Source organism: Chelon labrosus (assembly GCF_963514085.1).
Source record: "Chelon labrosus genome assembly, chromosome: 2".
NCBI lineage: Eukaryota > Metazoa > Chordata > Actinopteri > Mugiliformes > Mugilidae > Chelon > Chelon labrosus.
Genome location: NC_140338.1, coordinates 32901465 through 33045643, shown reverse-complemented (window position 1 = coordinate 33045643; position 144179 = coordinate 32901465). Strand labels below are relative to the sequence as shown.

Sequence of the window (144179 nt, the reverse complement as noted above, 5' to 3'; positions counted from 1 at the left end):
ACTGTTTTCGTTGATTTATTCGCCCTACCTGGCAGGACAGTATACAGTCAGTCTCGTGAAACTTCCAAATAACTTGCTCTCACACTGTAGCGCAGGGAGACAGCGCAGGAAAACTGTATTATTATGTATTATGAGCAGAATCTCAACTACTTTTTAGTTAACATTAATGGTTGGCCATTGAGCATTTTCGAAGAGGCAACAGTTTGTTAGATAGTTAGCTAGGCAGCAAACTTCAGATGCACTTCAGGGTTTGCAACAACATTAACAGCTAGGTAACCTACACTTTGTAGCTTTAACAAACAGCATAAAGACATTTTTTAGAGAACGTAGTCGAGTGAAAATGCAGAGAACACACTCTCATTGACTGGGGGGTGAGATCGAAAGTAAGGTCCTTTCTTGCAGCCAACCAAGCAATCCGGCGTCTCCTCGGCAGGTCAGAGACTCTCCCTGATGCTGTGTCCATTTCGGTAACCTAAACAACTGTATTCCATTGTTCCTATGTTTTCCATATGTGTCGTGTGAGGTACTGGAGCAGTTTTAACGCAGCAGTGAGTTCCAGGCATGGTAAAACAGTGCGGAATTGCGAGAACCTCCTCTGCTACCGAGTTAACAACACACGTAAACAATCATGTTTTACCGCTGGGATCCTGCCAACATGGCGGAGAGGGGGAGGATCCCGCGAGATACCCATATACAGTCAATGGAGATACCGCGATATCGAGGGGAGGGGCTCTGTACCATGACGACAACTCCTCACTCTCAATAGGGGAAGCTCGGCCTCCTCTAAAATATAACGGAAAATGCACCAAACAATAATGTATTACATTAGCCTATTTTTCCAACCAGAACATGCTATAGCGTGTTAGACTTCCTGGCTAGTTCGTCCAATGTAATAATTGACCATTTTGTTTGAGCAGTTTCCTCTATTTCTAAGAGCAGCAACAGCCACTGTTTAAGGTACAAATTTAATCTGTGGGATATCTGAATTGAAGACAACCAGTTACTGTGTATATACCCAACTATTAATCAACTCTTTGTAATTGTTCACTGTTAGATTAATTATTGTATTGTTTTTATTTGTATGTGGCTTTGGACAGCAATAGCAATAACCATATACCCATAATGCATGAGTACAATCAAAATCAATGTGCTTTTTAATCCGCAGAAAATGAAGTGGATGGAGAGACTGTACAGCTTGGGTTAACCGACGCAATGCTGGACCATTTGTTCAAAGGGTCCTTTAAGAAACAAGTCAAATTCCTCCAAATTATGCGACAGATTCAGCCTGGAGACGGAGAAGCCTGTTCCACTCAAAACACACAACCCAAGACAGGTAAAGGCTGTCCCGTAACAGCTGCTCACGGCACAGGTAGTCCTAATTCCCCCACCTTCCTTCCACCTTTTTACCCTCTCCTTCATCATGTCACTAGTTGATGTGTAGTGACCTTTAGTGTACTCTAGTTGCCCCTCCTCCCCAGCACTTCATTCTCATTGATGGAAAGGTGATTTTTGAATGCAATATCGTTATTTATTCTTGCAGAGGAGATGGACACAGAGGAGATGCACACAATTACGTTTCAAGTGCTAGATGTTGATGCTGCTACAAGGCAAGTGTTGTTTCAATCAATTATAACACTACAACACCGACTCCCTTTTCTTAAGCGCTCATACTTTACTGTTTAAAGAAATCCAAGTACGGTGGCTCAGAGGGGTCACGTGTGAGTGAAGATGTTTTCTGCATTTTGAAGTATTTTCTGAATATGCATGTGTTGTGGCCCCTCTTGGCTACCGTAGTACTTACTATAACAAAGTGACAGAGTGACAGATGTAAATTCTCTTTATATTGTCTTGTGGAACTAGTTCTCAGGCCGCTGGGAGGCTGCCCGATGTTTTTGTCCTCCCATCTTTCCCTAAAGAGCTTCAAGCAAAGCTGGATGCCAAAGAGGAGGTCCAGAGAGTTCCACAATACAGGCACAAAATAATACGAGTATTGCATGAGACTGTTGCCATGTATACTATGTAAGTACTACTGTCTGAATTCTTTGTCCCGTGTGTGTGTGTCTTGTCTTTTGTCTCTTGCTCTTGTTGCTCATTGCATTTTTTGTTGGCACCGTTTCTGCTGGAGGCTCTGACCTGTCCATTTACCCATCAAATCTAGATGTCACCAATCATCATCTTAGGTCCACCTCTTGTCTTGATAGATAAGCTATTGTTTATTCTCCTTCTCTCACTTGGCATAAGAACATTTTTACCATGGATTGTAGCGAACAATGATTTAAAGCTGCCGATTTTAAGGTCATAACAAGTCATTTATCACAGTTTTTATGGGAATTGGGACACCTATAGGAGCTGCATACAAATATCCTACCATAATGCATAGAGAAATGCAGTACCTCCCTGCAACCAAACCTTTGGATGTAATGTGCACTCACTTCATACTTCCAAAGTTCTGGTGCAGTTTAGACAGAAGTCGCTGTATTCTGCATTCCCATAGCTTGTAATTATGATTGGCGTCAGGATCAGTGTCGATTCCGCATTTACTTTTACTTGTGTCTGTTCTGTGTTAGGTATCCCACGCATGCAGAATATGTCAAGGTAGCTCAGGCATTAATTCGGAAATACCCATTCCTGAAGGATGTTACAGGAAATGGCTATGTAAGTAGCTTTGCTTTATTTACTCCCTGATAAATATTAAACCATGTCAATGATCCCTGATAGTTATTTTTGTCTAACTAGCTTTGTTGTAGTCCCATGCTTCATCCTAATAGGAGTGTGTTAAGTTTCAGAAGTGACCATGGAAGCGTCTGTATGTCAATTGACTATTCCACAGTTTATAGGACCAATGTGACCACTCACCTGCAGCAGGCCACTGAATGAAAGCACAAATGTGTTCCTCAAAGCTTCCTCCAGCCCTCCACCGATGGGGTGGGATGTGTTAATATCCAGTCAATTTTACCATTGATTAATCAGGTCTGCACTGGTCACTTAATTCAGTAGTGTAGGACAGGAATTTGTGCTTTCATTCCGTGACTTGCTGCACGTGAGTGGTCATATTGCATTTATAAACGGAATCAGTTGATTGACGTATGGACGCTACCATTGTCACTACTGAGACCTAACAGGAAGCATGAGACTAGCTTTATTTATCCAAAGAGTGGTTTTGTTGAAGACTAATGTTGTGTCCCCCCCAATTATTTTGTTGAAATAAGCATACCTGGCACATGTCGTTGAAGCGCAAATTTAAGACCGAGCGTTCTCCGCTTGTCCAAAATGATGAAGTGAAAATGATCAAAGAGAAGTTTGGCCCCCATGGAAAGACGTCCAAGCAACCTGATGCTGAGAGTCCAAACACTTGTCTGAGAACCAAGCCACGATCAGTGAGTTGGACAAACATTTTTTGTTGTTTGATTGTCAAATCTCAATGTAATGTATCTCAATGTTGTCTCAGCTAAACATGCATGTTGCTATTTTTGTCAATAGGAACTTGATGTTCTTGGGGAAGATGCATCTTCAATTGCTGGTCATGTTAAGATTCTACAAACACAATACAGCAAGGCGCAGCCAGACACTGTGATTGTACGCGACCTAATGCAGAGAACCTTTGCATGGAGGCAGAAGGAGATCGCTGAAGGAATGAGTGTTGAGGATACTGTGAAGAAATATCCCTTCTTGAAGACATCCTCAGGGGTAAGTGTTTAAAGTTAAAAGGAAGATGTACCCTAGAACAACATCGGGCTGAACAACTAGACATGAAAATAAGTCTGGCTTTCTAGACTATTGTAGCACTGTTTAAACAAACCATGTTGACAAAATCTTTGCTTCCTAATCTTGGCAGAATCACCAAGAGATGCTGTAAAGTTCAGGAAGTGAAGATTTTGTAAATACGTATTTTTTATTTTATTTTTCAAAAAAGAAAGAAGGAAAAAAGAGAACAGCTAGTATAGTCTAGAACTCCGCTTCACATTGTGCCACAACTCCCCGTAGCGTGTTCAAATACTCTGTATTCCCCTTCCTCTTGTGATCAATTGCTTAATTGTCTTTCTTTGTCTTTCTGCAGCTGTTGGAGGAGGTGGGTCGTATCCACCCACCAGCGAGCAATAGCTTCACTGATTGCTTTAACCAGATAGTGCCCAAAATACTTGCCCTGGCTCAAGGAAAATCTCCACTAGCCAAACAGTACTTGGAGGTCAGAGAAGAAACGCTCACCGGAGATCTACCAGGTACTTACAAAAAGCTTATTATTAGAGTGTACTCACACTTTGATAAGCGCGTGCATGGAAAAATCTGTAGACAATTCAGTGCATTCTGAGATGATAATCAGATTTTGATTGGGTATGTGTAAGCTACTGGATGCCTAACATGAATAAAGTATCTCTTTCTCTCTCTCTCTCTTCTAGGTATGGACTTCAGAGCGGCGCTCATCCTCCTGCCAATCATTTTTAAAGAGAGTGTTAATCATCACATCATAATGGGAGAGGTATGCATCTCTAGCTTCTGCCTAGCTCTCTTGCTGCGGACCTATACTACTGGCCGCACTCTACCCTAGTTAGTAGTTGATTTATTTATTTGATTGATTGATTTATCTATTTATTTATTTTTTTCAATGTCTTGAGTCACTGAGTGGTAATGTAGGTAGGCCATAGATATGATTATGATTGTTTCTTTGTTTGTGGGGGGGGTCCATCAACTATCTCTCTCTTTTTTGACCAATCAAAACCTGCATCCCTGTCTGTTTTATTGTATTCTTCAGGATGAACCGAACACACCGTATCCAGTTGTCCAGGTGACCCAAGAAGACTGGAAGTCTGCGTTTGAGGGACGAAGCCTCTGTTCACTTATGGTAGACCGGGTCAGGGTGTGTGAGGCCATGAAGGTAGAGGAAGCGATAATATCATCATTCTATTCTTATTTTGTTTTCAATCTCGAGTATCAGCCGAAAAACAAGAACACTTTGACCTTCCTACAGCGATGCATTGCAAAAATTCATGTGAAGGGAGACAGGCCTCTGCCAACAACTGTCACTAGGGTGACAAACCTCCTCTATTAAATTATTATTATTTTTTTTTTATTATTTTTTCTAAATGCCACGGCTACACCAATGCCCCAAGTGCCAAAGAAAAACTTTCACTCTCATGAAGTTGGTTCAACATGTGGGACTTACTCATGCCCATGAGGCAGGCTTCTCAATCACATGTGGACTCAATGACTGTCAATCTACTTTTTCCAATTACCAATCTTTCAGATGTCACATTTATAGAAAACATAGAGCTTGCATTTTACCTTCTGGTGATCCTGCTAGTGAGGAGCCTGCTTGTGAAAACCCTGCTTCTGAAGATGAACATGAGCGTATTATCTGTGATGATGCAGATGTCCAAACCCCCCCTTGTATGGATACACTTTTATATAACTTTAAAAATAATCTTTGTAGCTTCATCCTAAAATGCAGGGAAAAAAACAATTTACCAGAATCTGTTCAGCAAGAAATACTTAGTGATGTAAACTTTCTATTTTGTTTTTTTAAGCAGAATTACGATGAATTTATATCTTATCATCTTAAAGAAAATGGTTTTGATATCGAAGAATGTGTTGAACTTCAGCAGGTTTTACAGTCCAATGATTTTTTTGAGGAAGCATCAAAAGAGTTCTCTTCTCAGTTCAAACTGAAAGAATATTGCAAGTCGAGGTTAGACTTGACTGAACCAGTTCAATACACTTTAAGAGGATCTACAGGTCATAAAATAGGTAGCTTCTCCTATGTTCCCATTTCTGATGTTTTGAAAAAATATTGTTCCCATGAGGATGTGTGGGATGACATAGTCTCTGTAAATACTGAAAATGAACAGGTCTTGACTGACTTTTGTGATGGATTGTACTATAAGGAGCATCCTGTCTTTAGAGAATATCCAAATGCCTTACGACTGCATTTCTATGAGGATGAATTTGAGGTAGTCAACCCTTTGGGTTCAAAGAAAACAAAACACAAACTATGCGCCTTCTACTACACTGTAGGTAATGTACATGGAAGGTACAGGTCTCAAGTGAAGCATATTCATTTAGCGTTACTGGTGCGCTATTCCTTTTTAAAGGAGTGTGGCTTAGAAGTTATCCTAAAACCACTGCTAGATGATCTTAAAGTGCTCTCAACAGATGGGTTCACCCTCACTGTTGGTGGAGTTGAGCAGAATGTTCATGCAGCCCTAGCTACCTTTTCAGGGGATAACCTTTCAGCTCACATGATTGGTGGATTCAGTATGTCATTCAACTCAGGGAGAGTTTGCAGACATTGTATGGGAACATACACAGATATAAAAGAGAAATTTCAGGAAGATGGTTATGTCTTAAGAACATCTGATGTTCACCAGTATCACCTGGAATGTATCCAGCAAAATCCTGACAGCAGAGCAACCTATGGGGTACAGTGTAGTTGTCCATTCAATGTGCTTCCTTATTTTGATGTTACTAAGTCCTTACCTCCAGACATAATGCATGACATGTTAGAGGGTGTCATACCTTTAGTTTTGAAATGTGTACTGTGCCAAGCTCATAAAGAGAAACACATTAGCATACAAGAAGTAAACGAAGAGCTACAGAGAATGACAGTAGGTCAGAATGATAGAACAAATAAGCCGGTACAGTTGTCTGAAAGACTATTACAAAAAGGCGGCATTGTGGGCTCGGCATCTCAGAAATGGTGCCTTTTTCGACTTATTCCTTTTTTGATTGCACATCGTATCCCTCCTGAGTGTCAATATTGGCGTGTGTATCTGTTGTGCCGAGAAATTGTAGATATTGTTCTAGCTCCAACGGTGAGAAGAGAGAACCTTCCTCTTTTAGATGTACTTGTGCAGGAATTTTTGACAGAGTTGAAAGCTGTATTTGGAGATGTTATTACACCGAAGTGCCATTATTTAGTTCATTATTCTAGATTAATGTCAATGTTTGGCCCTCTTCGTTCTCTATGGTGCATGAGGTTTGAAGGCAAACACCAATATTTTAAGAATGTTGCAAGTAATTGTCGTAATTTTATTAATATAGCTTCCACTCTGAGCAACCGTCATCAGTTAAAACAATGTTGGGAGTTTTCTTCAAATAATTTCTTAGATGATTTTGAGAAGGTACCAAGAAGCAGTATTAGCACTCCATTTTGTTCCTTACCACTTACACTCAAGTGTGCTCTAGAGCAATATTTTACTGATATTTCTTTTTGTGAAGATAAAGTTATTCAACGTGTTTCAGAAGTGACTGTTAACAATGTTAAGTATGCCACACAGGATGTTTTTGTTGTGGATGTGTTGCATGGTGAGAGAATTCCTCTTTTTTTTCAAGTGAAATACATTTTTAATGTGGACACTACGTGGGTTCTTTGTGGAAAACTGATATTTCCAAAGTATTTTAGCCAGCACTTTCATGCTTATTCAGTCAAATTTGAACAGGTATGGACTGTGATACAGCCTGGGGCAGAGCTAGATTATAATGCTCTTGATATATATGCAGTTGATGGTGATGTCTTTGTGGCAATGAAATACTGTGTGTAAGAATGCTTAAAAAAATGTTTTTGTCCTTTTTATGTCTTTATGGCAATGATATACTGTGTGTAAGAAGTTAAAAATGACACCTTCAGATTGTACAAATGTGTTAGCACTTCTGTGTATTGACTAATCTTTTAATGTTGCCTCTTTATACTTTATAAACAGATCGTAAGAGTTTAAGCATTATACATTATTTTTCCTCCTCCCAGGGATCATAGGGATTTAAAAGTGAAAAACTGCATTCAGTAAAGTTGATTGAAAATTAAGATTGTGGTGTTTCATTTCCTCTCATTCCTTTCCATTTAACTAGGACATTTTTGCCACTTTATAGGTACAATGGCTTCGTCGCTGTGGTGGTACCCTTAACGAGAACAAGTTGGTACCATCTAATGGGGTACCCTTTTGTACCAGTGGATTAAGGTACAAATGTATTGCTTAAGGTACAAAATTGTCTCTCAAAAGGTACAGTGTACAAGGGTACAACTCTGTACCTATGGTAAGGGTACCATTGCTGTACCCTGGGGGTACCACCCCAGCGACGAGCCATTTGTACCTTGAGGGGAACCTATATGTACCAAAAAGCTACAGACTGTAGGGGTACTTCTTTGTACCCATTAATATGGTACAAGGTTGTTCCCCCTGGGGGTACTGCCCCAGCGACGAGCATTTGTACCTTTTTTTTTACTTTTCTGTACCTTTATTTCTGAGAGTGTACAGTTCGCCTACAGAGAGAACTGTTCTACGGAGGAAGCTGTCGCAATAGCACTTCACATGGCCCTGACTCACCTGCAGCATCCGAACACCTATGTTAGGATGCTATTTGTGGACTTCAGTTCAGCCTTCAACACTGTTCTCCCAGACGTGTTGGCCCTGAAGCTCCACAATCTGGGGTTGTCAGCACCGCTCTGCTCCTGGATCAGGGATATCCTCACCAACAGACCCCAGGTGGTGAGGATAGGGGAGTCCACATCTGCCTCATTGATCCTCAACACAGGTACGCCACAAGGTTGTGTGCTCAGCCCTGCCCTTTTCACCCTCTTCACTCACGACTTCTCTGCCACCCACCCCACAAATATGGTTGTGAAGTTTGCGGACGACACCACCGTGGTGGGTCTCATATCCAACAACGATGAGGCCCACTACAGAGGAGCGGTCCAGAATTTCACTCAGTGGTGCTCCAGGAATACTCTTATCCTGAACGTCAGCAAGACCAAGGAGATCATAGTGGACTACAGGAGGACCAGTAAGACTGAACACGCTCCTTTCTGCTTACATGAGGAGGCAGTGGAGCATGTGGACAGCATTAAGTTCCACATTTCCTCTGACCTCTCCTGGACTGTGAACACTTCACACCTGGTGAAGAAGGCTCAACAACGGCTCTTCTTTCTCAGCAAGTTGAAGCGGAGTGGACTCTCTTCACTGCAGCTCATTATCTTCTACAGAGCAACCATCGAAAGCATCCTGTGCCTCAGTGCAGCTGCACAGCACAGAACAGGAAGGACTTAGCCCGGGTGGTGATGACAGCACAGGTGATTGTGGGCTGTCGTCTACCAGATCTGGACTCTGTGTATGCTGCCCGAGTCCAGAAGAGGGCCAGATGCATCACGGCAGACCCCACCCACTCGGGCCATGGACTTTTGTACCTCTTCCTTAACGGAAAAGGAAACCAAGATGAAACGTGGCGCGCGTTCATGATCCAGAACCACACTTCCTTTGTACATCTCAATCAACGTGGAATTGAGCGCACAATCACTACCCAAACCCTCCCTGTCCCTTAAAAATATGCAAAATATAGGCTATTTAAATTGACTCTGCACCTGAGATTCCCCTCTCTGCACGATCAGAAAATGAAAACATAAGAATGAGTAAGACGGGAAAAAAGAACTTCACAGAAAGCGAATTGGAGACGCTATTCACTGGAGTGGAGGTGCGCAAAAATGTACTCTTTGTAGCTGTCCTCCACGCGCCACAATGTTGGTTAATTGCATTTACGCATCACATATGAAATGTACATTGATGGAATGAAAATGTTTCATAATGTGATAGCGCTTTTATAGCAATGTGTGTGCAGTCAATAGCTCCGATTACATTTGGAAAACCGGCTCTCACTGCAAATTGCGCTTTAATGTTGACCTGTTCAGATGTATTGTATGGGAATTTGATATACCAGGCTGACATGCGGATAATTCCGTCCCACACGGCTGGCATGGCTCTGTTCAGGGTAGACCAGCACAGTCCCGATCGGTCGGACTAATTATTTTCACATTTATGACAGTTTCCCAGCATCACCTCTAAGTGTCGCCAAAGGATCAACATCTGTAGAAATCAGCGGTCACAAGCCATCAAACCAAGATGAGCTACTTAATTTTTTTCACCAGGAGTAGGTGGCATAAACTCTGATGGAGGGCATGCCAAGATGCATGAACTATGATTAAAAATCAGCGTTTCCGAACTCTTCCTCGGTAAAAACATTAGTATTGTGGTGTTTAAAAATGAATATGAACTTGATTGCTTTGCATTATTTGAGGTCTGAAAACATTCCGTCTTTTTTTGGTATTTTGACCATTTGTCATTTTCTGCAAATAAATGCTCTGAGGATATTTTTATTTGTAATTTGGGAGAAATGTTGTCAGTAGTTTATATAATAAAACAAAGATATTCATTTTACCCAAACACATATATAGAAATATCAGAGAAACTGATAATTTAGCAGCCTCCACTGTCTTGGAAAGGCTTTATGGACAAGTTCCGCTTCCATGCACTATACAAAGGCATGACATCCATTGGTCTATTTCTGCAACATTGTCTCCACCAAGTGGACGAAAAAACAAGTTGCAATCGTGGCCATGTGAGTTATTTTGCAAGGACAATGGAAGATGAACTGCAACACATAAATTGGGACAGATTACAAATTACAGAATACAGATTACACACTTCATTTGGATGCACTCATGTAAATGTCTGTAAATTCAGGACAAAAACATTTATATAATAAAAAAGTAATACTAAAATATTCAAACAGGAATATTGATACGTCTAAGACCAATAAAGTCTTTCATATTTATTTTTTTTAAAAGTCCTCAAATGTGTTGAGTAGGGTGAAGTATTCTTTTCAATGAATGTTAATTTCATAAAATGTTGAACAAAATAAAAATGTTTTAAAACCATGAGAAAAGCTTCATGTGTACCGTACATGCACATTCAGCATTTCTCAGTTTGAAACACTTTATTTTGAGAAAAATGCTTAGCCCAACCATGATGATTTTAAAATCAAATAAGAACACTGAAAGAAGAGCTTTACTGTGTTTTTAAAAGTAAGTTAAATTCCTGCCATGTGCCCCTGGTTGAGAGACAACCAGTCACCTCCAAAACAGTGAAAGGGTGGTCAGAGAAGACTTACCGCTCACTGCAGGACTGTTTTGAACTAATGGACTGGAGTGCACTCAGTGAGCAACATAAGGAGGACATTGATGGGCTTACTGAGTGAATAACTTTTTAAATAAACTGTGTGGATTCCATTGTCCCGACAAAGACTGTCTAATAATAATAATAATAATAATAATAATAATAAATTTTATTTTAATGGCGCCTTTCAGGTCACCCAAGGTCAACTAACAGAGAATAAAAACATATGGAAAACAACGAGCAAAAACAACGAACAGTGGACAGGGAGAGTAGCGCAGGGCGAGAAGCAGGGTCTAATTATAGAGAGTAAGCCAATTTGAATAGATGAGTTTTGAGTTGTGATTTGAATGATGAGATGGAGTCTGACTGTCGTATGTGAGGGGGGAGGGAGTTCCAGAGTCTGGGTGCTGAGTAGCTGAAGGCGTGGGCACTCATGGTGCTGAGGTGTGAGGTGGGGATTGTGAGGAGTCCAGCAGAGGTTGAGCGACGGGTGGGTGGGTTGGGGGTTATTCTAACAACAAGCCACAGGTAACAAGTTACCTTAAAGACATATTGAATGCCAAGAAGAGGGCTTTTAGAACTGGCAACCGTGAGGAGCTGAAAGTTATTCAGAGGGACCTGAAGGGAAAAGAGGCTAAGGAGACATACTGGAGGAAGCTGGAGAGGAAACTCCAGAAGAACAATGTGAGGGAGGTCTAGAGAGGTATGCGAAACATCACTGGTTTCAAAGTGAGCTGCCATTCAATATCAAAACCAACGATGGCATCACCATACCCTCCCCGACCTCACAACTCTCCTGCTCCAGTGGTGTGACACATAGACATATGGTGTGACATATCCAACCAGGGGCGTGTCTATGTCGTCCACTTTAATTCACGCGAGACCATACAGTATTCGCGAGACTTCAGTATCCGCATCCACTACAACTTCCTCCAGCAGAGCGCCATTTTCGGCCTTGTCACGGGACAGTATGCTTTTGTCTAACAGATAATAAGACTCATATTTAACATTGTAAGACTTCTTTTCAGTATTCCTTAAAATGGGGCGAAAAAAGAAGAAGCAGATGAAACCATGGTGCTGGTATCCTTTTTGACTGGTTGGCTAAGTACTGTCGTAGAAAGACCAGAGTCTACACGTTAGCATGACAAAAAGGAGGCCTCAGCTAGCATCTCCGTGAGTTTATCTCTCTTAAGCTGATGTTAGCTGGACATTTTGTCTTATGCATGCTAGCAAATCATGATGAGCTCAATTGGCTTTAACCAGTTTCTCTTTAGTAACTGAAAATTATTTGCGTCGAGGTTATTTAAATAATAAAATAATTTTAGTTCAAGGTACGGCTAAAATTAAGCGAATGCGATATCCGTTGTTAGCTAATCTGTTGGCCAAGGATTGTTTCGTTTCTGATTCAGTGTGAAGCCATGTGTTATCTTAACGAGCTGAGCTACCTGCCCGTAAACACAGACTGCGTCTCGGCACATTTGGATTATTTTAAGCAACGTTAATTTATTGTGGTGATCTAAATTGGATTATTTGTCTGATTGAATTTGCGTCCTGTACAAAAACAGAGGACAGTCCTTAACTCCTTCCTCAAGGTACTGTAATCGAGACTTCGATGATGAAAAAATCCTCATCCAGCATCAGAAGGCAAAGCATTTTAAATGTCACATTTGCCACAAGAAGTTGTACACTGGCCCCGGCTTGGCAATTCACTGCATGCAGGTATGGACGTATATTCTTGCAGATGATTTCTGTAATTTCTTGGTACATTTGGGTCACAAATAGCCTAAACTAATTTACATGCGTTTCAGGTGCACAAAGAGACAATTGACAGTGTACCAAATGCAATTCCCGGAAGAACAGACATCGAGTTGGAAATCTATGGCATGGAGGGAATACCAGAGAAAGACATGCAGGAAAGAAGACGAACATTAGAACAGAAATCACAAGGTTAGTTCACTAACGGTGAAATACTAGAGATAAGATTACCGTAGATATGGGTCTTTTAAACCAACAATATTTTTGTGTGGGGTCATTACCTTTCCGTTTGCAGAGAGTCAAAAGAAGAAGAACAATCAAGATGACTCTGATGATGACGATGACGACGACGAAGCAGGACCATCAGCTCAGCAGGTTGCTGCTGTCCAGCCCCAGGCAGGCTACGCAGCCCCAATGACCCAGCCTGGGATGCCTCCGGTGGCTGGTGCACCTGGGATGCCTCCTGCAGGATATCAAGGCAGGGACTTTGTTGTAAACATCAGATGTTGGGGAATTAACTGTAATTGTTAAAACACTTAGTTCCCTCACCTTGAGTAACTCTCTGGTCAGAGATTATTCTCCCCACAATCAAAACTGAAGAATCTGAATTGATAAATACAGGCATTTCTGAATTGGCTTTTTTTGTAATAAGATATGAGTGAAGAGCTGCAGGATGCAGGTGGATGTGTTTAAAAAGATGTCCAAGTATTTAATCACTATTGAATGACACAGTTTTTGTAAATGTTTATCCCAAATATAAATGTCTGTATTTTCTTTAAAACCCCAAGACTGATTGGCCTATAAATTATTTTTGGGGGATTAATATCCCTTTATATATGTCAAATTGATCCATCTCATGTATGTATAGTTAATTGTCTCCTAACAATTTCCCAGCTGTAGCATTTTTGTATGTTTTATATTCAAGTTATAATAAGCATTGATCTACCATAGTTGCCTCTGCTTCAGGTATTTGTAATTGTAGGATGTACGATTGTGTTTATTAAGTAAACACAACATGTCTTGTCTAATTTACAGGGATGCCTCCTATGATGCCAGGTGTTCCTCCCATGATGCACGGCATGCCTCCTGCAATGCATGGAATGCCACCAGGGTATGAATTTAGTTATTGACTGTCGATTTATTGTACTGTTCATATCAGTTTTCTTTATTTATATATATATATATATATATATATATATATATATATAAAGCCAGCACTCATTTTACCAGTTAAATCCATCATTTAATAATAACTGGATTTATTTATATATTGACATTTTTCAGCATGATGCCAATGGGAGGGATGATGCCTCCCATGATGCCAGGGATGCCCGGTATTCCTCCAGGTGAGTTGAGTGAGGTTGCATTTTAGGAGCATTCTGAAAATGTATTTAACTTTGCGCCTGCACATTGTAGTTCAAAGTAATGAGTCAAGTAAGGACACAGCTTTGTATTTCCTACTTAAAGTACAAAAGCCACGCTGTCTAAAGGGTGGCAATAAAGAAGGTTGTATATATGTATGTATCTATATATTGCATGTGTCCTTAAACAAAAAAAAGTTAACTGAATGTGTTGGATTGATCCTTTAGGAATGCCACCTCACATGGCTCCAAGGCCAGGGATGCCACATATGGCTCCAGCCCCCGCAGCAGGACCAATACCCAGTCGTCCAGCAGTTCCTGCTGCCCAGCCTGCTGTCACCAAGCCCCTCTTCCCCAGTGCAGCACAGGTGGGCATTGTGCAAATCCTCACGCATGCATGCACCCACACTAACACACATAGGCAGTTTAACTATTTACAAGTTTATATGCAAACACAGAATTCAGACGTATTATATAAAATGTTCCATCTATTTGGATTCCTTTTTTCCTTCTTTCAGTCAGTACCACTATAGTTCAGTGAATTCTGTTCTCATACTTGAGTTTGGGTAGTTTATGTGGTCATATTACATGCCAATGCTGTGATCTCCTTTCCACCATGCTGCAGATGGGCTCTGGTGTTCACAGCAGCACAGCAGCTGTTTCTTCTCCACCTGCAGACCTTCAGTCTGCCTCCTCCCAGCCTCCCTTTCCTAACATGCCACAAGTATGCTCACAGACAGGACTTTGATGTGGACTGTGGCAACCGCATGTTGCATATTTATTAACTTTGCCTGTAAATTCTAAAGTTGTAGACTATGCTGTTTACTAACAGTTTTTGCCTTGGAAGCCTACTTGTGCATAAAGAGAGCACGCTGGCCAAAATGTTGGTGTCAGAGGACGGTTGTCCTTGACAAGAACTGGCATACGTTTTGTCTGTGAGCTTTATTACTGTGCATGCGCTTCGTTTGACAGAATGGGGCCTAAGAAGGGATTTACATGGATCTTGTTTAACATCATCCACCCCCTCCTGACCTCTGGAGCATGGATTGTGCAATAACTACTTGTCATGCTTTGAAATGACTTTGTATGTTGCAGCAGTACATGATGCACAGTGTTTTTTGTTTTTTTTTCCCCACAGTCTGGTTTCTAAGTTCTGAATGTGTGATGTGGCACAGTTCATTGGTTATACTCATACAAAGGCTTGAACTCATTTCATGGTGGAATTGCACTGTGGTTGAGAATAAATTATGTCAGTTATATAGTTTCGGTCCACAAGTTAACCAAGACTTTAATATCTAAATAAATGGGATAGTTGAATTCACAAGTCAAAGTTGTATGTACTCCAAGTTAAGTGTAATAAAACTTGATTTTAAATTCTGAAGAATTAAATTATAAACAAAAATATGCGACTGTTAGAAAGGTCTTAAATTGAAATATATGGGTTTATATTTCTCAGTGTGATCTGTCACATAGCTATGGTATGATATGTCTGTCAATAACATTTTGGTTTTTCACCTGTTGGAAAGTTAAGAGAACACCAGTTTATCAGTTAATTACCCGTATTGTGTCTTTGCACAGGCCCAACAGAACGTACCAGGAGTAGCAGCTTCAAACTCCCACAGCACAGCCGCCTCCTCTGACCCTCCCAAAGCAACGTTCCCTGCCTACACCCAGCCCTCTGTCTCTTCTTCCTCTTCTACTTCATCATCTTCTAATCCCTCTAGCAGCACTGTGGCCAAGCCCCCAGCCACAGTGACCAGTAAGCCTGCTACCCTCACTACTACGAGTGCAACTAGTAAGTTGATCCACCCTGATGAGGATATCTCACTGGTAAGTTGCTTGAGCTTTCTGTTATGCCCTTTTCACAGTAAGTAATGACTGATATATTATATAAAATGGTACATTTAGTTATAGAAGCTTATCACTGGTGCAGTATTTGAACACTAGTCTGCTTCTACATATCTATATCTTTAAAAATCTGATCCCATTTTTATTTAATGTCAAGTGGAGGATCCAGCTTGTATATTCTAAAAACAACTTGGTAGTTTTTCCTTTTGTGGTTATGTTGAAGGATGATTCTGAACTTGAGTATCCTCAGTCTGAAATCAGGGCACGCCAACATTGGTACCCAATTCCTCAACATTTTTGTGAGTGTTTCTTTGTATTGTAAGGGGCATAATGGTGTTTATTTAGTCTGAATGTTTTCTTTGTGTGCTGTATCTGCCCACAGGAGGAAATGAAGGCCCAGTTGCCCCGTTACCAGCGTCTAATACCAAGACCTGGTCAGGCCCATGTGGCTGCTCCCCCAGTGGCAGCTGTGGGCGGCATTATGCCCCCACAGCAAGGCATGCCACCACAGCAGCCGGGTATGAGGCATCCCATGCATGGTGAGAGATCACATCTTCTCAAGATGTTTTTAATCAATAACTTGCATTTGGGAACTTATTTTTATTGCCACTTCATTGTATTACCATTTGATAGTGGTAAATGAAGCATGTTCCAGAAAAAATAGTGTTCTGTTTCTTAGTTACCTTGTAGAATATATAATAATAATTTTTAACATTTGTCTAAAGGCATTAAATTAAAGGAGTGTGTGTACATTGAAAGAGGCCTATGCTTGCTGGAATTATTCCTGTTTAATCTGGTCAAGTTGGACTTTAGCAATGTCATTTAACTGAGTGGGCTTTTCCAAAGCGTATTATTAGGATATCTTCCAAACCATGTCATGGTTTGGAAGATATCCAGTTGGCTTGTCTAATTTGTTGAATCTGTTAAAATTATAGCACTAATGTTGCCTTCCCTGATGTTTTCTCTGTAGGTCAGTATGGTGCCCCCCCTCAGGGCATGCCAGGCTACATGCCTGGAGGGATGCCTCCATATGGGCAGGGTCCTCCTATGGTGCCCCCTTACCAGGGAGGCCCTCCCATGGGCATGAGGCCGCCTGTAATGTCTCCAGCTGGACGCTACTGAAGCAGCAAAGCACCCACCACATTAGGTTTGAGGTTAACACCTTTCTCTCATCCTTGTGCTTATTCAAACCTAGCTGCAAGCCAAGAGCAGTAAGACCAGTGGTGGTGAAGACAAACATTATTTGTTAGAACACATGGACATTTAATGTGACATCTTTATTGGAAAACAGCCAAACACCACATAAGTTCCTAACAGTTATTTTGTTATTTGATTACATGTGAGGATATATTTTTTTCCCATAGGTTTCACTCAGGTTCATAGAAGTGAAGTGTGTTAAAATGATTCATATTTCTTTTGAAGCTGCTGGAGTAACATGAACGTACCAACCCCTTACAAAGGCAAGTTTTTCTTGGAAACCTTTGATAAATTTTATTTAGTCTATTTCTTTGGTAGATTGATTGAGGCCCTCACAGCATGCTTAGGTGCTGTTGGACATTCGTCCCCAACCTTGGTTGGTGAGGGTCTCAGTAATGAAGATGATTCCAACAAGTAGTGTTAAAACTCCATGGCTCATCAGTATCTAGCTTTATTCTTTTTTTCAGGTTTGTTTTTAAGATTTCCTGGTCACACGTTTACTTGTATGCATCCTTTGTAATGTTTAATCAATCTGTTGTAATAAAATCCATCTTGAAATCCAATGCTGGTTTGTCCTGACGTGCGTTGAGGTGAGTCACGAAGGTTTGTACTGGTGTTGTATTTCTACACATCCTAGGAATCAGTTTGACAGGATTTCATTGGACATTTAAATACCAAGTTTGCCATCATCTATTTTTTTTTTTTTTTTTTTTTTGGGTAGAGGTTGCCCTCAGTATCTGAATAAAAGACTGAATGTTACAGTACCAAAAAAATGTCTAACATCAGTTTAGAAAAAAAAGATTGTTGAAGATGTTGGCCAACTTCTGGTCCCAAGTGCTGCATGTTCCTCATGTGATGATGTAAATGACTGCAAATAAAATGATACTTGTAGATGTAGGACACTCACACCAAAATAAACTAAATTTCATTCTGATTCATTAACCCTTTTTTCTACACATACATACCACTACTCAAACATGCATGGATGCTATAATATTAGTGTATGTCATAAACATGTTCCTATAATGCATTATGAAAAGTAAATTCAACGAACCCAACAATACAGTAGCTCGGTAGTAAAATCCTATTCTGTTCTTTGTTTTTTCAAATTAAATCTGAACAGGGCCTTTTCCCACATATATTTTGCAACCTGTGTTTCAGCAGGTTTCATCAGTTCAGTGCTTGATACTTTTTTTAATACCAATCCTGCAATGGTATGTATTGTAAAAAATGTAATGACAACCCCTAAATAGACCCTCTTACAGCACGATCTCCGATCACACTTGGTGGCATTAGAAATCCCCACCAGTGTTTTGCTGGATTGGTTTTTACTGCAGTGCTAGTTTGTATTGCTGGGTGATTTTGCATTATGTTCATTTCTGTTCTAAATGTTTTGCATAATCCTCAGTTATGAGATTGCTGTACCCAAAGTGATCTCTTGATAAAACAAACCTACAAATACATATGGCACTAGTGTGCAAGTCAGTCACGGATCAAAGATGATGGTAGTGTAAGGTAGTTGTAGGCATCTAGTGTGGCACAAGTTTTTCCTTGTGTTTTCCTCTGCCCATGCCACTTACTGCTCTGTATTTGTTTTTGTTGTCTGTAGCCCATCCATATCAGCTTTTCAGCCTTAAAACCCACTCAGCTGGCATGACAGGTCAGTTAATCCCAGTAAGTACCTGATGTTTATTACAGTGTGGGTCTGTCCTGTATTACTCCATGCTAGGCCTTGTATTACAACATGTGTTGTGTTACAGTATGTTTTTAAACTATAAGATTAAAGACCTGTTAAACTGATGAGTATACCTGAAGTGAAATTTCTATTTCATTTTACTGAAAGGTACGTACACTTGGACATTGACATGTAAAATGTGTTTTCTGTTCCCTGATGTCGTGTGAAAATCGACTAACGTGGTAAGTAGCAATGAGCTCAAGGTTGTGTGTGTATTGGGGCGCTGTGTTAAAGAGTCAGCTCACCCTTATTTATAGTGGTGTAAAAACGTGGTTCTCAATGTTTATGTGCTCACGGTCCCTGAAAGGGATGTTCAGCAGTTTACTACATACCCAGTGAAGACCAGGGGCAGCTGGCAGAAAGCTCCATCCACTGCCACAGTTGATACACAACCCTTAACTTTTCTAGATCTGAAAAAGTAAAACTTGAAATTTAGTAGTAGTGTCGGTGTGTGTGTGTCTGTGTATGTATATTCTCTCACTGCAAGTTATCACAACCAAGAAAAACCAAAACCATTCACCACAAGTAGTAGTGGCAAATAGATAAAAATAATAAAAGGGTGAGCTAACTCGTATCAGAAGCTCAGAAGTGTTGACATGAACAGAAAGGTATTCATACTTATTTTGTTGCTCTTTTTTACTTGTGATTTGAGTGGCAGCTAATTTCTCAACCCAGTTGAAGGACATATTTTTAATAAATGTGGACTTGATACGCTGTTGTAACTGTATTAGTAAAATGCTTGTTTATCCATTGACAACATCTTTCTGGCTTAGGTTATCTAAATTTTTTTGAAATAATTTATTGAATATTGTATAAACCATATTTGTCCAGAAAATGCCTTGACGTTTGAGTGAAAATTGCAATGTCAAAATAATTTTTAAATAAAAGCTATGAAGTCTTTTCTGCTGTTGGTTTTGTCTGTTATCTCCAAGGACGGACTGCTCATCTGACATACCGGGCATATTCCCGATGGGCCGACATTCCCGACACTTAGGCCGTGGCCTACTGGTTAGTGCTTTGGGGTTGTGACCGGAGGGTTGCCGGTTCGAACCCCCGACCGGTAGAAAGCGGCTGAAGTGCCCTTGAGCAAGGCACCTAACCCCTCACTGCTCCCCGAGCGCCGCTGTAGCATGGCAGCTCACTGCTCCGGGTTAGTGTGTGCTTCACCTCACTGTGTGCTTTGTGTTCACTAATTCACGGATGGGATAAATGCAGAGACTAACTTCCTTGTATACACAAGTGTACTTGGCCGAGAAACACTTAATTAATTAAAATTAATTAAAATGGACTCTGGACTCTAAACTTAAATAAATAAATAAATAGATATTGGTCTGACTGGCCCATAAAACCAGCAGATCAGCGGACCGATTGACACTGGTCTGGTCCAATCACATTATTAAACAACAACCACTGTGGCTTTGAGCCTGCTTACGTAATGCATTCGGCAAAAAAAAAAAAAGGATTATTTGCAGTAAAATGCGCAAGAAGCAGGCACGAGAGAACGGAGCGGTGGGATCCCTTAAGAAACGGATTTGTCTTGTGTATCGATCACTTTATATCAGGTAGTCTACTGAATCCAGCGTTTAATATTATTAAATTATTAGCGGCTAATATTTATAACGTGGATTACAAAGGAATGTTGCTCATTCAGCACTTAAACTTAATGAGAAAGAAATTCAGGATTAAACAGTTAGCCTACTTGTTTGTATTGCAATTTCTATCTAAAGTGCGCAGTAAACTCTCGCGGCCTGAAATCAGCGCTTTTTTTCAGTTTTCCTGCCCATATGATGGTGTCAGCAAAAAAGTCACTAATGTTCTATGGCCAAGTTTGTATTGTAAACGCAGGTAATATCAGATAACGTCCTTACCACTAGGCTGGTTCTAAGACATTGTGTACACTGACTGGATGAGAAAATAAGCCTAGGTTAGTACTGTTATGTCTTCCATCCTGAACTAAATAGTCTTGAATGTGAGAACACTTTTAAACCATCATTCACCAACAATAACAGTCAGTCAGCGAGCAGCATTCTAATTTCTTTATCAGGCTATTGATTGTTTAACTAGTCGGCCTAGGCTACGCTACTTTTTAAGCCTGGAAATATATTTTAAGGCAGTTTTTAAAGACAATGTGGGTTACAGTGAAAGAAAATCACACTTTTTAAAATGACATCGTTTTGTTCATTGCCGATGTTATTCCAATGCAGCTGTGTGTCTGTTTATCAGAAAATCCGATCATTCTTCATCCTTAAGTTTAAAAAAAAAAAAAAAAAAAAAAAAAAAAACTCACCCCACATAGATGTTTTGTTAATATATAGCATCCCCGGAAGAGGAGAATGTTAGTGAGAGAGAGGAGAGCAGAGAGCAGGAGGACATGCTGTAGATTACTTTGGTCGTCCTGAGCCTTCTATGTTACAGAGCTTCTTGGATCACCACCCACAACAAAATGCCAAAAATCCAGTAGCACAAAGGGTATTGACCAGTAAAAACGGATGAATGCTGCTTTAAGATTCATTACTGTGATGGAGTGGTGGAGTATACACTTGTAGTGTTAATAAATGACACTTTAGGTAAGTGGTTTTAAAGAGTTGCACAGTTGGTAAACACATTCAAGAGACCAAAAAGACTGAAAAGGTGTGCGTTAACACGTAAAACTTGAAATGCTCAATCTTTGTAGCCAGCAATTCAGAAGCGTGTGCACCACCCAGTGGCACGTAGAAGTTTTGTAGGCGCATCAGACCATAGAGATGGATGCATAAGTGTTTGGACATTGACAATCTGTATTTTAAGCGGTTTACCATTGCATTCTTAAGTTAATTAGGTAATGGATCAAGTATTCACCCCCTGCATGTATAGGAATCACAACCACTTTTATACACATTCCCCTACTTTTAGGGGCTCAGAAGTGATTGGAGAAAAAAAGTCATTAATAAAATGTTACTAAAAATACTTTGGGACACAATGACCTCTTTAAGTGTGGAACCAATGCATATCAACCAACGTGTTTCTTTGTGATGCCTCAGTTGTTTGCTGGTGCTGTTTCTACCTTTACTTTTATCCACTTCTTTGTCTTCAAACACTCCTGGCCAGTGGCCATGTGTACAGCGAAGTACTGTCCAGTCCGCTAAATCTGAGCAGACTCAATGTCCCAGTGCTATCGAAGGCCATGCATGAACATGGATCACATTTTGATGATGATGTGTGCTTCAGTCCTCTCTCTGTGCTTTTCCTTCCCCTTAGGCTGCTACAGGTTGCTCTGAGTTTCATCTGTACTAAAATACTGTTCCAAAAGCATTTCGTCTTTTTAAAAGGTAAACCTGGCCTTGTACATGGTTTATTTGTGGTTCTCCTGCTGTATTTGTGCTTGTGAATTAGACTTGGATAATAAATAATCCCTGTTTCAGTGTTCCTGACTTGACCAGATGTTGTGGAGGGTTTAATAATTTATAATAACTTATATTCCGAAGATTTTCAACTTCATTTTTTCTCTGTTGATTTAGGCCACATGTTTCAGCTGTGTCTGATGGATGTGTGATTTTTTTTTTGTATTTATGTATTTTCCAAATGCAAATGTAATTGCTAGATTGCTACCCTGCTTAATTATGAAGATATAATAAAGCAGTTTTTGAGTCCAATTGCCTTGAAGCCCCTGAAAATAGGCCACTGTGTATCAAAGTTGTAATTCCTACACCTTTCCTCTTATTTGAATGCGAATATCCAGTTTAATGCTGCACTGTAAGCCTATATTCATTATATAACTAAATATATTTGAACATATATGGATCTGTAAATGTAACTTGCTGAGTGAAATCCTAGATAAAGGAATACTTTGAATTTGAAATCCATGAATTATTCATTTACCAAATATGAACATGGCGTGCTTTAGGATTTCACTGTTGTTTACTGTAGGTGTCTACACATACTTACAGGAAGATTTTACACCAAAATTTGTGGTTAATGAATGAGGGCAGTGTGGATATTTTACTAAATTGTAGAAATATTTAGAACATTCAGAGCGTTTATGCCCAAACAAGCCATTTCAATAAGGCTTTTAGAAGGCATTCAGATCTCGTTAAATGAAACGATATGACCAATAGAAGAAGGCACTGCATGTTCACAAACCGCAACATTTTAAACTTAAGCCTTGTAACACGCCTGAAAAAACCACCTGCCATAAGCCACCTCCTGTTTTTAACCTGTTTGTGGTATTTGTGGTTCATCGCTAGATGAAACTGACTTTACTCAGATACAACTCGTGCAGAAAAACAGCTCACTGCTTTTAGATTCTTAATTTAAATAAGTGAAAAGCCTGAACAAAGGAGCCCCTCATTTTTCTGCTGTGGTCACATGCGTACTGTTTCTTTTTGCTGCTTCTCACTGTCGAGTGTGAAAACCAGATCGTGAACATGTTGTGACAATGTTGAAATGTGTGAAACTTCACCCCACAGAAATGATCAAGCCTCTTGAGCTTGAGTGGCTAAATGCCATCATGGTTAAAACATGTTTTATTTCTTGGTAGACACTGACTAATGTCTTCTCAGTATTTCAGTGGAGGTCTGAGATCTAGGTCAGGTCACCATTTGCTGACGAATGGCAGCTTAAGAAGCCTCTTTGTTTTAATTACTGGATGTAATCAATATTTAGGCCTAATCAACTGATGCAATGAGAATATGCACGATTCTTATTTACACTGGATTACTACACATGATCAGTGGTTTTTGTTGCACTTTGTCCTACAACAGTCTGAGTAACATAACATAAATGTTCTGATGTGTTTTTCCACTGATGTGTTGATGTTGTTTAGCCAAGTGAAAAACACAAGGCTTGAATATTGTGGGACTTCAAGCTTCAAGTTCCTGTTTGTGAATAAAGTCATATTAGTCTAAGGTGTACACCTCTTTCATTTGCATAAATTGTTCTCTTTTTTTTTCAAATTTTTGTTGTTTTTAGGATTATTAGTCAGTCCACTGAAGCGATTATCAAAGAGCAGACGCATCCTGTTCAGAGACTGGCGGTCAGCATCATTTCCTCTGGGATACACAAAAATAGTTTGTCTGTGGAAAGTTCTTGTGAAACACAATATATGCAAATTACAAAAGAAAACGTGAGTGAAGCTAATTGACCCCCCCCCCCCCCCCCACACACACACACCGCACACACACACACACACACACACACACACACACACACACACACACACGGTGGTTCTCACTGCACTGCTGGTGCTTATTGCTTCTTAAACAGGTCGAATACGTTCTATTTCAGTTCTTGGATATGATGACATGTTTGAGTCGTTGCCACACAGCTGTAAGAAGCTGATCCCATACACATACTGTGTGCTTCCTCTTGTGTGCGCCTTGAGGTTTGAAGGTGGAGCTTCATGGAGTTCCTCTTGGTTTCATTTACAGTTAACCAAACTCCTGACATTCAGTTTTGAGTGCTTGCATCTGTGCTGCCATGGTGTAAACTAGTGTCTTCCCTCAGGATCTTAATTAGAGTCTCCTGCTGGTATTGAAGATGACTGGGACCAAGTACCTGGCTTGTCTGTGGACTCTGCTCATCACCCAGACTGGCTTTGGTAAGTCTGCTTCTGTGGCTCAGGCTCCAGATCTGATCATTTGCTGACGGCTGAAGTGTCAGTGTGGTCATATCTGTTTGAATGTAACTTTGCTCTGCTGTTTTTCTTGCCTGTTGAATATTAAATTTCGTTGAACAGGAATTAAGATTGTTCCCTCTCATACTGCATTTATCATGTATTTTTGGCCTTTTGCTCCAACAAATACAATCAAAATGACTCTAAAATAGCAACAAGCGTATCCTAAGATATTTTTTTTCTGTCGGCTAAGAATGAAATAATGTGTTTTGACACATATCTTTTTGTTTCCATCCAGTCTGCAGTGACATTCAGTTCTTGGAGCGACTTGAGGGTGAGTCTGTGGTTCTTCCTTGTGCGGTTGAGAAGGGGAGCACCCCGCCCTTTGGTGTCTACCTGAAACGCAGCTGGCTCCGTCCCAGTGAGGTGCTGTTCAAGTACACCAAAAGCGAGTTCCAAGCGAGCGACAGTGCTGACAAAAACCGCACCATTGTCAGTGGAGACCCGAGCCTTCACTCTGTGAATGTGACCATCTCTCAGCTGAGGGTCAGAGACACGGACCGCTACTACTGTGAGTTTGTCGCGGAAAATCCTTCCTCTGAAGATGAAAAGATACGCGGAACGACTGAATTCTTCCTCCTTGTTAGTGGTGGTGAGTGCTTATTTACTTCTTTTTTTTATTTTTATCCCACAGTCATTGTTGCCCACAGAAAGTTAAACTTTCCAAAGCCACAGTGTAAAACCACTCAACTAGAAGGGTATAACATCTGCTCGTGGGGGTTTATTGTTAGTGATGTATGAAGAGTTCATAAAGCCATTAATAAATCCTTACAGCTGATAATCCCTTCATTAATCCTGCCTTATTAAAACTAAACCATGAAGCCTGTTTTCCTTTGGGGTGTAAAATGTCTAGCCTGGTCTCACAGCAAGGCCAGACACATCTGAAAACCCACATTTCTGTCTGACTCTGTGACTGTTAACCCATGAGTCACTCTCAGTGGGATTTTCTGTTTGACTGATCTCACCGTTTAAATTAGTGGTGCTCGTGTCCGTTACATTCGTCTTGTTCCCTTTCTCCTCTGGAGATGCCCCCGGCTTGGTGGACAAGGAGGTGATAGTGACGTGTGCTGGGGGTTCAGTTGTGCTTCCCTGTCTCCCCTCAAACGGGGATGGCTTGGCCGTGGACGGGGTGAGTCTAAAGAGACAGCGGGGCCTGGCACCTGTGGAGGTTTTATACCACTCGAAGCAGCACAGCAGCTGGCGTCCTTCCTCGTCGTCCTCGTCCTCTCAGTTACCTGGAGAGAAGTTCCGACTGTCCTCGGTGCCTGGCCCCAGCGGCATCGGCTACAACCTCACCCTGCAGCAGCTGCAGCCAGAGGACAGCGGCCTGTACAGTTGCCAGCTGCTCCTGCATGGCAGGCCCGACGTCTACACCAGTCTAGGGAGGAACGTGGTGTTTATTTCTGTGCAAGGTGGGTGAAGCCACAGTGAGCCCGGGTGATTTCAGCTGGCTGGCGCTTCACTTTTCTCAGGCTTTTGAAATAAACATACTCATCACACTAACATTTTTTGTTGACGTTGTGGCACCCTTGTGTTTCCCTTTTCTTTTTGTGTTGTTTCAGCAGCCATCAATTCACCACAGATACATCTGACTTCTTCTACTAACAAAACGTCTACTGATAACATCAGTTAAAACGTATAACTTTCCACACAGTTGAAACTTGAGAGACACTTGCACGCTCTGAAGTTGCGCAACAGTCATGTTCCCTTTTCTTTATTTGTATGTTTGTCTGTGAACCACTGATAGCACCAAGCAAATGTAACAGAATTGTCATTGTGTAAGTGTACATCAGATCCCATTAAAAGACCAACAACACATTTTTATTACTGTCATACACTGACTTGTTGCTATAAACAAACTTGTGGATCAGTACACAGTCCGTAACCAACGACTGACTGTGTTCAGCTGTTGGAATATTCAAAAATCATATATTAGGACCAGTTTTCAACGCTTTACATCTTCATTTGGAGCAACATGGTCGGGGCTGAGAGCCTCTGTGTCAGGAAGTGAGTTTTAATTTACTGACACTAAGAACAAGACAGACTAGCAGTTTAAGATAAGATAAGATAAGATAAGATAGGACTTTATTCATCCCCTTGGGGAAATTAGGGTGTTACAGCGGCAGGGAACAAAAAGATACAAAAAGATACAAAAACTAGAATAAGGTAAACTATATAAAAGTTTGAGTCACTATTTGGGAGGCTGACTCTAAAATATCTTCAGATACATTGGTATTGTTGTACTGAGAGTCTGGTGTCTGAGGTGTAATATTCTGCAGCTGAGCTCATCTCCAACAGTCCCAGCTCCTGTTGGATGAGTTTGTCAAACAGGAGTTTCCCCAACCGCGATCAGTCTTCCCACGATTAACAGCTGTCCCCTAAAACCAATGATTTGTTCAAAATGCAACCCAAAAATAGGAAGGAAGTTTGTCTCAGTGGTTTCTTCCCCTCCACTGAACTCCACCATTCTTGTGCTGTTATTGTTCTTCTTTTATTTTTGTGCGTTGCGTTGTCTTTATGCCACAGTGATTTGTGAATCTGTATACTTGAATGAGCAGCGTGCTGCCAGAGGTTAGGGTGCAGAGCAGCAGGGAAGCTGGCGTTGGTTTAATTCCTCGGGGGGACTCTGGCCATGAATGTTTGAGTCTTGCTATGTTAACCACTCCATCTGAACACGTCCCCCCCCCCCCCCCCCCCCCCTGCAGGTGACCGGTGCGGCTGCTCCAGCTACCCCACTCTGCTGTACGCTTTGTCCTCGGCTGCGGCCCTTCTGCTCCTCCTGCTCTTGGCTGGATTTGTGGTGTTTTATAAAGTGAGTGTTGTGAATATTTTACTGGTGCTGCTTTGACACTTTGCAGTGGGGGGGTGGGGGGTGGTAGTTGATGCAGCACCTGCTTGTTGAGATCGTGACAGTGAGTTCCTCTGCAGCTCAACCACAAACCGCACTGGTTTCATAATGTTTTGCTGTTTGTCTTCAGCTTGTTTTTCTTAAAGTTCAGTAACCAAGTACCTAAACACTTACTCCACTTCTTGTTTTAATAAGATTGCGCTAGTAGTATACTACTTATTACGTTTATACTGGAGCTGATCTATTCTGTGTTTTTTTTCCTCTGGCATCTGTGAGGGTGAGGTTTAGATTCGGTTGTGACTTCCCATTGAGGATGCCGTCTTGACAGTAAATGGCAAACTTTGATTTTAACACAGGAAATCGAGAGTGTGTCAAACCTGTTTGTTCTCTTCACTGATTTGTTTTCCTCCTCTCTCGATGACTACCAGCGCAAACCAAGCCGCAGTGACAAGTCACGCCCTCAGGCACCCATCTACGAGGAGATGGTCGGGGTGACGCCTCACGGTCGGAAGCTGGCCCCCCACCACCTGGAGGAAGCAGAGTCTTCTGAGTACAGAAACTGCCTGACAAAGAAGTCCTGCCCTGAGAACCACTATGAAAGTCCCAGCGGGGCCATCTGCTTTAGGACTGAGTCCCTGAAACTTTAAACCTTCTCATCAGCATCATGGATTAGAACAACTCAGCTGCCTCAAACGCACTGGACTCTGATCACAAGTGTTTTCAGCCTATCAACTGTGGTTCAACAAGTGTTTTAATCACATGCAGTGCTTTATTTTTTGCATTTCCTTAAGAGCTTTAATAAATGTCTGGCTGATACTGCAGCGAGCCAAAGGGACAAAGTTGTTCACTCATTCATTCATCTTCTGTAGCTGCTTGTCCTGTGGAGGGTCGCGGGGGAGCTGGAGCCTATCCCAGCTGTCATTGGGCGAGAGGGCGAGACTGGACAGGTCTCCAGTCTATCACAGGGCTAGGGACAAAGTCGTATTACTTGTAGATTTATATCAAATTGTTATGGTGTATATTGTGCTACAATGTCTTTTCTGGAAAGTCATTTGAGAAATTGTTAATGGAAAATAACCAGACATGATTTTATGTCAGTGTTTATAGTCACCGTTTCTAACCCAACAACATAAAACATGCTTCACTGCCTTTTTTTCGCCCACATGTCTCCAGACCGTAAATGTCAGTGGCTACATTTACATGGACGCTAATTGTAGATTACTCAGAATAAAATACCACATAGTCTTAGGTCAGACTGGCCTGACGGGAAGGAATAATCAGGCTTTAATAATTGTGCTTAATAACCATGTTAACGTCTGACCCGGTTGTTTCTCCCTGGTTGGAATCAATTCATTCTTTCTGTGCATGTTCGTCCCACACAGGGTAAACATCAGGTGACAAGGGACACAAACATGGAGGTAGCAAAACAAACAAGCGTGAAAAGCCTGATGTGAGCTTATTCCGTTGAAAATGTGGTTCTGCTTTGGTCAACTTATTTTGAATAATGTCAGTGTTGCCAGCAAAGTTGGGGGGATTTCCAGCAGATTTCACTTTGTGCGTGTCAGAGAATGCGTATTTGTGTGTTTTGGGACATGGAAATGGATTTATTGTATCTTATCAGGTCATTTAATTTAGTGTCCATGTAAACAGTCAAAATGGAATCTCTAATCAGAATGATTTCTGTGAAGAAATACTGTCCATGTAAATGCAGCCATTGATAATTGAAATGGTGTAAATAAAAACTCTTACAAACAGCAAGTGGTGCTAGTCGTAAAACATTCACCAGGGTGACTTTAGATACTTGACATCTGTCCCCAAAAGCCCCCATCCACATTATGAATCGTGAGTTTCTGATCATTAATGGGTTGCTGGAGCTCTACTAATTGAGAGAAACCAGAACAAATCCCTGTCATTATGAGAGTATTGGGTTGTTTATGGCAGTTTCAGATGGGCAGGACCCATAGATGTTCCTAATGAAAACCTAATCTCCAGCAGTCATTTAGACCTGGAGAAGGAAGTGGTGGCTGGTGGTGAAACATCGTCAAGAAAACTCAAACAAGACCGTTTCCTTTTTTTTTCTTGAAACGTTACCTGACTATGACCATCAAGCCCCGCTGCTCATTCACTGGCAACATTGCAAACTTAACACAACCCCTTGTATTATGCATGCACTGACATTTCAAAAAGCAACAACAAAATGAGACAAGACACTCTGTAACAGCCAAGAAAATTTGTAATTTATTAATATAGTCCGAAAGAAGCTCCATTAATCATAGAAACATTTTTTTCTGGTGCATGTCTTTAACAATCACATTCTATGAGGAGAAAAAAGAACAACATTAAAAGCCACAACTTTGTATTTCAGTTACAGACATTTTTCCTTAATGTTTTTTTTTCCAAAGTAAAGAGAAAGGCAAAGGCAAAGTACACCCCCCCCCCCCCCCCCCTTAAAAAACAGACCCCCTTAAAAGTCATGGGCTTTTGTTTTTTACTCAGTACAACCCACAGTGCTTTAGCAGAAGGATAAGCGCTCATTGGTTAAGGATTACACAGCATGACGACGCAATGTAAAGTTTTGCTAAAACATTAGATGGCGATGGTGGGGGGTGGGAGTGGAAGAAATTTGAGCAAAACACACACACACACAAAAAAACAACCCTACATCAAACCCTGAACCCCAGAGTCTGAGTCGACAAACGGCCGCAGTGCAGCGGCGACGCCTGTACTCCTCCCTCCCACTTGTGCATAGATCATGATCCTTTAAAAACCAGCTTTATTCCACTTCAACCTGCCCCTGACAACCATCTCTTCTCACATGTTAAGAAATCTCTCAGCTATTCAATACCTGTCACACAAACAGACACTGTAACAGACAGGAGAGATGATTTAAAAAAAAAAAAAAAAAATCTTGCACAATGCTCCTGAACTACAGGATGGAAACAAAGTCAAAAACATACAAATGCATTTTTCTGTCACTGTCTTTTTGACAATCAGACCATTGATCATTGTTTAAATGTAAAGCAATTTCTACTTAGATTTCACATGTAAAGCACTCCACTTTTCTCAAAGTTGATTCTCAGTCATATTTGGTAAATATGTAACTTGCTACAAACATTTTTTTAATGTTTTAAAGAAACAATGGTACACTCTATACTCTGTTTAACTCATGAACTTCAGTGCTTGCTTGGAGTTTAATAGATTTCAGTTGCTTCTTTTTCCCCCCGACACAAACATTAAACCTAGAAATGATGGAGTTGGTATCTGGAACCCTGGCCTTCCTGAGACAAAATCCACATCTTTTATGAGTGTGCAAGATAGTGAGCAAACTGCGTCGCAGTATTACAGAAAACACAAAATCACAACTTAATACATACAGAGATAGTCTATCCACAATGAAAAGAGAAATTCATAATTGAAATATGACAACACTGATCAATCCCAGAGTTTTGAAAGTAGCATAAATCTTCATTTTGCAAGATTTTCATGTCCATATTTGATGGAAGATGAAATTTGTCCTTTTTTTTTTTGTTTAAACAACATTCCTGTTATAAATTCTTATTTCCTTGAACTTCAGACAAATGAAATGCTTGTAAACGACAGGTGGCTTTTGCAAAACAAAAAAGAAAAGATAGGCACCTCTGAAATGAGTCTTGTAACAAACTCACCTCCCACATTAATCCCTTTCCATTTCTCCATGAAGTTAACGTCAGGATTACTAGTCCTTCTACAGCTAGCTATGGCCACAGTTCTTTGTTTTTTATTTTTCTATATTTTTTTTGTTTTTTTGATTTTTTTGTATTTTTGTATTTTTTGATTTTTTTTCTTTACATTTTTTGTATAATTGGAACAAAATGGTGCAATACTCAATGATAATCCTTGTACTGGATTATTCCACAATAAAAGCCACTATAAGGTAGATAAACTTTTTACAGATAGAATGAAAAACAAAGTCCTTGAGTAAACATGTACACATGAATTGTCACCGTCACCCCTCCGTACTTAGACTCGTTTACCTACGATTAGCTGAGTGAGGGGCAGAAGACACTCAGTGCAACGTTAGAAGATGTCTATCAGAATAGTTTTTGACAGAACACAAAGATAAAAACGGACACAAAATATACTGAGTGGAACATAACAGCAGGCCATGTGTCCTGTACACACTCACACAATTTGTTGAGCACACATTCATACGAACATCTGACTTTCAAGCACACGTCTAAGATGACTTTTTTTTTTTTTTCAAAGATTTTGTATTTGTAACTTAATGCAATACATATTTGATATTCTCTAAAAGCCCCTAAGTGTACCTGTCAGATGGAGAAAACAAACAAAAAAAAAATAATTACTGACTTCACATTATGTTAATGGCGCTCCATGATTCAAGTATTTCTGTTCAATATTTTTGTTTTGTTTTGATATGTTTGTGATTCTTTTTTTCTCTCAATCAACTGGGTAAAAATATGCATTGAACCAGGTGATTCAGGTTGGGCTTTTAGACAGGCTAACTGACAAACAAATACACACATATACAGTACAAGCACTTCAGAGTACTGTAATATGTCATCAAAACCAAAACGTGCATATCCATCTCCATATAAGAAAGACGCAGCTTTCAATCAATCAAGTATCAGTTTACACCTGACCCCAATTCTTTCCTTTGTATCACTTATTTGCGGGGAAAATACATATTGCTCATTTTCAGTTGTATTAAACCAAGACGTTTCAAACAAAAAAGGAAAAGTTTCAGAGGTTACGATCCAAGAAGTCTGAAGAGGTGATACCACACACCGTGCTCACAGTATATATATATATATGTATATATATGTAGTGTATACATATATACTGTTATCTAGAAGAGAACTGTAGAGAGGAGAGCCTCTCGATGCTGGTGCAGCATGGGAAACCCCCTTCACTGTCAGGGTTCTCCAGTTAGTACAGGATGCTGGGAGGTCCTCGGCTATTGGGTCTGTCTGAGCTTGGATCAAGGCAGTTACAGAAACAGGCAATAGTGATTTTTGCTTGTGTGCTGCAGGACTGCAAGTCCTGAAAGGTAGCCTTTTCCCGTTTAGTTTTTTTTTTTTCTAAATTTTTTAAGCTTTTTTTTTTCTTCGTTTTTAAGACTTTGTACCTCTTGAAATGTGCCTCTCCACTCCCGCTGTTGCAGGATGAGAGAGTGAGGCTGATACAGTGGGCCCAAGCCATCTGGGTCTGTGGAAATGTACAGTTCAGTGGGCCCCGCTTTGAGCAGGACACAAACATAAAACAAGATAAATACAGCATCCACAAAAAGGCACCCCGGCCACCGCTCCACTCCTTTAGATGGTGGTAGTAGAGGCTGGTGACCGGAGACGTTTCAGCTAGAAGTGCAGAGCTTTAACATATTATAGATCTTTTTTTTTTTTTCATTTAAATTTTTTAGCATTTTTAAGGTTTTTATGTCAAACTTCATAAAAATGACGTTAAAATGCGATTTCATTTTTGGTTTTAAAAAAATATGTACCCGGGATTACCCATCATCAACTGTGCACTGTAGCAAACTGGAACCCCCAACTGAGTAAAGATTTTCTCCTTAGCATGGGGCATTCCCCACAAAGCATAAAAAAAATCTCAGTCATTTAAGGGTGTGATGCTGCCGCCCTTTTGTTTGTTCCCTCCTGTCCCCCGCTGCTCCCTCTGCAAAGGTTATCAAAGCTCCTCCAAACAGGGAACAGAAGTGCTCTCTATAAAGATACAGTATGACACAGCAAATTTATATTGGCACAATATGTTGGCATCTTTAACATGCAATAATGTCCCCCCCAAACAGTAACAATAGGCCACCTTTTGGGAAAAGGATTCAATACAAGATTCAATTTCGAGGCGTGAGGTCTGTACATATTGTTGCGCAGATGGCCGTTTAATTTAAGCTCTCACAGTAGAAAGGACAGATACGGAGAGCTGCATCTCATACTTGGTATCATCAACTCCCCTACCCTGAGATCAAGCTGGACAGAAGTGTTGTCAGCGTAGAGAGAAAGGCCGACCTTGATAAAGTTTTCTGACTTTAGTATATGACAGTGTTCTGGTGGCTTAGCCTGACTTTACAGAAACTGTGGCCATTCTGAAGTGCTGACAAGAGCGCACGGGGGACAATGGTTAGGGTATGCCAAGCTCTGGGAGGAGTGCTCGTTCCCGAGTCAGGTTTGGCGTATTGTAAAGGGCCCCAGCCTCTAGTCTTTTGCATAGAAACAGATACAAGGGCCTGTTGGTGCCTGGTCAGGGGAGGGCTACTGGGTCTGGTTGAGGTGGAGGAGGAGGTTTTAGCGTAGCAGCTAGGCAAAGGGCAAGGGGGGACAGCCTGTGAGCAGGCGGAGCAGCTTGGAGCGACAAACACCCAATCCCCGTCTGAGACACCTTAATTTTTTTTTCTTTTTTCTTCTTTTTTTAAACACATCTCAAGATACTACCTGGAAGTACTACAGAATACTGTCAAACACAAAAGCATGATCAGTTAAAAACAAATAGACAATCAATAACGGTCTGTAGTATTGATCCTCATTTTGCATTCAATACACAGGATGAACATACAGAGGCACCTCTGACCAAAGTGTTTCTGCATATGAACAGTGAAGGGCTAGTTCAGCAGCCAGTATTTTGTAGACCACTGCATGTAGACAAAAATAACAATATAACACATTAAAAAAAATCTAATGATCTTTTCCAAAAAAAAAAAAAAAAATACAAAGTACACTGGCAAAAATTCCAGAAATATGACTATTACATCTTCCAGCTAAAGTGATCTTTGTGTCAAAGAACTGAGAGATGGGGAAGAGGGCAGGATGACAGCAGGGTCGAGTGGTCGTGGTGGTGGTGGGCCCCCATTGGAAATGCCGTGTGTGGCAGAGAGCCGTGATTGGCCAGTCTTGGAGGAGCTGTGTTTCTTGTCAGACTGAGGGAGGGTCAAGTGGAGCCCAGGAGGAAGTGCTGCGCTGTGTGGCTGCCGCATGACACCCAAAGGACCACAGCAATGAGGCACTCAGTGGACTCTCCCACGCCCCACCCCACTCCGACTCACCCACCGACCGACTGGCTGGCTGGCTGGCTGGCCGGCCAGCGGGTGTCAGAGACAGCTGACATTGCAAGTCTAGTGCCTCCAAACAGAACAAGGCTAATGATTTTGGAGTAACAGTGATATTCACTTTGATATAGTTCAGAGAAGTTTTTTCCCCAAAGTCCAATGGTACATTTCAGTTTTGTTTCCCTTCATCCTGCTACCAGAGGAACAACGCCACACACATTTCCATGGAATAGATACAGTACATAAAGGAGCAGTATTTTTTTTGTAGTTTTCAATGTTTTTGCTGCTCCTTTTTTGATTTATTGGATTGCAGTTGAAGCGATTTGCTCTTCATAAGTGCTATGATAAAACCCTTTGAATTTATAAAAGTCTTAGTCTCTTCTGTTTGTACAGTACCAAACGCAAGGAACACTCGTAGGTCTACTGCATTAGGAGAAACCCCTCTTATTTGGTATTGTGCCAGATACCCAGAACCATCCAATCCCACTGTGGTTTCAGTCTCTGTTGGGTGTGGCTGTGGCACGCAGAGAGGAAGTGTGCATTGTCGTGTACCAGTGTCACTTTTTTTTAGTACAGTTTGCTGCATGCACAGTTCAACAGCTGCTTCTTCCTCTTTGCAGAGTTTTCCCAACAGTTTCAGGGGGATTGTTGGACTGGAGGGAATCCAAGTTTTGAAAAGGGGTAAGGTTTTTGAAGTTCCAAAGTCTTTTGCTGAAATCAGCAACAATCCACAAAAAAAGGAAAAGAAAAAAGACAAACCAGCTCCGGTGGACATCGAGTATGGACGGAAGAAAGGTCTATGGTGTATATTGCACAATGTAACTGTCACTAAAAAATAAAATTGAGTTATTTTTTTTCCTCCGAAAGTTGGATGACCATAGAGGCTGCTGGGCTTCATAACAATTCGGACAATAGAAAATTTGACAAAGCACCAGTGAGCGTCTGGGTTCCGAGTTGAATATCTGGGCTTGCAGACGTCAATGATTAGGTTCCACTGGACATACGTAAGAAAATGCACACACGCAGCAAGGTTGACAAATAATCTTCTCTCAGCTTATACGTTGTGATAGATGTCAAAAAAATTTGCCTGGACTTCAACCTTAAAGAAAAGAACATTTAACGGCTGTGTCAATTCCTTGGAGACAATTTAAATAATTAAGCAGATGATTGGTAGGGCCAGTCACGGTGCCAGGCCTTCTTACTGTCCAGTGACAGAGTTGGTCACCAGTCGTGTCCTGTTCAACTTGCTGGCTCAGAGGTGAAACTGTGCAAGATTTCAGCTATTTCTTCAGTTACAAAACAAACTAAAAAAGGCGGCTTGGGAAGGACCTGGGCCAGAGAGCACTTAAGGCTAATATTAGTGCTGAGAAACAAACATTAACATAACTAGTAAAGTTCTTTGAACAACATCATTGGCCATGGATATGCTGGGAATGGTCGTTTTTTTAAGTCTTATTTTGGGTTCTTTTTTTTTTTTCGGGAGGGAAAAGGAAAGTCTCAGATGGCAGCTTTGATTGCTTCTCCTAAAAACACTTCACACAGAATGTCATGTATACTTATGGAAAAACTAAAAACACTTAAAAGGTTTCTTTGCGTTGTGTCTCATTTCAGTTTCTTTTATATGATTCATTTCAAAAATACCAAAAGGAAAAAAAATGTTTTTCCCCAAAAAAGGTAAACCAAACAAAAAAAGGACCGAAGTAAAGCAGAAGGACTGGGGTCTTCAGTCTGTGTGGTAGGGACCACAGCCTTCTGATTCACAATTCACAGTTCAAAACAGTTCAAATTGATACTGATTATCGCCACATGATTTGCTTGGGTTTTGCTCCTGTTCATACTTATTTTTTTTTTGTTTTTTGTTTTTTTTCTACCCCACCTTCCACCAATAGCTTACATGACATGGTGGTGGTGGTGGGTTGGTTAGTGTGTCGTGGCATCATCCTACATGGACTCCCCACTCAGCAGATCTCCAGGCAGCAGGGTGTTAATGGGAGTGGGGCTCCCGATCACGCGGGCGTCCTCTCCACTCGGCGGCCCCCACAGGCTGGAGTACTGGGGCACTCCGCCCCACAGCAGGTCACCTCCGCTGGCCTTGCCTCCACCAGTACCGCTGCTCCACTGGCCAATTGAATGGGACTGCGTTGCCCCACCCATCCGGTTTTGATTGTTTCCCGGGTTGGCCTGCCAGCTCGTGGTGTTTGCCCCCAGCGACTGGCCTTGCGCAAAGAAGCGGTTCACCTCCTCCTCTCCGGCAAATTCTGCCAGGATTGTGGTGTTTCCAAGCACACACCTTACAGGACAAAAAAGGAAATCACTAGTTTTACAATCAGAAGTCAACCAGATAAAAGGAACTACTGGTTTCATGTAATTTATGTGGTCATGCATATACATTATTTATTTAGGGCTTCATCAGATATGCTCTTCTGTGCACTGCTCTAACTACAATTTATGCAGCTGGCAAGAGACAGGCTCTACGCTAGTGTTTTCCCTCCATGAACTGATTACTACAATAATCACAGAAATATTCCAAAACATTTGACTGCAGCGTGACTCCCCACCTCCTCTTCCATGTGACTGTCCAGACATAAAAATAACACTGAAATGCTATCTGAAACAAAGAACACTGGGGGTTTCCCCATTTTCTTTCTCTGTTACTGCTTCTTCATTTCACGCAGTGGAAGCTAAGAGAAGATAGTATGGTTTGGTTTCAGTCTTCTTGACCCAAACTGGCAGAGGTAAAAGACAGTGCAGAGGCTTACATGTGCAGGGACTTCTGAGCCTTTGCAGCTTCATCCTTAGAGCTGTAGCGCACCACAGCATTCCCCTGGGTCAGGTTAAGATGGAATGTGATCAAGGGGCCATGCTGCATGCACAGGGTCCGCAGAGTTGAACCATCAATCTGAAGCACAAACACACACATACAAAAATTGCAGTTTATTATTGGTTATGTGAGTTTATTCATGTATTTTAACATTTTAATTTACTAGGTATAACTCTTACAAAACTTATATTTCATGCTTGATCATCTGTTCTGTCTTTATTTTCTTATTTATCACATTTTTCAACACACTCCTGACAGGCAAACTAAAAGTGTAGGATCATATATATAGTATATTCAGTCTGGTCAACCCTGTCTTTAAGTGTTTAGATGTGAGAACCATAGGATTCCACATATTTATATATAGGCTCTTCTCTAATCTATCAGAACAAAGCAGAACATAATACGCACTTGTGGGGTGAGATTCCTCAGCACCAGCCAGCTGCTGGTCCGGTTGGAGCTGTCAGTACTCCAAGTGGTTCCCTCTGGAAAAGAAATGCACACACAGTATGTTATATAGTTAAGCCTGTTATGTGATACTTTACAGTCATTTATCTCAATATCAAACTTAAAGAGTATCCAACAGACTAGGGGCAGCCGTGGCCTACTGGTTAGCGCTTTGGGCTTGTGACCGGAGGGTTGCCGGTTCGAACCCCCGACCGGTAGAAAGCGGCTGAAGTGCCCTTGAGCAAGGCACCTAACCCCTCACTGCTCCCCGAGTGCCGCTGTAGCATGGCAGCTCACTGCTCCGGGCTAGTGTGTGCTTCACCTCACTGTGTGCTTTGTGTTCACTAATTCACGGATGGGATAAATGCAGAGACCAAATTCCTTGTATACACAAGTATACTTGGCCGATAGACAGTTAAAATAGACACTTAATCTTAATCTTAATCTTAAACGCTCAATATAATTCATATAATACGATTCTAAAGGGAGACTGTTATTTCTGTAATGTAATTTCCTGTCAAATCATGGGTATTTGTATTTTTTTGCTGCCGTGATGCTTTTTCAATAAGGCACAGAAGGAGAGAATTTAACAGTGAGTGGAAATCTGACACCTTCTACGCTTGTTTTCTTCTTCCACACATAGCTGTTGTCTGCGCCACCTAAGATAGTATTTCCTCTTCGCTGCATGAATGGAGACGTGTCATGTCGAAATAAGGTCACAATGTCACATATGTGATGTTTAAAAGTGGCTTCTTGCAGAGCCGGTAAACCTCAAAATGTCAGTTTAGTAGGGTGTGTTGAGCAAACATGTATACTGCAAGTGCTGAGGGCACAGTTGCAGCTGTGAATGCCACACCTATGCGTCTTCAGTCACATCTTTGCTTCATGGGTGTGAAATACATCACATAAGAGTGATAACTCTGCATTCACTTAGGAAGCAATCTCTTGAAACTACTCAATTTATTGCCAGTGTAGGCAACATAGGTCATAATAGGTAACTTGGACTGCTGGGAAGACAGGGCTCCTTTTAAATCTGCCATAAAGACAGAATTCCACAAATAGAATATTATACCTAGAAATGAGCATGGAGTGTAATGAGAGCAATTGAGGGAAAGATAAAGTTCTACTCTCTGACAGAAAACCTTATTATTATGTTTAGCACAATACATACAAAAATAGAAGAAATCAAGAGGAAGTTGAACGCAAAGCAAAAGAGATCCTGGCAAAGACAAGTGAAAAGTGAAACTTGGGCTTCAAGAAATAACAGAATTAGCAAGGTTTCCGATGTCAAGAATTTACAGCAAACTTTACACAAAGTTTGCAGTACGCTTGGAAAGGTAGCCAAAAAAGCAGGCTGAGGGCTGGAGGAATAGTGCAAGATTAGTTTTAGGTTAGTTTCAATATGTAGTTTTAAATAAAAATGGTTTCTCACCAGAAGAGTAGGAGCCGCTCCAGCCTTGGGCCAGGCCCAATGAGTTGCCGCCCCAGGTGGAGGAGGGCTTTGGGTTCGTGAGGCCTGGAGGAGGCCTTGATGGGGCGGTGGTGCTGCGTGGACCCTGAGGGACTTTCCACAGCTCGTGGGACAGTGAGGCTTGGCTCTGAGAGATGGGCCCTTGGGACCAGGTGGATTTCATGTCAGACAGTTTACCTTCATAGGGAGGGAGAGAGAGGGGACAGTTAAAAACTGGAGTTACCAACAAATATGAGGAACTAAGGTGTTACAGTCCCTGCGTAGAATGAGATTATTTGGAATTGTTTAAGGAGGTAGCTTGAAAAGATCCAAGCAAAGAGGAAAAACAACACCACCTGGCCACTACCTTTGTGTTCGAATATTAAATTACAGCAAAATTGGTCAACATTTTAAAATACATGAAAGAATATTAAAAAATTCTTCTTTTGAATGCTGAAACTGTTGATGATTAATTTGAAGTAGATTAGATAATGCATCCTCCTCCAGTGCTTATGTTTCAATAGTGATTTGAGTCACGCTATGTGACAGAATATCATTCTGTCAAATTAATTTAACTTAGCTCTGCTAGAGAGGTTAATAACAGTTAACTGCAACCCCTGTCCTTCCCCTGTCAAGATTTTTGGCAAAAGCTGCAAAAATAATACAAGGTGTCAAATCACATCAGCCATGAAAACCATAAAGAATAGATTCTTTGTGAATTCCTGTCTTAAATCACAAGCAAAACACACACAGGATGTGTACAGAACAGCTGGGTGAGGCTTGTTTTTTGTGTGGTTTGGTCAAAGAGGCACAGATGGTTGGAGGTAAAGGTGTTTTCTAAAGGCACTGAAAGAACAAGTTTAGGTGCAACTTTAAGTAAGAAAGGTCAATAATAAGTAGATCAGGGGTTGGTTAAAGGTGACAGAGAATGAAAAAACGTTTTTACCTTGTCTTAGTTGAATAACGGTAGTCTGCCCGCATTCACGAACATACGAAAAGTGCTAGACATTCTGAACATCTCCGTTTCATAGAAATTCCTCCTTTAGAAATGTCAGCCAGAAAATGGCCCAATCTGAACAACGGATACATATTACGTAAAATGCATCTCACTGCCCCCCCACTCTCATTCAATTCCCTCCCCTTCAAAATAATTTGCATACATCCGCCCTCTCGCCTCCAACGGGAAGTACATTGCAGCAGTGCTTGCGGAGTTCAAGGCGAAATGGCGAGTCGCGTTCCGAGGTGTGCTCTTCCAGGTTGTGCAAGCGGTGTGCAAACTTTCCATTACATTCCCACCGAAAGAAATGCACGAGATGCGTGGCTGCTGTTCATTTATAATCGGATTCCAACTACATTCAACCACAGACTGCTACTTCGTTTGTGAACGGCAGTCTATGGCGAAAGATAAATTATTTTCTGGTCCTGATCGACTTGTGCCTTGGATTATACATATGTTGTTTTTCAGAATAAAAAATGATTTTACATGTCAAGAATGTCACAGTTTGTCACAAGATAGTTCAGTAAAACGCTATGGAAAATACGTAATTAAACGAACTACAAGTCCCGCATGCTGGCGCGTACAGAACCGACCAAAACTCCCTTCGGTAAGTAGAGGGGCGGGACTTCGGCTCTCTTGAGTGGCAGCAAATGCAGCCAATCAGCGTCAAGTGCTTGCATTTCATAATGAGGTTGCCAGTTAAGCCCGAAGGGGCGCCAAATAGGTGCAAACCCACGCGTTTAAAATCCCCCACCCTAATATAGCTTTCTGAGAGAGGTTTTTAGGAAGCTTCTAAGGCATTACAGACCCAAACAAAATTTTGTTGTCTGCATGTCACATCACAGATCAAGGATAAATACCCCGTTCAATCATTCTATGTCACCTTTAAGGTTTAAGAAATGCAGAAGTCTATAACACTGTCAGGACTCCCATATGGGTAAGGACAGGTTTAGCAGGTCCACACATGGAGGGAAGACACTCTGGACTTGTACCTGAGCTGTCTCCATCACAAGATGACAGACTGAAAGAGCTAGAGTAACCACTGACTGGCCAGTCACTGCTGGTTGGAGGCAGAGAACCATTCTGAAGTGGAGAAGCTGGAGAAGTGGCTATATGGTTGTAAAGATAACAATGTCATGAGACAGACAAAACAAAAAAGAGCTAACTTCATGTATGACACAGTACAGCTGTGGAATCTGTGAAGCTACTAGTTGATTCCCATACCTCCATTCCTATCTCGCAGCAGGTAACGATTGACATCGTGGATGTTGGTGTTGATAGTGGGACCGCTGGGGACACTGCCAGGGGTCATATTGGGGTCATTCTCAGGGTCAATGTTCTGAAGGCCCTTCCATGGCACCCCTGGGCAGAACTCTAAGGTATTGGAATAAGTGAGGGGTTACTGAAACAACAAGCTTAGAGACTGAGGAATTTCAAGGGCCATCTCACGACTTTCGAAAGAAAAGACTGCAGAAGAGATTAAACCAATTAGCTAGTTCCTCATTGAAGTGGAAAACTATATATGGCACTATATATATATATATATATATATATACACACACACACACACACACACACACACACACACACACACACACACACACACACACACACAATGAGGAACTAGCTAATTGGTTTAATTGGTTGAAGTGGCACACCATACATATATAAATATAGTGTGCCACTTCAATGAGGAAGTAGCTAATTGGTTTAGTCTCTTCTGCAATCTTTTCTTTTATATATATATATATATATATATATATAAATAACCCACAGGCCACAGGCCTTCTCAACCCCACAATAAATTATTATCACGTTACTCTGATTGACTTAAAGGAGCTTCAACACTTTTATTTGCAACACATCCTCACCTGGTGGCCAGTTAATATTGGTCCCATTGGAGATCTTTTCGTTGGGGCTCTTGCCCTGGCCCCAGCTGTCAGGGGCCACAAGTGGGCTGGTGGGGGAGTCAGAGGTGGAGATTAAATTGTAAGGGCTGTATGAGTCCTCCAGCTGGGGAGGCTTCCCAGGGGGGACCAGGGTAGAGGCAGCAGATATGGCACCTAGCATAAAGAAAGAAAAATAAAAGTCTAAATCAAAGTTTCTTTAATTTTTTGTAGGAAAAGAATCAATGAACACCATCTTAAATATTGAAGTTAGCAATTGAGTTGTTCTTGGTGAGCTACTTATTACTGGCATTATGTTTGCAAGTTGAATTCTTTAACTTACTCCTTTTCATAACATCATCCTTTGTTGTACCAAATGAATGTGATGTCTGCAGTATGTTTATCTGTGTGTCTTTTAAGGCTGTCGACACAGCTTTCCCTAGCAGAAAAAAAAAACTAACATTTTCATTTCAGTGTTTCTGGTGTACAGATTCTAATCTAAGCCTGACAACAGACTGACTGGAAAAAGGCAGAAAATAATGATATTTTAAATGTCAAAATGGAAAGTCAATTTATGTCAGTGAACTGGTTTCTTATTTCAAAGCAATTTACAAATGATGCTTTGCCAGGCTGGCAACATCATTCATTTGTGCTCCAAATGAATAATGATGTCAAAGAGCTTGAGAAGCCTCTGACAAGCATGCCACTGCTACACCTAAGAATAGTGGTTTTGGCTGGAGCTCTTGGCTGAGAAATGAGCTTGCAGTCAAAATGTGTGAATGAAAAAACAAGAGCCCAAAAAGCACACTTAAAAGATACAATCCACAACAAGCTAGTGTTAGTTGTCAAATTTCTCATCTGCAAACAATTCAGAGAAACTTAAATGTGTGAGGGTATGTTGTTGACATTATCTTGCAAGATTTTAATCATGCTTAATGCAGCACTTAAGTATGCACTTGAACACTGTATTGCTAGAATGTGTGCATGATTGCTTGTGTGTTTCTGCAATGTACCGTGCTTATTGAGGTTGTTCTCCAAATTTGAAGAGTTGCCAGAGAGGTTGTCCATGGAGTTGGAGTGTGTCCATTGGGACAGGCGGGATTGGGGCTGAGGGGGTTCCTTCAGGGACAGACCCCCAACCTCCATGCAGTTTACATTCATGTTTGGATTCAGTCCAGCTGCAAAAAAATGAAGTGAGAACAAGTATTTTACTTATATTCTCTAGCACAAATTCAGTTACAGAGCTCAAAAATAGAACAAACTCTATACAGAACACAGCACTGAATCACAGGTTCATGGGTTGAGGTTGATGAATGTGCCACACTAGGCATATACACAAAGACATGAATGATAGGGCCGCTACTTAATGGCTTCAACATTTGGAGCAAAAACTGACGACCAAAAAATTACTTTCAACCCTGTGTTGTCCCTATACCAGACTCACAGAGAGAGTAGGTGCTGTAGGCGTTGGGCGAAGATGGTGGCTCTTTGGTGTGCAGTGTGTCGGCGAGGCCTGAAGCCTGGTGTGGACCTGTGAAGGGGTCCATGGTAGATTTTCCGGAGCCAGGGCCTCCAGTAGGGCCACCAGGAGGATGCAGACCAGTGGAGGAGGAAGAGGAAGAGGAGGAATGAGAGGGAAGTTGCTGCTGCTTCATCAGCAGCGCCTGGTACAGCTGACGCTGGTGCTGCTGGATCTGCTGCTGCATGTTGGTGATTGTACGTGCAACCTGGAAGAAAAGAGAGGGGTTGTCATAATCAAGAATTTTAATAAAAAACTGTGATCACAGCCACAAAAGCATGACACTTAATCAAATTATTTGGTGGCAACGGAACAATAAGGAAGTGAGGGGGGGGGGGGGGGCTACAGAGAAAAAAAATTGGTGACAATAGAACACAAAATCATGGTAAAAAGAGAGGTGGGTTGAGGCTTCATTCATCGTGTGGACAAAATTACAGAAATATGAACAAAAAAAGGAGAACAAACTTGTTCTCCTTTTTTTGGTTCAGTTCACATGAAGATACTTAAAAGCTTGAGCAACTCCTTTTGTAATAATGCATGTTGTAATGGTGTCATGTGAGAATAAAATGAAGCCGCATCATAGAGCCTTGAATCAGCGATCACGTGTCATACATTCTGTAGCCATAATAAAGTGAATGTTGACTCACTTGCTGCTCTTGTTGTCTAATGGGGCCGGAAACATTGCGTTGCGCCTGCATCATCTGCTGCTGGATTTGTAAACGCTGGTACGCCTGAATAAAAACAAATATATATAATACAATGATCAAAAATACAACAAAAAAAGAGAAGCATATTAAACCAGCATTTATTCATCATTATGAGAGGTAATATCAAAAACTAACATGAGCACATCACAACATATCAGACAAGTTTAATATACTTTCTATTTAGATCAGAGCCTGAGCCTCTTGTCCACAATGTCCACAACATACACTTTATGCTCTCTGCTCACAAGTTGTAGAGCTAAGGAGAAATAGAAAGTGCTGGTGGCTCACCACTTGCAGTTGCTGAAGTTGGTGCAACAGGGTCATTTGTTGAGGGTTTATTGGTGAGGTTAAAAGTGCAGGGTTCAGACCAATGTTTTTTGCTGCAAACTGCAAGAGCTGTGCTTGGACCTGAAGGGAATGGAAGAATGCCAAGGAAGAAGGGAGACATGATAAGTTAGTCACTGCAAATCACAAGAGCAAAACATCTTCTGGAAAGACAAGACAATGATGAGTCTAAGAAAAGCTTTGTAAAGCCCTTGTGGCTATGTAAAGCATATTACTGAGAAGCATAAACAAAAAGGTATCAAAACAAAACAAGGTTTGTCACAGAGTATTCCTACATAACTGATCAGCGGAAATTACAACAGCATCCTTATAGTCAAAGAAAATCAGACGTTTGTATAATTCATGGCATTAGAAAAATACAGAGGAGAGAAACTCTGGTTGAGAAATGTTCACAATTTTGGGTGTCAGATTGTTTTCCTAGGTCTTAGGACAAACAGCACAATATGTCAGCCAGTGTCTACCAGATTTGGTGTAGTATGAATTGATATACTGTAGATCAATGCAACAAATCTGATATATACATTATCATGTGTGTAACTACCTGAGGGGAGTGAAATTGAGGCACTTGAGCACGTAGACTAGGCTGGGAGGAGCTGAGAGGTGGCACTGGTGGCTGAGGAGGCTGCTGCTGCATGGCCCGGTTTTGTGCTGCTCCACTACTGCCAAACATTCCACTGGGTATCTATAAGCAGGAATTATTAGGCAATAAAGAAAAGCCAACAGAATCCCAATTAATCAAGCAGTTTCATTACTGACCAGCTAAGCTGTTAAATTGGAAAGAAATACGCACTCCCTCGACCACTCTGACAAACACAATGAAATACATCTATTGTATGATCAGGAGTTGAGCATCTATCCATCCAGTCTTTATCAGCTTGATGAGTACAATCAGTACATGAGTAAGTGCATTATATGAAAAAGCATGCATTTGTCAAGATATCTTAAAATATATATATATATTTTTATTTACCCACAAGATCAAGCTTGATGCTAAAACTTGTGCATTTAAGCATATAATGAACAACTAAGGGAAGCACATCATAAAATTTGGACTATTTTTGTTTTTCAAATGGGCAACATTTCCAGTTCCATGCTGGCGTAGTAAGTCTTTTTACTCAGTTCCCGCTTACAGTGTCTTTGTTTGGACTTCAAGGACATACTGAGCTTTTTTCTGGGCCATGGCTGCCTCTGGGCTTGATATTTGATAGAGCGCAACTATCTGATGTTAAGAGGCAATTCAGGCAAGGTCATACACACATAAGTGGAAAAATTGAAAATCGCACATTTGGGAGAAATTCAATGTAACTGCACTGCAAATGACTGATTGTTGTTAATGAATCAGCTGTCTATATGTTTTTATTTCCACAAATGTTTATGTATTTGGTCTTTTCTATTTGGTCTGACATTTGACAAATGTTATGCATCAATGCTGCTATCTACTTTGAAACTACAAAGTATACACTGAATTAGAAGAATTGAATTACCTGTCTGTTGTTCAAGTTTTGCATGGCCAGCCCCGGGTTGCCCTGTCCCAGACCCTGCCCAGGAAGGCTACTGTTGGCCAGGGGGAGCTTCAGGCTAGGGGAAGGCAAAAATGGTGATGGGGGGGCGTCATCTGACATGACACCATCCTGGAGAAGAACAAAATAAAGAGTTTGCAGGGAAGGAAAGAGAGAGGAAAAGAAGATGCATTAAATAACATATTTTTCAAATATAATTGCAAAAAGTATGTTAAAAAACAACAACTTTGCAATGACTTCTTTGTAACAAATTAACATTAAAACTGTTGCAACATAAGTACAAAATCAAACAGAGCAAAGTAAAGGTTAAAATAAGACTACCACCACGCATATATGTTTTGTCAGTACAGCTGTACAGTAAGTCTTATTTTACCTTGTCCAGGAAGGTGTTGCGGTCGGAGGGGTCTTTGGACAGTGCAGAGGGCCGACACACAAGAGGCTTATTCATGCCATTGCTGTAATCAGATAAGCCCATGCCCCGCTTGTCCAGGTCTGTCTTCTTCTCCAACAGGGCAGCTGAAATTAGAAAGGAGGATGGAAAAGACTATTATAAAATCTAGGCACATAAAATATAGACTGTCAAAACATCACAGAGTTGCATCTTAAATATATTTTCTTACAGAAGTAGTTATACTACATTCACTGCCACATTTTAATGTATGTCCATTTTGAATTTTTTCTTTGAAATCAAAAAGAGCTGTATATTTGTGAGTAAAAGAATTTCATATAATTTGCAAAACACAAACACACACTGTACATAGATATGTTGGTGAACTTACACATGGCCTGGTCAAGGTTCATATTGTTGCTCTTCAATGCCTCCTCAGCAGGATCTCTCTGTAATAAATGGATAACATAAACTTAAGCTACAGCGTACAGGAAATGATTCTACATTCAATCAAAAATGTTTAAGGTGGAGGAGTGCCTCATTTTGAGGTATCTTGGCATCCATACCGGAAAGCCCATGTCAGTGAGTTGTTTGATGAGACGGTTCATGATCCAGGCCTCATCTGGCTTGTTACTCATCTTTCCCTGACAACATATAAGCAAATACATTTTTAAACACATTTTACCAATGTTATTTCCAAGGTCACTTACCTATATTTATATGGAAAAACAAAAAGTATGTTTCCTGACCTTGCTTGGGCACTTCTTGGGGCCATTGCCCCAAGAGTTACAAGAAGAGCTGCTCTCCTGGGAGGTAGGGCTGTTCCATACATCCCCATCCTCAGTGTCCCATTGGCTGGTAGACATGCCCATCTCCTCTGGTGCACTTCCCCAGCCATCTTGCATAGGTTTGGGGACTAAGAAAGAGACATAATTGTCAGAATGAAGAAAAAACAAATGTTCCGTTTTCACAGGGTTTCAGTGTTTTCAATAATGAAGTCATCTTACTATGGAAGAAGCCGGTAATTCTCAACCTGACCACTTGGTGCCACTCTTGCTATTTGAAATTCTGCACTTTCCCTCGACACCCCCTCCTATTATTTTCAACACTTGAAACCAACAGCACCAATAACCAAGACCTACTGAGGCGTGGAATTGCTTTAATCCCAGCAACACTCCAGTAGCACTAACAACAATGATCAGAATTGACATATATGGTAGAGATGCGAAGAAACTTCCTTTTTTTTTACGTAACTGAAGGGTGCTGAACACACATACTGTGATCTACCATCAATCAGTCTTTTAAAGATTTACAGGAATCAAACCAAGCATCAAATTCCTGAGGTGATGACCTTGCTTACAGATTTAATGTAGAAAAACTATTTTGCAATAACCTTCCAAATGCCATGCAATCTCAGCCACAAAAATGAGACAGTCGTGTAGTTTAGAATATATGGTACAGTCTCCAGCAGCACATCTGAAACTAAACTTAAAACTATAATTTACTCTGTGTCACATTTTGACATGGGTGAGTCTAATTAATAGTCAGTGGTAGTGAACATAGACCTGTGTCTTAGAACAATTTCAATGCTAGACTATGCGGAGGTCCTGCGACTGACATCGGTCTGTGAAGGTTCTCAGTCATCCAGGTCATGGTATATCCAAAAAAGAGTTTAAAAAGGAAACTGGACTTGTAGAGTTTTTGAGAAGACGTTTCACCACTCATCCAAGTTACTTCTTCGGTTCACAACTAAAGAAGCTACTCGGATGTGACTGACATCATGAATCATTTTGCCTCATCATTCCTAAGCATTACCTGGCTTGCAAGGTGCAGAACCTGGGGGTCCATTGGCTCTGCCATAGGGGGCAGAGGGCTCGTGGCCACCATCTCCCCATCCTCCTACCCCACCTTGGGGCTTGCCCCAGGCAGAGGTACCATTGTCCACTGCTGAAGTTGGAGCTGCTGGCTCTCCCCAAGCAGGCTCTGACTTGGGCTGAACACTAGGAAGCTCTCCCCAACCTGGACGAAAGGGGAAGATTCATCCACTATTAGTTGATTGTTTAGTTTTCATCTACTTAAGCCAGTAAGGGTTCAACTTTAAGAGTGAGGCTATGAAATCTGCATTATATTAATCTACAACTCAGGTCCTGAATGTCTTTTATCCAAAATGACAATATAGGATGATCAAATAAATAGTAAATAGACCTGCACTCCAGTGGTAGAAATTACAGAAATGTTGCACATATTTTTTCCTCACACTACCTTTTCAGGCCTGCATGAAAACAATAAACCTGTCAATTGCATAATAGCGGGTCTATATTACTGGCGCCTATAATGCAAGCTCCCCCTTAACAGCAGCAGCTGCTTGATTACCCTCATCTGCCTTGTTGGGTGACAACTCTATGAAAATCTGGAAATGTAACAAAACAACTCAAATAAGTAAGACAGGGAAGGCTAGAGTTGTGATAACTTTAGTAGAGATGACTGAAAAGATAACTGTTCAGCACAAGTGTCTTAAGGCGGTGAATAACACTGCTTGTGCAGTACAAATGAAAAACAGCAGGGGGCAGTGCTCTCATTCAAATTTAAAAAGAGTAGGTAACTGGCATTAAATCTGCAATGTCTATACACATGGCCTTTGTCTTCACAAAGGATTATTGGAACTTGCTGATGTTCCAACTTGTATGTACTGTTTTAATTATGTATTCATGACCATTGTGAGTCCCTCAATTTCTCTGAGACTATCTGGTTAATAACAGTTCTTCCAATGAATGATTAGTTTCGTCAATTTATGGGCCAATGAGTGAAGAAAAAGTCATGTTTATATTTGAAATGCACTGTAACTTTAAACATTTAATTTACTTTAGATTAGATTAGATAAATACTTCATTTATCAAACAGACTTTAAATTCTCCTTCAGCAGTTTCAGAATATCAAACGCTACTTTATTTTCAAGTGGCGAACAATTAAAATTTTTTAAATACCTGGGTTGGCGAGGGGAGGTCTACCCTGGGGGCCTGCACTTGGATGTGAGGCAGCAATATTGGGAGACCCATTGTTGTTTCCATGGTGTTGCAGGTGATTTGGGGGCTGGCCATGGTGGGGATGGTGATGCATGTGGTGAGGGTGATGGTGATTGTTGGTGCCAGGGCCAACAGAGTGATTGTTGTTGTTATTGTTGGGCACAATCATTCCACCATTCTTACTAGGAGGTGGGCCGTTGTTGCCTGTGTTACCATTGGGATTGTTACGATCCCACATGTTGACAGTCTTGTTGTAGGCATTGGGATCACCCCAGGTGGATGTTCCGTCGTCAATCTCCATCTTTCTGCGGATGGAGGGAGGAGAGGGTTCTTCCCAGCCAGTAGGCTCCATACCCTGGTCCTGTTTGCTGACATTTCCCCAGCTAGAGCTGTTCTGCTTCACAGAACCCGGACCACCCCAAGAACCAATGCTGCCACCCCCTCCACTGCCAGTGCTGCTGCTGCTGCTTTCCTGGGGCTTGGAAGAGCCCCAGCCTCCCTGCACTGGGCCATTGGCACGTGAAGTCTCCCCCCAACTGCTATTACTCACAGCAGGAGCAGGCTTACCCCATCCGCCGCCGCCGCCTCCGCCGCCTCCGCCTCCCCCGCCGCCTCCGCCGCCTCCTCCTCCTCCTCCTCCTCCTCCTCCTCCTCCGCCTCCTCCGCCTCTATTTCCTCCTCTTGGGCTTTCCTTCCATCCACCATTTCCTCCATTACCTCCTTCCCCTTCCCACATGCTGCTGGAGGACCCATTGTTTTTGGCATCTGGCTCTCCCCAGTCTCCTGTGCTACAGCCATTAGAACCCCCATTACTGGTCCCCCAACCATGGGAACTTTTGGGGCCCTCTCCCCAACTGGTAGGCTGTTTTTTTATCAGGCCATCATCCCAGCTGGGTGACTTGTCCTCAGAAGCCCAGGATGGTGTGCTGCCACTTTTAGGACCACTGGTAGGCAAAGGATCACCCCAGCCACTGGTAGTGCCATTCGGTGCTTTGCTGAGGGACTGTTGGGTGTCACCCCATCCTGATCCAGTCGGGATTTGCTGAGGTGGAGGAGCTCCCCAGCCAGAGGATGTTGGCCCTTCACTGTCACTTTTTCCTCCAGACCCAGGCCTCTGACTGGGACCAATATTAGGGTTGATGATACCTCCATTAGTTGATGAGGGTCCACCATTAGAGCTGGAGCCTCCTATAGTGTCTGAGCTGCTATTGCTCTTTCCATCATCAGAGTTGGCTTCTTCCATCTCCCATACAGTATGCTGTCGGATGGGGGTCTGTCCCCAACCGGTGTTACTTAGCACTCTGGGGTCCAGGTCCTGCCGGGGTAGTGCAGGGGCAAACTCAACACTCGAGGATCGGTCTCTGCGTTGGGATCGACCTTCACTGCTGTCCCCACTATCTTCACTTGCAGGGGCAGTTCCGGGCTGTTGGCCCCATGAGCTAATTTGCTGCTCTTGACCAGAACCAGAACTACCAGCATCCACTGAGTCCCAGCCTTTAGATGCATCTCCACCACCAGTGGATTTCCCCCAGTCACCCCAGCCACCACTTCCACTACTCCCTCCACCACTGCCTTGGCGACCCCAGGCAGAAAGACCTCCAGAGGGAGTTGAGTCCCAGCCTGAGTCCTTGGGGGAGTCAGCTGCCTTGGTTTCTCCACTACCCCATACTGAGCTGCCTGTGGTGTCCCCATTGAGTTGGGATGATTCAGTGGGTGACTGGCCTCCCCAGCCAGTTAAACCATGGATAGGGCTCATAGGCTCCTGAGCTTGTTGCTGTTGTTTAGTGTGGTTTGGTCCGTCAGTCTTAAGGTTAGCAGGCTCCAGACTGAAGGACAAGTTTGCGTTGGTTGAAGGGTGCTGTTGGTCATTTTCGTTAGCACTTATCATGCCAACCCAACCTCCCCCAACATTATCGGCACCTCCCAGGCTACTATTTCCCATGTTTCCATTGCCATTTATACCTGGCGGGAGGGATGAAGAGTTGGACACCCCGCTGGGGCCAATACCACCACCTCCACCAGCCTCATGGCCAAGAACAGGCCAAGCTGAAGGGTTGGCATTGGGGTTGAGGTTCAAGTTAAAATTGGGAGAACCCCAGTTACTGGGTGCTCCAACTCGCCCACCATTCATACCATCTTGTTTCCCATCTGAGCCCCAGCCTCTATTACTTGCTAATGTGCTGGTTGACCCAGGTCCTGTCATCATATTATTGTTAACTTTAAGAGATGGGTAGTGGGCCTGCTGGCCAGCGGCACCTGCAGCCATACTCAGAAAGCTACTCCTACTGGTAGTGACAGCACTGGTGTCTATGTTTGAGCTAGCTGAGCCCAAGGGGCATTCTGGTAATGCAGGGTGGCTGGGGTCACTACTGCAGCCGATGAAGGGCCAAGCTTCTGTGTCACTTCTGTCAATAATCACTTTGTCCCAGCTGTTGGTACTGGAGGGGCTGTCGACTGGTACACAGGCTCCCCAATGAGAGGTCTCATACTGGGCACCAGGGCCACTCTGGAGGGATATGTCTAAAGAGAAAATGAATGGACAAAGGGAAGGAGAGAGTTGAGACAAAAGGGGACAGGGGGGAGAAATAATACATTAGGTTAGATTAAGGAACATCATGTAATAAAACTAAGTTCACAGTCAGGCTACAGTTTAGTTTCCCGACCCAATTTTATCTTGGTTGGTTAATGCTAGCTATCAGACCTCGCAAGATGAGATGGTCACACTTGCACATTCCACATTCCAACACATAATCAGAATGCACAGCCAAGCATACGCCATGTCATATCAGCTATGCCATATCAATATATCCTTGGCCTGGTGCAGTCAGCCAAACAAAATCAGGGAGATGGAGCCTTAGCTTTTTTCCGTTGTCCATCCTTCTTCCCTCCTTTCTTTCTCCCTAGTTTCCTCTTACCTTCGTATATGGCATCTGGCCCTTACTTCTTTCTTATTTTGTTTATATGCCGTTATTTATTATTAAGCTACCCATTTCTCTCTCTGACCGTGTCTCCTCTCTCCCTTTCGTCCCCAAAGTCTTCCCTCACCCTTTAATTTCTCCCTTTCTACCCTCTGCACTCCTCTAACACCCAGTAGTGAGTGGCCCATCCGTCTCCATCGTGGGTTCGCTGACTAGAGCTGTGAAGGGAAGCCCAAGTGGAACGCCGCTCATTTATTGGAGTGAATCCAGGATGGCTTCTCATCCATCACTCCCTGTGCTCTGCTGGGCCAACACCTCCTCCACCTCCTCCTCCTCCTCCTCCTCCAACAGCATTGCACTAAGAAACACCCACAAACCACAAAACACTTCCTCCAAGCTTGTCTGCATAATTCTGTCTCTCTGCTACCTTTTACCTGAAAAATTCTAAATGATCTTAATACATTACTATCCAGGAAAAGAAGGCACGCACATTTTTTCCAACCACTTTTCCACCACATTTTCGTCATGATCCACAAACCCGACAGCACAACGACAAAAAACAGATTCTGCAACAACACGCTGCCAATTTCATATTGCACACAAGCAAATTCATTACGCACAAAAGCATCCCATCAGATGTACTACTAATAATAGACCGAGTCGATGCAGTAAAGGGGTGATCAATCAGTGGGAGGCAGCTAATCAATGATCTTATTAAAGCTAGTGGGTGAGAGCAGGGAGGCTATTGATCCAGCATGCAAACACCCTAATGACTAGGCCAGCCTAAAGCAATTGGCTGAAAAACCAATGGGAACTACTGCTATGAATACCACCAGCACACCAGCCAACCAAGCACATAAAAGGAGAACTCCAGCAATTCTTTAAGAAGAAACAAAGAGTACTATTATTATGATGAACTACCAGCATCTACTGAGTCCTACACTTTAAATGCTTCTCTACCACTACACTTCAGAGGTAAAACAGGAGATATGTTAAACCATGTACAGTACTAGTTATTTTTTCAAACATCATATTCCTGTAATGTCAAATAAGCTTCAAGTATTTGTGGTCAAAGTGCAATCAAAGACAAAATACACAGGTCCACAAGCATAATAAACAGTAATCAAGAGCAGCTACAGTCACAGTGTAGCTCACTAACCTCCAAATGAAAGTTAATATTGTTTCTAAAATATTTGATGTTAGGTTATTTTGCTGCCTTACCTTCTAGTACTCTACCATTAGCTTCCATCAGACAATGATTTCAGTAATAGCCACAAGTTATCCACCATGAGATAAGAACCCAGTGGTCAAAACAATCCACTCGGATAAGTTAAAAGTCCATTTGTTTGTTGTATGTAGACATACAGACACTCGGCAGCGATGTGGCTTCAAGATACTGTGAAACATACTGAAGAGTGGCTGTGAATGAAAATTTTGCCTCAACACCCTTATCTCCACCCCACAGGCACGCTTATCACACAGGCTCGTCAGACTGATGGCGCACACTCATATCAGTTGAAAAATGGGAAGAAAAAATGAACTAAACAGAAACATCACAGCAAATGTGATCCTCAAATCTGCTGGAACTATGTTTTTTTTTTTCAGTAAAGTTAGACGCTGTTCAAACTTAAGAACAAGCCAATGTGAGCATTCTATTTAAAAGTCTTTCCATGAGTTGTCTGCTCTCTTGAAATAATTTTATCTTGCAAGTTGGGGCAGATACTGTTTGCAAGACAAAAGTGCAAAGACAAACAAAAGTAGGAGTATGTAGGAGTGTAGTGAATATTACAGCTGTTGCAACAACTGAACAGATGTATTTGTTGAACAGATGATCCGAAGGCGTTTCAGTAGTTCCTAATCTTTCATTTTTCTTTTGTGTTATGTCACGGAGGGTTCATGTTGCTGTAAACGGAAATACCAGATAAAGTTACCTAGACTTACATTCGTCATAAATATGTATTAAATGCAATTAAATAAAATGACACTACTTGCAACACTGAGTGAGTAAAATGTGTGTGTGTCACAAAGGCTGGTTTGGCACAATTTCAGATCAACTTAGTTGATGCATGCCTCTTGCTACCCAATTAAACTGCAAAGAAAAACAAAAGAAAACGAAACAGCTGGTCTTTTCATTTACCACTGTAAGCTCTTACTTGCAGAGAAAACATGACAATATCATAAAAAGCCACTGACTCTTTTTCTGCTCCGGCAATACTAGCTATCTGAGCAGAGGATCGCCAGTTTCTCAGACTTGGAGGTTATCCAAAAAACTCAGTGGCTGCAGCCTTAGGAAAATTTTATGTGGTTTAGACGACCCCACACCCACCCAGTCTTTGTTCCTCTTTCATTTGCACGTTTTGTTTCCCGAAGAATATAAAAATAGGTTACATGGTAAGTTAATCAAAGTCTGGAAGGTAGGTCTTTTATCATTTCTATCACAAACACTGAACATACCAAATTTCAAACAAAACCTTAGTATAAAAGGATAACAGGGAGACCGTGTTGCCTGCAGTAGAAAAAAAAGGGGTCAGACAGGGAGAGGGAGAGTGGAAAAATACCTGAGTGTTGCACCAGTTTCATTCTGCTTACACAGATCCATGCAAGAATTGAAAACAGCAGACATCCTCTTGGTGTGCCTGCAGCAAGGTACTCAGTGAAACCACAAATCTTTGCAAAGGCAATATACTGCGGCCACTGAATGACTAGGCTGTATCTTAGACCTACAGTGCTACTACAACTATCTGTGGTATTTGTGAATACATTTCTTTAAGTGTGTGCTGTGTAAATAGCAAATGTGGGTATCTTCCTCAACAAAAATAGACCCATTATGCATTAAGCTTGTCTAAAAGAATATTTATTACAGCACTACTGGATGGGTTTACACAATATAAGTTTAAAATGTATTGTGTCTACCCACGTGAATACGAACATGTACTGTACGCATGTGAAGACTAATGCAAAACAGTCTCTTTTTCCTTTCACCTCAACATCATTAATGTTCCCCTTTCAACTCCCTTCCCAGACATTCCAAAAGGTCTTGCTGATTCTTGGCAACTCATGGATTTGAGGGAGGGGCATGAAAGCTAGCTGAACATGAAAAACAAAGACGAGAGGACAATTATTTCCATCCACCATTTGCAATCATGTGTCAGTAATGTTTTGCTGCTTTCATTCTGGCAGCAATAAGGAGGGCAGTCTCTGATTGCGCTTTGTGAATGAAAAGGGTCAAAAATAAAAACAAGGGGCCCTCTATGCCTCCTCATGCAACCAACAGGCATCAAGGCTGTCTTTTTTTTGTGTGCACGTACGCAGAGGTCTGCGCATACATGCAACCCTGTTCTCTGCATAGAAGTCTATACTTCTGGACAACAGCTAAATAATCTCAAAAGAATCCCAATGTAAACCAGCAGGGGTTGTCAAAAAAGTGAGCAAGATACGAATCTGCAATAATGAGACAAGCTTCCATCATAGAAACGGGCATTTAGCCAAGAATTAAATGCCTCGCCTCCCCTCCCCTTTGAATAAAATTAAAGGCAGGGTGACAGAAAGAGGGTGGTAGTAAGAGATGGGGGAGAAGTCTGGGGGAGGGGTTGATACATGCAGCAGCCAGAGAAAAGAAAGAGGTGCGCTGATAGAAAAATCAAGAACAGATTCAGAGAGACAGTGTGGCAACAAACTGATTTCTTTAGTTAGACTGTGTGCCACAGACTAAGTTTAGTTTCACAGTGTAAGCTGCGGAATCATATAAAACCAGAACCAAAGCAGGAGGGGACATTTATTAGTCTTTTGTCCACAAATAGACCCTCTCTATCTGTCTTTATGCTCCCCTCACATCAAGGACGGCATGCACTTGTTTTTCCGGAAGCAGGGAGAAAAAGAAAGAGTGAGGGAATGGTCTCAGGAGGTTTAAAAAGCTCATCATTCATGTCTGTTTACCTCTGCTGCGAGAAGAGAGAAAATAGGAGTGTGAGACCATGGTGACTTCTCTGGTTTGCCTGACAGAGGCTGGATTAATGAAGCCACAAGGGGGTTCTCTCACTTCTGTGTGTATGTGTGTGTCACAGCTTGAACACAGTGCAGCTATACTTTTATAGCTTCATTAGGGCCAAGTGGTCTTGTGATTATCTGATGATTTTAAAACATTCAAATAACCAGGATCTAATTGGTAGTTATTTTTTGTATTTTAATAGTACTGTGTTTGAAGTAGTAAAAATAGGGAATGCCTCTTTTTAAAAAAAGATATATTTTAAACACTACAGTCTTGCACATACAAGAAATGTTCAAAATTCAAATGGCTTTACCTGAAAATAAAAGGGGGGCAAATTATAGAGCCAAGTGTTTCAACAGCACCCAACAGAGTGCCTTCTGGCAACATGCTCTGTCTGGGTGTCCAGCAAACAGCTGCTGGGCTGCAGTTCCCACAGTCTTAAGAGACCCCCCCCCAATCCAGCACCTGCTACTGGGGAGCCTGTCTGGGTGGCTGCTGGCTGCTCCGAACTACTTTATGGTCCCCAGTCAGCTGGAGAGATGGAAATGGTGAGTGCGACAGAGCGACAGAAAGGGAACAGGGAGTCTCTTGTCTGGTGGGACAATTAAATGGGGTTGGGAGAGCAGAGTTTATGTAGGAGTGTGATGTGTGAATGCCCTTGAATCTAGAGGGGGTTGCATTTCATTCTTTGGGGATGGAATGGTGTGCGATAGCCTGCTGGAATGTAATGTATGCAATCGACATTTACACAAATTGCGTATAACTTCTAAAAGAGATCAACCAGAAATTGGTTAACCACCTTGGCATATCATAACACTAATTTACCATTGGCTTACGAAACTTGTGTGTGGGTGTGTGTGTGTGTGTGTGTGTGTGTATATGTGTGTTTATACATTCCCCTTTAAACTTTGAGCCAGCTGGCCTTCAAGGGAGACACATATCTAATAGGACACAACTAGGTCAGACTAGTGCATTCTCACTGCTGAACAACCATTGCATCTATATACATGTGTTTGTGCTTGCCTGTGCACAAGTACAAACGTGAACCATCACATCACATCCCTTAGGGCTGCAGTAACCTCATCCGAGGTGAAAAACCTGACTGAGTTAGAGATGAACTCACAGCAGAGTTCATCTCTAACTTGCAGTTACACAAAGAAAAGAAGAGTATATGGTATGTGAACATAATATAAAATAGATAAGACAAAAAACAATTCAGTATCTTTTACTCTAGAAGTCAAAATGTTAAATCTGGAGAGTTGAAATATTAAATCTGGAGCCTAAACTGCAGAGTAGTAAATATACCTACAATGACCACTCTCTAAATTATATATGCCAGAATCATTGCAACAACAGGGCCACTGGCTTGAGGCTATTAGCTGAGCAGACAGGAAAGAACGGGCTGTGGATTGGAAACCCCGGGGACAAGAACAAGGGTGGAAAGGAGGTAGTAACCCTGCCAGTGGCAAATCTGCCACAGGCTGTGTTGTACTCAGAGGCCCCTGAGAAATCCAGAGAGAGGTAAAAGGCCAACTGGAACAAAATAATGGTGGACTAGGACATTAAACAGGAGATTATAGGTTAATACACTCAACAAAGTCATGCAAACTAGTTTGGAGCCCAAAGGAGATAAATATGTCTTTCAAATCTAAAGGACAAGACGTATTGCTTCTCTTTCGTGAGTTTACCCAGCAGCTAAATTTAGAACCCGGCCCACAGCTGAGGAAACCCTGCACCAAACAGCTGAGCACAGAAAGGGAATATTATTATATCCAGTTATTAGCTTATTTTAATATTATCTCAATAGAAACTCATAGCAAATTTTAGCTAATGCAGGAAAAATGAATTCTCTCAAGTTGTCATGGTTTAAAAACTGTTTGTGAAATATTAAAAAAAGGCAAATTCACAACATTTTTCATTAAATAAACCATACAGGAACACATACAAAATATCACTTAAAGCTGTGCAGGTTGACATGAGACAACATCCAAAAACTGCAGGCAATCACGGACGATGAGTTTTTGTTTGATGCTGTGTCTGAGACCACTGGCTGGTTGCACAGGCATGAGTACAAGTAAAACTGCGACAGTGCATACAAAAACCAGTCGCCTCTGTAATGCAGAGGGCTTTCTGACTAGCTCCACGCACAGCTGCTGCAGATTTATTTGCTGAATGCCCAGTGTTCTCCCAGCAAAAGTTGAGTCAGTAATGGAAGACAGCACAGAGCAGCAATGCAGCACTGATCAAAAGAAATTATGAGAAAAAAAGATAGAAACTAAGAAGACCTAACCTTGAAAACACTGGCAGTGTGCTATAAATGCTACGTCTTCAAAGTTAAGTGCGTCATGTTTTTGGATGTGACGTACCACCACTTTTGTGTCTGTGTACATTGGGCAGACGGTTATAATTGGTTTTACAGACAGAAAAAGAAGAAAAGAAGAAAAGCAACTTTTTTCCATATAAACTGAGAAATTATTACTGTATGTATGAAAAGGAAAATGAGCAGAAATTATAATACGGCTATAATAATGATATTAATAACGCATGGCCATTATTTGGTTACATATTACTTGCATACAAATACAAGAAGTCGGTGCCCAATGTCCCCCTTAGGGCAGGTTACATCTTAGTAATCTTAGGCCAGCAAAGTGTTCATTAAAAGCCAACCCGCTGGCTAGAGGTCTGAGCGTGTATGTGACAAAAAAAGCATGCAGGCTAAACAACTAAACCATGACCTTTTCATTTACACTGAAGCATCTACACTGGGTTGTCATGTGCTTTTGGAAAAAAATAATTATTATTTCTTTATGTTTTAATTTTTTTATTGACAGGAAGTGATGGTGTGCTTTTAAATTACTATTATAACCACTATTATTTATTGTGCCTACAATGCATCATTTTTTTTTCAATGCTGTTTTGCATAAAATTGTATTTTTGCCAATGCAAACTGAATAGTTAAGTCCGAAATTAAGCTAAACGATAAAGCTGATATGGGATCTATGTACATGATATGTCGTATACAGTCAGATATATAGATGAATGAATACATGTAAATGAAACACAGCAGAATTTTACAACACAAGCTGACAAACTGAGTAAACGTTTAAGATAGTACGGTAACTATGATAATGCACACAGCAACTACCAAAACAAAAAAAGAAATGTTTGCTACACTGACACAAACCTTGGTGCTGTTTGTCCGCAGTGGACGTGGCAGAGTTTGGGGTAGTGCTGCTGGTACTTGTAGAAGAAGACGAGTAAGGTGATGAGGGTGAAGAGGAGGAGGAAGAGGAAGAGGAGACAGTGAGAGCACTGAGGGCTCCTGCAGGCAGTGGCTGGCCTCTCTTCAGTAGCTGTTTGTGCTCCTGCTGACGGAAGCGTGGGGGCACCTCTCTGGGCGGGTAGCGAGCACTGGCAGAGGACAACTGGCACTGCTGCTGAGGGGGAGTCTGAGTCGCGAGCTGGCTACTGCTGGAAGCGCGCTTGCCATTGCCAGAAGAGGAAGAGGAGAGGGACAGCGTGGGGCTGGCAGGGTGGAGATGGTGGGATGGGCCGGGACTGGGCTTAGTGGGAGCAGGCTCTGGCACTGGACAGATACAATACACGGGCACACAAGCATTCACACACAGAAAGACACATGCAGGGAGCAAGGTATTAGTGTCTCGGTTAACTCACTATTAGTACTTCATATAAAAAGTCATATTTGTCTTGGCAGTGCTGACCCGGAACAAGGGGGGGGGGGGGTGGCTTATCAACTTATATCCTAGCAGGATGTGATGGAACAAATTATAATTAATGATATGTCATATGAGGCAGATCCTTACAGAATGAATGGCAGATGTGTTTTACACATGATACATATCCATGTTGTTAAATTCTGTGCATTGTGTGATGCAGGTATTTGGAGCTTTAACTGCATCTATTTCATTCTGCACTGTTTGTGGACTATCACTTTAAGCAAGCTGCCTCACGCAGCCTGTTGTTGAACATATGTTACTGGCCAAGACGCACACTATGAAAAGGTCATATTGTTTTCTGGTGACTGAACACCAACACACCTGAAAACATGGAGACACCTCCTTTCCTCCTCATTGCACTCTCTTCTCTTGGTCTTTCTTCACACACACACACACGCACGCACGCACACACACACACACACACACACCCACAGACGCGCCCCTTTCCCTGCCGGTTGGGCCTCAGCTTGACCCTTTCCCTGTGGTTAAAGTGACCAGCCAGCCATCTAATTGAGTGTTAACCTGTAAGGTGTTATTATTAGCAGGACCTGGCTCGGTAGCAACCGAACAGATTGGCTTTACTAAAGTTTCCTCCCCAGGGTGCTTCAAGGCTACTTGGCCTAAACACTAAATAGATTTTAGTGAGGGTGCTGGGGACCATGATGGGGTGAGTCCATGGCTGTATGCACAAGAGCATCAATGGAAAGGAAGGCCAAATTAGATCTGGTATAGCAGTGGTCTATCTGAGAAGTCTCTGCAGCACAGAAATACTTGCTAACATAGTGACCCAAGAGCTGCTGTGATTTACAGTTCCCTGGTCCATGGGTAACTGCATGCTGAATAGTTGATGATGTTGTTTTTCTAGTCCCTAGATAGGTAAGCCATTCTAGACAACAGCTGAGACTACTTAAACTCAAGGGAGTAGGATAGGAAAAGACAGTTTTTGTGCGTGCAGAGAAAGGGGGGAGGTGCTTTTCAAAAGTGTGAAATAAATGGGTAAGAAATAATCTGTTAATTAAAACTTCAATCTCACCAGCATGAGAGTCTGAAGTATTCCTACCACAGTCCTACTCTGCAGGGCTAGCAATTAACCATACAATGACAAGCACACATAGACCCACACTACCACATCAGAGGTTAAAATAAATCCAGAGCGCAGAGGTATTCACTGTGCCTGCCAAGAGCATGTACAAAACCATAGCCAAAAGGCTACGCTGCTGCAGAGGCCCTTACAGACTGCCTATCTGATGAAACACAGAAAAAGCAGTGATAGGTAGGAGATTCACATTTTCAGTAACAAAGACTTGAAAAAATGCATTATATATATATATATATATATATATATATGCAGGCAAAAAAGACCAGTGTTGCAGGTCGCCCCATTCTATCTATGTGAGAGAGAAAGAGTGTGAGAGAGAAGGAGAGTGACAGAGAGCAAGAGAGCGAAAAAGCCTGCCCCCCTCCAGCAGAATCGGGCTGGCTGTTGGCTTGAAACTGCAGCTGGTGACGCACATCTGATTAAACTCAGCTCAGCCCGCCTGATGCTGCCTTGGCCAATCAGAGGGCAGGACAGTGTACACAAGCAGCCCTGCCCCCTTTCCTCCATGTCCTCCCTGCTGTTTCCATCCATGTTCCCCCACGTCTTTCCAGCCGCTCCACAACCCCACAGATTTCTCTCTATTTCCCTTTCGTTTCTCTGTTCCTGTCTATCTTTCTCTGCTCGCTATGTTATTCTCCCTTCGGGCCTTTAAACATCTTGATCCCTCATCCCTTGTCTTTCAGTCTCTTTTCTCCCTGCTCTTGTTGCTGTCTCCTTACCCTGCCATTTTCTTGTTTTCACTCCTCTATCTCCACATTCCAAGTCTCTCTCCTCCATCCAATCTGTCTCTGTATTTTATTTTATTTTTTCTTTCATCTCTTCCAAATCCAACCCATGTTTCTAGCGAGTGTACATTTTCCCTCTCTGCTTCTTTTTTTTTTCCTTCCTTCTGCTAGATGTTCTACATTGACTGTAGTGACAGTGATTTTTAGGAAACCCAGTAGCCTTTTAAAGAAAGAAGTTCAAGCCTAATTATAGTTTGGGTTCTTGGACTCCAGTTCCCCTGCTCCTGTCACCACAAGGGTCTGGATTCCCAGTAGTAATTTCCAATATCCAAGATCCAGTTTGCAGTACCGGATGCTTAAAAACTTGAGTTCAGTTGAGTTCTCCACTCAGGTTACAAGCTTATACTGGTTATCAAAGGAATCAAATTGGGGAATGTCATTCAAAGTTTTTGAATATTAAATGACAGTTAGTGTTTCCAAATATGAACTAGGTAACAAGACTGAAAGATGACTGTATTTAGTTGTGAACGGTTTGGGTGTGGTTATGTACATACACAAAATGAATTCATTCATTTTCTGTAACCGATGGTCCTCTGGAGGGTCGCGTGATCACAACTGTCATTGGACGAGAGGTGGGGTACGTCGCTAGTCTATCGCATGGCGATAATCAAAAAATTAATTACAAAAAATTTTAAGCATGAAATCTACTCTGAAATAAGCCAATTAAAAAGACAGTTACAGAATCAAATTCATTGCTTTTTAATCTGTTATCCAACATGTCAGATCTTTGAAATTCAAGCAGACGAACACACTGAAGGATTTTCTTTCAGCTGCTCGGAAACTGTTTTTAGAAAAATGTGATCGAAAGGACCAGTATAGGTGTTAATCCATTAACAGCTGAGTACTTCTGCTGGTAAGATAAACAGAAAAAGGCTGACAGAGAAAGAGACACAATTCCCATAGCTTCATACACACCCTGTTTCACAGAGACCGTTTGTGTTGATGTAGTGACAGGGGTGTATCCATGCTGCAACTCACTAAACCATGCTGCAGATGATCACATCTAATTACTTCTAGACAAGCAATGACACACAATAACCATGATAAACTTAAAACCACTTACTGCTTACAGAAAATGGTGAAATAATCCCTTATTGTTCAACAAAAGTGCTGCTATAAAAATATCCTGCTGCGTAATGTGCAGTGATGGGAATAACGGCGTTAAAATAAACGGCGTTACTAACGGCGTCATTTTTTTCAGTAACGAGTAATCTAACTAATTACTATTTCCTCCGTTACAACACCGTTACTGTTACCGACAGTTAAATGTGGTGCGTTACTTGCGTCAGCCAGCTACAAGAGCTGCGAAGGTGTTTTTTTCCCTCTGGGTGGGGTAGCATAAGTGATGATGATTGGCTAAGGTAGGGTAAGAGTTCATGGTAAGCCAATCAGCGGGAGGGCAGTGTTCAGTTGGGCGGGTGTTGTTTACACACAAACGGCGCATAGCAGTATCACACAAGCAATCAGAGATAACCTGTAACAATGGAGAGATGAGAGCATTCAGAGATAAAGTTGCCGTTTTCAAGGTGGAAGTATAGGCACTACTTTAACCTCATTGAGGTAAAAGGCAAGAACGTACACGTGAAGTGTACATTACACTCAGAAAAAAATTCTAATTCTTAGATATATTTAAACATATATATTTTTTATTTTTTTAAAGTAACGCAATAGTTACTTTCCCTGGTAACTAGTTACTTTTATAGTGGAGTAATTCAGTTACTAACTCAGTTAGTAGACATAACTAATAACTACAACTAATTACTTTTTAAAAGTAACGTGCCCAACACTGGTAATGTGTAACTATCTTTAGTGTAATCTGTATTTAGCAAGTATATAAAAATTTTAAATGAGAATTAATGTTCTCTAGAGAGGGATGTAATGGGAGTATGCATGTACACACACGAGACAGTAGAAATGGCAGTCTGAATGTATTACGAGGTGAGAAAATTAGTACATGTGATACACGCCCCTCTGCCTTGCACAACCATAAATACAAATAATAAGACATGTCTTTCATTTTGAGGGGACATATTCTTAATCCATGAGGAATGAGTGAGTGATTTTGAAGAGATGGGGGGAGTAGAAAAATACTACAAGTCTAAAATGAAATCAAAGGAGAAAACACACCAATGCCAGTGAAGGAAAGAAACCCACCATGTTTGTGAGGTTGCATGTTATTGCATTTCAGTTTAGCTGGATGACTAACAGTGTAACCAAGCATTGTTTCTCTGCTTATTAGGCCCTTCTGGAGGTGTAATTTCTTTCCTTAAATATCTAGCTGACAATTTACAGTATCAAACTTATTTTAAAAAGACATGTTTACAGAGTGCCTCAGATAAATGGTAAACCAATGTCAAGGGCTCACCAATATTTAGTAAGTTTTCTTTGTGAGAAAGAGGAATGTCCGGCTACTAACCTCAAATTCAATGTACACACTGAATCCATCTTTACAGAAACCTTGTACATTGGCAAGAAAACAATACACAATATGCACAAAGAGAATGCTGACAATGCTGAAGTGTTCTACCATCGTCACTGATAGTGTTGTATTCAGAACTGTTTAGGTTACATAACTGTGAATGTGTTGTAAAAACAAAATTTGGTTCTGGTGATAGCCTTTGCATATCTAACTGAACCTTAAAATGAGAGATGATTAAGTAAGTACCTATATCAAGTGCACTGTGGCTTTCATTAAACCCTCCAGCTGATGCACTCTCAGCAGTCTTGCACCAAAGTTTTAATTACAGCCTTTCTTTGCCCTAAATGGCTAATTACACGCAGTAAGAAAGGCAATCGTAAGCAACATCTTAAGAATAAGGAAGTGAGCATGAACTGAGAAAAAAACTACACGAAGATAAATGGAAACACATGAAGAAATCAGATGTGGTTGAAAAAATCCACAAACAAGGCATAACTGGTGAGAAGAATTGCTATCTGTGATTGTAAAGAACTGATTGGGTCCCTGAGCCTTGTGCCAGGCAGTGCAGGTTCCCACATCTCCTCTGTCTATTGTCTGCAGCAGCACTTTATTATGCAGCTATGTTTATAGAGGGGGGAGGGATAGACGCAACACACAGGCATATATTCCCCACACAATGGTGCATTTCTTCATCCAATAGAAGCTAAGAACTAGAGAATGGAAGGAAAGTAGTGGATGTTTTAAAATGTGTTTACATCTATATACAAAAATTGTATAAATGCTGTTTTTCTAGTGGTTTTGTGTGCATCAATATTTTCTCTTGAAAACAAGCCTAAGAAAAAATGCATCCCCTATAAATAGTAGTGAAACAAGGTCCAGTCTATTTATGCACAAAGTAGGATCAAACTTGTGTGGGCTGAGGCACAAACAGAATAATGTACACGCAAACACACACACAAAACAATATAGTTTAGGCTAACTTCCTTATCATACCTCTAATTTCCATTCTTCTCCAGTAAAGTAGATCTGGGCTCCCTACACATTTCAGATGAATACAATAGCTGCCCTTACAGCAAAGTGTTTTTCTCCTCACAAATGAAAACATATTCTTATTTACCTGCTAAATGCTAATTGGTTTAATTTGTCACTGGGAATCATTTCTGATAAGTATGTAAAAGGTCATTTAAGGCTACAGCAACCATGTAAATATATCAATCAGTGGAGCAGATATTGATAAAAAAAAAAAGTAGTGAGATTACATAGAAATAAAGGTTTATTTGTTTTAGCAAGATAACTAGGAGGACGCTTGAGTCACAGAAGGCAAATGCATGTGCTTGCGTCTGTTTATGCACTCAAATGGTCAAGTGGGTGTGTCTATAGAAGGTCCCATCTGTCAGTATTAGTAGAGAAAAGCAGAAATTCACTCACACACATGAAAATAAAGGCAAAATTTCTCACCCCTCACCCGTCATATAATGAGCCGTTGCTATAGAGACTGACAGTTGCCTAATGCACCTCCATGTGCCTCTTGTGACCCTCGGTGCCTCTGGTGACCCCTTCCTATACCACGCCTTTTATACTCTCTCTCTCTAATTAATACCCCCACCCCTGTCCGTGCCAAGTTGTTGTTGTTTTTTTTCCTTATCTCTGCTGTGTTTCCCTTGCCTATTCGGATTATGACAGTTGCCCCAAGAAACCCGTTTTGCTTTTTAATCCTAATAGCAGGTAACTCACACCCTGGGTAAAGAGCTTCAATGAGATCACTCTACACCTCTATCTCAGGTCAGAGCCTCAGGGCAACAACTGCCTGAGGATACACTCTGAACGCAATAGTTACATAGCATGATTCTTCAACTTTTTAAGACTGACTCACAAATAAGAAACACTGGTCTCAGTATTGAAAGAAATGAGAGTCAGAGGCCTACTGTCATTAGAGCCTAGGAAATCCAATGGAAATTCAAGTATTGTTTGGGGTTGTATATAAAATTCCTGATAAGTACTCTAAGATACACAATGTTACATAGCAGATAAATAACAGACACAATTTCATCAAGTTAATTCCAAATGATAAAATATTATACCATCTGGTCTTTTCTGTCTCTTTTGTATCTAACTGCCATTTGACAAAGGAATATGATAAGTTCAAAGGGCAGACCTATATAGACATAGTGTTTCAACTGTATAGAAACACATTTATACATATAGCTAGCCCTCAAAGCACAGGATGAACTGTCTTTCATATCAGCTGAGCTACATCCTAATAATCTTCCTGATATTTGACATAAAGCAGCTCCCTGATGGGAGGAAAAGATGGTGGGGGAGGGGCATGAGCCACAGAATAGGCTCTCTTGTCAGCAGCTTGTGAGTGATCATACAACATGAATACACCGAGAGGAAAGCATTGTTTAAGTCTAAGCGCCCCTCTTGTTTCCTTTATCTTTGCCCCTGGTCTCTCCCTCCATCCCTCACTCTCCTCTACCATTTGACATGCATGTGGTGTGAACACAGAGGGGGTAGAGGAAAAACAATTATACTTGGCAGTCATAAATCCACAGGACTTAATTCACAAGCTATTCACTATTAATTCATTGAGTGTTTATAAATGTGGTTAACAGAAGAAAAACGCAGCCTGAATGGCTAAGTAAATTAGCCTCTAATTAGATAGCAATTCATGAAATTCCATTTTAGAAGTGTTCATGCAATTAATAGCATGTGAAATTGTAAATTAATCCAATACAGAATTATAGGACACTCTTGTGTTTATGTGTGTCTCTCGCCACTTTGAAAATATATAATGCTATTATTGCCATGATGACACCGTGTAAATGTGTTTCTCCTCAGATGCAGTCGTCGAGGCTCGGCATGAAGAGGGTGAAAAGACAGGCGGAATAGCATATGTAAGGCAGATAGTGAAGGATGTGGTAGTGACAGACATTAGTTCTCTAACCTTTCAGTAGTAAAAAGTACAAGAACAGCAAATGTGTAATGTGCAGATTTTCTCATTATCTGAGTGTGTGAATGTAACAAATGCTCTGTGGTATTGCTGCGGCTTTGTCTCTCTGCATGTAGGCGTCTGTGTTCTAAACTGTATAACTTCCTGCTTGGGCCTTGTTTTCTCTTAACTTCATGTGTTAGTGTGTACAGCATATGTATGTTAACAGGCACCACGGACATTATTATCTTGGCTGTTTTCACAATTTAACAATGTAGGCATTTGCTTCAGTCAATGGCAATAGACTGAGAGGCTCTAAGACACTGTAGGAAGAAGTGTACTTGCTTTTGTGTTTTTATGATTTTGGGCATCTAGGAACACACGTCTCCAGCTTGACTGATACAGATACACTTTATATACTTCTACCTGTGTGTGTGCACATTAGATGTTTTTGTCAAGGTTGGTAGGTTTGTGTAGCAGTCAAACTGACTGATTGTGATTGCAGTGATGGAAGAGATGAAGCTGTCTGTGTGTTGGGGGTGAATAATCAGCAGCCCTCTGAGGGAGGAGGGTGGGAGGGACCTGTAACAGAGGTCTAGTCTGTGTGCATGTTTGTGTGTGTGGGGAGGGCAATTGGACACTGCCTCCTGGAACCCAGCGTTCGGTGGCGCTCCATGCCTAATAGGGGGCAGAAAAGTTAATTCCAGTGCGCCGAGGCTTTATCCCATTTTCATACATGTGAATGCGCCAGGCCAAGATCGATTACCGCAAGTAAATTGAAATGGCTGGGGCCAAGGAGGCCTGAAGAGAGGCAAGCAGAAAAAGGTTGAGGATAGGGGAGGTAATGTGTATGTGTATGTGATTATGAATTTCTGAAAGTGTAAGGAAGGCAGAATGCACTGATATGGATGGAAAGACACAAATCACTACCGCATACTGATTTTCTCCCTTCCTGCATATACACACACCTCTATTATTTAGTGTCACGCATGAAAACCCATCTCATTCCAGTTGATGCCACCTTCCTTTGAAAGATATTGCAGATGGGAGGTTACATGCAAGCTCCCAGAAGTCCTGATGGCTCGCTGAACGATTAGTCCTCAAACAGTCTTTCTTTATCTTTTTTTCTGCATGGATACCCACTATATACACACAATCAGTTTCTCATTCCATGTCCCTTTCTCTCTCGATCTCTCATTAAACATACCATAAAATAAATGTCCATGTCATTAGTCCTCTTCTATATAAGTGGCATCATCGACTCTTGGCGGTCATTTTTGGCACTTGACTAAAGTACTCACTGCTCCATTACTTTCTTTCCAGTGTTTGATTCTTTCATTTTTACTTTTATCTTGCCCCAAAACAGCCTGTTCCACTTCCTTCTTCTTCCTTCTCCTACCCTTTCCTTTTTAGTTGTGCTCCTGTCCATGGGCCTCTTTCTTAAGAAAACCTTTCAGTGTTTCCTACTTGACCCTCTACATTTCATTGCTACTACTCCCAGTAACCTTTCAAACAGCCTATATACACAAACCAAACAATACTGCAAGAAACTATTGGGGTTTAATATGTGTTTCATTTATTAGGCTCGAACATGGCACATTGGATTTGAAATGTAAATATGTAAATTGAACTTTATACATAGTCTCTAGATTTTAGAAGAAGTAAAACGGCCTCTAAAACAAGCAATATGGCAAGCATAGGCCTGTCAGAGAATCACAAGGGAAGATACCAAAGTTCAACTTGTGTATTTAACATTTCTAATTACTTTCAGTCCCCTAAAATTGGAGAACTGTGTCTTCAGCTGCAGTTCATAAGCAAAACAACCAAAGTGGGCCACTGTTCTAAAACTATGGCTGCAATGTAGCTACATATGCATGGTTAAACATGATATACGCAAACAAAGAAGCTGTGCAACATTTATTGTTGCTAGCATAATCCTGTGGTTATTTGGTTTGCAACGATCATTAACATACCCTTGGTCCATAGTGACCAACAGGTAAGGCTGTGATTGTAAAAGGCAGGCTACAGGTAATGGATGAATTGGTGTATTCTGGGCAAGCCTTGAAACAAAACTCTGAATGTACCGTTTGCACATAGTAGTTTTTAAAAAAGATACAGCACACTAGAAAATCTGCTTGTTCTCTCACACTGTTCATTGTTACTATTTGTAACCAGTGTCCTATGTCAGATCACTATGCATTTGGACATTTGTGCAATTTTACTGTGGCATCAAAAGCCTGGAGACATCTGAGATTTTTACAATTAGAAATGTGTGTTGCTGCCATGCCACTCAGTTCCACCCAGATGGCTGCACTGCTGCTCAAACGCTGGAAGGACAAGCACTTAGAAACACACCAGGAAGATTTCAAGACAGCCACCTTGCTCCAACAATGTGTGAACTTCACCAAATCTACTCTTGTTATAACAAAAACCCATTTATGTAAAACCAAATACATTCATTATTTAACTATGCCTGTCACTGAATCACTAAAACTACTCATAAACTGTTAGTGATAATACGTCTTCTACTTCAACGACTCACAAATCCCCAAATCTAAAGGACGAGCCTGTCACCAAGACTGGGTATCTTGCTGACATAATAACTAACACTAATATTGTAGCAATATACAGAAAAGAGCTATTTTTGCATCTTAGTGGAGCACAGAGAGCATGTGAGGACACTGTTCTTTCAGACCAAGCCTCTGCATTTTAGCTTTCCTTTCTTTCATCTGCACTCATCCTCTCCCTTCTTCCTTTAGCCCATCCCCCATCTCTTTACCCACACCAAACTCAGAGAGCTGTCTGGGTGACCTCACGCTTCACTGCCTGATGCTGCGGGCGTACCAAGCGTCACTCAGCATTACACTCCACTGTATTTGCTCTGATGTGTGTGTTTAAGTCTGAGAAACAAAGAGTCAAATGGCACAATTGTGCTAACATGTGCAAAATGTGTGTCCCCATCTGTGTACAAGAATGCAAATAGAATGTGAGTATAATGCATGAATAATCTGTGCAATGTCGGCGTATGCCTTTATGTGTGTTAATCAGAGCTGATTAATGAACTGTAAATCAGTGGTTGTGTAGAAGGTGTAGTACTAGAAAATGAGGTAAATGAGAGGGTGTAGATTACAAGATCATGACACTCACCTTTGGGTTTCTGATCGGCAGCCTGCAAAGGGGGAGAGATTGGTCTTAGGAACTCAATAAGGAAAGGATGGGGTTTACAAATAACACTTGACAATGAAAAAAAAAATAGTTTTAGAGTTTTATTCAACAGTAAAAAGACTAATGTTACTGAATGAAATGAGGCGTAATAAAAAAAAAACTATAACTACACAACCCAAACACAGACAGCCATTACAAGTAAATGATAGTAGTCTTAAAATACTTTCTTTAATAAAGTGTGTTATTTGTAACAGAGAGAGAGAGAGAGAGATATGCATTTTTACATTCACCTTTTTCTGAGCGATGTCCTTCTTGGTCTTGTCTTCTTGTTTTTTCTTTTTCTTTTCTTCCATCAAATGGTTCTCTTTCTTCTGTTGCTAGCTTCTCTCAGCTGTCCAACAAGAAAAGAGAAGAATGATGAGTCAAAGATGAAGGAGATGAGCAAGGATTTGGCTAAAATGTTAAGTGTACTTCACTTTTTCAGTATTATTATATCATTCGTATATTACGTACTTTATATAATACACATAAACTCCGTTGATATGGCCTTAAAAGTAGAACCATGGGGAAATGTTTATGTCAAGACGAGGTCTACAAGAACCAAATAAAAAAAGAAAGACTAAACCCCATATGATTGCAAAGGAGCTGAAGGAGGAGTGGTGAAGCTTATTCCCAAAACAACATCTGGATAAGCCCGAGGTTAGCTTAGTTTTTTTGGAAAAACTAAGCTCCAATGCCACAACCACCAAAGGTAAAAAAATGTTTTTCATGCAAACTGTTAAGCATGAGTCTGCTTGGGGTTATAGGATAGGCAGTGGCTTAGTAAAACATTGAGATAAAGCAAATGATACATTCTAATAGATTAAATATTTCCAAGTTGTGGAAGAATTAGTTTGACAAGGCTATATTAATTTTTTTCCACTTCTGGTATTTACAGAACGTGTAATGTTGAACAGGGGAACTTGCAAACAGGAGTTTGACATTCATTCAGTCTCCGGACAGAGATTCAGAGAAAATCCACGCAGTTAAGTTTCCAAGCAAACTTTTAGCACTTTTAACAGAACCAAAGTGCACTCGGGGTCTGAGTAAGACTTTTTTATCCGTAAGTGCCATTTCATACAAATATAATGGGTGGAGCTTCTGCTGAACACTTCCCCTCATGATCACAAACTGGAAAGGCAAAAAAGAGATGATGGAACTAGAAGGCCACAAATAGAAAAGGGAAAATGAAAAGAGAGAGAAAAAGAGAGAATGAGTTTGAACATGGCCTGGTTTAAAGACAGCAAGAAAATACAAAGGATTAAAGGGATTGAAAGAAAGACAACATAAAGGCCTACAGACTAACAGAATAAGACACAAGGTCTTTTTACAAAGATCTGTTTCCAGTGGGCGTAAGTCAAACTAGCTAGATTGCTAGCCTGAAGGCCAGAGGAAACTGAGCACTTCATTTTAGCCTCCATTTCCTTTGGCTCTGCTTTAGTGACAGCTCCTGGAAACTATTAGAGGCATGAGCTGGGGCACAGGGACTGGATATGTGTGTGTGTGTGTGTGTGCGCGCATGTTTAGTCTTCACTAAGAGCAACGGACATTCGTCTCCAATACAGGGCTATGATATCAAATCAATGATAACACTGTCTAAAATGTGAAAATGAGATCAATCATCTTCATGTCAGCCTAAAATAAAAGACTATTCATATTTGCTGGCCAGTATACGAAGCAGGAATGTACACACATACACTGGCCTGCCTTGTACAATTAGCTATTGTTCTCCATATTTGTGAACTAGAAAGACATGACTTCCTCTAAAAAAGTGCCCCATTGCTTAACTGACATGTTGAATACTCTGCAAACTAGATAATGGTGTGTTTTATGAAAATAATGACTATCATCATATATAGGTAAAAAAGTACTCAAAGCTGTTTTTCTATGGAGGCCACACAAAATTTAAGTTCTTCCAAGACAATACTGCATAAGGGAGCTTAATTACTTTGGATTTCCATAGACTGTTTCTAATGTGCATGTGATATTTTTGACGGGGATTAGTTGGTGATCTCTACTAGTGATTAAGATGACGCGAGACGGCTTTTATGTTTTATACTGGTTACACCGATAACACAAGCAAATGTAACGCCTCCAAACCTCTTGATGACAAGGACATGATCATTTAAAGATCAAATGTTTTTATTGAATAAACTGAAAGATTAATACTGAAATTTATGTGTGCGTTCTGTCCCTGACTAATAAGCCAAATACAAAATGTGCCTATACACAGGCTCTGGATATGAATCAAAATCAGAATATATGAATGAATCATAAGGTTCGTAACAGAACATTAATGGCTTGCCTCCTACTGGGCTGCCCACTGCTAGGGGGAGGAGCTGTCAATCAAAAAGACAGGAGATGCCTCAAAGAGAGTCTGATGGTGCAGTAATGTCTCTATGGAAGGTAGGGAGAGACATCAGGTAGGGTTAGACATACATCCAGATGGGCAGAGAGAAAAAGATTAATGCTGCTGTCAAAAGTGTGTTTAAGACAAAAACTTAACCCTAGTTAGGTTAGTGATTGCAGCAAGGGAAAATGAAAGGAGTCCTTTATTGTTCTCCCTTACATTCACACACTCACATAGCCCTGTTTTTCTCTGTTTGTCATTGTGCTATCTCAGCAGCTAAGGGAAGGCTGTCCTCAGATAATAAATAACAGTCCAAATTATGTGTGGTTATGGATGTGTGCATTTGCGTGCATACAGATTATTGTGCGCAATATGTGTAGTGTGAGCAGTATATTGATACGTGCTTGTTAATTTTCTTCCATACCTGAACTAACGTGATAATAATACACACTATCTGCCACAAATGCCCACCGCTGAAACAAACCATGAAAAAAAACTTCAAATAATAACTAGAAGATACTATATGTAAGGCAACAGTGAAGTGACATAGTGACAGCCGTGAGCCTGGAAGGGGACATGCTATGCGAGTTGAAGACACTGGATTTATGTCCGTATTAGTTTCAGATATCAGCTGCTATTGACAGAAGCTTTTTACTACAGCTGACTGTGTCATTTTGGTATCCTCACCTTTTACCCTTGAAATGATAGTGGGGTTGCTGTATCTGGTTACTAGTGCTGTTGTCACAGCGAGGGCTGGGGAAACTGGGTCAGAAGGATACAAACTACAACTACAATACAACCGATCAAGGACGTAGCATTATAATGAAAATTTCCTATATGGTGATACACTATAGAAGACTTATAATTAAAAGTTTATTTACTCGCAGTAATTTTAGAAACCCCAAGGCAGCCTGGTAGAAAAATCCAACATGAAATGAGAGAGCGAACAGTTGCCAGTTGCCAAATTTAGCTTCCTCTCTAACTTCTGTTGCCCCCACATATAACCTTACCTGACTCTCTCCCTCTACTTCAGTACTGCTTACACGAGCACTTCCTCAGAAGTGACCCTGGGTTGTCTCTGTGCTGCCTTCCAGCATCAGGTTTACCCCTGCTGGCAGTATGACACTGCAATTAGGCAAAATATGTCCTGGTCTGAGGTGAGTGGTCTACAAGGCCAGAGCATGTCATTCAGTGCTCTCTTACATTAAAGGTCCTTAAATTGGCAAGATAACACAGCCAATATCTTAAGCACTACTTTTTTTCCCCTCCTATCTTAGTCTGAATTTTTTAAATAATAATGCAAAGACAGCTCCAGTCTAAGACAAGGAACATGGCTAGCCTTGGTGAAAAATAAAAATTATTATTCTTTCTAGTAAATGCAAAAACTGCAGATTTAGATCTTGTATCTTGCTAGTAACCACGGTGTTAAACCACATGCCCAAGACTCAGTCGAGCATTGTTCAAAGTTGAAAAATCTGAGCAGAGCTGAGCTGCTGGAAAGGGCCTCTACTAGAACTAGGCCGTTTCCCTGTTTCTAGTCTTGGTGATAGATAGGGCTAAATGCAAGCTAGATAACGGAGTACATAGCAATAAAAAATACATTTTTCATTACATTTCTCATCCAGCTCTTATTGATACAACACATGGATATTAACAAACCAGCCTACTTCATGCCCTGAATATTACCATACCTCTCATTTATGGATCTATTCTACTAGAAATACAATCAAAGATCCTACATTGACTTGCAGGTGTTATGAATTTAGGAATCGATGAAGAAAATAAATCTAGACTCAGCAAAGTAGTGTGGATACTGCATGGCTGGGCAGGATCCTCTTTTCCTATGATGAACAAAACAGTTCAATATCCCGGGATATATGGCTAAGCTACAGAGAAGACGACGTGACAACAGGGGCACACTGTGTACAGGAATGAAAAAGCTTGAAACTCATAATACACACAAGCTCCACATAAAAACACAAAGACACACACACACAGCAAAGCAGTCTGTCTGATGCCTGTCTTCTTCCGCCAGGGATGCAGAGAAGAGGGAGGTGGGAGAAGGAAGGGGGCAGGCGGAGGATGAAAGCAGACGCAGAGCAATACCAATTAAGAACGACAGCCGCCGGAGAACCAGACAGGGCATGGAGAGAAAGGAAAAAGACTGGAAGAGGGGAAAGACAGAAACAATCCTCACTGGAGAAATGGAGTTGGTGGAAACAAAACTGAACGAAGCACTACTGGCAGACGAGGAGAGACGGAAGGCTGGGGGTGAGGGGGAGTGAAATATCCATGCACCTTGATCTCTACTGTCTAGAGATGCAGGGCGAAGCAAAAGGGGTAAGGGGGAAATAATCCAAGATTAAAAATGGGAATACAGAGGGGATAAAATTAGCTGTGCCATTATGAAGACAAAGAAAGAGAGACAGAGAAACAGAATTTCAGAAGTCAAAACACCAACTAAACGTGCTGCTTCATATGTTCTGAATGGGTGTGAAGCCAACTGTAGATGCAACACTATACACAAAGGAGTAGGAAGAGGAAAGGAAAGGACTTTCGTCTCTCAGCAAAAAGTAATATGGTCAGGCCATGACCACAGAATGTGGTAAATCCACTCTCCAGCACCATTACCATTCAGCCAGCCACCCATTCCTGTGGTATTATAGAAGCCACAGGACTCTCCTGAGCCTTATTACATGGAACATTATGGGCAGCCCTTACCTGGGGAATAATTCCTCAATACCTGCTACTGCTGTAACAGACCTCAGTTACTCCCCATGAATGTGTGTGGGTGTGCATTTGTGTTTACTCAACCTGAATAGCTTGAGGAAAACAAGCCTGTAAATTCCACAGTTGATAAGCAGCAACAACAATGTTGGTGTGTTTTTCTAGGTGAAGATAGTGCCTTGTGAAAATATACAATGTACTTTATTTTGACCGGACTGGGCTCAATGAATTTTGGACGAATTGCACTTGGTCGGTGAAATCTGAAGACAACGGACTGACTGAATGAAAACAGGTGGATGGAGAGCTATGATCAAGTGGGAAGCAAGAGGGAGGAAAAAGTCAAAGAATCAAGTAGTAAGAGAGTCTGAGCTGTGCTATAAATAACCGCTTTGAGGTTTGTCTCCAGAAAATTAGCCCCTGCTTCTGCCAAGTCAATATGAAACTTTAACAAAGTGGCAGCTCATTAAACGGGAAAACAGCACAAGGCACAAGACCAAGCAGGCCTGTTCCATGCCATCAACACAGCTAAGACTTCCAGAAGAAGCTGTCATGCCTGCTGCTTGTGTATGTGTTTGTATGTTGCATGCTTATGAGTGCTTTCTTTCTATTCATATTGATAAAAATTCATACAGCCTATTTTATATACTTCTGATGTGCAGTCATGTTAAAAAGCCAAGCATTTTACTATTTCTCCATGTAAACCATGACAAGGTTAAACTAATCTACCACTGCCTCATTCATTGCACCTCAAACACTTGCCAGAATTGTTTTAACTGGTAGATTTATACATTGTCAAAACATATTTAGTACACATTTACAGTAGCTCAAGGTATATTCAGCTTTGCTTTTTGATAAATCAAATATCAGATATTGTGTTTGCTTTATTATTGGATGGATTTTGTGATTCTTCCTTTTCCGTTAAGGCTATGCAATTAACCCTCTGGAGTCGACGGACGCGCCGGCGCGTCCAAATCACATGACCAGTTTAAGACGATGTAGCAGCAAGACGAAGTCTCACTGAGACTCCGTTTCAATTTGTGCAGAAAGTGCTAACTTCAAACTATATACCAGTTTTTAAATTGTGTTGATAGGCCAAGTAAAAGTGGACTTATGAAAACTAATATACGGCATGCTTTTTCCTGAATATTGTCATCATATTTGGTGCGCGTTTAGTGCAGTAAGATACGGCGAAAAGGAAAACGCTAGCAAGCGGAGATCGCTAGCCGGCTTCAGGTGATCGAAAAAAAAAACAAAAAAAAAAAAAACATGACACCCTCTTTCCTATTGGTGGAAAAATGCATCACATCAGCCAATCAGAAAATTATATGGTAATGGTTGCTAAGGAAGAGGGAAAATTGGTGGGAGTGACGCTATATACAATCTATGGAGTGATGACGGTGAAGAGAGAGAGAAACGAGTTTTGAGATTTGAGACATTTGTGACCTTAGTTATTTACTTACCTTACTTATTAGACATTACTTATTAGACATTACTTATTGTGACGCCTGATAGTTTTGCAGATGGTTCTAAATAGTTGTGCAAAAAACGCCTGATGCATTTCCTGTATTTCAATGTAAATAGTTGTAAATAACTTTGTTGTTTGCTAAATTTTTATATAAGCTTTTGAAATTTACAGTTTAGATTTGCATTCTAAGTTATACAAATGGTTCGTTAAATATGTTTGTGGTTTTCACAGTGAAAAATCTAGGTTTTTCCTACTCGGATTTAATATTTTTAGTGTGGTTTTAGGTCCACTGTGTTAATACAGTATATCAGAATGAAAAAATAACTGTATAATCACACATGTGAGGTTGTGTTGAAGAGAATGACACCCAACAAGGCAAGGTAAACTGTTTTTAAGATGAAATATAAAGGTAAAACCAAAAGTAGAAAAAAACGGCCAATTATACTCTGGACCCCAGAGGGTTAAAGGAATAATTTTAGGTTAAAAGCAAACAGTTTCCAATAGACTGGAACTACTATCCTTTTAACATGTCTTACATTAGGGAGGTATGGAGAAATATATATATGATAAATATATGAGCCGGGCTTCAAAAATTGTCTTTAAATTATTTTTCAAATGCTGCACAACATGTCTTTACTGACTTTATTGGTATAGCGTCAGGGGTTAACCCAACCTCAACCTTTACCCTAACCACATTCTAACTTGAACCACCAAACCAAGTCTTGGGCCTCAAACAGCCCTTTGAAAGTGTTTCAGAAAGGGAGGACCAGCCATAATGTCCTGAGTAAAAAAGCCTCACTACCAAGGGCTAAACTCAAATCAATGCTCAAAGACAGGTATACATACACAAACACACAGTGATGGTCAACAATTTACTGGTTGTGGGCGGTGTAACTAATAATGCAGATTCTGAAAGAGAGACAGAAAGTAAGTGTTGTGATCAGTTGTGGGAACAAAGGACTGTCAAAAAGACAAAAAAAGAAATGAGAGAAATGTAAGCCATGACAGACCGTGCTGTCAAAAAACACTGTACATCTCAAAAGGTGAGAGGAAAGCAGAAGGTAGAGGGGCCAAGTTTTTATCCTGAGTAAAAAATTGCTTGTTTTTTTTTTTGTTTGTTTGTTTGTTTAACTGATCTAATGAGTAGGAAAAGGAGACCGTTGTCGTGTATATTCTCTGTTGGTTTCCATGTGATTCCCATCTATTCCTCTCTGCATCTCTCCAATTAGCCGACATGAAGCAGAGGGAGGGACGGAGGCCCCCACCAAACCTCGGCACACTGAACATTCCCCTGGACCCCTGCCAAGAATCACAGGCAGCAGCTCGCCGGTTTCAGCTTCCCCCATCCCCCTGCCTCTATCCCGTCCTGGTTTACCCCTGGTGGGCCCCCTAAGCCCCTGCCCCCTCCATTGGCTCACAAGTTAGACAAGGAGGAGGGGGTTACACAGACCCCACCTCTCCCTGACTTTGTATACAAGACTTCTGGTCGCAAGCAAATGTGGCTGCTCTTCACTCAGGGCTGAAATCATACGTGAACCCTTCTCTAACAGGGTATGCATTTCACTTCATCAAAGAAATGCAGCGTACACTTCTGCACATATGCAATCAGGAATTGCCAGGTTCAGGGCCAAGATAGCAAGAAGATAAGGTCATGTCTATCATAACATGAGATAGCAACATCTCTCACCTACACAGATCAGTGTTAGACGTGCGGTAACACCTGGTCTACACCCTACATATCCAGGTTGGATAACCTGGATAAAGCAAATCACATCTTGCTCCACTACTTTGTAGGAAGATATGCTAGATTTGACCAACATCAATCTTCATTCCTTCCGTTATTTCTGAGTAGCATCCATCCACAAAAGGACACCACATCTATTTCTAGCTTCCTAGTACACAATCATTGCAAACGCACAGTCAAGAAAGGCTCCAAAATAGCAGTACATAACGGAGAGGAAGAGGGTAATAGCTTTGGGCAACCTCCCATTGAATCCAGCTGATTCTACTGTCAAGGCTCCCCTACTGGAGCAGCACCCTGCGGCGGTGTTAAGCACGTTATCTTTCAGGTCTGTGCTGGTTGTTTGAAAGGCCTCATAATCACAGGATCAGTGAATACCGTAGTCAGGCCTGGGCTAAGGTCAATGACGGTGAAAAGGGATAGACAACACAAGCCACACGCAACTAAAACACAAAGGGATTTACCAAGGTCAACTCAAAATATCTGACCATGAATAGAAAGAAATGTTGGTTTATTTAAATTTGCAACCTCTTGGATAAACTGACTAGCTGACTATCTTACGTATCTTAAGTGTGTATGGGGGACACAGTGACATAGAACATACAGACCAGCAACAGAAACATGGTAATTGGTTAATGATAGGAATCTGAGGACAAGACCAGTGCTCGTGTTTTGTCTATAAAGGGTCAGACAAGGGGAAGCAAGCCTTGGGTTTCCTTTTAAATAAAAGATTCTGCCCCTTGATAAGGGGCTGCAGATGGAGTCACTACCACGGTCTGTCCTCATTGGTTTGTTGCAATACACTCTAATCAAAACAATGTCTAGATACCAACTGCCTACAGCCTGATTATTTCCAGAGCCAACACGGGTTATGGGTTTCCTGCTAGTGCGCTGCCAAAACAGCAAAAGTACTAATATAGTTCACTGAGTCTAGACCACAATGTGACAACATTTTTTTTTTTTTTATTTGGGTCCTCTAGTACTGGGTAAAAAAAAAAAAACAATTACACACCTCAAAATTAAAAGGTTGCAACAACCTTTCAGAAAGGCTGAATGTTTCTATTTCAAATGCAATTTCTGTGCAGCAATTTGTAGATGTTGTAGATGAATTTACTGGCAGAATATGCATAGACTATAACACCAGATATCTTTATGCTTTTAAAATGACAAAACCATTCCATAAAGTGTAAGAAAACAGAAGTTTGCCTGACAAATTCATTTAAATATAACACCACTGGCCTCTGGAGTTGCCTCTCTACAGCTTAAATTTGCCCTAGTGCCCTAAGGATGAGCCAATCAATTTGTTTTTTGTGGCTCTAAAGCATTTGTTCGGCAAAGGTAATTCCTCCTCTTTCCAGGTTTTAAATACATAAATTCTTCTGATTCACTAGTTTCACGTACACTAGAATACCCCTGCAATGTCCCTTTACAACTTGCGTGTCATGCTTTTGATGGGCACACGTATGACAGGGAGGACCCATGACCATGGGTAAGAACACAGCTCTATGATTGTGTATGCGAGTCAGCTGAGTTTCTAGGCCGTGCAGGAGGCAGCTCAAGACCTGATTAACAACTGAAGGGCATTAGCCAACTGTCAGGGTTTTGAGCTTAACAAAAATGGCCACACAGTCCTATGGCACAAATAAGAGGCATTCCATGTGAGCAATCACAAGCTGATCCTGACCGAAACACGTAACATGTGTGACACCACAACTGCATTTTCAAAACAGAGCACGTAGACATAAAGCCACATCTGTATGCATTGCACACAGACAAAAAAATGCTTCCCATCCAACTGCAAATGTATGTGTGCGTGAGCCTTTTTCATTTCATCACCTCGCTGGTGTGTGACGATAGAGATAAGACAGCGGTGACAGAGATGTCAGAGGGGGGTTAGGAAAAGGGGGTTTGAAATTGAACAGGAAATTATGTACTTCAATTAAGACACGCGGACGAGATATTAAAAGCTATACTCCAGTGCCTGGGGGACAGGATGCAGGAAGGGGGATGCAATGGAAGGCGACAGTTCAATCAGAATCCCTGGGCTTTCACACCGAGCCGGGGTGGGGGGAGTGGAGGAAAGGGGGGGAAGAGAGACAGGACAGCTATGTTTAATAATGTACTTGGAATTTGTGTAGTGGAATGTGCAATAGTGTACAAGATACAGGACGCGATACAGCTGCAGAATGAACCACGGACCACCGAGCTGTGAAAATTGGGATCAGATTTTGAAAAACACTGCAGCTACAACAGGCAAGAACAAATCCAAGCATTTAAAAGCAATACGCGGTGCTGCCGCCATGATACAACTCCACTCTGTCAGCAATTAACCTATAAAGATAAAATCGCTGCACCATTACCTAGTAACAACTACACAGACTACTGAAAAAAACAAGGCAATTCTCTCAGTCAGTCAAGAAACCATCTTACTACACAACTCACATGTACAGAGTGTGTTCCAGTCCCTTCAGCCAATCATGAAAGAGCTATGATATAACACAAAAGTTCCTAACATTTCAAGCCCTTAAAATAAACATACTACATTTAGTCATCAATCTCACATCGAATATCCAAAAACAGCACATGAGAGAATACCTCTCATCAAGTAGTCCTTTTTAAAGATGTATAACATGAATAATATGATGAGCAGCACCACAGATAACCACAGATAATTGTTTTAATGATGTGGCTCAATCCCTATATGACAAGATAGAACTAAAGTAACATAGTGGATTATTTGGCCTATTTATTTGGTTTACAGCTCCAGCTAGATCATGTGCATTTTCCTACTGCGATTTCGATTTTCAAATAATTAACAGCAAAATATTCATCTGACTCTTACCTTGCGTTTATCACAGCTTTGGCAGCTCTCGGGGTCGATGCATGGCAGAAAAAATATGAAGAAAAAGCATTCTCCGATGTCTTCTCAAAAGTTACCCGTAAAGAAATGGAGCAGAGATTTAGTCGCAATTAAAGTCAGGCTTGGCAGATAAGCCGACTGCCGCTGAAGCAGCTTGGTGACAAGATACCGAGGTAAACAACGGCTTCTCAGCCAGGTATATACACAGCAAATACGGTAATTGATGCTTTGAGCAAAAAGAAAAAAAAAAAAGATAACAACAAAAATATACGGTGTAATTATAGTCGCCAAAAATCAAATTGTTAAAACGTCACGATATAATGGGGGCGGGGAAAGGGGCGAAGCACCACTAATAACAAAAACAAAAAACGGACACGAATAAAATGACTATTCAAAGCAGCTAAATGATGTAAGCTAACATTAGCTGATTGGCGCTGTAAGTCGTCGACCGTTGCGAGGTTTCGCAAACCGGAAAAATCAGGCCTTTTTCGTTAAAAAAATCGCCGTTGACTTCTCGCGCAGCAAAGCCGACGGCCGCGACAGCCAGCCAGCCAACTTGTTTTAAAGTGCAAAAGAAACGCGTTTGTTTAAGTCGCCGGTTGGACGACTAGCGACGGGCTGGCTACCGCGAATGCAAACTGAGTAACGACTCCCGGGAAATACATTCTGTGTTGATCCAGACAGCGGAGCGGACACTCATGGTAGGCGTTCAGTGAGCTCTCGTTGACACTGGTATCGCAGCCATTTTGTTCAAACTAACAACACCGCAGTCTCCCTCTCCTCCTCCCAGGGAGCAGACAGATCAGGAAGTGGCTCCGGATACGTCACTCCCGACCAACCAAAACACCGGACACAAACTCCGCCCGCCGCCGACAGGCCCGCCCTCCTTCTTCTCCAAGTCTCCGAGCTGCACAGAGGACAGACGGGCAGAAAAAAAAAGGATGGAGGCAGGCAGCTCATATTTCCAGGATAAGGGCTGAAGCGTGCAGCTCAAAAGAGAAACAACCGACACAGTGAAATGTTGTGTATGTCTGAAGAAAGCGTCGACGTTTTGAGTTTTAACATGCTCACTCGTTATGCTCTATATTATTACATACGGTATTAATGTACTTTTGTTACTAGTAATGATGCAGTTAGTACCGAGACCTTAAAGGTGCCCTAATCAGTATTTTTATTTGAAGAATTTCTACATGTAATAACCAAGACAGTGGTAATTGCAACGAACCCACAAAATTTGTCTCGCAGTTCATTAATTTCTCTACCAGCTGTGTGGCATTTTAGCATCTTTTATGTCATTGCTTTGCTTTTACGGCCCATAGCTTTACTACACCTGGGATAAACACACCTGGAAGCCTTGTCCAAAAGGTTTTTGTGGGAGAATGTCGGCCTGGAGTCACAGAGTTTGGAATTAATTATTCACGGCAAAGATCTGCAAGGCCAATCAAATCGTTTGGGCTGGGTTTATGCAGTGATGGACAAAAGAGTAACAGCAACATAGTCATGCTTGTCATCTGAGCATCACTTAGTTGATTTTGTTCACAGGTTCACAAATGGCTGCCATTGGAGAAGCGCTTCTAAAAGGTATTGACAGCTAAATGCCTTTTAAAGAGCTAACAACGATTAAAACATTTGACGCTCAACATACAGTACATCAAATAATTTGTCTCTGATTGGTTGTAGAACTTTTCTATGTGTTGGATGGTTTAAACACGCCTTACAATACAATATTTAAAGGCTGTGGGCAGCTTTGTAGCTTTGGTTAATTCTCACAATTGTCATTTGTTCGTATTGATAAACCCATTGTGTCCTACCTGTTCATGCAGCAGCAAATGACAAATGGACAATGTTAGTGACTAGTTGGAGCATTTATCACCTTATAAAGAGCTGCATATTATGTTGAACTGGACAAAAACACAGCAAACAGGAGAGTGAACTTGTGACTTGAGATTTGACAGGTGGATATGAACTAGACTTCGAAAGAAATTATAACCTATGAGAAGCATTGTAATCTGTTTAAATGATGTGTAACAATAACCTGGAAGCCAGACCAACTTCTTATGGTGGAAAGTAAGTCTAGAACCGCTCTGTTGGGAACTGATCTCATCCTCAGGCAAAGAACTACCAGGCCAGTCAAATCATTTGTTGGTATTATGTGTGATGGACGGAATACTAATAGCAACATAGTCATACACGTCACCTGATCACCCTGGACTTTAATTTGTTAACAACAAAATTGCTCTGACTGTTTGTTGGACTATCCATTGACAATCAACTTTTTATATTTATTTTTTTCTCTGAATCGGTTGAAATACAGGCCGTAATAAAATCATATTCTAATAAGAATTCAGTCTGGCTATGTCTTGCTAACAAACAGTGCATCGTATTTTAGAAGCTGTATGCAAGTAGAAAAATAGTGGAGTTAAAATACATGTAGCATTACATAACATTATAATGCCATACTTCATGTGACTAGTGACCAAAATAGTGCAAAGCACCACATAAATAGACAGAGTCCTCAAAGCAAGTGGAACTTGCATCATGAACTTTATTTAACAGACTGAAATTACTGTAAAAGGGCCTAACCCTGGCTTCTCTACCCTAGATGACCTTTGTCAAGAATCTCTTCATCACATGATGTCCAGTAACATGGGGAGATAATTCTAGGCTTTTCACAACATGATGGATGAGGTCGCCCTTGTACACCCTGTACTGCGTCTGCAGCCGCCTCAGAAAAAGAAAATGCGGCCCCTGTCCATTCTCTGCGCTCCTTTCTCATGGAAATGACCGCTTCATGCACAGACAAGCACACATGGAGACATGCACACACACACACACACACACACACACTGTGGTGGGAACAGGTCAAGACTGCGTTCCACAAAGGGAAAGGTTGACCAGTGAGAACACTCCTATACGACGCTGGGATAGACTGCTAATGAGAAAGCCAGGGGCCCTGGCCAAAAGTTTTTTCTCCTTTTCAAGGCAGTATGCCCAGAGCTATTAAAACAGCAAGCTCCAACTGAATGGAGAAAGCAGATGTTCCGTACTCAGGGTTAAGAGAGGTGAGAGCAGAAGGGAATGCCTTCAGAAACGCCTTAAGGGATATGTAGTTCACTGTGGCTCAAGCTATTAAACTGAAAATGCAGACATTTGCTGTTTATTCATGCAATCTACTTAAATTACATTCCCAGTGAACATTTTGTCTCGGAGCTAATTGAATGTGTCCACTAAAGTACCTACATTATTGACGGCTCAGTCACATGAGTTATCAAAGAGAAACATGGAGACGTGTGGACCTCAATGCACACAGTCATCAAAGACATAAACTGCAGTGGTACATTAATGTAGGAGAGAAGACAAAAGACGGGTATGTGTCTTTGCATGTAGATATGCACATGTACAGTATTTATGCATGTGTGAGTGTGCACACAGCCTTCCCTGTGCACAGCCACTCTCCAACTCAACTCATCACAGCTATTCTTTTAGGTGCCTTTGAGATGTTTCTTTGACTCCGCCAATTTCCCTAATTGCTTTCACATTTAAGCAGGCTGCTGACAGAAGCATGTCAATGGGAAAGGTCTGCCTGACATTCTGATAAGAAACAACCCAGACACAAGCTGTAGGACTGCAGTGGAGGCAATCGTTCACCAGTTCCCCTCTCAGACAATACACTTCTCTTCGTCTTTCTCTCACCATTCTTTTTTCCTTTCCTCCATTTTTTTCTGTGTGCTCCTCTCCCTTTTGTTTTAATTCCAGTCCAATCGTGAGCGGTGTTCCGCAGAAGGTTTTAATTTCAAGCGTGCCGCCAGAGTTTGCCACACACATGCATGCACCAATTCACACAAGAATGCATGTGCGTACACCCAACCTCAAATTCTTAAGCATACCTTACACACACTCACTATACTCTCACATCACGAGTACATGCACACGCTTAAATGTTCCATGGCTACATGCATATTTAATACATGTGCTCTGTGGCTACATTTTATCATTTAAACATGTTCCCCATGAGACAAAGTATCGCCTACTTGAAACATTAACAACCACGCGCATTAATAAAACTAAGACACATCAGCCGAATTACATAAACAGAACCAAACAAGCTTTTTTCCCTTCAGAAGTCTAAATACATCATAGTTTATGGCATGCCAGGTAAATTTATAAGGTCATCAAATTATTTTTTAGTATTTACAGTCTATTTTTTTTCTTTTTGTCTTACTCTAAAATCAAAGCACCTTTCCAAATGTGTTAAATTTTAGTCTTGTGGAATTAACTAAATGAAATATGATCTAAGGGGTAATCTAACATTTCATGACAGCATAGAGTCCAGATCTAGGTTTTAAAACCTTATTCCCTAGACACTGCACTCTAGAAGAAGACCTTCATAGTATGCTGTGTGATACAGAGTGACTGATGAATCATGTGTGTGTGTGGGGGGGGGGGGGGGGGTGAGGGGTGTCAGTATTTTGGTATTGATTATGAATACACAATTCTCCTCCACAGTCTGGACTTTATGTATGTGAGTAATCAAAATGCAGACAGTGAGCTACTGCTGCTTTGCTCAAAGTGACATTTCCAAAGGCATGACTTGACATATGCAAAAGGACTGTCGTGATGATAATTCTGACAGAGGAAGAAATCATCTCCTAACTGCACATAAAAGAAGAACGTTCCACAGTGACTCTTCCAGTCCTGCTACTTCAAGGCAGAATTTGCAAGTAGTAGCTGTACGGCTGAGCTGAAACATTCATTGTGAGTTTTTCTGTCTCTGATTGGCAATGTGACTGAAGTGTCTATCCATTAAATAACAGTGCAGACTGGCAAAACCCTGCTGAGCTGAGTTGCTTATTGCTCATCTCCAAGGTCTGCAGCATTGCAATAAAAGACAGGCTGAAAGTAGCTCGCTGAAGGCATGGTAGTCCAAAGGAGGAGGAGGAGGAACCCTTTTCATTAACTTTCATTAAGACTAAAGAGTGAATTACCCTGAACAGAAGAGCTCTGACACATAAATGTCATTAGGAAGGGAAATATATACACTCACACTCCCCTGCACTAAAATAGTCATGCATAAAGCTGTGCACAAACACGTGAGCAGTTGATTTTCATAAGAACACGCAAATGCTCTGTTTGACAAATGCACACAAATGCAATGCAGGCAATGACAACCAATGCCTCTAAACCTCCATACTGCTGTGTGGCTGTATAGTACATAATATGTTACGGGGGAGGCACAATAGAAAAAAAAAAACTGTATGCAGTGGCTTTTAAAGGGGCAGTGGTAGAGGTGGGAATGGGGTAATGCAGCCTTTGTGTGTATTTGGGGGTGCCTTTGTGTGCACGGCTGTGTATGTGTGCTTGCATGTGATGCACTCACACTATGGAATATGTGTGCGTATTTGCGTGTCCATATGTGTGTGCTGCATGGGCGTAGGGAGGCAGAACAGAGCGGAGCTTTGCAGTGTAGTAGGACAGCATTTCTGAGCTGTGGTAATTTCCCCTGAGACAAGCGAGCAGGTAAAGGCCAGCGAGAGAGGGAGGGAGGGAAAGAGGGACAGATGAAGGCTGGAATAGAAAGAGGGAGGGAGGGAGAGCGGCAGCAAGCGAGTTTGTCAGAGAATAATGAGGAATGATACAGCGGTGGCGGAAACGAGGCCAGAAAATTTGCCCAATCAAACGCGCATGCACTGCATTAACAGCAGCTAGAGGTTGAATTTAGTAGCTCTCATTGTCAACACATTAACGTTTCTATTTTCATTTCAAATGCCTTATCTTGTTAATGAGCGTTTCTGAACTGACTCATTGTTTTTGTAATGAACTCATCTATTAATTACAAGTGGGCCTTTTCCTGATGACCTTGCTTTATTCTGTTCCAAGCTGCAGACCTTAATATTAGCATAAATTAAGCCCTGCTTATCTTTCATCCCCAATAGCTAATACGTCAAATTATCACCCCGGGAAAAAAAAAAAAAAAAAAAAAAAAATGTATCAGCCACAATAGAGGTTTGTGTTCTGGTGTTTGTGCATGTGTGTTTGTGGGTGAGCACCCACACTTATTAGCCCCTTCACCCCCCTGTTTGCAAACTCATTACCAGCATATAAGACCTGTGTGGATTTTATGGTGTTTTGGGAACTGACTGGTTAATCAGATTTATTGCACACTTAAGCTTAATTGATTGCCTTTATGGATTCAAATGAATAATTAAGTACTAACAAGCTCAGTTTCTGTTTCATCATTCTGAAATAATGATAATGACCCTCAGAAAGGGAAGTTGGTGTCAATCAAAAAACACTAAAATCACAATATTTGCTTTTCAGCCTTAGTCCTCTCTTAAGTGATGATAATAATGTTGTGTATGAATTGTTCCACTCGGCACAAAACACTGTTATAATCTCATTCCTGCTCTCACATTCCATAATTGCAAAAGTCAAAACATTTATTTTTCTGTCTGCACTCTGGTATTTGATGTTGTAGTAATGAAGTTGGAGCTATGTTATATATACACAGGCAGGACAGACAGTGTATCACGATCAAGGTGGCCCAAACAAAGACAACATATCCTGACCTTCATATGATCTTCACAAGATCAATACTATCATCAGCACAGACAAGCGGTCACAGATTAACCCAGCCCGCTAGAACCATCCCCCAACTCCCAATACACTCTCTCTCTCTTTCTCTCAAACACACATACACGCACACACACACACACCTCAGCGTATTGATTGGTTTGCACAGATTGACACACAGAACCACCGCAGTGCTTGTTGACTTTACTTTTCACTGCTTGGCTGAAAGGATGGATAACACTATATTTAGTCTAGTAACAGTAAGTTCTTCTGTGGCTGTATGGATCAGCAGCTGTAAAAGTAAATCTGAAGATTTTGAAAATAACTTAGTTGCTTCTATGCTTATAGGTCAATACTACAACACTATATAAATGATTGCCTCCGTATTTACATGTATTTTTGACACTGGAGAAAAGGGCACAATAAAGACCAGGTGAATAGGCCAGTTTAACGTTTGGCACAGCATATCATTATTCACATACCTCTGTTCACACATGCACAAAAAAGGTCCACAGGAAAAGTGCATTAACGCGGCAAACAAAACAAGCAAATTGACGTAAATACATCTGCTGGTGGCCAGAAGGCAACTAATTTAATCATACATCCAGTGTAAATGTTGGTGGTGTATCTACAGGCCAGAGCTGATATTTGGAAGTCCATTAACACAGGGTGGAGATGGGTTAATTCACTGTGTGTGGCTGGAGATCCAGTGGGACTTAGGGCATACAAAGAGAAGGATGGAGAGAGATGGGCGATCTGGTGAAAAAAAAAAAGTGATATGAAGAGAAAGGAAATAAAAGAAGGGAAGAGGAAGAATGGAAATAAAGGTGGAGGGAGGGAGATGTGTACGTAGGGAGGGTTAGTGGGGGTGCAGGGTGAGTTTGTGTGGGTGGGGGGTGGGGGGTGGGGGTGGTGTTGTGAGCATTGCTGCCTGCTATCATCCGCCTGTGCCTGGGCGTCAGTTTGATTAATGCTGCTTTCCTCCAACTGACCTCCAAGGTCACTGGAATAGTGGGTACTCAGCCTCTCCCATTCGCTGCCGCACCGGAGGGGGGTAACTGCCGCATAATACGCTCCTCCAGAGTTCCCTCTGTTTTTCCTGTTTGCACTTTTCTGTCTGTCTCTCATTTAAGCTCCCTCTCTCTCTCTCTCTCTCATCCTCCCTCTCCGTCTGTCTCTCTCCCCTTGATCTGTCCTTCCTCTCTTCCCACATTTTCATACTCATCCATCTCTTCCTCTCTGCCATCATTTGTCTTTCTCTCTATCTGACTCTCTTGCTCTTGCCACCAGCTTTCTCTAATCGCAAATGCAATCAAAAGTGGCAATAATGCAATGTGTTTGAAGATGCTGGAGAGAGGATGTGGGAACAGGCCTGCAGTGGACCATTAGGGGCACTGAATGAGCTTTAGATAAACACACACCCATACACACACACACACACACAAAATACCCCCCCCCCCCCCCCCCCCCCCCCCGTTCACACACAGACTGCCAAGGTGAAGCCACATGAATAGAGTTGTCCTACACCAATAGACACTTGGCAATGACACACTTCCTCTGGCTGAGAGGCTCATAGCAAATTCCTCTTATTGTGCCAACCAGTCTTCCCTGGCATGAATCTGGCAAGAAGGGAGCTACATATATACAGAGAGAGACAGAGGGGACATAAGGACAGGGGGAAACCTCCTTAACTAATTCCCTTGTACAGTGGTTTCTTAGTTACTACCTCTCCTGCCTACAAATCTTTTTCAGTCTTGTTTTTTCCCTGCACTGTACTACTAATTCTACTTCCTGGTAATTTGTGTTGACATTAAACTTGGCTACTTCCCGCAACTATAACAAATTTTGCATCCGTCTGCAGCAAGCTTCACTACACACAGAAGATGATAATTGGCTGCACAGGACACGGAGCATGTGTACAGTATTTGTGCGTTGCGCCGTGTCCACTGTGTCCACACCAGCATTAACTGTATCGAAAACACAGCCTCCTCATTCATTTAATTGAGTTTCCAGTGAGTTGGCACAGTGGGAGTTACAATGCACATGACTGTGGCAGGTGTATTTGGAGACACTTATTGTTTTGTAGCATTATACAGCTCAGTGCAGTGTGCTGGTGGATGCATCACTCACACTACATCTCTGGACTGTGTTTCATCTCACCAGTACCTGTAGCAATACACCCACACAGACAAGGCGAGGTGCTTGTGATTTCTACCACAGTGCTATTTTCAATCTGAACGCCTGCGCATTTACAAGAAAAGAAACTCCAGAATAGATTTACATAGGTCTTTTTTTACTTGTATATTTGCACTGCATGAATTAGATATTTATGTGCGTCCAGTTGGTTTTGAAGAGCCTTGGTGGGGTACAGGCAAAGACCTTAGTGGATCCAAATGAATGTTAACGTACACAGAGGCTGGGTTGGAGTTAACACAGCGATATACATAGAATTAATACAAACGGACTGAGACTCCCAGCAGCAGTTTGTTTGCAAGAGAACACACGTTTTTAATGGACCAATATCCATTCATTCATCTTCTATACCCGCTTATTCCTGTTAAGGGTTGCGGGGTCTGCTGGAGCCTATCCCAGTTGTTAAATGGCGGGGTATGGACCAATATGACTACCCTTATATGTACCAGCTTCCTCTATCTGCTGCCAGACTTGCTACTCTCTTGGTTCTAATAGTATAACGAAGCAGTGGTGCATCTTTGGAAGTGTCTTGCAACAGCAGTGTGCCCTCTCATCATTTATACAGTACATAAATGTTGTCGTTAGATCAGGCAAAACATGTTCATACATATAGAACACTGCTACATGAACCACAGAACAGCAATAAATGCCAGTGCTCACAATCGCTGGTGTCAGAACTTTGTCTCAAATGCTCTGTGTCGGTTGTTCTCGCTGAACTCAACCCGTACCAAGGTAATACTACTGTATCAATTACCAGTCAGAATTAAATGATGGCGTGAAAGCACCCTTAGGAAATAGGTAGTCTATGTGAAAGATTTGTGCTATTAAATTATGAGTTTTTGATATTGTTGGCTACTTTTATTCTTGAAGCAGCTGGTGAAAATTGCACTTTCATTTCTTTCTCTGAATTACTCTTGGAGCATAAGCAAGGTTTTATGTAATTAGTTCCTGGCTTTGCATTAATTCTTAGTATATATTACTGCATATCTTCTGTCAGGCTGCTTCATGACTAATCATTATTCAGCCACTGGTGTTAGTGTTCATTCTTGTTTCTGGTCTGTTGAGGTCAATGTAATTTTGAATAGGATCTAATTATTCTTGGATCTATTTCAAATAGGGTCTGACTTTGCCAAGGTCTTCTTTGGTTCAGGTTTCTCCCCCTGAAAATGTATCTACCCACCTCAAGTTCAGTTCGTTTTCCACAGTTCAGTCCAAATCATGACCATCATGTACCATGCAGAGCTCCAAACCATCTACTTTTCATAAGCTTCTGTCTGATTGAAAATTCATCACACTAAGACATACATGGGTTTTCACAGGACACTGGTCAAACATTTACTCCACTTTTATCCAAACTTTTACCACTGAACACTTCTATAGGGCATGCCTGACTAAGATGGCGTCTGAAAGTGTGTACAAAGAAGGCAGTAGTACAATTGCAGCCTGGAGAGTTAGCCCTGCTGTGCATCGTCAATTTGTCTCACACTCTGTACCCTCCATCCCCCACACCCTCTTCCCTTTTTTTCTCTGTCTCTCCATGTTCCCTTTTTCCAGTGAGTGCCTCGGCGCGAGTGACACACATACACACACACACACACACACACACACACACACACACACACACACTCCTGAGCATCATGAATCTTTCATGTGAGCGGGCTGTATAATCCCTGAGGCGTGCTCTCTGAGACCCACACACAACCGCCTCCATCACCTTGAGAGAGAGGGAAAGCCATCACCAGGAGAGAAGGAGAGAGAGAAGGGGAGAGAGAAGGCAAGTGACACAGAGAGATAGAAAGATAGATGGGGAGAGGGAGACATGCAAAGAGAGGGAGGGGTGAGGAAGTGGAAGAAGGAAAGGAGAGGAGGAGGGAGTGCAGTGGAGGGAGCAGCCAAAGACAAATTGAAGGTGTTAAGTAGGACCTGGCTGAAATTACCTTCCTTCTTTTGACCACTGAAGGAAGGATGAAAGAGGAGGAGGAAGAGATAACAATGGAGACGTTTGTTCTTTTTCTTCTTGGCTGCTGAAGGCAGCAGTGGAAAGTCTCATTACTATTCTTCGTCTGATGGAAGCACACTGCACACTAGAACTGGAGGGCAGATCTACAGGGTGTCCTTTACTGCCTTCATTGTGTAGATAAGAACATAATATAGACACACATGCATAATCAGAATAATACACACATATATACATTTATGACAATACACAAGACATACTATGGTTGTATGTGAATGTTTGGACATGCCTTGGACAAATTATACCTTTATGGGCTTTTCAAGGGAAATAGCATGAATACAAAGGCTGCAGAAATTCTAAACTGTTACTTTTAATTTCACAAAACACTAATTATGGCACATGCACAAATTAATACTCAGATTTTCATTCAAGGAATGCGCCAGGAATTGTCAGCTTATGAAAACTGAAGATTTAAGAGTTTGATAAATTCTCAGAGTCAAAACTCAAAAACGGTGGGCTAAGGAACTGACTGGGAATCTGAAAATGGATATATGCTTATCTGACACAGGAGTGGAGGTGTGCTGTTCCACCGGGGTCTCCAGAATCATCAGAACCTTAACTGCAACCCGACAATCTCGCAAACTTTGATGTCTGCAAAGCAGCACGGATAATGTAGAGTGAAAAAACAAAAAGAACACCATGCCAACTGTTAAGCATGGGGATTGAAATACTCTGCTTTGGGTTTACGTGGCAGCCAGATGCACAGCAAACACTGCACACAGAGAAGGAAGAATGAATTCCATTAAACACAAGTTAACCCTGGAATCAAATGTCCAGTCAAGAAAGTGAAATCGAAAAGAAGCATAGCACAAGCCATGAGCTTTTTGCTTTTGGAATTAAACATCATTGCTGTTTGGAGTTAGAATATATCCGAACTTGAAGTGACCTGATTGAAAAAGTAGTGTTGCCATATAAGTACTTAATTAGGGATGCTTTTGCATGCACCACAGTTATGGTTTGATGATTTTTAAGGTCATGAAATAAAAAGTAACTTTAAACCTTAAATGCTAGTTTATTTTTAATGTCCGTTTTAATGCCCAACAGTGTTGATCATGAGAGACATCATTCTACCATTACTAAGGCTCCTCATTTTGGTTTTTACCATTCTTTATAGGAATCAATCAAGTTAAACCAACTTGCTCTACAACCTGTAAATGAGGTGCTGAGCACAGTCATTATAAAACTTGCCAACTTAAAAAGAACAGAAGTCATGTTTCTTACACTATTGTTCTGTTTGGTCTATTAATGGTGAAATACAACCAAGCAAAAGTGTGTGGGACATCACACCAGAACAGTAAGCAAAAAGACTGAAACCTTCCATATAACTGAGCAATGTCTATATACTGTATTATACACTGACTGATTCAACAGTAATGTAAAACATTTGATTTGGTAAAAAATAAATTCCACAACTGGTCCATTCTTTTGCCTTTTTCTCTTAAAAATACCCTCGTATCAGGTCATTCATGGGGGATTTCATCTTCCCTCCCTTTTCATCCTCCTCTGCTGGACATGTTCAGATAAATACCACCAATAGATCCCTCCAATAGACCCCCACCACAGTTTATTAGCTTCATACTGGCTTTCTCCTAAGCATGTCAACCCGAATTCAGGTTGCCCAGGTTAGTTGCTAATGGAGTGACAATGGAAGACTCACAGGAGACCGGACATCACGGTTGTAGCTGTTGCTTTAATTACCTGAGACGGCAGTCAACACAGCAGCAGTGAAAACCTTCTCACTGGCCTGATGAGCTTATTATGCCTCCCACCTTCACACTGCAGGCCTCTGATTTACTATGACACTGATTAACAAGGTTGTCTGCGAGGAAAAGGTAGAAGGGTGTGCGTATCTGCAGACACATGTTTGAAGGTATGACTTTTGTAGTGAGTAGGAGTGTTACAAATATGTCTACAGATATGTCTTAAATCATACCGGCAGTGTCAATACATGTAAGTTGTAAAAAATGTTATTAGCATTTTCATTGGGCACACAGACTGCTATGTCTGATAGGTAAGGTTGAATAAAGGAGAAGAACATGTGTGGATATGAGTGTTTGCCCTTAATGGATAATGTGTGTTTTCTGGGGCCAGTAAGTCAAGCTATAGTATATATGTATATATATATATATATATACATATATACAGGTTGACATACTTAGAGGAATAACAGATATAGATAATCACAGATCAGGCATAACATTATGACCACCTGTGTAGGTGTGTTGGGTCCTATATGGGGATGGCTGCTGCCATTAAGGAGTGTCATTGCTATGTAATGGGGGCCTAGTCTGGTCTAGGTGGGTGGTACATGTCTAAGTAACATCCACACTAATGGATATATATGTATGTGTGTGTGTGTGTGTGTGTGTGTGTACTGCAGTCTTGGTGCCTTCTTTGGTGGAACAGGGGAGAGGGGGCAGGCGGGCAGTAGGTTGAGACAGGGGGGGCTGTGGGTGGTGGACGGTGCAGTGCCAATTTCACGCCTCCGCTCATCTCTGCCTCTTCCAGCTGCACACTACATGCTCTCTTCTTTTCTCTGTCTCTCCTCCCCACACTATACCCCCCTCTCCCTTCTACAAACACACACACACAGACGCGCACACCCATACACACACCCTTTCTCCAATCACTGTTTACACCATCCTCGCCCCGTTCGTTCTTCCTTACCCCTCCTTATCCCAGTCTCAGTCTGGTTTGAGTGTGACAGTACAGTAGCTTGTGGGGTGGGGGTGGGTGGGAATCCATCTCCAAATAACAACCCAAAAAAGATAATAAACAACATCAGAGCACCTTAGAACGAATAAAGACGAGACAAAGAGACAAAATAGCTCCTCAGCGAAACTGCACGACAGAACCCTTGTCCATGTTCAGTACTAGCATCCACATCCAGTTCAAGACGGATGCCTCCACGTTTGTGCTCCTTATGCTTGGGAGCACGTGGACAGAAAGAGGGCACTAGAAAACCCCCCCAGCTCAATTTGCATTCGTAGTGGTAACATTTGTTTATGGCATGTGTGACACCTCTCTTAACGACCCCACCACTGATTGAAGCAAGCTTCCTAATTAAGCATTAATTACACAACAATAGAAGTGGCAATTAGGTGGCGGTGATGCAACGCTGACATATTCCCACCTGGGCTAATGTCAACACGGCATTAATACAATCACCGCCTGCTGTGGTTATGGCTTTCTAAACAGTCATAAACGTCAGCTCGTGCATATTGTACAACAGTTGCTATACGACCGAGCAATATGTTTTCTCTCCCTTCCTGTGCCTGTCTCGCCTATCTGTCTCTCTAGCAGTCTCTTTTTCTACTGGTACACACCAGCAGACGGCACACTGGCAGTGAGTTTCATCCCTGGTGTTAATTGGTGAAAGCAGGATTACGCAGGCAGGCAGGCGGCAAGGGTTTTCCCTTTGTAGTGGCACAGTGTTTACAGTCCTGCTGCAGCGCAGGCTGGGGCGATGTGGAGGATGCTTTTATTAAAGCTACGTCACACCGAGACAGAAGATATAACCTGCTGCTGGTCGCAACACACACATATATATATATATTCAGTACCATGGGGAGCAGAACCTTCAGTTGCTCTGCTCCCCAACTCTGGAACTCACTCCCACCGGACATCCGTAACATTGACTCTTTCCCTCTTTTCAAATCCAGACTCAAAACACACCTGTTCCAGTAAGCTTATTCACCGTGATTGCACTGTTCCATTTTATTCTGTCTTGTTTTGTGTCTTTTTGTTTTTGTACAGTGTCCTTATGAGTCTTGAAAGGCGCTTATGAATAAAATGTATTATTATTATTATTATTATAATATATGCGTGTGTATATACAAAATCCACACAGACACACATGACAGAGAAAAAAAGAGGAATTAAAAAGTGGATGGTGGACAGGCAGGATAGCAGATGTCTGTGTGTGTGTGTGTGTGTGTGTTGGTTTGTGTGCACAGACTGGGGGCTCTACCAGACAGAGATGAAGTCAGTCTTGTGTGGACACCTCATTTGGAGATATAGAGTGTATAGGTTTATGACCATTGAAGATTGGAGAGAGGAAGATTGACAAAAGTGGAGAAGAAGGTGGTCAACTGGAGTGTTTCAATGTAGTGTGCTTGACAGCAGTGAGAACAGCAATTTTAAGATATAATGCGTGTGTGTGGTTAGGGCGAGATTAGAGGTCAGGGGGAGTGAGGCTGGTCACAGAGAAGGACCAACTTTTCCAACAGTGGTAAAGTTGTCAAGGTAGTTGGTTTTCAAAATAAAGCATCACTGGACTAAAGGATCCCAGAGGCTGCTGCGAATGATACTTGAAGTGAAATGAAAGAAAATAAACAGAGCATTATAAGGAAAGGCAGTACAGCAGTAATCTACAAATGCATAGTATAATATTAAATATTAATCATTTTTGGGTTGCTGAACTCCATCTTCTTCGTGAAAGAAAAACCCAGAATAAGGATTTCACACATGAGCAAACTTTGCTTTATTCCTCCATCCCCAAAGGCATTAGTCTGTGCCTGTGGGCTAACTAACCATCGGGAGAGTCAGCCGACTCCCAATCTTCTGTTCCCTTTGGCCCATTTCCCCCACCCCTAAATTAGTGGAATTTTCACAAAGCGGGAATGCATTAGGGAGAGATCAGGGCAAACGGCACATTATGAATACTGTCAGAAGTGGCCTATTAAAGAGGAATCAGACATTATCGACGCCTATGTATCTGGAGAACAATCTCAGTTAAGTTAATAATGTGCAATTAATCATAGGTCACTTAGCGCAGGATGGGGCATAACATACTGAAAAGGAAGAGGGCTTAATCTGCTGTTCATTTGTCTGGAAGAAGAGAGGGATGATGGAGGAAGGCTGAAAAACTGTAATCTAGATGAGAATCTGGCTTCGGTTTTTGGAAGGACTGAGACTAACCACTTGCTCAAAGTTTTATTCAGCTGGACTTGAACGTAGAAAAACCTTTTTCATGAAATTTAAAGGATAATCTTTAGTAAACATTTACTATTATTCAGCAATGTGGTGAGATGCAGCACAGTGACTCAATGGTTAACACTGTTACCAAACAGCAATAAGGTCAAGCTTTTTCTTAGGAAATTGACATGCTCTGTCCATGCTCATGTAAGTTTTCCAATTGGCAATTAATAGTGCTTCTTTGCCGTTAAGGTTTGCAGGTTAAAGGCAGTGACCTTAAACTCCTGGGTGTACCTAAGTTGTGAATCACAGCTCCTGAATTCAAATGTGACAACAGCAAAAAACTATTTTACCCAAAGTTACAGCAAAGCCTTCTGTCAGTGTTATTGATGATTTATTTTAGAGAGACACTTATTTCTGTCTGAAGCACTCACATAATAAGGTAGACAGCTTTGGAGAGACTTTTAACCACTAAGACACATGGAAAAATCTATATTTCAAACGCATATGTTTGGAACCAGTTGATCAGCTTGCAGTTAGCTTGTACGTGTATGTTGATTATCTGTATCTGTTTAAGAGTGGCCCATGTATTTATTTATTCAGGTAATTGATTCTTCTCTTTTTTCAAAGACGAAGGTGGCTTTCCAATTTTCATTTAAAAGTGAGTAAAACACCAACTTAATTTCTTTTTTGCTCTTTATCTGCGACTGGACTCAGAGTGACTACTACACATTCCTTGTGGGAGTGCAGAGCAATAAATGATCAGACATTTTAATGACTTCTGAGTAGAATTAATGTTTATGACAGATATTAACCTTTACTATCCAGTTCACCAGTGTTGACAGACGACATGCAGCCTGAGTAATAATCACAAACGTGCTCATTGACCGGAAATATCCCAAGTGGCAGATCACAGTTGAGGACTGAGATAATGAAATGAAATGGAAATTGGATTTTTATTTTTGAAAGTTCCATTTTTCTTTTAATGCAAAAAATCAGCTTGTTGCTGTGCCTGTGCCTTTTTTTTTTTTTTTTTTTATCTGTGTTAGATTGTGGAGATCTTTTGTATATGCATGTTTCTGCTTAGTGCTTCTGATCTTTCTGAGCGCACTTCAACAATTACAGCATCTAAACTATCACAACTAAATTGCTCAAGAAGGTTTTTACTTTAATTATCACCTCCATATTAAACCAGATAAATTTATCTTTAGTAACAGGATATGTGCCGCAGTCTTTTAGGATTGCTGTAATTAAACCCTTACTTAAGGAACACACTCTAGACCCAGATGTCTTAGCCAACTATAGACCTATATCCAGTCTTCATTTACTTCTAAAATTTCAGAAAACAATTTAGGGACAACTCAAAACTCATAAAAATCAGCACAAGGTTTTGACCTGACCTCCAAATTCCCTAGATCTCAAGCTAATCAGTTGTGTGAGCATTTAAATAGGAATGGCTTGTTTGAAGTCAGGTTTTAGAATTCATCATAGTACAGAAACAGCTCTGGTTAAAGTTACCAATGATCTCATCATGGTTCAGACAGTGGACTTGTCTCTATACTTGCTCTGCTAGATCTTAGTGCTGCATTTGACACTACTGATCACAATATTTTACTACAGAGACTTGAAAGTGTGATCAAGATTAAAGGAACCACGTTAGACTGTTATGAATCCTGTCTGTCAGACAGATTCCAATTTGTCCATGTCAACAATGATACTTTATACAAAAGTAAGTTATGGAGTCCCTCAGGGTTCTGTACTATGACCAACACTCTTTACATTACACATGCTTCCCTTGGGCAGTATTATTAGGAAACACTGCCTACTTATTCCATTTCTAGCTGGATTAAACTCCAAGTGTGCCTTAAAGACACAAAAGCTTGGATGAGCTGTAACGTCTTTCTCTTAAACTCAGACAAAACAGAAGTCATTGTAATAGGCGCTAAACATCCCATAGATTCATTATCTAATAATTTCTTTGGAAGTCATTACCATGGCCTCTAGTACAACTGTGAAAAATCTTGGTGTTGAAGAGGACATGTCCTTTAATTTGCACATAAAGCAAGTAACCAGGACTGCCTTCTGTCACCTGTGTAATATCGTCAAAATGATCCTGTCTCAGAGTGATGCTGAAAAAGTAATTCATGTATTTGTGTCTTCCAGGCCAGATTACTGTAATTCATTACTATCTGGCTGTTCAAGTAGCTCTTTAGAAAGCCTCCAGTTGATTCAAAATGCTTCAGGTTTCAGAGCGGGTGTATTTCCTGAGGACATCACCCTTTGAGATGCAAGAAAGCTGGGGGCTGTGAAAGACTGGACTAAACAAGCCTTCACAAGAGATCATGTATTTTTTATTTTTTATTTTCAAAAGATTTGGAATTGGGAAAATAGTGACAATATAAGAGCATGTAGACAGACAGGTACTGCAGATAGAGGATAAAGGGGTATAATCTGATGTCCCAGCAGCTTTGGAAAGGAAATAGGAATTTAATACATTGCTCAGTGACAAGATGGAAGGCACAAAGATGAGGGAGTGGAAGGAAGTGTGAGAGAGAGGTAGAGGACGAGAAGGAGTGAGAGGAGACAAGCAGGGGAAAAATTCACTTCCACAGTTGGCTGGTCTAGGAAATCCTGCAATCTCAGAGCAACCATAAGGTAGAAGCAGATGAGCCATGTCTCTCCATCCCTCACTCTCTCTCTCTCTATCCATCTTCCTCCCTTCTTTTCCGCTCAGCCTCATTCTCCAGATGAATTGCCCTCATATTTTTCTTTCCCCCTCGCTCCTTTGTTCTCACTCCTCTGATCCGCTTCTTCCTCTTCCCTCCACCTAACCTCTCTCTCGATGTCCTGAGCAGTTGGACTAGTGCTCAAGCCAGACTATAGCCCCCAGTGGGCTCATTTCACACCTCTGGGCCTGATGCCAGCCAGTCAGCCAGCCAGCCTATAGTGTTACAACTGACGGACAGACAGCTCTTGGCAGTCTGCTTTCCCTGATTAGGATGCATACAGTGGACTGGGGGGAAGAAAAGAATGGAAAAAGGAACTCTGAAGTGTGCCAGGTTAACCCCCCTCCGTATTTCCCCGTATTGATGAACTTCGTGAAAGGTGTTAGGGTATAGATGGAGAAAAAGTCTGAGGATATGTGAACAAAGTTGGAGTTAGTACGCTTGTGTGCAAACCCACAAAACCTGCTGTGCGTCGTTGGTTTAAAAGGGTTTGTCTAGCCACATTAAAGTGTCTGTGTTGTGTTTGTTATGCCACAGGACACCAATTGCCAGTGATGGAGCACAAGCCTTGAGGCTCACTCAGTGTATTTCACAGCAAACCACCCATTACCAGTCAAAACCCACTTTTCTCCACAAAGACAATAAAGACAACTCTCCATGCTTGCAGAATAATAACTGAAGGGGGGGGGTGCCACATATTACATAGCAGGTCAAGTATGGATGAGCATGTGCATTGTATAATGGCAGGAGTAAACGACGCACAACAAGGACAAATTGAGATGCTCTAACAAAGCAATTACATCTTCTAATAAAGCTGTAATTGTGTTTCATTATGGCGAGACGACATCTATTTGCATCATCTTTTATTCCCTTGCTCATCGAGTGGTGCCTGCTTGCTAACCTCTGACTGTCTCACACAATGCTTATTATGCTTACGGTGGTGATCACACATGCACACACAAACTGAAGCAACACATAGAGGCACGTAGACACACACACACACATACACGGAGCCAGACAATGAAGTGAGGGATGCCTCTAGCGTCACAGCGTAGATCTCTCCATTGAGAACCTGTAATTATAGACCCTGTCTCAAGATAAATCAATTAACGCCAACATATAGCTTTTAATTTAATCCGGAGCTAATTAAAGTGAGGAGACAGGAGGGAGTGGGGAAGGACGGGAGAGGGGAGGGGAATGGAGGAGGAGGAGGAGGGAGTGGTGGCTGTGGAGGTATAACAGTATAGGAGGTGTGTGTGTCTGAGAAGGCTTGGGGGATTGTCCTGGTCCCAGGGTCCAACCACTCATTGCAGAGATGATTGAAAAGAATTCCACCGGCAGTTTGGTTTGCTTTGGGATCTCTGATGTTGGCTCAACATTATAAAGCATCACCTGGAGCTGTCTGACTGACAGGTGACCCTTTAATTGAAATAATTTAGCTGCTCATTAAAGAAGAAACACCAATCCTGGAAGAAGGCAGGAAAGCAATGAAAAAGTGGTGTTGGTGCGTGCATGTGTATCTTTGTGGTATATAAAGAAGGTCAGGGAGCAATTTGCCTGGAAGTGACACAGCTGCTGATTGAGCCTCTTATTACACAAGGTCATTCTCAGCTGTGCCATATCAGTGCCAATGACCTATTTATAAGACTGATTTACATTGTATTTCTTATGACAAGATTTGTATCTAAACTGGTCTGGATTGTGCATGTTCATCATCGCTTTTTCACATCGTGTTACTGTAGACTTCAGTCAATACCACTCCCCAATCGTTGCTGGAATCTCTGCCAGTTGCAGCATGAAGCCCAATGCTGATGGAAATCACACTCAGTTTAGCCATTGCTGCCATTCACGTGGCGTGTTTCCGGTCTCGTTGATTATCGCCTCTTACAACCATCACAACATTCATTCATCAGCTTCATCTCTTCATCTAACCACATGGACAATCCAGCGCATTTGTATTGTTTGACTGTAATGGAGGCAGTCCCTCTATCAGGACTCGTGTTTAAGAGTCGAGTTTGAGTCAAAAGTCGAAAGTCACATTTTGTTTCATCCCATTCTCTATTTCTAGACTGGTGGCCCATGTCTGTTGTAGTAGAATGTATGAATAAGATGTTGTAAAAATCTTTCAAGAGGAGCAGCTTAGTGTTGGAGTTACTGAGCGTCACTTCACATGCAAACATTAGCTTGATGAGGATATGAATTTGAGCATAGCCAAAAACACAAATGCACAGTTGGAGAGTGTGGAGGCACACAGTGCTTTTATATTATTGAGAAGACAAAATCAAATCAATATTTAATGATCAATAGTGCTATGATCATTTGCCTTAAAACTAAATTTCCATGTCAGACCATCTGTTGCAGAACGCTTTGTTCTCCTTGTCACTTAAAATACAGCATATAGGTATTTATGACTCTGGGTGTATGTTTGAGGGTCTGTTTTCTCGGCAGGAAGTTGAAAAGTTTGCAATATTCACAGAAAGGGATTTCAAGCAGCAACTGGTGTAAAGAGAACGCTCTCCTCTGAGATCTCAGAACAGCATATCTGCTCTTAGCAGATGATGTAGTTTGGTTGCCTTTCTCAGACCATGACCTTCAGCATGCAGCTGAGCGTGAAGTGGCTGGGATGAGAGTCAAGACCTCAAAGTCTGAGGCCAAGGTTCTCTGGCAGAAAATAGTGAAAGGTTCCCTTGAAAGGAGTTTAAGTACCTGAGGATCGTGTTCACAAGTGAGAGAGCAAGAGACTAACAGTTGAGCCATTTTCTCAAACCTGAAACACATCTGTACATGGCCTTGTTCCTTCATGCTGTTGTCCCATGCTACAAGAGACTGTCCTTGTCAGATGTATTCTTACTGCTGGGTATTTTTTGTTTGGTTTAGATAAGGGGTTGCTGCTGGCGGGTAGAGCTGAGCAGCAACTTCTGGGGCTGAAAAATTAGAGAAAAAAGTGCCAAGAACTATATTACCTCAGAATGCTGCATGAGGTTGATTTCAAGCTAGTTTATCTCCATAGACCTGCATGTTCAACCACCAATTCGTGTACTCCAGGTGTGGGTGCATGTGTCAAAATTGGAAAACCTATGGGTCATATACAGTCATGACACATATGACACAAAACGTATGCTGCAGTTACCTGGCTGGTTGGTAATTGTAATATTTATGTCAAACAACCAAGTCTTGGTCTATGGAACTTGTCTGATCATTTTGGTGTTAGCTATGGATGTCCTGATTAGTATCTGGGCTGATCCAGACACTTTTATAATGATGGTATCAGGCTTCAGTTGAGCCTGATCTTTTGTAGTTATGTACTGTCTTTGCCATAAACCAAAACCATCCGTCCCTGTAGCACCAAAACATTTTGTTCCTCTTCGTTGCCTAGAGTCGAAGCTGACAAAAAAACGAAACGTCTGCTGTGTGGAAATACTTCACTCTGGGAAAAAAATGCAGTCAGACAGCAATTTGTAAATTGTGCAATCTGGATGTTTGGTGAAGTGGCGTAGGAGATCATAATTCAATACTACCAACTTGATTCGGGAAATCAGGATTAACCCAATATTAAAAAATTGGTATCGGATCGGAGGGCAAAAAAAATTGATCGGGATATCCCTAGTGTTAGCCCATACCAAAAGATGTTCTGGAATCTTGTATCTTATATTTCCGTTCTTCAGGTTCTGTGTCTCCTGACAATGACACGCTCCACTCATACATTGGCTCAACAGGACATTACACAGACTTTGGACTGCAGTAGAAAGCTGGCAGAGCAAAATCCTTTCAATGCCCAATTCCTCTGGGTAAAATCTTTCAGGGCTTCAGTCCATGTGTGGAAACAGCTTTGGATTGGTGAGGCTCAGCAGTAATAAATAACACTGTACTAGACTTTGGAGAAGAGGAGGGGCTGAGAAGGTGAAGCTTTTGAGTTACCAGTAGATCTACATGTCAGCCGTCGCCTGTGGTCACTGGTTTTGGGTTGTGACTGAAAGAATAAGATCACAAACAGGAGCTGCCAAAAAATAACGAGAGAGAGAAAATAAAATAAAGAATAGCGAGCAAAAAAAAAGAAAGAAAAATTACTGAATGACAGAAAACGGTGACAGCTCTCTCTACTCTGCTGTGAGGAAACACTGTGAGGTGACTCTAGAAATAAATGCTCACAACAATAAAAATAAAAATAAAAACTCAAATGCACAAAGGCACATTTTATCTCACCCTGATCGCATTGGTCTTTGTCTGCCTTCACATTCAGTGCAATTTAAGAACTGCTTGTATTAATGGCCAGTGGATCATTAGGACAACAGCCAGGGAGGGACTTTGGGGGATTGTAAATGAACAATGTTGTCATTAATTAAGGTTAAGGCTATCAATTGACTTTCTCACACTCCTATTGTCATCCTAGTCCCGTTTTTAATTTGGTCTCATTTACTTAAATGCACCACAGCAACAGATAATATTAGTTAACTGCCAATAGCTTGCAAAGATTTGGTGACTAGGAAAATGGAACACAGAAACAACAGCTAACACACATAAAAAATGATGTGAAGCGAAGGTTGTTGGTCTACATTATTTTGAAATCATGCCAGTGGATTATACTCTTTTCCAAAAAACAACTGACATTGGAAATGTGACCGGGAAGAAGCAGACTGAAGCATTGCCTGGGTATTTGACTGACAAAATAGCTTTCCAGAGGTAATTAAAATCACAAACTAGCTTGACGAGGACATTAGTTGCTCTACATATCTGGAGGAAATACCCAAGAGGCAAACGAAAGCAAGGAAAGATAGGAAAGAGGAGAAGAATGGGAAAAGAGCCTTGGATAGATTAAACATAAACAGGACATTGCACTGTCCGGCCTGTCCATCTGAACATCAACCAGCTATATTGCTCTGGAGTTACCAACAAAGACATGAAATGCCTATTATATTTAATTGCTCCCTGTATCATAATCCATATGGACATAACATATTGAAGGATTATATGTGTGTACATAGAGAACATGGCCATTCTTGCCAACCCTTTCTGCCCTGGGGGATCGTAAAATGCTCATTAATTCTTTAAATTAGCTTAAATGCCCTTATTGAGCACCACCTTCATGATTATTTTTTTGCTTATTAACTACTCCCTAAGTGGGCTGCCGAGGGTCCTGTCAGGTCAAAGGATTGGTGTGTGTTGTGTGAGTGTGTTAGGGGAAAAGAGAAGCCAGTTCGGAGGCAGACCTCACCACCCTCCTCCTCTTTCCCCATTTCGTTCTCTCGCCAGGCACAGGGACCTATCGCAGTTGCCTTGGTGACGCTGGCTGGCAGCCGACAGGAAAAGAGGCTGGCAAATAGAAAATGTCAATTACTGCGGAAGATATGTAGATCTGAGTGAGAGACTGCTGCAGAGGCAAAGAGCAGGGAGGAAGGAAAAGAAAAGGAAGGAAAACAGGAGGTTGGAGGGAAGAATGGGTGGAAAAAAAAACAAGAATTAGGAGGTGAGGATAGAAGCACGAAAGAGGCAGTGAAAGACAGAGACAGCACTAGAAAGGAGACAAGAAAAATGAGGGAGAGAGGTTGACAGCCAAAGATAGCGAAAGGTTACAGAGGACTGTCGAAGGAGGAGGTGGGGAGGGAGGGAAGGGAAAGCGAGATCGTGTTAATGCAGGAGACGAGAGGCTGAACTGAGCGCTGGCTGCTGACAGAGAACGTCTGTCCACATCTATTATAACACCTTTCCCTTTTTGAGGCAGAGTGAGGCTGCATGGTTGTGTTCATTATTCCTCTCCTGTCCCACATCCACAACCTTCAGCACCAGCCTCTACATCTAACTGGCAATTTGATTAAGCCTGGAAGATAAGGTCGCCCAGGAGAGAGAAGAGCAGAGCTGTTGGGGGGTTTGGAGGGTACTAGAGCCATTCTGGTGCAATCATTGCATTGATCTCCAAAGCATGTGGCAGTGCAGATTACGTGACCAAGTTAGGGCCATCATGGGCTTTGGAGCCCAAGATAAGTGTGCGTGTGTGTGTGTGTATGCACATTTAAATCTGTAGTAGTTAATCATGCATGCATTTCCTGCAGGATGCATATCCGCCATATCTGCATGTGTGCATATTTAGCGTTTTCAGATGGATGTATGCATCTTGGAGGTGTGTGTTTCTGTGTACTTCTCAGAATGAGCATATCCTATTTGAGCGTGTATCACCAGACCTAAGCTGAATTAATGTGTCCCTACCCCCATTCCAATTTCCATCGGAGGTCTCTTGACCTCCCACTCTGCCGACACATAATGGTCCATTTGGGGTTTAGCAGCAGGCATTACCAGGAAGCAGGGAGACAGTGAGCTAGACTGTATTTCCATAAGAGTGGGACACGGAGGCCCTTCTATACATATATTATCCCCTTTGTGTCTGAAAGATCTCACGTGGGGTTTGTCTTTACCCATGCATGTGCAGAAGCAAACATACATACACACACAAGATGCATAGCCGTTGTGAAAACACACATGAATACGCTGTGACCACAAGCTCTACTATTGCAGTCATCACTTATATAAGCACACATAGCATAAAAACACATTCACACATGACATGTGCACAGTTATGACAGTTGCAGTAGCACCTACACAGCAGCCTGACTGTGATTGACACTGATAAGCTCTGAGGGGAGTTGTCCCAGCTTTGCTGTCATACTGTAGCTGCACAATATCACACAAACATTTGCAGTCTCTTATGCATTTGCTAGACTATGATACATCCTCTGATCCTCTGTTATGTTTTGCGTTTGAACCCATTTTTCTCTTATACGCAAAAGTCACTCTCTGGAGGAAAAGTTCTGCATCTAATGGCTGCTGCTTATAGCAAAATGTACAGGGTGACCTAAAGGGCAAAAGTTGCAGCACAAACCCCAAATATGCAGATGTAAAATGCTACCAGATGGTTGTTGTCTACAGTAATTCTAATATAATCAATTATAAACTAAATTAATTAACTGTAAAGACAAGCAAGATGGTGTGAGATTTATGCCAAAACCTTCTTGTGAAGGTGGCGCTTCAGTTTGGTTCAGACGGTTGCAACCAAAAGTAGACACTTAAAGTACATGTTATCACTGAAATCAAAGGTTTAATAGAGAAAGATGTTCAATTTAACTCCAGATGTATTCCTTCAGTTTTATGGAGTGCTTCTAATAGACACAAATTGTCAGGAAGGGCTTAAATTGCCATCAACTATTAGGGCCTGACTGTTATCATGAGATCATTTGATCATGAGTGCGCAGCACCCTGAGAGCACCTTAATGAACAGAGCACTAGGCTTACTCACATCAAACGCAATGTCCCCTTTCTTCCTCCATCACATACACACACACACACACACACACACACACACACACTATGCACACGGTACGCATCATACTCTCACTCTACAAATACCAGCAAACAGCTGACATTGCTTTCTGTTGACCCACTTCCGATGGTATCATCTTCAAAGAGAAAGGGGGAATAAAATCGAATGGGAGGATAAGAGATTAAACTGAAGAAAAGGGAGTAATTGACCCGTGTTTCTTTATCTAAGGAACTGTGAGTCGCTATGTAGGTATATGTTGGGTTGCCCACAGGCAGAAAAGCTCCCCGTTCATTTACAATTTCCAGGCTGCTGCTGTTTGAAGCCAGCCACTCATCTTCATTTGGGATTCACACACGTCTGCCCATGGCAGATGGCTATTTCATCATCATCACACACACACACGCACACACACACATGCATAAAAAAATACAAAGTAGATGGCATGTTGATGAAGTAAGGGGGTATCTGTGTGAATGTGTTGTGTGGTCTGGGGATTCCGAAGTATCATTATTTCAGAATAATTGGCTGACAGGAACATTTGGAGTTAATTGGTTGGCTGACAGTGTAAACCCTAGGGCTTGTGGGTATTGTAGTACTGTTAATGCAGACCTTCTGTTTGGTCACACAGACTGACTGAGACGATTATCTCAATGCTTGAACAAAGAAGTGGTTTTTCCTTCCTTGTGTGAATTATGAAGCTGACCCTACAATCATAATAGCATTTATTTTCCCATGGTTTAACTTTGGGCTGTGACAGTTGGCCGTCAACCAATGTTCATCTGTCTGTGAGTGTCTGTGGTCTTATTTTTTTAAAGTGCATCCTGCAGCGTTAACACTAGTTGGACCCTTGGCTACAACTGGGCATTTTGAATCAGCTGGTCAAGGAAGCACACACAGGCACTTCTCATGTTGGCTCATCCATGTCTTTATGGACCTTGCTGTGTGCACTGGCGTGCATCATGTTGAAACAGGAAGGGGCCATCCCCAAACTGTTCCCGCAAAGTTGGGAGCATGGAACTGTCCAAAATCTCCTGGTATGCTGAAGCATTCAGAATACCTTTCACTGGAAATGAGGGACCAAGCCCAGCTCCTGAAAAACAACCCCGCACCATAATCCCCCCTCCACCAAACTTTACACTTGACTGCACAGTGCAGTCAGACAAGTACCATGATTCGTCAATCAGATTGCCAGATGGAGAAGCGTGATTCGTCACTCCACAGAACGCGTCTCCACTGCTCTAGAGTCCAGTAGCGGTGTGCTTTACACCACTGCATCCGATGCTTTGCATTGCACTTGGTGATGTATGGCTTGGATGCAGCTGCTCAACCATGGAAACCCATTCCATGAAGCTCTCTACACACTGTTCTTGAGCTAATCTGAAGGTCACATGAGGTTTGGAGGTCTGTAGCAACTGACTCTGCAGAAAGTTGGCGACCTCTGCTCACTATGTGCCTCAGCAACCGTTGACCCCGCTCTCTCATTTTACGTGGCCTTCCACTTCGTGGCTGAGTTGCTGTCGTTCCCAATCGCTTCCCCTTTGTTATAATACCACTGACAGTTGACTGTGGAATATTTATTAGTGAGGAAATTTCACGACTGGACTTGTTGCACAGGTGGCATCCTATCACAGTACCATGCTGGGATTCACTGAGCTCCTGAGAGCGATTCTTTCACAAATGTTTGTAGAGGCAGTCTGCATGGCTAGGTGCTTGATTTTATACACCTGTGGCCACGGAAGTGATTGGAACACTGAATTCAATTATGGGTGAGTGGATACTTATGTATGAATACTTATAGGCAATATGCATATTAATTGAAACACTCTTAACTCAGTGTGTTCTAGCATTAAAGTTATCCATCTTATAATCGAATGCATGATACCCTGCAATTTAAAAAAATCTTGATCAGATTTAAGGATTTGTGTTGGCAACGAGTCCCCTCATGGAGGATTTATGTTTAATGTGAATTATTGTGATATAGAGCACAGACTGTCTGGGGCAAGAGCAGTGCACATCTGCAATCAGAAATCAAAGTAAGGAAAGTCTCTACTGAACTGTGCCCCTGAGGCAAACTTCAACTTTGGCTGAAGAGTAGTTACTGTATGAGAGATGCTGCCACCTACAGCAGAAACGTCCAAGTACCAAGTCTGTGCCTGCTAATGAATTCAGCTCAACACAGAGCAGCAGAAGAAAATGCCTCCGGCAAATACGAACAGAGGCTCCCAAATCTGCAGCAATAAACCTCAATCATACGCCACTTAGCCTGACTGACAGTCAGTCAAAACAGACACACGAGTCACCAGATTAAAAGGAGGAATGGAGTTGAAGGAGGTGAAATTGGAAGAGTCACTTATTTAGTAGGTCGTTCCTCATAAAATCCTAACAATGGTAAAATTCCTTTCACTTCACATGCATTCTGCAGCATCACAGTACGGAAGCAGTGTGACTAATTCTGTGGCTATTCAGTAGGTGGCTGGCTAAATCTTACAAATTCATTTTACAGTTTGCAGTAACAAACTTGTGCATTTCTCTTTATTTATTGAATTAAAAAAAAATAAAATTTATGCTGCCCACACAAAAGTTTGTTAATGCCACACACATTGAAGTGTATGGGTGTTTCTATGTATGTGCCCTTAAACGCAATAAAAAAAGACAAAGTAAGAGTGTGTGTGCGTGCGTACACTTGTGCCCAGTGCTAAGGAAGGCAGTAAATAAATCACCCAGCACGAATGTGAGATATTACCTAAGGGCGAAACAAAAGGACAAAGCAGAGACAACGACCAGCAAAAGGTCAAGGGGAAGCAAGGAGGAGAGGCACTGGGAAAAGGTCGGCTGGCACCAGTGAAAATTGGCTAGATGTGAAGAAAATAATATGGCCGTGTTGGGAACATCGTGTTCCCTAACATCAGAGCAAGGACAGGGAAAGGAGGGTTTCCGACGTCTGATGAAAAGAATGAACGAGTTGAAGAGAACTTGATAAGGGGCCGTAATTAAAGAGAGGCTGTTATGTGGTTTCCATGTAAGTGTCGTTTTCTTTTTCTTTTATTCATTTGTCCTTTTGAAAACCAGCTTCAACTTGATGTCCGTGCGTGTGCGTGTGTGTGTGTGTTTGTGTGAATTAGAGTTAAAAAATGACATGAACAGCAGTGGGAAAAACCAGCTATATTTATATAACGATGAGTAACGGTGAGCTATAGACAGACAGCCAAACAATGCCAACACTGATTCTGATAACTCCCACGACAAAGCAGCGTTACATAAAGGATAATCCAACGGATACACAGACAGGGCTCTAATGACATTAAATCATAAACACACTCTCAAATTAATCTATCACCTTCATGTTATTCCTAACACACACACACACACACACACACCCACACACATGCGCGCTTAAAGTGCTAACTCGAAACATGATTTACATCATTATGATTATGACTGTCATAATTACGAGCGCCGTTATCACTCTCATTATTAATAACAATGACACTATTATTAGCCTGTCTGCTGGTGTGCTACTTAGTCTGTGGGCTAATTACTGTGTCTGACTGTCCAGGCATGGTGCCGGTCCAGAGCTCCAAGGTCAGAAACCTTCTCCTCCTCTCGTCAAGGGGCCCTTGCTCTCGCTTAATTCCGCCACTCATAATCTCTCTTAATCTTGTAAATGATTGTGAAAGCTCTAATTTTCTTGCGCACAATTTATTAGCTCGTGTTTATGCTACAGAGACTGCGCAGTGCATTACTGTCATGGCTAATCCAATTAACGCGGATGCATCCAGCCTGGCCTAGAGGGGAGAGGAGCGGAGGGGCCGAAAGCAGGTACAGTAGGGTGGGGGTGGGGGAGGACGATGCACCCCAATGCTGTGGGAGCGCATTAGGGGAATCCCTTCCCGTGCCCCGTGTCTCTTTATCACCTCAGTGATGGCCTGCATATTAACGTGTCATCACATGAGAGATGGAGACAATGCGGAGAAACCCTCTGTTTGTGGACTGTCTCTCAGTATTTGCATACACCTGAACACATTATATGCGCTTTTGAATGTATGTGATTGTTTACCTAGCTGAGGTGGTGCGATGATGAGGGCTTCATGGAGCGGCCCAATTTTACAGACCATAGACTTGAGAGGGTTTTGGTGCCCATAAACCCATACTGTCTCCCAAAATACACACGAACACAAATACTTTATTTTGATCTTCCTCACACACATACTGTAAGTGTGCTATAATTCTGTGAAGCTGTTCCTCAGTGAACATGGTCTGTTAGAACATCACAGAGGAGAGATGTAAGAGAAGAAGGGATAACTCCAGGAAAGATGCAGGGAAGCGCCGTAAAAGACCACAAGCTTGAAAGGTGGAAGCAAGACCAAAATAGTTTGTTTGTGCATTGTATGGCTGCAAATAAACGTCACTCAGCGAACACCTCTGAATTTTTTAGTGCTTTACGAGTCAGTAACTAGCTTCAAGACACAACAGAGAGGTGGTTTCTTTGGTGCTTCCAGCTGTCAGATGTGATAAAGTTTCAGAAAATATCGCCACATGGGGCAAAAAAATAAACTAATAACACAAATAACACAACTTGCTGAGACACTTTTTAGTATTTATTAATTTGGTTTCCAAGTGCTCCGGGTACTCCGGCTTCCTCCCACCATCCAAAGACATGCTCATTAGGTTAATTGGTGATTCTAAATTGGCCGTAGGTGTGAGTGTGAGTGTGAATGGTTGTCTGTCTCTCTGTGTTGGCCCTGCGATAGACTGGAGACCTGTCCAGGGTGTACCCCGCCTCTCACCCGATGACAGCTGGGATAGGCTCCAGCAGACCCCCGCGACCCTTAACAGGAACAAGCGGGTACAGAAGATGAATGAATGAATGAATGAATGGTTTCCAAGTGAAAAAACAAACAAAACAAAACAACAACAACAAAAAAATGTAATGCTGCAGTTTGCCCTCTTAACCCATTCCCAATCTGCCCTTAGACTGGACTTTACCGGAATTTGTGAAATATGTCTTTGTAAAATTTTACAAATTTTATTGCACCACACAAAGTTTATGTGTGTGCAATGAAAGAAGAATTTTACTGAGAGAGCAAATAAGAAGATTTGAAATTGGTCAGGTACTCAAGATAGTGATGAAATCAATGAAAATTAGAACTACAAAATGTTTTAAGGGACCGCCTCCCGTCCTTCCTTCATTATTATTGAAAAAAGTCTGATTGCTAAGTTAAAAAAACAAAAACAAAGAGGCAGTTCTCAGTTCTAAAAATTAAATATTGGAAAAAATACAAGCAAAAGAATTTGCAGCACAGCATGAATGATCATCAGTTTTAAAAGGGAAGGATCTTTAATAATCTTTTTCCCACGTGTAAAATTATTCACTGACTCCTGCAGTGGTCGCAGTCAACTCCTTCCACTGATTACTCACGTAAACAAAGTGTTTGCAGCACTTGTGACACCAATTAGAACCAAGGTTCTAATTAAAGAAGGCAGGAATCGTCCACAGGGGACAAAAATCAACAGGCTGTCTGACATTACACACAAAAGCACATGTCTCTCATCTTCGTAATTATGATGACAGCATGGTGACAAGACACAGCATTATGCTGAGTCTTGTTTTAGAAAACATTTTCCAACACTGGTTTAATAGTTTAGAAAGACAGAAATGAACCGAAAACATCTTTTAGAAAGAACTTGTAAAATAATTTACTTTACTAATCATTCACTCAACATTTTGTTTGGAATGATTCTTTGTAAAGGGATTTCAAAACAAGCTATCCACACAAACACACAGACATTACCACTCACTTGCTACCAAGAGTCTTTTTGTCTTTCATCTTCTATGCAAAAAGGAAAGGGTAAACACAGCTCTTGAGAAATGATGAATGATAAGAGATTGAGGAAGAAGACGCATTTAGTCTGGGATGAGGGATACTTCACCGTTAGTGTCCAATTTTATTCATCAGCGCTATTGTCCCGTCACAAACATCAGGCCGGGACGTACATGTGAGTCAGTGTGTGTGTGCTTTTTACTGCTTGGGCAACTTGCACTTTTGAATCTACACTTATTTCTTTTCTTTTTTTTAACATCAACATCATCAGAAGTACTGCAGTCTCTTTCAAAATTTAATGAAATCTTTTGGCATTTAAAAGATAAAATGTTGGATGTTTTGAGCACATCATGAGCATATCTCAAGTCCTAAGATGTGCATTTTACTTGCATTACTCAGAAGACTTACGGATGTTTCTTTGTAACGGACATCAGGGATACAGTGTGTGTGTGAAATGTAATTTGCTCTAATACCACAATTTGGCTGACTTGCGAGAGTTGTGAGAGTAGTCCTGAGGTCATTTGCACGGCACGAATGTTTCGAAAAATGACTGAATGAATGTAGTAAATGACTTTATTAAAAGTAAATTAACCATTTAATCCAAAATGCAAAAGGCTCCTCAGAGGGAAACAGACTGAAATGTCATACAGACCTCTCTAATTCAGCTAAAAATTAAACTTTAATTAAGGTCAAGTGCATGCCTCTTAGTCTAGTTAAGAAGAACCATGTGGCACAATCTCCAAATCTGTGTTTTCAATATTCACAAATACAAATTTAAGCATTTTACATTTTCCTCTGAATTCTTGGCGAAATCATGATAACGACACAGATAGTGTAGCCACACTGAGGAAGTGTGAAAGAATGCGCCACACACTTTGGCTGATAAAAGGCACATTGAAAGAGGGGTCAAGCTGTTTCTTGGCAGACAAAAGCTATTTCGAAAATCCATTAGTGACTCAATGCACCATCATTATCGCCAGCTGCTTAAGCACACAATATCCCGGCTTTGACTTTTTTGTCTTCTTGGCATTTTCCTCGGAGGTGAGTTTCAAAATACCACATGAAAAAGGAAAAGTGGAGTAGGAGAGGTTTCTTTAATGGAAAAGGCGGAGGTGGTATTAAAAGCCATTTTTATGCCTCTGCTGAAATGACATAAAGTCCCTCCATTATCTGTCATGTCGGCTTTGTGGCAGGACACATTTTGGAGCTTGTAGAGTATTATGCGGCGCGGATACGTCTGTTTCTGGTATGCCGTAATCACATCCCCACAATGGAAAATCAAAATTGACAAGTCTGAAATGGAGGGATGGAGGGAGCTTGAAGTTACTCATTGCATTTAGAGAGAAATGTACAATACACAATCTGAACAGAAACAGGAAAAAGACATTAAGTTGCAGGCATATAATTAGCTACCGTAATATCATTTCAGACATTTCTTCATGTTCTTTACAAGTTTGTTTGTTTCTGCTCCCTCTGTATTGACATCCCCGAGTCTGTTTCTTGAGTGAAGCCTCTTTCAGAAATGAATAACAACTCAACTCAGTGTAAAACAACTTAGCCAAGCCCTTAAAGTGGCTGTTTTTTCCACATTCACTTTTACTTTAATGCTGGCTTTATTCAGGCAAGCCAAGAGCATTAAGGAAGGGACTACAGTAGGGGCTTCATAATTTGGCATACTTTTTGACAAGCTTGTACTGGAAGTCACTTAAACATGCTGGATGAACATGTTTCTTTCAAAATCTGACACTCCCAAATGAAGTCTGGGAATAGGGTGAAGCTTTCCAAGTCTGCCGTGATTGATTGGCACAAAACAGCATTATCTCTATACATTGTAATGCCTGCTTATCCATCAGTGCGGCCGCATTCATTCAGAATTGTTTTGTGCTGAACACGGTAATTCCTGGTGTAACAGATGGGATGCCTCCCTCCGTCTATTTAGGTCTGTTGCTGTGCTTTTGATTTGTCTGTTGCCAGTCAATTAGTTGCAGAGTCGCTATAAAAACAGGAAGTTGATTGCTGAGCTCTTCCCTGAGTCTGCGTGCTTGCATCCCTCGTTCCAGGTTGCCTGACCTCCATGAGTGTTGCAGGTTTTTGCAGGTGTGCTATTTCCTGTGTGCTTCCCCGCTCCTCGTATGTAATGTCCTTTTTGTAAGATGATCATTTGTCAGTTGTCTGTAAAAGGATGTTTTAATATGTACCACAGGAGTTGTTGGGGCCTAGTTGCCATGCTGGAAACTACACTGCGTGGCTGTTGACACATTTCCATATGCTGCTGCTTAGCCTTATGGGATTGCCCCTTTTTGGTCTTTGTCTTTGTAAATACCTGCTTTTTGGCTTGTTGTTTTTGCTTTGGCTTTGCCTTCTTCTTCCGTCTTTTTACCTGATCCACCTTCTGCACCTGTTTGCCTCTGGGATCCGTTTGCCTGTGGATCTCTGAGCCTTTTAACTGCTTTTGGGAGCGTTTATATAGACGTTTTGGGCCTAGTTGTCTATTTTGTTGACCCAGGCCAACTTATTGTGCACAGCTAACCACATTGGCTGTACTGCTTGGCCCCCTTTAAGAAGCAAAATGTCCGTTGTGCCAAATAAAGGAAAGCCCAAATTTAACTGACTTCCTACAAGATAAGTTTCATTGTTAACCTTTCAGTCTCATTTGTGCTCAAGCTAAATTTCATTGATTATTCTCACTTGAACACTGTCTTCCAAAGCTCTTCTGGTTTTGCTGGCAGATTGGCCCCACCAACTGTTCTAAAGAAGCAGCAGAACAACCTAAAAAGCTGGAAAGTCCAACTCTGTACAGTTAAACTGATGTATCAAGTACAACTGCGACAGTCCAGTACATCCTCACTCTGGACCGTAAAATTGAGATCAGTGCAGCACTAGCTTCAGAGTTCAAACCCAGTCAAATAAATGCTGCTAAGATGGCTTATAGAGGAGTTGTACAAAGATGATGTATTTAAGTTTGTTCTGTTTAACAGCTGTTTTATGAATTGCTATTTAAATACAATCTGAATGGTTTTGAATTGCTATTGTAACAACCTTGTAATAGGATTGAAAATGTGAAAAAAGCCAACAGTTAATACTGGCCAGACTATGGCCAAGCATGGACATTTTTTTGGCTGTTTGATTACCAGACAGTGATAAAAGCCCAAAGTCTGGCACATACCCCTGTGTAAAACTACCATTTGTTGTTGCTCTTACATTTATGAATTACAAATAAGAAAGCAATAATTCAGTCAGTTACTTAGTCACTGAGAGGTGCTGTGGATATTGTTACAGTCAAACTTCCCCAAAGTTTTTATTTTTTCCCAGGGAAATATTCAGCTCTAGATTTTAGTTACATTTGAAAAAAATACAGAATAGTAGACCTGAGCTACTGGACTACAACATAATATGTGACAACGATGCCTGTGGTGTTTGGTACACTACACAGAGTAACAGAATACTAGTCTGAGATAGCACAGGGACAGACGGGGCGACTTGAACTGGGGTTCTTTTATAATGACTGATGCTGGAGCTATTTGTTCTGTGCGAGTGGAGGCTTATTAAAGGTGTGCCAGGCTCCCTCAGGATCAAGTGAGATTGGTGTTGCAAGGGGCCAACACAAAAAACAGAAGATACAGGCTTCTGATTCTCACATACAAAGGCACCCGTATCAAACACATACACACAGGACCCTGTGGCAATGTCTAATCACACAGCCAGTATGTATTTCTGTGTAGCTGTCTCAAAGGAGTTTCATGCTGGGCTTACAGTTCCCCGGTGAATGCCAACCCAATGTGCGCATGAGTCTTGATCATGTCTTGATCACAGCGGCAGGTGGTGTCACACAGAGGGATCAAATATGAACAAGTGTCAAGAAGCAACAGGACAGGTCAGGTTAGAAGAATTAAATGTAGAAAAAAGTGAAGAAGCAGGGGACATAGAGAGATACAGTAAAAAAGTGAGGAAGAGAATAAAACATGGGCAAGAACATCTTGTTCCATCTTGAAATTGAGATTGGAAGGCCTTACTTGCATCATACTTTTTTACAATTTAGCTCCTACTGGACAAAACAAATTCAGTGACATGTATAAATTCAGTCCGCGGCCCCTAACACGTGTGGGCACATTGAAAATCATGCATGCACACACAGGCATACCCAGACACAACCTCATTTCCCTGCCCTGTGACACAAAATGGGATTTTTGTGTTTAAGCAGAGGGGGTCCAATAGCTACAGAGGGACACATCAAGAGGTGAGGGCTTTATAATCGCTGATGCCAGATTGGATGTCAGCTGCAGCATAAGTGACCCTCATCCATCTATCACCAGCCGCACGTGAAGAGGCCTCTTTATAGATGGCTAGACTTCAGACGGCACAGAAAGGCCTCCTCCCTCCAGCCCACTCTGCTGCCCTGCAGGAGGGACTGCACACAGAGGTCCGCATTCATGCATACATGCACAAGGCGGATAGACGGAGCATTCACCCGTACGGTTGTAAACATTCATGCGCATGCAGAGGCAGAGAAACGTTTAGAGAGAGACACACACACACACACGCTCATTTGCAATGCAGCCCTCACATGACTCCTTCTTCAAACACATCACAAATGAAGCCCTGGGCCTCCTCTAAGCACTCAAACACAACCACACGCTACGTGTTTGGTTTTCTGCTAGTGCATATCAATTGTCTGCATTTCTGAGTCGGTTTAGAAGAAGATCAAGATATGTATTTAGAATTTTAGATATTTTTCCCATTGACACTGCTATTTTCAGTGACATCCGGAAAACACTTTGACTTGAGATGAAGGTGTGTTTTAGTGTTTATGGATGTGCATAAGTTTAAGAAAGGAAGAGGATTCACCATGAATTACAGTTTTTGCTCTACAGCCTCCATCTGAACAACTGTGTCCCTCTGGGTGGATGCGTGCTTATGTGCTAATGCATAGTGTCTTTCTGCGAGCAACCACATGTACAATATGTGTGTGTTTGTGTGCTTGTGTGTACTGCCTAGCAGCCGCGACAGATGCTAATCTGTGCTGAGAGTCATTGTCTGTGTTTCCTGGGCCATTAGACTAATGCTAAGGGATAACACAGAGAAGTGGATAAGACCTGACGCTAACAGGAGCTAATCATCGGGACCACCTCTCACTGTGAGTTCAGCTATGACACTAAATATCCCTCAGATGCAGGAACCTCAGGCACTGGCAATCAGATAATTACAGCAGGCTCGAGCATTTTATTAATAAAATTTCAATAAATCATCTCAAATATTTGAACAAGGCGAGGTTTGTGTGATTTAATTTGACACTCGAATGGCCTGGATAGTGCTAACATCCCTTTTGTCCCTTTTATCATTACTAATTGATGGTATACTCAAATACTGGTAGTTTGCTGGTTCAGTGAAAAGACCGTTGAATAATACTGTTCAAGGATTATCAAACCTTTTAAAAACTGTAGGAAGTCATGCACAATGGCTGCTACAAGTTGCATGAATCAGGTGCATTCATTAAAAATCATGCCTCCTCTAAACCCCAAAGTTCCCCTAGCAACAACCATCACAGAACATTCCCGGCATGTGGTATTGCCAGTCATTGGAACAGCACGGCAGCTGTAATCTGCATATCACCTGATCTGGCCAATGAATCGTTTCCTGTTTAATCATTCCATTTGACCTGGCAACCAAAAGCATCCAGTAAGCTTTTGACTGGCAAACAGTAAAATAGAATACATCCCCGGGACGTCGGAAGATCAAATGTTGAGGAAAGCGCTAACGAGGCGGGTTTCTCAGCCTTTTTTATTTTTTAATGAGCCACTACCCAATGAGGGTGACCCTGCTGCTTCCCATTGCACAAGGACTACTGAATACACCTCTGTGGATTCATCAGGCTACAACTCAATATTAAACAGTCACAGGTACGTATTTACCAGGGGTTAATTTACTGTCTCGCCCCCATGAGAAATAAACTAGACTGCACGGTAAAATCAAATATGAAGTGAGAGGAGACAGGAGGAGTGACTGGGTTTAATGAAATTTATTGATAAAACTGATAAAAAAAGAGGGTCAACCTCTGCACGTTCATGTTTGTGTGTGTGTTTTCCACCTCATGCTGCAAACAAACAAATTTAAAAGCTTAGAAAACAGTCTCCCTGTCTTTTGTCATCACTGTGTAGCTGAGTTCTGGAGGGATTTCAAAGCCAACCTGGTTAACTGAGGCCTGGCCACAGAGAAGACGAAGGGAGGGCTGTATATGATTGAAGAACGGCTGAAGAAATGGAGCACACACATACATAGATACATGCAGAGGGAGGCACACACTTCTGTACTGGAGGAAGCAGCAGTGGGCTCCAGCATAGGGCCAGGCTACAAAGAGACCCCACTGAGGCTGAGAAGGCAAACAGAGGTGGCCTTGGACCGACAGAGATGATTGAACCGACGAGGGAGCGGAGCTTCAAACAACCTACAGGATGAAAAGATAAATGCAAAAGGAAAGAAGGATGAGGAAGAAGAGAAGCAGAAGCAGGAGACCACAGCTCCTGTTTAGCATATACATCCCGTCATTAGATTTTTCAGAACATACTGAAATGGACTGAGGGAAGGAAGAACGGGAAGAAGGGACCCAGGGTGGGGTGGAGGAACGGAGAGGGCCCCTATTAGCAAGGTCCGTCACCTTTTGGCCTGCCTGGATCTCCTCATCTCCATAATGGGCTGACCCCCTGTGTTTCAGGCTCATTAGAAAGGCAGACTGCAGGGCCAGGCAGACACACGCCTGTCACCTATATGCTCCCACCGGAGACCTCGATGAGACAGTGATAAAAGAAAGATGAATGGAGAGATGGTCGCGAGAGAGAGAAAGAGTAGGATTATATGGAAGGTAGGACCTTGAGTTTGATCCAGAGAAGAGAAGAGATGAGAAGGAAAAGAGCTAGGGTGCATTGGTTGAAAGACAGAGAGGAGACATGGAACAGAGAGAATGGCTGTGTGAGAATAAATCTGCCCAGAAACAGTAATGTGATAGGGGAACGGAGGAAAAAAAGAGTTCTGTGATTTGCCATTGTAAGCCAAGCATGCAGCATCAGTCAATGAGTGCGTCTCCACAAAATTGCATCCATTAACTGTAAACACGGGCACTTTATTTGCTCTATCTGCCACTTACTTTAGCAGCTCTAGTTTGCTTAGCTCTCCTCATGATCAGTGGCATCTTACACTGATCATGGTGACACGGGACGTCTGTCACGTGCGTACGCGTATTGTGTCATTCCTGCATCTGCACCATGCGGTGTTGCTGTTTGCAGACTGTTTTAGCTTCTTTCAAATTACAAAAACGTGTGTAGCAGGGAATTCTTTCATATCTTTTACTCAACCACTTGTCCTCCATAGCTCCTTTTGAACCTCACATAATCTCTCACTTAATTAACATTAGTCTGTTAACTTTAGCGGTTAGCCATGGCTACTCTGTCTCCCTCTGCTTCTCCTTCTCTCTCCTGCATGTCCTGTCACGTTTACTTTTCTGCCTCCTTTAACTTTAATGGTACTTAATAAATGTAGTTTATTTGTAGCACTGGAGGTGAGGCTCTCTGAATTGGAAGCACAGCTCCGCACCATGGAAAACAAACCAGTAGCTAGCAGGGCAATGTAGCCAGTGCGGACCGACCAAGAGTAGCTCCTGTTAGCGTAGCTCCTGTTAGCTGTCCTCCGGCAGCTCCCAGGCAGCCGGGAGGCCGGGGAGGCTGGGTGATGGTACGAAGGAAGCATAGTCCTACCCGGCTTATTTATCACCACCAACCCCTTCACGTTTCGAACCGATTTTTCCCACCCAGCGACTGTATTTTGCGGAACATGAGGATAGAGAATCCAGCGACCATAGTTAGATGCATTCCAGGAGCCGGAGCGGGCGACATTAAATCTTACCTTAAACTGCTGGCTAAGGTTAAGGCTAAATATGGCAAAACTGTTATTCATGTTGGCAGTAATGACACCCAGTTACGCCAATAGGAGGTCACTAAACTTAATGTGGAATCGGTGTGTAAGTTTGCCAAAACTATGTCGGACTTTGGTCTCTGCCCAATCTGACCAATGATGACATGTTTAGTCGCATGTCGTCATTCCATCACTGGTTATCTAGGTGGTGTCCAGCAAACAATATGGCTTTCACTGATAATTGGAACACTTTATAGAGAAAGCCTGGCCTGATTAGGCGAAATGGCATCCACCCCACTTTAGCAGGTGCTGCTCTCATATCTAGGAATATGGCTGATTTTATTAACCCCCCGAAACCATGACAACCCAGAGTTCAGACCAGAAGGCAAAACTGCAGTCTTACAAAATTCTCTGCTGTTTCTCTAGGACTGTCTCACACCCAAAACTCTCTAAGCCCCATAGATGTTCTGTCTACTCCCAGATTCTTTGAATAAAAAAAACAACAAAAGAGAAGTTATTCATAGGATCCTTATATAAATCAATACAAATTCATTAGTAGAACAAAAGAATAGAAAAATTAAATGTGGTCTTTTAAATGTCAGATCTCTCTCATCTAAATCTCTTTTAGTGAATGATTTGCCTTTAATTCATTTGAAAGTCTTACTCTTAGTCTTGCTCATCCAGACTGGAAAACACAAAAAGCAATTCTTTTCGTTGTGGTGTATCGTCCACCTGCTCCTTACTCTGAGTTTTTAGCTGAATCCTCTGAGTTTTTATGTGATTTAGTTCTTAGAACAGATAAAGTCATTATAGTAGGTGACTTTAACATCCATGTTGATGTTGTCAGTGACAGCCTTAGCTCCTCATTTACATCATTATTAGATTCAGTTGACTCTTCTCAGAATGTAACTCACTGATCAACTCATTGTTTTAATCACACCTTAGATCTTGTCCTATCATACGGCATAGAAACTGAAGGTTTGATAGTATTTACTCATAACCCTCTTTTGTCCGATCATTTCCTCATTTGAATTTACAATAATGGATTGCACAGAAATCGGAAAGACATTTCATTACAGTAGACGCTTATCTGATGATGCTGTAACCAGATATAAGGAGTTAATTCCTTCTTTATTTACCTCAGTGACGTGTGCCAATGATGTGGACATAAATGTTTGGATGACCTGTAATTTTCTACTCTTAAACTCAGACAAAACAGAAGTCATTGTATTTGACCTTAAACATCTCAGAGATTCATTATCTAATCAGTTTCTTTGGATTGCATTACCTTGGCTTCCAGTACTAGTGTGAAAGCCTAGCTCCATCGTATCTGAAAGAACTCATTGTACTATATCATCCCAACAGATCACTTCGGTCTGAAAGTGCAGGCCTACTTGTGGTTCCTAGAATTTCAAAAAGTAGAATAGGAGGTAGAGCTTTCAGCTATCAGGCTCCTCTCCTGTGGAACCAGCTCCCAGTTTGGGTTCGGGAGGCAGACACCATCTCTATTTTTAAGGTCAGGCTTAAGACTTTTTGATCAAGCTTATAGTTAGGGCTGGACTAAACCATCCCTTAGTTATGCTGCAATAGGCCTAGGCTGCTGGGGGACGATGCACTGAGCACACGCCTTCTACTCTCTCCTGGTCCTGGTCTCATCAACCTGCCCAGTCTTCATGGCCTCCTGCAGTTATCCACTCCTACCTGAATGAACAATTCTCCAACCTGCCTATGATTCCTCTTATATTCTCAAACTGTCATGTAACATCATCAGCTATATGTTGTATTTATATCATCAACATCAGATTCTACATGTACGCTTGTAGTCAGATGTATGTATCTAAGACAGATGTATGTTTATCTCTTTTCTCCTGCTGTTCTCTGCTCCCTGGTCCCTCCATATGAGCTGGGTTCTGCTCAAGGTTTCTTCCTGTTAAAAGGGAGTTTTTCCTTACCACCGTCGCCTTAAGGCTTGCTCTGGGGGTTTCATATATTGTAAAGCGTCTTGAGACAATTTGTATTGTTGTTTACACTATTTAAATAAAATTTAATTGAACTGAACTGAAATTGAATTACATGTGTCAGTCAAAAGCTAAATGAGTCAGAGCTGATCAAATAATTTCAATTCTTATCTTTGAATGTGAGCTCACAGCTCTTAGACGTAACATACTAGCTGCCTTGAAATCTCTTGATTGACATTGTTGTGGCTGTATATCAGCACCCTTTTTTAATTGTATATATGACTATTTTCATAATCAAACACTCATCAAGGTCATATGAAGGGATTAACACTCTTCTTGGTTCCATGTTACTATAAGAGCCATGGGCCGCCTAATGCTTATACATCATCAGTGGGATCTCATCATTGAAACATTTGATTCTCCTGAAAGCTACAAAACCATGGAAATCTGTTAGGTCCAAGCAGACAGAGAGCTGTAGTACAATAAAAGGTTGCAACGACTACATATTAGCTCAGGGATATGCACACATATACTGCAAGGTTGTTCAGTGCTTTATATTTGTATATTATCTTTTTTCTCTAAAATGTGTTACATTGGTTGTAATTTTTAAACTAAAGGTATAAGAGTTCTGAAATGATTTATTTGTGTTTTTCTACCTTATCTGCTGATTTAACAGGGGTGTACAGACTGTTTCAATCCACTGTACTGTCTTATATATTGAGACTAAACATACTATATCATGACCATACAGTGAATGGAGAATAGGATAATCATAAATCAATAGATGGCCTTGACTTCTTCATCAGCTGATCCAAATAAACTACCTGGACCTGAGCTATTTGATATTTTAATAAGCAAAAATCCACAAAGCAAGAGTGTAGAAGAAATAAATACTATATGCATCTGTCGCTGCCCATAACACAAACTAGACATGAGCAGTTGACTGACTTACGGCCTGGCCATTCAGGACACTGATGGCCTGTTTGGGACACTCCCTCGGGAGCCCTTGTTTTATTACCTGCTGGCTGTGCTATTGATTAACCCGGCGTCCCTACGCCAGACCAGACCAGGAGGTTGTAGGGGCAAGGTCAAGGGTGACAGGGTTGGTGACCTCATCTAGCCCTTTCACTATTGAATGGTGATCAGTTATTTCACAGCTGACTGACTGGTGGGTTAAGTCGATTCTGTGTCTGGCCTGCAGGGAAATCATAGCTGATAAAAATCACAACTGTCCCGGATGGAGGACAATTACAGATGATTGATCTAACAAGAACAATATGAGCAATATGATAAAAGAGTTCCAAAATGTTGGAAGAACTGGAGCAGGCATTTTCCCACTTCAAATGCATTTTATAATCTCAACTGACAAGTGAAAACTGCTTCTTACATGTCTGATGAGAATCTCACCTCAGTGTTCTCTATTCTCATCATCCCTCCATCCATTTGTAAGTCTCTTTTGCATTTCAGTCTCCTGGCCTCTTCTCCTGTACCAGTTTTCAACAGCTCTCTCCGTATCCCAGTCTCCCCCTATTTGTCATTTAATACCAATCCTCTCTCTGGGTTGTATGTGCATTTGCCTGCTCGACACATATGCAAAGACTGGGTTCCCTGGATGAAATGTCTGGCAGTACAGTGTCCAATACTGACTGGCCTTGAAAGGGGTGTTGTTTGGGTTTTCGTAGATCTAAAACCATTCCTGTAATCCATTCTCCCATTGCACCTTTTCATTTTTTTTCATAGCTAAGATGTGCAACAATTTACTATAAATAATTCTTCACATTGCACAATATGACTATAATACACACTATTAGTGAGCGTTACCATCTTTTCACAGTAGGCAGAAGGAGAATGTTCCAAAGCATGCAGCACAACACAGAGTTGTGAATCCCAGGCGAGAATTTGTGTTCTCTGGTCCAGTGTTGGTACGAGCAGGACGACATCCAAAAGGAGCAAATTACTTTTCATATGCTTGATTAGATCCCAGCGTGGTAAGAGGAATGATCAGATAATGGCACACCAAGACTGTCACCTAGCATTTACAATTACATCCAACTAATTTGCTACAGAAGGTTAATTGCATATTGAAGGAAATGTAACGCAACCCGGTTCATGAGTTCTACTGTACATAATGAGGAAATGTTTTTAATTAACATAACTAGCAAATGGCCAAAATACTTAATTCAGACACACAATATATCCGCCTCCTATGACTGTAGCATTATGAAACTTTATTATGGTTACAGGCTACACTTGGTTAAGGTTAGATGTAAAAAACATCCACAGTGACTTGAGAAATCACATGCTCAATGATATAACTGAAACCACACTCTCAGCTACAACTGCAAAAATACATGCAGTGCATTAATGCAATAATGCATCAACAACGGGGTCCTTCCTCCCCTGCACATTACATTTTAATGATAATTCTTTTATACTTTTACTAGAAACTATCGTGCAGGATTTGTACAAATAAATAAACATCTTTCTGTCCCGGTTTTTGCAAAACAAGTTCACACAATGCTGATTAAGCTGATCAGCGCGACATACCAGAGTTTAAAGGTGTACTCTGGTGGCGGACCGGTAGCAATGAATTTTATGTTAATACGCGATGACTGCTTGCCAGATCTGGAGAAGGGAGTAGAGAGCTAGTAGTTGTAGTTTAAAGCAACTATGAATATGGCAGAGAAGACCCGAGTTACAAATGTAACCAAGGTTCTGAGAAAAAAATGAAACAGAATCAAAGATGTGTCCCAGACAAGTTTCTGATGGTCAAGATAAAAAAAGAACCCTGCATTCAGAGGAAGGATTGCAGTGTAAAAAAAAGTACGCAGATTATCATTGGTGTGGTGTCTCCTAGCTAGGGAGCACTGAATGAAGAGAATGAAGTTAGGGCCTGTAAAGGTGTGTGTCACATGTATCTGTAGTGTTTGTGTAATAGTTCTCATTGCCTTTAGAGGGAGACAAAAGTTCTGCACAGTTAAGCAAACTCTGAATGCAGGATTTTACTTGTAATGGAGCACTATTACATTGTGTTATTGCTTTTTTTACTCAAGTAATGATGAGAATATTTCTCCCACCACTGGTGACACAGGACGGATAGACATGAAATAAGTTCCTCCTGCAAAAGCTCAAACTCCATTAACTCCAAGGCCTAGAATATCACAGTAATGTGATGGTAATTGTACAAGCACTCCTTGATGGATGAGTTTTCTCTGGGAAATAGTGTTCAGAAACGCCACAGCAATAACCATTCAGCGACTTTACCACCAGAAATAAGGAAACTAATAGTATTAGTTTCATATATTAGGCTTTCATCAAAACACACTTGGATCTATATATCTCTTTGTCATTGTGGGAAAAAAAAAACAAATACTGACAAGAACTTTATCATAACATAATCAAGCATGCCTGCATTCACACACACAGTATCCAAACACAATGTACCGTAGCCTATACTACAGAAAGAAACAGACAATCATTATCACACACACCCACCCACCCAGACACACACACACACAGACACATGCACACACATACTCCTCAGCAATGCACACACAGAACTAATTGAGTGGATTTCAGATTTCACTTCCTCACAACCGATACACTGGAGATCCCTAAACAAATTTATCCAGCTTTTACACAAAGCTCTCCCTGGCGTCTCACATCTATGCCCCCGCTCATCCCTCCTTCTCCACTCTCCCCGTCTCTCTGTCTCTCTCTGGGTCTTGGGGAGCTCAGCCATTTACACTAGCCGCCCTCACTGAGCCGCTGATGGAAACGGAGAGAGGAGACAAAAGACAAAGTTGTGTATGTTGTGCATGTATGTCTCCCTCCAAGACACCCAGCCCTCTCCCTCTCAGTGTGCTGTTTGTTTTAATTTGCCCTGCTGGCCACAACCACAGGCTCTTAGTTTATTTTGATAAATTGAAGGGGAAGCCCGACTAATAAATCAGGACCATGATGAAGAAAAGCCCTAAATAGGATATTAAGATTTATATCAGAGGCTCTCGATGTACTCTGTCAAGTACACAATTGCTCCCTCTTCTCCCTGCCTTACTGAAAAATACTCATTCTATCTTCTTCTCTCCCTCACTTGCTCAAGTCAAATTGCCTGTGCTTCTTTCACGGTACCGACAGGACGATTTCTTATCAGGGCAGTAGAAAGTGTGAGTGAGGGAGAAACAAAATGAGACGTTAAAAAAAGAAAGGGTGAGAGAGAGAGATAGAGAGAAGGGGGGTATCTGCTGCAGTCTTTGTGTTATTGGCTCAGTGACCAAGTGTGAATGCAACACACAGAGCTTCATTATTGGAGTGCAAGGGCTATCTGTGTGACAGGAAGAAGGATGGGGAGTGTGTGCGCCTGTGAGAGAGCATATATGTGTATGATCTACATTCGTAGATGCAAGATTGAATTTGCGGTCCTGCTCCTGAGAGTATGCACGCACGTGTGTGTGTGTGTGTGTGCATGTGTATGCATGTGTGTGTCTTTCTTAGATCTGCAACGTGAGCGCACACGCTTGCACTGACTTATTTACTCCAGAGGCAAGGCTCTAACCCCAGGTACAGAGCCCCGCACAGGATAATTGCTTTTTTTTCATCCCCCTGCATCGCTTCGCCTCTTTGTTCCTAACCGCTCACACGCAAGAAGTGAAATCTATTTGTGAGGGAGAATGTGTCTGCATGCATATGAATAAATAAGAGTGTGTCTGTCAGCCATAGTGTATGTGTATCTGAACAGATATGAGACCCAGAATTAGATTGTATTTAAAGGAATATTCCATTTTTTTTAGAATATATTTGCCACCGAAATTAGATGTGAAGATAAATATTAATTCTGTGCTTTGTGTAAATAAGCTAAATTAAGGAGAAAAAACAGGAAGCAATGGGAAACTGTTTGCCTCCCTCATGGTGCTGTACCTCTGTGCTCCCACTACACGGGCTATAAGATAGGTATTAATCTCAGATAACTCTCAGTGAGGCGTAATAAGCTACTTTGCCCAAATGTGAGACTATTCCCCTAAACTGTATTAACACTTGAAATGATGCAGCTATGCAAATCTGCAACAACAACAACTGTGAGTAATTACCAGTTCAGCGTTCAACCATCATTTCATTCACTTTCAGAGAAAACAGCTCCAGTATCTGGTCTATTACACTGTTGAGTAATGCTTTTAACTCTGTTCCCATAATTAAATCCAGTGTACAATTGAACACTCAAAGGCGGGTTACTTGCATTGCGTAATGATTGCAATTAAGGGTCACACACAAAGCTGGGGTTGCTTTCGGAGTCGCCGTGCGTGACGCTGGCAATTAATTGAAAATGCAAATACACAAGCTGATGAATGAGAAGAGTGCTGGGTCTACACTGCGTGAAAAGACTATCCGCCACACTTCAGAAGGCTGGGGGGGGAGGAGGAGGAATGCGCCTTCTATTCCTTCAGAGAGGAAATCGAACCAATTGGATATGAGGCATTGCCGTGCTGCCGGGGGAAAGCGTGCTGTTTGCTGAGACAGTGTGATACTGCAGACCCTAGGCACAGACACAATAAGATGCTGATTAGACAACAACCGGGTCATGGGGAAAAAAAAGCTCTTTGAGTTTACATTTGCAACTCCCAAAAAAAAAAAAAAAGAATCTATTTATATAAGCATCGGCATAAGCCTCTAAGTTTGGCAGTTTATCAGTCAGATGCAGCCTTTCTGTGATCAGTCACGCTGATGCTGCTGCCAAACTGCAACCGAATGTCGCTCGCAGTCGGCAAAGTACTTGGATTTCTGAAAAGTACCACAGAAATAAAAATAGACAGGCGGGCATAAGCAGACAGACAAAAGGACACACGGGCAAAGCCACTGTGTGCGGTTGTCTTGACAACAGAAGATGAGCAGCACCCTGGACTCCGAGTGTAGATGGAAAATGAGACATGAGAAGGGCTGGACTGGAAAAAAAAAAGCACTCCTGGTCCCATTAAACACACAAAGCACTCAAAAAATGTGTGCAACAACACTGCGGCAGATTCACCTCTATTTTTCTTTCCTACAGGCAAGGACCCTCTGGCATTGTGAAGCAGTCTGGAGTCTGGCCATTTTCATCCAAAAGTGTTCATATAGCACATTATCTACTGATCCACTGATTTCTCCCCAAGTGCCATTTCAAGAATGCTTAATGAAGCAATGCACAGAAAAGTTGCCCATTCTCCTTGATGACTTGATCATCATGCCTTCATGAGGGTGAGCGGCAGCCAAAAACAATCTGAGTACCCCTTATGTAGTTATTTTGAGTCTTAGTGGCCAGTAGGCTGATTATAAATCCAGTGCTTGTCTTTCCCGTTGTTTGCATGTATTTATTCAATAAATGGTGATACCTCAGTGGTGAGCCGTCTGTATCTGCTGCCAGCTACATTAGTTGATGCTGCTTAACCCTAGCAAGCTGTGGCATGGCACAGCTGGCACAGCCTGCCAGGGAAAATGATGGTTTTATAGTAGCAGAATGCAGGGAATTCTCAATGAATGTTGTTCCTGACCTTTCATGTCAACACTTGCTCATTTTCATAGCAAAAAAATCAATCCTAGTCAACAAACTGGGTGCAGGCATTGGTGGAAATAATCCAAGGCTCTGATCTTTAACTTATGTTTGGCAGCTTGAATCGTGTCCAGCCGTTTCAATTAAGTTCCCTTCTCATCATACATAACTAAGGTAGTGAACAAAATAAGTGTAAGTTAGATTGTCCTCAGGTGAAACAGAGATACACTGAGGTCAGTGCATCCAGTCAACAATGTTTATAGCGGTCTAAGAGGGTGTACTACGGTGGCTGGGATAGCTAACACGAGAGAAAACACTAACCCTGACCTTACACAAGCAAAAGAAAACGTCCTCATCAATGTGACAAGACATGTGCTGCAAATACTCACAAACAAATACAGGAATGCTATGCAAGAAGTGCAAACGGTAACTGTATGTGATGGACCTGGCTGGCTGGGACGCGCTTGCTGGAGCTGTAATGTTTACTACTCATCAGGGTGATTGGAAATTAGTTGAAATGTATGTGGTTGTTTTGTTTTAGCCTTCTGCATGATTCCTTATAAGCATTTTACTTATTATTAACTTGACAGTTGAAATTTACGGAATCTGACTAAATACACAATTAGTTTGCAGACTGATGGTAATAACAATATTATAACATTTATTTGGACCTTTTCCAACCGTTTTTGGGTCCCCTGGAAATATTTCCGTTGTTGTTTGTATTTGTATGAGAATTTGCTGACATTGTCAGTATTTGCATTGCATTGTATCCGGTTGTGGTATTAGCATTTATTGTGAAATTGATGAAGACATTTTCTTAATTTGCATGTGTTTTCTTAAGCTGCAGCGTATTGCGCTCTCTCTGCCATCGTGGTGTGCTGTGGGTTTGACACAAACAGTGAAGTCAAATTCATAGAAAACTATTAAAACCCATGCCGATCAAACCCAACCACAGACAAATGCAACCAAAACAATGGTCCACCTCTTCTCACTGCGGCATATCAGAGCATGGATGGACTCGATACAGAGAGCCAGACCACCTCACAGACGCCAGCTGGGATGTTTAGTGTTGCCTTGGCAAGACCCCCCAGCACAGTGTCATGGGAGCATCAGGAGGACACTACCGGTCCCATGAAGAAAAGGCTCTTTACTGCTCTCTGTCAACATCTCTGTTCACCTCATCTGTGGAATGGGGGGGGGGGGGGGGGGGGGGGGCACCCTCTCTTATGCCATAAAGCACACACACAATGTGCATGTTTGTGTGTGTGCATGGTGGCAGATGGGGGATGAAGCTGTCAGACCCTTGCTCGGTCGTGCTGTAGGCCCTTGTCGGCTGGCTGCTGCTTGTTAATGTGTTAATTAGACAACTTGCTCCTCCTGTTTGGTAATTACAGTCATCCTGGGCCAGGCCACTCATCAGGGGAAACTGAATTTAAGACAGCAGGGCAGACGGGGTGAGTGTGGGGACATATGGCGGAGGTGGTATGTGGTGGATGGATTCGCCAAAGAGTGTAGGCAACCCTGGCCAAACTTAAAAGAACAGGATGAAGCAAAAGGAACACCCTGGCATGGCCACAAGTTTCTTTTTTTCAAGAAGGCCCTGTTCACATCCCCAAAGTGACACACACCTTGGACGGTGTGCATATTCACTTTCTGTGCAACCACATTCAGATGTGACGTGTGCTGGAACTGTTGGGAGGTTATAGGCCTTGCTCAAAGGCAGCTCAGGGGTGGTAATGAGGGAATGTCACACACTCTCTTTTACTTCTGCAATTCTAGATTTATCCTGCTGGTCTGGGGATTGAACTGTGACCTTCCTATCAAATACATTAAGGTCTTAAATGTATTTCCTCCAGAAATTCCACTGGCAAAGTCTGCATACATTTAAATCAGTATTAATAGCATGGAGTGGCAATGCAGCTTAAGCATAGATTTATCACAAAGGTCTGCCCTACATTACATCAGAGAATAATACACAAATGAATGCAAAATTAACTGCCACAGTGATGGTTTTATGTTTTGTATGGAAATGGATAGAAACCTGGGGTCAGATTAATAAACCTTTGTGTAAATTTATTACTTCATCTCCGGATATAGAAATAAGATAGACATAAAAAATAGGCATACATGTCCCACAGTACACCCTAAATGACTGAAAATACAACGTGACTCACCAGTTTGCACACTGATGATCCTTTCCACCATTCATTAGACCCCAGTCAGAAGAACAGTATATGATTGTGTTGCAACAGTGAGGTTCTCTAACACCACCAGAACAACTGTTTTGCATGGCTGTAGATATTTAAAGCACCCTAACCACTCTGTTTCATATATGAACCATCACTGCGGTTATATTTTAATCAACGTTATTAATCGTCACAAGGTGATTAGACTAATTCACAGCGCTCATTTTGAAACATACTTTACAAGGGGCTCTACAACGCAGGGTCAATACATAATAAAGGAATAATAAGACTCACTCATCTTTAGCCTGTACAATGTTTTGCATTATAAAACTACTTCTCTTATCTTTATCTCCGTATCATAGAATCTGTGTGAGGTGCGTTCACTTTCAGTGCAAATTCTTCTTATATAAATACTAGGTATGTGTTCAAAATTGCAGGTAAAATGTAATGTAATGTATAAACATCTGCTTGCCTGTATTAAAGAGTATAACAAGTGAATAAGTAGCAAACTGGACCTTATACTTGAGGGACAAAACTGCGAACCAGTTATGAGTAGAAATTTAGAATGAATTAGAAATATACGAACATACGTCACTGGTGATTTAGTATACACTTAAAATCCTAGGAAATATGTGAATAAGAAAAAAAAATGTGAATTATAAATACCAAGCAGAACAGAAAAAAGGTTAGAATTGTTATTCACTGTCTTTATGGTGGAGGAGGTGGTCAGGGCAATAAATGAGGTGACAAGGGGGAAAAGATAGAGATAATATATATAGTACAATATGAGCAGCGTGAAGGAGAAAGTAAATGAAATGAACCTGCTGAGCAAAGAAAGCAGGGCAGCATGTTTTTTTAAGCACCTCGAATGGACGTCAGATAAGTGCTCGGAGGAGGGAAATGGTGCTGGGATTTCTTCATCTCTGCTGTTATCTCTAAACCTCTCTTTCCACCTCCTGCAGGAAGCAGCCAGTTCATTTGCCTATATGAGTGTCTGACAGAGCCGATTAAGAGCAGTTTGTTTTATAGACGTGGGCTAATTGAGTTGGCTAGATTGCCGTCGCTCGGTTTGTTCTCTCCTTATTGGAGATTACATATTTCCTTTTCATATCTTGGTACCGCAGCCGCCCGACCCGTCTATCTCCATTCCTCCTCTCTTCCATTCCACCTCTACTAGCGCCATGTAAAGTGAGAGGGGGCTTTGGTCCGACGTCTAATTAGTGGTCCTCTCCATCAGTCTCCTTCTGCCTTGTTCATGGCTACACCCTTGCCCCAGAGACCTCCCTTTGCCTCTTCTCTCTCTGTCTCTGACCCCTCCTTCTCATTATCTACTCCTCTCTCTCCCCTCGTCCTCCTCATCTTCCTCTTTGCACCACTCCATCTTTCGTCCTCTCCATCGCTGTCATCATTCATCCACCCCCTGCCTCTGTCCCTTTCTCTTCTCCATCTCACCCTCGCGCCACCTCCTCCTCCACATCTCCCTCCCTTGCGCTCTCCTTCTCAATGAGTTAATTAGGCTCATCTCTGGCACCCTTTTGCCAAAGCCTGTGCCCACAGGGCCAGTCGCAGAATGATTGGGGGGGGGGGGTCTATTTTTAGAAGACAACAGAAAGAGGAGAAGTGGAGAGCGAGGCAGAGAGACAGCTGAAGGTCATTTGCTACTTTCACTTTGAGCATATTTATATCAGAATGTGTGAAAGAAAGAGAATGAAACAAATCTGCTGACAAATAAAGCACATTCAATTGCAACATTTAACTACACTCTGCTTGTTCTCATCCCATGGTATAATAAATGCCATTTTTAAGCACATTAAAAGATTGCGACTTTGTTTAAATAAATAAAAAATAACTTGAAAAAGCGGTGCTTAACGCATCCCAGCGGTAGATACTGAAGCTGCAGCTCATTGTGTGTCATTATAAGCTCCACTCTCTAATGAGCCAAGCCCTTTGAGAGCTCTGTCTGCATATTATAGCTCCACAGACAATGCAGCACTAACACCATGGTTCATTCCCAGGTAAGCCATCCGAACTAAAATTGCACAACTTCACGTGCCATGCTCGCTAAATTGCCTGAGCAACCTCAACAAACAGGTCCACCAGGCACACATGCCTAATGACAAATGTAGACCGTAGTAGAGACAGTGAGTCAAACCACCAGGAGTTCATCTACCCCGCTCCCTCTAATAAACAAAGCAATCAGTGGCAGTCAGAGACACAATTATGAGGTAATTACACAAAATAACAGATTTTCCCTCTCCACCTTCAGCGCTTGTTTCACACGGATACCCCCACAGATTACACCAGCCCCCATCAGCTCCTCCTCTCCTGTGCAACTGTTAACCCCCAGCACTCCCATGCACGCTCACATGTACTCTCGCACAGCATGTGACTATTACACACAGATACACAAGTACAAAAAAATGCGCACAGATTTATGCAAAAGGTTACTCATGCAAGTGCGCGCTCACTCCCTCACACAGAGTTATCCCCCGCCCTCCCAGAGCTCGTCTTAATTAGCAACCAAGTCGTCTCATGGCAACACGCTCGTCAATCTCCCTCTATGTAGCCTCGTACTAATTAACCGATTTAAATGGGAGAATGTAGCCGAGTGACACAGGGTGCAGGTTGCAGTCCCCTAGCTGCCTGCCTTTTGTGAAAACCCTCCTCCAGCTCCAGTATTTCTTTACTCTCCCCCCACTTCATTCCTTCTTCCCACTTATTTCGCTTCTTCTTGTCTATCTTCCAACACATCCACTGACTTATTTGATTACAGTTATCAACCCTGGCAGCCTCTTCACCCCGCCAACTGGCAAGCCGCTGTGTCTGTGTGGCCACGAGGCTTGCAGCAAAGGGCACCGCCGCTCATTTCACAACATGGTCATTATCACGGGCAGCTCCACAGGGAGGAGTTAAATCTCTAAATATGTGCAATGTTGAAAGTGTCATACACCGAGGAAGAAAATGTAATGTTTTTTTTCAGAAAGAGCTGCTGGCAGTTTTCTTGTGTTTTCTTTTTAAGTGTAAAATTGCAATTTGAAGAGTCTGGGGTACATCTCAGAATCAAACTGAGCCAAAAGCCATGGGATAATGTGTAACTGTAAATATGAACTGTCATTTCCATGAAATGAAATGTGACAAAATATGTCTTAGTGGCCATTTTTGTTTCAGACGTCGTTCCGCCTCCAGCAGTTTCAGCAATCTCAGTTTTGTTTTTCTCCCAAATGAATCTCTTTTTCGTTGCCATGTATTTAGAGGAAATGGAGTAGAAATCAAAACTATGCTCTGCCTCACTCACCATCCAAATTTGATCAGGTTGGTTGAACATATTTAAATAAAGGGATACAGTCTTCATGTGGAGTGGGGAACAATCCAGACATATGCAGGAGTCAGTCCCAGCAGAGATAAACTTAGCAGCATTTGGAGGATAGATGATGTCCAATTAATGTGAGATGGGAAAGTAGATTCCCTGCAGTTCTCTGTTTTAGTCTGTGAGACGTCATGGGAGGTCCTTGGCTGGAGCAGCATTGTAGCTGCTGGGTCTCGCAAGCTGCCCTGAGGGCCTCTCTCCTACTGCTCAATTACAGTAGAGAATGATAAAGCACTTCATAGTAGCCAAGCTGCAGAGCTGCAGGCTCCATGTCGGGCCCTCATCAATATTTTAGCTCAGTTCTTTTATACTGTGTCTGGACAATAAAAGCCCACATCACACTTCCAACTGTCCCTCCCTCAGGCGATGGGCCACGCTCAGAAATGAGCTGTTACACCTGAACGAGCAAAAGCAAAATGGCACAGATGGGGTTTCACTGAAATGTGTGTTTTAGGTATTTAGGGAAAGGCGTGGTTACATTGTTTCATACTGAGCCTGAATATAGCGACAGGTTTCAGCACGCCCAATAAGCAAGAATGCAGACTGTGATCTCTGGGGACTTTGCTTGTGAGCCAAAAAAAGACCCCCCAGGCTGGTGTTTTTGGATTTCCTTACCCAGACTTGTTTTACAACTCACCCTTTTTTTCTCCTCCTTGTTCTCATCATTCTCGGTTATATATAATTCCGATGTATTGCAACTTGGGCTTGTTTTTGTAGTTCAGGCTTCTGTAGGTGGGTGATGGCTACACTGTTAGAAATTGCTGTTAATTTACAGCAGAATTCCAACAGTATTAACCTGTTATTTTTGAATACATCACTCTACTGTTAATACAAACAAAAAACTGTGAAATTTTGGTGATTTACTGTTCTTTTAAAAGAACTATACTGTTTTCCTAAAATACAGCATTTTACCGCTAATCATTCATCTAATCATTCATCCTAAACCTTCTAAATCACGGTATCATGATGTATTTTTTGAATTCTGGAAATTTAACCCGGACTACACATGGGAAGCTGAATCTGTTTGGGTGGCACAGTGGAGAGGTGGTTAGCACTGATGCCTCACAGTGAGAAGGTCCCGGGTTCGAATCCATGGGCCGACTGGGCCTTTCTGTGTGGAGTTTGCATGTTCTCCCTGTGTCTGCGTGGGTTCTCTCCAGGTACTCCAGCTTCCTCCCACCGTCCAAAGACATGCTGGTTAGGTTCATTGGTGATTCTAAATTGGCCATAGGTGTGAATGTGAGTGTGAATGGGTGTCTGTCTCTCTGTGTTAGCCCTGTGATAGACTGGCGACCTGTCTTTGGTGTACCCCGCCTCTCACCCAATGACAGCTGGGATAGGCTCCAGCAGACCCGCGACCCTTCACAGGAACAAGCGGTTACAGAAGATGGATGAATGAATGAATTACATGCTGATCTGTTCTTTCACAAAGCACATAGTTTGTAGATTTTGTGAAGACTGATAATGTATTTTTAAACAAACCAGTTGACTGTAAAGTATTGTGAAAGTAATCTTAACAAACAGTAAACGCTGTATTTTTCAATAACAGCACAAAACTGTAAATTTTAGTGACAGTAAAAATATGTTAATTTTACAGTAACATAATGGCAACCCTGCTGCCAGTTCTTTACTGTTATTTTACAGGAAAATACTTAACAGTGTACAATGTTATCAAACCAATGAAAACAGGACCCAAGTTGTAACAAACTCAACATATTCCACAAATCTTCCACGTTTAACAACCTAATTCCTACACATTACTTGTTTTATGAAGGTTTGCTCGGGTTTAGGCACAGAGGTGACATTAGGTTCAGGGAATTAAAAATGATCATTTTGTCAAGGAACTGTTAGAGTTAAAATTAAATGGTTACCACAGCATCATCATGACTGTTAAAAAGTAATGAATGTAGGGTTATGGAACAATCAAACAAACACTAACTGGTGGCAATAGAAAAATAGGAAAGGATACAGGAAATATAACGTCACCTGACTTACCCATATGCTTGCCTCTTTTGAAATGGCCAAGTAACAACCTCAGGGGCTGAAAAATGAAGCCACCTCCAAAAGTGACTCAATCCTTATAGACCCCCAAATTCATTCAATCTAAAAGCTGCTTTGGTCTCTGTAGTTAATGTAGGGCAGGTGAATTTTGAAACCATCTCTGGGTGAGATCATGCTAGTTACATCTATTATTGTATTTCCATGGAAGTGAACCAACTTTTTCTTGAAATATTTTTCAAATGTGAAAGGTAAAGAAACCGAGCTGGAGGCCTACTAGATAAAGCAGTCAAAACTGAAAAATAAGTGTGTGATGACAATGAATCAGAGTGTAGCAGCAAGTGTCAGTGTCTGGGAGCCTATTGGAGCACAAGCTGAAGGGGTGTTGTAGGGCTATTCTTCCTCACAGCAATCTAATATCATCAGAACTGCCACCCCCTCACCCCACACACACACACACACACACACACACACACACTGTAAAGCTCTGTACCTCGCTCCTGAAACCCCCTGGCTCTACAGCACACCTCGCAGTGCCCGTTTTTCACAGCAGGAAGCTAATTCTGCTTTTATCCCCAAGTAATATTGGCCTTATCGCTTGCGAGACTGCATCCATGCCGAGATTCAGTGAGCCATGGGGTAGGGTTAGTGGTGGAGGGGTGAGGCGAGGCGAGGCAGGTGCTGGTGGAATGTCAGCTTGGTGGAACTGATTGCCCTTCGCAGCTACAGAGCTGTTGCTCCATTACACACGGTGCGTGTTTTTGTTACTTCAGAAGACAGAGGACTTACATCTTCTGGAGACTTACCTTAACTCTAACCAAAATGTCTTCTTGCCAAATCCTTTGCTTGACCTAAATCTGAACTACCCTCCCTCAAATTTTATGATTAATGTTATGTGACCCTTTATGTCCCCAATGACACTGAGTCTCAATGTGACACTGCAAACAGATTTATATCCCCACATCATGAGTAATTCAACTATACACACACACACAAAAAGAGGGAGTGAGAGAAACATCCCTTGGGTCCTGCTCACTCAAGCCCATTTCTAGACCACCAATATTGCCACTGATATTGCCTCTGTGTTACATCATTCAAGATTCATAGAGATGCCTACACACAGGCAGAGACACACACGCACACACGCACACACACACACCCACCCGCGCACACACACACACACACGGGTGTATCCATGCCTTCAGAGGACATTACATTGACTTACGTTCATTTCCTGGTAACTTACTCTAACCTTGACCATGACTATTTGCCTAACCCCAACCCTAAAACATGTCTTCACCTTAGAATTTCATGATTTACTTTATGGGGACTTCCTTTAAGTCCCTAAAATGCAACCGTGTAAACAGATGGAGGTCCCCACAACATACACACACAACACACATAAAAGGGTGGAGGAAAAACCATTTCCCTTGCCCCTCTCCCCGCATGACTGTTTGTACTTTTCCTGTGCACATTTTTTCATTCCACTCCTAAATTACAAGACCTGCGGCTCCGCTTATATGCCTTCCCTCTCTCAGCCTTCACTCCTTACCCACCTCAACCCTCCCAGAGGATAGGGTCCCTATCTCTCTTTCTCAATAACCGAGGTGCAGAAGTCAGGGCAGCCTGGTAACATGCTCTCTGAGCATCAGTCTCTTGTTGTCACCATACAAGCACATATGAAGACAAGATGACACACAATAATGGAGAAACTTTGCAGTGCTAAAAACTAAAGACCACCAATTGTTTGATTGTGCACGCACAATGAATTCAGATTGCCTGTTGTGCACCACACCAACAACAACAAGTTTAATGTGCTACACTTGAGCATTCCCATCAAACTGGGGCACATTTCCCCTGATGCCTATCTGTGCTCTATTAATGAAGATATATGGTGCAAGGTACAGCAATGACATTTTCATGGGGAGCAGACAGCTTCCGTCTGTCCTGAGGCATCGGCTCACACCATGGCTGTCTGCTCTGTGCTTTGGACGGTCCATAGTTTCAGACACAATGAGAAACAGGTAGGGAAGAGTTTAGGGAAATGAGATCTCTGCGCTGTCAGCTGGAGAACCCTGCATGATTTTATCTCACCATTCATTCTGGTTTTCTTTTCCGAGTTTGTTTAAATCATTTTGTTTTGTTTTTTTAAATTCTTCTTTGGACATCATTTTAGCATTGTTACCATGTTGGAAAATCACAAAATCTTTTTGCAGATCATTTTTACAAGAGGAACAGCAAGACACAAGTTGTAATGAATCTGAATCGTCGTTTAAAAATATACCACATTTTTTCTTTGAGGAGTTTCCAGACCTCAACCACTTTACTTTCAGCTTTATTCTTCCTTTGATTCTCTTCTCTATTTCTAGCTCATCCCCTATTCCTTTCAGCCCCCGTGTGTCTCTCTGTCTAGGTGTTTTTAGCTGGGAGGGCTGGGATGCTTGCTGACTGATGGATACGGCTGAGTGCGTTGCCATGGTGCTACCTGGTGGGGAATGTACTGCAACAGGGGGCTAAAGCTAGCAATCTGCCAATGGGAGCACAGAGAGAAAGAGGTAGGCTGTGTTAGCAGCATGTGTATCTGTGTGAGTATTTGAGAGCGGAGGGAGGTGTTCTCTAATTTCACAAACACATACACACACTAGCTCAAACAAAACCTTGCAGGCATCTAAGCAAGCAAGTGCACACATATTCATATACACACTTTCTATTCTGTAGAATTAAATCTCAGCGCTTCCAGAGACGGTGTGGTTGAATTATTTATGGCTGCCCGTCTCCGGGCCAGGCCGTAATAAAGTTACGGCCGAGACTAATTTGCAGTTTGATGAGGTGGGCTTTTAGCGGCAGATCCCGGGCCAACATTAAGTACATATTGTTTTTACAGATTTGATTACCTTTTTATTGTTATTGTTATTAATGCACTGGGTGTGCGCATTGGGTATAAGGGAGCGCACCCCTCCTTGTTTGCTCTAGCCAATTCAAGAGAGACAAAACCGAATAAGCACTTTGTGGGTAACCATAAGACATATACGCGAGGTAATCTCCTCACTTTAAAAATCCAATAAAAGGTGCAGCTCGACACCTTTTATAGCGACCTGGAGGCAATCTGCTTCTAAATACATAAGCCTCAGCCGTGAATCAGCTGTGAATTGGACCTGAGCCATCTGCCAGCTCACACAGATACACACATGCACGCACGAACATAAACACAAGTACCTCCATAAGGGCCTATAGAAAAGTATCAGCGCTGGTAAAGCTGATGTTGGCACTCACAGAGAGTACATTAAGGATAAAGTGGGGAGCTCTACAGTAATGGGATGATGGTGTTGGGAATAACAGATTTAGATTTGTGATTTACCCCAGCTAAACAAAATTCAATTTCACACGCTTTTCAAAGAACCCCACTTTGTCTGGAAGAGACGACATATTGTAAAACCCTGTGCATAATTTGATGGAGTGTTGTTGGGCTGTAAAATAAGGACTTCACAGGCTATTAATGGCTTAAAGCTTGTAAAAACAAACGATATGGTTATTAAAAGACAGGAAAAAGTGGGGTTATACAACACCTTGTGGACACGCTAACATCACATTGTTAAACACGAGCAAGACGCAGTGCATTCGCCCTCCCCTGAATACATGATAATCCTTTGATTAATGACACCCAGCATATTTAATGCTTAATGCGTAGAACGGGAGCTGACAAGCCAAACAATTAGGTCAATTACCGGATGACAACTATGTTGTGCTGGGTTAATTACTGGAATCTTCTACGGTGAGACACATCCATTTGAGGGCCAATGGCATGTAACAGAGTGCACATGCAAATGAGTTCACCTATAGGACACAGCAACGCTAGGACATGTGATCAGCGTTATGGATGAGGATCACATGTACATGCGCATGTGTTTGTCCACATGTGAATAGATTGGCCGTAACTAAATAGTTTTTAAGGGGTAAAAAGGAGAGGCAGAAATAATCTATGTGTGTTCATATTTTCAGTATCAGCTACAGTATATTAGTCTCTGGTGTATAACGCTAAAGTGGCGGAAGAGAGGAGAGGAGAGATCATGGCCATGTTTGCAGTCTTTCAGGATCCAGTGTAAATGGAAGCATACTAGTTAATGAAAGGCAGGACACTTGAGCCAGTTGTAACCCGCCCCCCATAGAACTCACACACCTCGTTTGAGTTTTACATCTTAACTAGAAATGCACAGACATTCTCTTTTGATGCTTTGACACGGACACATAAACAGACATATGGCATACTCGACTGTATCATGCTGCTCTGTGCGTTTATAGAGGCTGGTGTGGGAGCCAAAGAGGATGGTGGAGGTCATTTCCATATCCACTCAGGAGAGTGTTGCCTCTCTCCTTTCTGCACGGTAGAGCTTTAATCAAAGCGGGCGGCGCTGTCACTGCTCCTAAATGGCCCTGAAGCACCTTTGAAACACACTGACACCAGTGTCATGCTGAAAAGGACATGCTTTTTATCCCCTTAAATAGCTTGTAAAAGGGCCCCATTGACTACACAAGCAGCAGACACTTCCATTCCTCCTCGCTTTGGGCCCTATTGTACTGCTGAGTGAACGTGTCAATGATACTGGGTGAACATGGGCGCCCTGTTCAGCAATATCCTGTGGGATATTTATTTATTTTTTTCAGTCTGCTTGGACTGTAGTGCGTGGCAAATATTTATATTGACATCCATGAGCTGGTGTTTTATGATACTCGGGGGCAAAAATAAGGCTGCTTTAAAGTAGAAAACGGGAGAAAAAAACAGGGAAACTTTATAAAGGGGAATGGGAAATTCAAGGACATCATTTTCACAGCTTCCTTCTGAGAGTGGCTACACCAACACTGAGGCAGACCTAAATGGCACACAGACATGCACATTCAGATCAGAACACACAGCCATACACACACAGACTTAATCATAGCATGTGCACATATGCACTAAAGCCCCCTCAGCACACACATACTACGAGCACAGCAGTACAGTATGAAGGCTGTCATCCATCAAGGGGTATTGCCTGTCCTTATTAGAAAGTCCTAATCCACTTGTTTTTGCAGTCTATTCTCCTGGTAGTCGCCCTGCACTACCACTCTAATGGGCCCAGAGAGCTCACTGCAGCCCCCGCCCCCCCCCCCCCATAATAGTGCTGAGAAAGAAGAAAGCGAAATTTTGGGCCATTTACTCCAAACTGCGTACGAGCAGCGCGTGTGAATGTGACAAAAAAATATAGTCCCAGACAGTCTTACAAATTATAGATGCAGTCGAGTATCTGATCCAGTCTTCCAAATCTGACACCCTATTACATTTTCGTCCTTTATACATTTATCCACAGTGGCCATGTTTTGCATTTTGCGGTTAGAGAAGTTGTTTTGGGAGTGTAAAGTCACTGGTGGATCCGTTCTATGTCCATGGCTGAGGTGCCTCGCACGGCTGCCTACTGCTCCCAGTGTGTTCACTTGGACAGGTGAAATGCAGAGAACAATTTACTAGAAGAAATCAACACATTTTATTTTTTCTGGAGCAGTCATTTTATTTTTGTAGAGGATTTCCACCTTAGTGAACAAAGGTTTGACGTAAGAGTGTAAACCAGCATGTGAATTTAAAATCATACTTTTTTTATGTAAATGTTCCTGAGCAAAGTTTGATCTTTTTGCCATTGTCACAAACTGAAAATTTGCTTTTAATTTTCCTTTGTTTCCACTGAGAGATCATAAGAAGATTCATCTGTAGGAAAATACATAAAACATACATAGATACATATATTATATATATTTTTTATATATATATTTCGAAATATACTAAAATCTTACATATGCAAGAATCATGTATGATTATATTTTGTTCTGATGCAGTTATGATACAGCAATAATTTGCTCATGATGCATGAATGCCACTTGTATCCAGTCACGCTATGTGTTATACGAGTAAATAATGTCTTTCTGAAGGACAGCAACAGAGAGGCAGAGAAAGCAAACCACTGTATCGACTATTTGGTTTAGCCTTGTGGTGCACCAAGAGACTTCTCACTGTTGCTAGATTAAGTGCAGCTGTCTCTTCATCAGACGCTATCAGTGTGCTCTGGGTGTGTGTGTGTGTGTGTGTGTGTGTAGATACACATAACACTAGCTCTATAACTAGTTTGTAATGCTTTATGCCGCTACATGCTTGTTGGTGTTTACTTGTGCATGCGTGGAAGTGGTGGGAGTGTTTGTGGATGTGTGTGTAATTGAGCTGGTGTAAGTGCGGCCATATCACTTCTTCTCTCTCTCTGTAGTCTCTCAATTAGGCGGAGAGCGGGCCCGTGGGGAGCCATTGTTTGAGCAGCTGTGGAAGACAAACAAGACCGCCACCGCATGCGGGAGCTCCCTGGGCAACACTTGAGACTGCTGCAGTCATTCACTCACCGGCTCCTGGACGCACACATGCATACTGTACACATGTAGTCCCAACTCTAACATTACCATATGCTAATCAATCCATATAGGCACAAATAAGACCAGCTAAATTATGATGCATGCGTAGATGGTCGTGTTTGGGAGTTTAAATCAAACACATACGCACACATTTGTGCTAAATCTCTCACACAAAACCATATGCACACATGCCCACATGAAGTGGATTTGTACTTCTTGGTAAATGAACCAAAACCACAGATCCGGGGGGAAAAAAACAAGGCCACACATGTTTACGTACAAATTATACCCTGTGGAATCACTTAGCCCTGTTTCTACAACGAAAGGCCACACAGTGTTAGACGATCATTTGCACACAGATATTCCCTTGTGCTAGTTTGCTTACACCTTAACAGTGGCAGCCTTGATGGGACAAGAGAACAAAAAGACAGATTTTGCCTACCAATCTGAGACATTCTGTAGGAAAACAGGAGCAACAGAGCGGGTTGTTTTGTTGCTTTCCATTTTCCTCTATTTCACCCTCATCCTCTCATCCCCTAAGCTCAGTTTTTCTCTCTA

General features: G+C 41.7%; 3 protein-coding genes across 5 annotated transcripts; 2 read left to right on the top strand and 1 right to left on the bottom strand.

The window, feature by feature from the left end:
• Positions 1-11857: 11857 nt before the first annotated feature.
• znf207b (zinc finger protein 207, b) lies at positions 11858-20073 on the top strand. 3 transcript variants are annotated; one of them, XR_014699630.1, is made up of 11 exons: positions 11858-12014; positions 12527-12653; positions 12743-12881; positions 12985-13167; positions 13725-13800; positions 13974-14035; positions 14279-14418; positions 15629-15880; positions 16281-16437; positions 16869-18755; positions 19021-20073. XR_014699630.1 is itself a non-coding variant. In XM_084567770.1 (10 exons), the coding sequence occupies exons 1-10, from the start codon at positions 11974-11976 to the stop codon at positions 17018-17020; spliced, it is 1329 nt and encodes a 442-aa protein (XP_084423896.1). In that variant the 5' UTR covers positions 11858-11973; the 3' UTR covers positions 17021-20073. The 3 variants fall into 3 exon arrangements, 1 of the variants encoding a protein (XP_084423896.1); XR_014699631.1 differs by having other exon boundaries at positions 18939-20073; XM_084567770.1 differs by having other exon boundaries at positions 16869-20073.
• Positions 20074-24087: 4014 nt separating this feature from the next.
• Positions 24088-33758, top strand: cd7al (cd7 antigen-like). The gene is made up of 5 exons (XM_084573537.1): positions 24088-24405; positions 24719-25072; positions 25506-25892; positions 27186-27292; positions 27757-33758. Exons 1-5 carry the CDS (start codon positions 24345-24347, stop codon positions 27973-27975), a joined length of 1128 nt encoding a protein of 375 aa, XP_084429663.1. The 5' UTR covers positions 24088-24344; the 3' UTR covers positions 27976-33758.
• On the bottom strand, positions 30835-84561 carry tnrc6c2 (trinucleotide repeat containing adaptor 6C2). Its single transcript, XM_084554403.1, has 24 exons — positions 81693-84561; positions 70819-70919; positions 70511-70532; positions 59576-59977; positions 50152-52005; positions 49447-50094; positions 48278-48481; positions 47212-47378; positions 47029-47106; positions 46854-46911; positions 46448-46590; positions 46039-46185; positions 45096-45236; positions 44498-44617; positions 44150-44233; positions 43428-43710; positions 42997-43161; positions 41969-42160; positions 41322-41471; positions 41090-41206; positions 39083-39298; positions 37615-37688; positions 37145-37284; positions 30835-36675 (listed from the first exon to the last, which is right to left on the bottom strand). Exons 2-24 carry the CDS (start codon positions 70879-70881, stop codon positions 36327-36329), a joined length of 5817 nt encoding a protein of 1938 aa, XP_084410529.1. The 5' UTR covers positions 70882-70919; positions 81693-84561; the 3' UTR covers positions 30835-36326.
• Between the last annotated feature and the right edge of the window lie 59618 nt (positions 84562-144179).

Coding starts and splice junctions, on each gene's coding strand:
- znf207b (XM_084567770.1), top strand. CDS start 11,974: ATGGGGCGAAAAAAGAAGAAGCAGATGAAACCATGGTGCTG. Junction 12,882..12,984: donor ATTAGAACAGAAATCACAAG/GTTAGTTCACTA, acceptor TTCCGTTTGCAG/AGAGTCAAAAGAAGAAGAAC. Junction 15,881..16,280: donor CTGATGAGGATATCTCACTG/GTAAGTTGCTTG, acceptor ATCTGCCCACAG/GAGGAAATGAAGGCCCAGTT.
- cd7al (XM_084573537.1), top strand. CDS start 24,345: ATGACTGGGACCAAGTACCTGGCTTGTCTGTGGACTCTGCTCATCACC. Junction 24,406..24,718: donor CATCACCCAGACTGGCTTTG/GTAAGTCTGCTT, acceptor GTTTCCATCCAG/TCTGCAGTGACATTCAGTTC. Junction 27,293..27,756: donor GATTTGTGGTGTTTTATAAA/GTGAGTGTTGTG, acceptor GATGACTACCAG/CGCAAACCAAGCCGCAGTGA.
- tnrc6c2 (XM_084554403.1), bottom strand. CDS start 70,881: ATGGAAGAAAAGAAAAAGAAAAAACAAGAAGACAAGACCAAGAAGGAC. Junction 50,095..50,151: donor CCCAAGAGGAGGAAATAGAG/GCGGAGGAGGCG, acceptor GCGGCGGAGGCG/GCGGGGGAGGCGGAGGCGGC. Junction 36,676..37,144: donor GCTCAGAAGTCCCTGCACAT/GTAAGCCTCTGC, acceptor TTGTCCTGTAAG/GTGTGTGCTTGGAAACACCA.